We start from the raw sequence: 144,179 nt of genomic DNA on the forward strand, positions 1-144,179 counted from the left end.
ATGATCTTTGATATTCAGGTCATGTACCAATGACCTTTTAATGCCAAACCCAATATTCTTTCGTTGACCTTCGTTTTTCTACATCTCTCTGCAGTATTTGACAGTATCAATCACCTTCTTTCTTTGCTCTCTGGGTTTTTGTAGGACTGTTCTCTCTATTCCCCTTTCACCTATTGGACAGCACCTTCTCAGTCTCCTTTGCTGGAATACCATGCCCCCTAAACACGGGCATACCCAAAAGCTTGGTGACACCATCAGCTCACATGGGTTTATAGCTTGTATCTTTGTACTCATGACTCCTCAGTGTACATCCAGTTCTGGTTTCTAGTCTAAACTGTAGTTTTACATCACTGTCTATTGAATGTTTCCAACCAGATGCCTCTTTCAGCCTCATTTGCAAACCAGAATTCATTACCTTTGTTCCAAAACCCATCTCTCCTCCCAATTTCTCTATTCTGTTGAAAGATATCACTATTCTTCAAATCATATAACTTTGGAATAAACTTTGAGATTTACTGTCCTTCACTTCCCATATACAACTGGTTGTCAAATCTTGTCAATTACATTTCCACATATTCTCTTGCATCCGTCCCCCTTCTCACCACTCAGATAACTACATTGTCATCTCCCTCCTAGATATTTGTGATAGCTCCTTAATTATTTACCCCACCTCAAATCTCTCCCTTTTCCAATTCATCTTAATTTGTATCTTGAAGAATGATTAAGCTTTAAATAGAGTACTGGTAAAGAAAATATGGTATAGTGTAACAACTTTGCACCTAGAGTCAAAGAACTCTGGATAAAAATTCCAACTCAACTGTTAATCATTTTTGTGATCTTGGGCAAATAAGTTTCCCACTCTGGGCTTTCATTTCTTCTTCTGCAAAATGAGCGAATTGGACTACATCAGAGGTGGCAAACTCCCAGTGGCTCATTCCCAGTGCTAGAGACCCAGATTTAAATGTAATTGGGAAATGTTTAACAAAATAAAGAAAAATACAACACTACATAGGTAATGTTAATTTGTGGTTTTCTAAGTCAATATGTGGATCCATTTTGATTTCAGTTTGACACCACTGAACATGATCTCCTGTACCTCAAAAACCTGCGGTCTGCTGCTTTGGATTTTTTTTTTGAAGTGTTAACTACATTGCTGTAGGCAACAACAAGGACTGGACCGCTCTTTAAAGTCCCCAAATACCTTTCTTCAAGTTCTTTCATCCACTGTTGTTTTTCCATTGAGATGAGTTCTATCAGTGTTCATTTATCTGCATTTCTTTAAAAAAATGTAGCACAGGAATTCCAAAGTTCAAATAGCAGTAGAGCTTCTTTTGATATTTGCAGTGCAGCTCTTATTATCAGATTCAAATATGTGACTATTTTAAAAGGAATCCTTATTTCTCTCATCTCTTCAGGAACAGAGCTCTGTAGCTTCTGACTTTTGCAGTTCATTTTTTTGAAGTCTTTGTCAGTTAAAAGAGGGAATCAGTTAAGAAAAGTGTCTGGATTTCTAGATTGGAATTTCTATTTAAATCACTACCCCATTCACCTTCTAACTCTCAGTGTTCTGGTCTCATGCAGACTGTAGCCAAACTGCTTCCTAATTCAGCATCCAAATTTCTACCATACATGCACTACTTGGGGCTCTCTGATGCTTGCTCTGTGGTCTGTTCTTTTCCATTCCCTTAGCTATTACCTGTACTCTGACATCTAACTGTGGCAGGAAGTGAGCAAAGGCTAGTACTGTTGTCTGAGCAGTATGCAGGTTCAGAATAAATAGCATGCTTGGCATACTTATGCCATAGAAGAATCAAAGAGTGGGAACAGTAGCTATGGGAGCGACTCTCTTGAACCCCCTCTTTAAGAACTCTCACTATGAGATGAAAGAAGGCCAAATGAGGAGGCCCAGTCAACAAGTAAATGTTTGACTCTTCACAGGGATGGTTCACCAATACATGTGCCTATTTTTCTTGACCTCACTTCAAAATTTCAGACCTTAAGAATCTAAATTTTAATGAAAATTGTACATAGTCCCACAAAGAATGTCAACTCAGAAAGAAGTTAGATATATACCTAGATTGGGCACAATGTTTCAATAAAGCAATTTTATAGTTTTTCTTTTCCATTTTGTTACCCTAGCTACATGAGAGGGTATACTCACTTGGAAATCTTCATGTATTTAACAAAGGATGGCTGTAAATAATAACTGGACATTCTTGGTCCTTAAATGTTCAGTTATTATTAGATTTCTTACTGTCCTTTTTTTTTTCTAGTTTCCTTTAGGAAGTGGCCAATTCAAAATGAAAAAATATTCTGTCAATTAAAAAGTATGTTAAATGTGGTGAGACATTCCCTTGATATAGAAGAAAAGCTCTATCGCTTCTGGAAATGAAGGAGTGTTGCACACCAGTATCAAGGGATTTCTTTCTGTTTATAAATCAAAGGTTGCCATGCTTTCAGCTACTAGAATGAACTATTAAATTGAGATTAGTGTTGGACTTGAGCTCTGAGATTCTATCATGACACTAACTTATGTGTACAAACGTTGTTCCTACAGAACAGCCCAAACCTTTCTTTCTGTCCCTCCCAAGAAGTGAAAAAATGGTCTGATATCTCTATGGGACTCAGGGGACCTTGCAAAGAATGAGAGTGGAATGTAAAAATACAGAATTGCAAATGAGAGATTGCAGATTTAGAGAAAAGTTCTAAGTGGGTGTTGGCAGCTGGGGAGAGAAGAGAATTGGGATTTAGAAGTTTCAAATAAAGCCAGTAACCAAGTCAGAATGGTTAAGTAAGAACACAGGGTCTATGCCAACCTGTCAAATAGGATTGAGATATAAATGAAGATAAGACAATTATTTAATTATAGTTATATATGAGTTTAAATCCCAAATTTGAATATCCCATTCATGTAAGTGTATTATTTACTATTGTCTTCACTCTTCTGGCATGAAAGAAACAAACATTTATAAAGTTCCTACTATGTGCCAGGAGCTACGCTAAATTCTTTGCAAATATTATTTCTTTTAATCCCTATTGGAAGGTTTCCCCTAGAAGGTTTCCATCTCTATACCTCTAGAAAGCAACCATGTTCTTCAGAGCCAACAGTACTATTACCTGGTGCTCAGAACAGGGAACTCTAGGACTGTGCCTAGTCTTTTCCTTCTCCACAGGAGGACTGTGTATACATGCTATACTTCTTTCATTTTCTTTGTCAGTTTTGGTAACAATTCCAGCTCATGTAGCCCCTTTCTCTTATATATTCACTTTATCCTCCTTATTTTCTGTCTTCTACTCTTCAACCACCTTAGAGGAATGTCTCCCCTTCTTTCTCCCTTTATTCTATTTATGAGGCAAAACACTACCCTAATTGATGCTGATATAGTAGCAGTAGTGCTGTCATCCAAGAAAAGTAAAGCCCTACACCTTGAAGTGAAATTTAACGAAATAAAAAAGCTGGGAAATCAGTGGGAGTTTATTTATCAGTCAGTCCATGGTTTAGCAGGGGTATCTCAGCTAGAAGGCAGGGTAGTGTAGGGGCTACTGCTTAAGACTATGTGAGTCCACCAGTGCCAGTTGGGAACAGGGGCATGCATACAAAATATTATAACAAAAAAGGCCTAAGGAATCAGATTGAGTGGGATCAAGATCTCCCTGAAACTATCATAATTTTCTCTTTCTAATATACACAGCAACCAAAGTGATTTTCCCAAATCAGAGGTCTGATCATATCAACCACCCCTGACCCTGAACAAATTCCACTAGCTCCTTATTGCTCCTAGGATCCAACATAAACTTTTCTTTTCTTTTTTTTTTAATTTTTTTTATTTTTATTTTTTAATGTTTAACAATCACTGCCATACAATTGCGATTTTATCCCCCCCCACCTACCCCCCACTACCCCCCTCCCTCCCCACGACTGCATACAATTCTGTATAGATTCTACATATACTTTCCTATTGAGTATATTTTCACTATAGTCATGCTATGTAGTCAGACTAAGATAAATGAAAGAAATCATATAACAAATCAGAACATGATACACAAACACATACACATACACAAACATGATCTGCTACATTATGTGAGTGACTTCCATATTTCTCTCTCTGAGTGTGGAAGGCATTTTGCCTTGAGATCCACCATTGGGATTTTTTTTTTTTTTTGTAAGAAGTTCTTGTGTTATTACAAAAATCTAAGTCTACCAGAAAAAACTCTCACACACTGTGGTCGTTGCTGTGCATAAAGTTCTCCTGGTTCTGCTCCTTTCACTCAGCATCAGGTCATATAAGTCCTTCCAGGCCTCTCTGAAGTCTTCTTGTTCATCATTTCTTATGGCACAATAGTACTCCATTACATTCATATACCATAATTTATTCAGCCATTCCCCAATTGATGGACATCCCCTTGACTTCCAGTTTTTGGCAACTACATAGAGTGCTGCTATAAATATTTTTGTACATGTGGGACCCTTTCCCATTTTTATGATCTCTTGGGGATATAGTCCTAGTAGCGATATTGCTGAGTCAAAGGGTATGCACATTTTTGTAGCCCTTTGGGCATAGTTCCAAATTGCTCTCCAGAATGGTTGGATGCGCTCGCAGCTCCACCAACAATGAATTAGTGTTCCAACTCTCCCACATCCTCTCCAGCATTTATCATTTTCTTGTTCTGTCATGTTTCCCAATCTTATAGGTGTGATGTGGTACCTCAGAGTCAACATAAACTTTTCTGACACAGAAAGCTCTTTATTACCTGGTCCTGTTTACCTTTCCAGGTGGCTAGGTGGCTAAATGAATAGAATGCCAGGCCTGGAATCAGGAGGACTCATATTCCTGGGTTCAAATCCAGCTTCAGATTCTTACTAAATGTGTGACCCTGGGCAAGTCACTTAACGCTGTTTACTTCAGTTACCTCATCTGTAAAATGAGTCGGAGAAGGAAATGGCAAACAACTCCAGTATTTTTGCCAAGAAAACTCCAAATGGGGTCACAAAGAATCAGACATGACTGAAATGACTGAATGACAACAAACCCTGCTTTTCTCATCTCTTATACTTTATTCCTCTCTGTATAGTTTCAGTCTGGTTGACTCACTGATCTGCATATATACTGTTCTTTCTCCTTTCTCCTTGCTTTAGACCTGGCTGTCTCTCATTCCTGGAATGACTTCTCTCTTCACCTTTTGCCCTTCAGAATCCCTAATTTTCTTCAAGACTCAAGTGCCATCTTTTTGTGTGTGAAGTCTTTCCTGATTCCCCACAGCCAGTAGGATTCCCCTACCCCAAATAACTTTAGTCCTTGGCATCTTGTGAGAGGGGCTGTTCTCAGTTGTACATGTTGTATACTCTATTAGAACATAATCTCCTCAAGGGCAGGGACTATTTAATATAGTACAATGCATTGTAGATAATAACACTTCATAGATTTTTGATTCATTAGATTGACTGACTCCTTCAGCTCTGAAAGATGATTTAAGGTATAGATTAAGGTGTTTGGGTAAGCAGTCATTCTCTAGGGATGAATGTCTTGAGGGTTGTAGGAAGCACACCCTACCTACTTTTCAGCAACTTCTCAGACTTGATGAAACCTGCCTCTACCTGGGATCCCTGAGACCATATTTCCATCAAACTGGCCATTATAAGTGCAAAGTGAAACATCAAAATTCGACTTTTCTCAATACTTCCCAAATATATTTGTTTCTTTTGAGGGGATAAAGCCCCAACTGGAAATCCAGAATTACTTGAAGTATTAAATGCTCATTTTTATGTTGATAATCTATAACCAATAGTTTTTAATTACTACAGAAAAGCCTTAAATACTGATAATTCTGGATTATTACTGTTTAAATTATTGTCATATTAATAATAAAAGTTAACAGAAGGCTTTAAGATTTTCATGTGTTTTACACATGTTATTTCATTTGATCAAATTTTGTCAAAAAAAAAGTGAGACGTAATTCAAATCTAAAGCTTGCATTTCAAGATTTTATGTTAATAGAACTCAGAGTTAGGAAATTCAGGAACCTGAATAAAACTGCAATCATTGTATTCTCTTAAGAAGTAAAGCATGCAAAATAGCAGTATTTCCTCATTAAGTAAGTCTTTGATTCTCTAAAGTATAGTACCTTGGTTTCATTATCTGGGATAATTGATGTGTACTATAGATTGGAGCTCTTTCTCATTAAATTAATAACCCTTTGTATGATAGGCTCCCAGAGATTTAAGTGATTATTTGCTATTTTGACTTTTTTAATTTCAAAGGGAATGCTTTTCAAAAGTATATCTCTTTTTCATAACATGTTACATTGGCTTCCTACTATCTGTAATAGAATAAGATAGACAAATCTCCAAAGATTGACCTTTATTTCTTGAATTTAAGCCAGTGAACAGGTTAGGTCTATTAAAATCAAGACCTTTGACAAAACAGGATTAAATTCCTCTATTACCTTAAATTAAGACAAAGAGCTTAATTTGAAACCTCAGAAATGTCCCTGAAAGTAAATGCTAGAACTCTACTATGGGTCAGAAGTTTGGTTAATGAAAATCAGTGTCCTTCCTTAGAGGAACAGTATCTTTTTTTAAAATTCATATGATCACTGCTTAGAAGGTAGTCTATATGAAAAATTGTTGACAGAATTTTAACTAGGGCAGGGCCATCAGATCTTTGTCATAAGGCACTGACATTCAGATACGTATGTGTGCTTGTGTGTGTGTATATTTATTCCATAGCAGTCTGGAAGCCATACTTACTGCACCTCATAACTACCATTTCTTCACTTAGCCTTTTTCCCCTCTGCACCATGAAGTACAATCTTACTGCCTTTCCTACACCCATTCACAAGGTCCTATTTTCATGGCACCCCTTTGACCAGGCCCGTTCCCCTTCACCTATCCCTTTGAGTATATTAGTATGCCCCTCTGGAGGAAGAGTTGTATTTGTAATTGTACAATGTACCATGGCCACTCAATGATTTTATCCCTCATGGATGGAGTGATTATCTACACTATCCTTGGTGTCAATACTGCCACCATCCCACCATTTACCTGTGTCACTGGCAACCTGCTTCTTTCCAACATCAACCTTTTGGTTAAAGCTCTAATTATTGGCTCTTGCAGGTTCACACTTTTGCCAATGGAGGATGCTCATTGTTTCAGATCTTCCCTTTTCTTTTGCTGCCCTACTCTCCTCTTTCTTTTCCCTTTCCTCCTCTCCTTTTCCTCTCTTCCTCTTCCCTATATTTTCTTCCTTTCTGTTTTCCTCCCCTCCACCTTCCTGGCCCTTTTCTTCACTTTTCTACCATTCCATTTTCCTTTCCCCATGTCTGGCCATTCAACAATCCCATAAGTCAGGTGGAATTGGTATTACCATCCTTAAAGATTAGTCAGCTGAGTCTTTTAAACATTATATGACTTGGTTAAGTAATATTGGTTAAGAGTTATACAGTTATGGGAACCCAGGCCTTCTTACTCCTGTTTGAGGTCCCTGTTCACTGAATACCTTGATCTCTTAGATTACTTGTCCAAAAGACCATGTTCCAACAGGTGGTCTTAAGTAGTTCTCAGTGTTCCATGAAATATAACTGGTTTCTTTGAAAATGCATCATTGAGGGATATTTGAACCATTTTTAGGTGATCATTATATAAGGAAAAAAGTCCTGGCGGCTTTCCTGCCAGGCCAGCCTCATCTATCAGCAGTTTCTCTCAGATTCAGTGTACTAGCAATGCCCTAGGGCTTGTTGGAAGCAACATTTCTATTATTGTTAATGATGGAAAACGTTTCATTGGGGAGTGTATCCATTTTCTTCTTTGTCATTTATAACTGATTACTCACAGTAACCCTAAGTGGAGAGTATATTTTTATGACAGTTACGTTTCAGAAAGAGAACAGGAATCCTGAGTTATTGGTGGTTAAATTTTGCTTATCTCTATCCTGACCGCATACAAGGCAACTCTAGACATATGGATGTGTATTTTTTTAAAATAGTTTTATTTCTCTTTTAACCTACTGTTTACTCTATCTTAAAATAGTTGAAGCAAAATCCTGGCAACGCTGTGTTAACATTAAGTACTGGAAGCTTGGGGAACGATATAATAAGCTCTGATGAGTACAGCGTGTCAAATTGTGATGGGTTGTCTGTAGAAATTTGAGAGACACCTTTCAGAAGTTAATACATTCACAGGAAACTACAGTTGGAGGAGTGCACCAATAAGTGAATATTCTGCCATCTCCCCTAAGAAAGGTGATGATGGAGAAGATATTTAAAAGTCACTAGAGAAGTCACTACTTAATTGGTTTGACTTTTAAAACTCCAGGGCTGTGAGGATAATTTGGAAAAAAAAACTCAATCCTAATTGGGAAGAGGGAAAGCGAGAGCACATGTGAAGACATTGTACATAAGCAAAAGTACAAAACAGGAAAAAGAAAAGGTGAAACCTGAGGATGATGCTCTCAAATGCTAACAGAGTCCTCAAAATTAGCTCAGAATGAGTTGAGTTTGCTAAGAGAAACCAAAGATAATAAAAAGGGTTTTTAATTTTTTAAACTATGTAGAAAGAAAAAGAGGAACATTAAGGAAAAGATGGTACTTCTGCTTGGGCTAGATAGAATGATCACAGCTAACAATAAAGAGATAAATGCTTCTCAATTTTAATTTGCTTCTCTGCCAAAGGAGATTGATGTTTGCACTGGAAATGACAGGACAAAAATGACTAATGGGGAGTGGATACCCAAGAGTACGTAGTTGCTCGTGATGAATTCAAGTCACTTGGCACAGATCAACTACTTTCTATCATGGTGAAATAATTGGCACATGCAATTGCTGAGCCACTCTTAGGAGTATTTGAAAGGTCATGAAAAATTGTAGAGGAGGCATAAGATTCAAGATGGGTGTCCTGATTTTTAAAAAGGAGAGAGAATAGTTTTCTAGTTCTAGGTCACAGAACTTAATCTTGTTTCTTGGTAAAATTTTAGGATCATTAAAAAGATTGTTAGAATAAGCTACCATGGTTTCATTTAGAATTGGGCATGCCAGAATCACCGTATTTTTCCTCTTTTGACCGGGTTACTTAACTGGTGGGTGTGAATATAGTTTATATTTTAGTAATTTTTTGATGAAATACATTGTTCTATTCTTGTGGAAAACAGAAACATATGGATTATATTGTAATGTAGCTATGACAGATTCTGAACTGATTGAATGGTCAGATTCCAAAAATAGCTGTTAAGGGCTCAATTGCATTACAGCTGGAGGTCTCTAATGAATTACCAGAGATTTGCACTACTTCCTGGGTCATTTAACATTTTTTTTAATCAATGATTTGGATGAAGACATAGATGAATTGCTAAGCATATTTACAGATGATGAAAATCTGGGAGAAATAGCTACACAGTGGATAGGAGAGTCAGGGTCCAAAAGGTTCTTGATGGGAAGTAACATTAGGCTGAATCAAATAGGATGAAATTTATTAGGGATAAATGTAAAGTATTTTACTTGAGTATAAAAAATCAACTTCACAAGTATGTGATGGTAAATATAATAAGACAGCAGTTTGTTGGAAAGTTCTATGAATCAGTATTATGTGGCATCTAAAAAAACTAAAGAGATTTTAGGCTGAATTAACAGAGACATAGCTTATGTGACTGAAGAATTTATAGGTTTACCGTACTTTGCTGTTGTCAGACATCATCTAGAGTGTTGTATTTATTTCTGGGAACCGTCATTTAGGAAGGACATTGACAGGTTAGAAAAATATCTAGAGGAGGACAATTGGCATTTTGGAGGGCCCTGGGTCCACAGCATATGAGACTAAGTTAAAAAACTGGGAATATTTAGCTTGAGGAGAGAAGATTGGAAGTAGAGAAGGGAGGATAATAGCTTTGTTTAAGGGCTGTCATGGGGATGCAGAAGAAGAATTAGACTCATTCTATTTGGCTCCAGAGGGCAAAACCAGGGACAATAAATGGAAGTTGCCAAGCAACAGTATAGGCTTGATGTCAGGAAAGAAAAAACTTCCTAGCTATTAAAGCTATTCAAAAATGTAATGGACTGCTTTGAGAGATGATGAATTTCCTCTCCTTGGAGATGTTTTTAGCAGAAACTAGACAATCACTGTGGTTATGTTGTAGTAGGGATGCTTTTCATCCATCCATTCATCCATCCATTACCCATCTATCCATCTACCTACCTATCTATCTATCTATCTATCTATCTATCTATCTATCTATCTAATCTATCTATCTATCTACCTCTACATTTATATATATGTATACATATGTATATATATATATATATATATATATATAGACAAATACATATATTCAGACACACCCACATACCAGGTGGCTGCTTAGATTCCTTCCAACACTTTAAGTTTTGTGAATATGTTTTAATCAGGAGGAAAACCAAACGGGATTTTTTCTTGGAGTCATTTTTCATCCTTCTGTCAGAGAAATCATTTGATAAACATCCATTAAGTGCTCACTCTATGCTGAGCATTCTGTTAGAGTCTGGAGAGACATAATGATTAACTAAGATTTGTGTAATAAAATTTTTACACATACACACACCTATTTGTTTCTAATGGTAGCTATCTGTAGGGTGAGGGGAGGGAAGAAAAAAAGAAAAAAATGGCATGATAATTTTGTTGTATATTTGAAAGAAATGGCAAGTTGTACATAGATTTGCAGTTTCATGTGTAATCATCTTTTTTATTGTACTGTGTTATGGAAATGCTTTTTTATTCTACAAATTAAAAATAAAACAAAATTCTGTAGCATGTGGGGGATATTTCAACGATGTTAGAGTTACAGAGTTTATTTAAAATGTGGACGAAAGATCTTCCGGATACACTCCTGAGGGTGGAATGCCCATTTCAAAATAGTTTGTGTTAAGAAAACAGTGTAGAAAATAAGACTGAGGGTGGGGAGGGAAGGATAATAGCTATGTTCAGGTATTTGAAGGACTGCCATGTGGATGAAGAGGAATGATTAGACTGGGAGAAGAAAAACTCCAGACCATTAATACTATAATAATTGGAAATATTCTCAGCTGGTAAAAAATAAATCATTTTTCTCCTAGAACTTTGCTTGTAATTACACTTAATATTGCTTTTACACAATAGCCATCACTAATAAATTTAGAGAAGTAAAGTGTAATTAACACTAGTATCCAAATCTAACACCTTATTAGAACTTATAATAAAAATGAGACATAAAGAAAAAGAAAAAATCCTAGATGTTATTAATGAAAGTGCTTTTGTCCTTATATAGGTAACTCAATCTAAATAAACAAAACCTTTAAGCATATAATATGTCATTGACGCAAAAACAAAAACAAAATAGTCCTTTTCTCCCCCAAATTGACATATTTTTGTGTAGTGCGTTCTGATAGATTGTGATCTGAGAGTTACTCTCCTTGCACACTTCTGTTAGGTCTGGTTTTTCTAATGTTGTTTTGATCCTAGATAGAGGCTGGTCAATTCATGGGACATTTATTACACCTCCCTTCTGTATAGCATCATCATTGTCAACGTCATCATCAATGACATTAGCAACAGGCATTTATTAAACAATTACTACATGCTTGGCACTGTGCCAAGGGCGAGGGCTATAAAAAGAAGCAGAAACAGTACTTGCTTGCATTCTACTGGAGGAAACATGGCAACAATTATGTACATACAAAATATACACAGTGAAATGTCAGATCATCTCAGAGGGAAGACACTAGCCATTGTGGGGTACGCTGGAAGAGGGGGAGGTCAGAACAGGCTTCTTGCAGACGGTGAGATTTGAGATGAATCTTGAAGGAAGTCCTGGAAACCAGCAGGCAGCAATGAGGAGAGAACATATTTTGGGAATGGGGGATGATCACTAAAAAGTCATGGAGTTGGTAGATGGAGTGTTGCATGTAAGGACCAGTTGGAGCACCTGTATACCTGAATCATAGAGTGCAGGGATGGGGGTAAAATGGAAGAAGATAGGAAAAGTAGGAAGAGGCCAAGTTGTGAAGGGCTTTAAAAGTCAGAGGATTTTACACGTGATCCTGGAGATAATATGGAACCACTACAGTTTGTTGAATAGGAGGTAATACAGTGAGACTTGTGTTTTAGGAAGATCACTCTAATAGTCAAGTAGATGATAGATAGGAATGAGGAGAGACTTGAGGCTTGGAAACCAGTTAGAAGTCTGTTGCAATTGTCTAAATGTGAGGTGATGGGGGACAGTTAGGTGTCATAGTGGATAGAGTGCTGGGTTTGGAGTCAGGAAGATCCATGTTTCTGAGTTCAGATACCGCCTCAGACATTTATTACCCATGTGACCCTCGGCAAGTCAACAACGCTGCTTTAGTTTCCTTATCAGTAAAATGACCTGGAGAAGGAAATGGCAAATTACTCCAACATCTTTGCCAAGAAAACCCCATATGGGGTCATGATGAGTTAAGCATGACTGAAAATTACTGAAAGAGGTGGTGAGAATTTGCATCAGGGTGTTGGCTATCTAAATGGAAAGAAGGGGACCATATAAGAGATGTTGTGAATGTAGAAACAACAAAGACTTGAGGACAGATTGGATATGGGTTGTGACTATGAGTAAGGAGTTGAGGGTAATACTAGAGAGGATGACTGAGAGGATGTTGGTGTCCTAGATAATAACAAGGAAGATGGGAAGAATGCAGGGTTTTCGGAGAAAAAGAATGAGTTCTGTTTTGACACTTTGAGTTTGAGATATCTATGAGACAGTCAGTTAGAGATGTCCCAAATACAGTTGGTCATGGAACACCGGAGGTGTAAAGAGGTAAAGGTGAAATAGATCCAAGAATCATTTAATATAGAGAACATAGTTGAATCAGTGCTAGTTGGTTAAGGAGATTACCAAGGAAGATAATATAAAGGGAGAAGAGAAAAGGACCCAGGATAGACCCTTGGGAGGCACCCATTATTAATACAGGTGTAACCTGGGTGACAATTCAGCAAAAGAGACTAGGTGGTCAGGCAGGAAGGAGGAGAAGCAGGAGAGAGGAGTGTTGTGAAAACCTAGGAAAGAGATGAGCACAATACTTGGATTCGTAGCCTCTCTTCTTCATAATCCTGGTGTTGTTTCTTTACCTGTGTGACACTGGGCAAGGCACATAATGTTTCTGGGCCTCAGTTTCCTCATCTGTAAAATTGCAAGATTGGATTAGATGATGTCTAAGTTCCCTTTCAGGTTTAAATCTTGTTTTAAATCATTGTTTAAAATGATTGAGTTACAGTGTTAACCTCTTGAAGGTTTTTCACCTTCAATTTTTTTTTTCTGTTTCTAAGTGTTAAGCAAGTGAAAAATGGGAATTATTTAAGGCTCCAAAATCCTCAAATATCATTTTATACTGTCAATAGCTTAAAAAAAATCCTAGAAACGAAACTAAAAGCAATTAGGAAGAGCAAATTGACATAATGGACTGAATTCATGGAAGGAATAATGGGTGAATTATTTCATGTTTGTAGATGTTTAATAAATAAATATCAGCACTAATAGCCTGTCACCATTCCTCTCAACTTAGATCCTTGTGGTGTTCAGCTGTACATACAAGGTAAAGGAAAAGTAGCAGCTATACAGGTGAATGCCTCCCTCCTGACTTCTGAATGACATTCCTCGACAAGCTTAACACTGAGAATAAGCCATGATCAGCACGGTTCACTTCGTTTCTCACAGAAGCCAGTATCCACCTGAAACATCGTTTTCAGAGTCTACTAGTCATCTCTGAAAGGAAAAAGCTGGATGTTAACATTACATACAATTCAGTCCATGAATGTTACCTTTGGTTAGCAATTTCACTGAAGTATGGGATCTTTTACTCTAGGTATAGTCTAGCTGACCATCTTCATCCCTAGTACAAGTCCAACTCTTCACTCTAATACAGTAAATCACATCTAAGCCCTCTAAAAGATGAGCTACTTAAAAAAATTGAATGCTAAGCTGGCATACTATCTGCTTGTGAGGAGCTGGGTGCCACAGTGGATAGAGAGGTGAACCTGGAGTTAGAAGACACAAGTTCAAATCTTTCTTTATATACATCCTAGCTGTATGACCCTAGGCAAGTCATTTAACTTCTGTGTGCCTCAATTTCTTATGTGGAAAATGGGGATAATAGTAGTACCTACTTGCCAGGGCTGTGAGGCTCAAATGAGATAATATTTTTAAAACATTTTGCAAAACTTCCAGTGTGATGTAAATATCAGCTATTATTATTATCATTATTAATTATTTTTATTATGCAATGCCAGGTCCAATATCTTTCTATAATAACATTCATGGTAAAGGTATGTGGTATCTTTGCTTTTTCACTTTCTGTTTTTTTTTAAACAAAGGGTTTTAAAAATTAAGTTTGGAATAAAGTTAAGCTTCATGAGTTATGCATTTTGAGCAGACCTCAAGTCTTTAGAGGTTTGATACCATTTGTTCTTGGCAACACATAACTTCAGAGCAATGCATTTTTAAAGGGCTTGCTGGAAAGATCATCCAAGGATGCTTTGGGGACATCAAACAACTCTTCTCCCCATCCAAATAATTTGATGGGCTGGGTGAATAGTTTCATTGAAAAGTTTGTGAGGACCAAGGATTATTGTTGGTAATAAATGTAAATAAATCTGAAATCTACAAAGTAGAGTCCAATCCTTTTACAAAAGAAACTCATAGGAAATTTTGCAGAATTGCAAACCGCTTCACTGCTGCAAAAGAGTTATATCAAGAATATTTAAACTTTATTCCATTTTTTTTAATAAATAGAAATGAGAAAAGGTCTTTTAGACTTACGGATAGCATTGCCAAGTTAAAGTGCTTCATGATCGAGGAAATGGAATTCAGAGTCCAAGGGTGGAGGCTGGCATAATAAAGGAATGGGGAGGACAAAGAAAACATTTAAAGGAGGTTGTTAACTCCATGATGCTCTCCATTTTTTAAACACCAGTCAGACAGGAACTCACTTGTCTTTATCTTTTCTTTATGGGTACCTATTATTTTCTTTAAATTTTTTAAAAAATAAAGTTTTATTTTTGAAGAAATAACTCGAGATGCCAAGTTTTTTTCTGAGGCCTCAGAGTCAGCGTCAGGTGTTTCTGATTTATAATCTTGGACTCAAACCCTCTCTCAAAGGAAAGAAAACAAAAGCCCTTTTCTCTGTTAAAAGGCTAAAGTTTTTTCTTTTTTTCAAGTAGTTTGAAATTCAGCTTACTCGGATTGTGAAGGATATTGTTAAAAAAAATCTAACCCCAGAGTAATTGGACACCATCCCTAGGCAAAGTCCAAAAGTAGACAAAATTTTCTTTACCCTTTCTTCCTATTCCATTTTTTTTTTTTTTTGTTCACTGAGCTCTGTATGACTGTGGACAAGTCACTTAAGCGTTGGGGGAGGGAGGCTTCAGTTTCCCCAATTGTAAAATGATAAGGATTGGAGTAGATGATCTCCAAAGATCTCTCTAGTTCTAAAACCTATTATCTCTCTCTTTCTCTCCTTTCTACTACCAGGAGACCAATGCCCTCCCACTGCTTCTGTCAGTCCCCTATGTTCTCAAGTTGTGATTTCCTGCCTCTCGTGATCAAAACTTTAGTTAGCTGCCACAGAGTGAGACAAAACTGGTAAACTAGCCCTCACTATAATAATGAGTAACCGCTGACTTGTTAGTGCATTTGCATGAAAAGAAGAATGTGTCTTGATTAAAAGGACTGAACCTTCAATTGTAAATTTCAAGCACCAACACTTACCCAGGAGGAGGTATCTGTGTACAGAACAAATATCTTCATTTCCACCTAGATGGAAGACTGGTATGGAGTAATGTATACCGTGCTGATGCATGAACAAATGCATTATTTAATTCAGTAACATAAATAAAGGACTGTCTTTTGATTAAGCTATTTAAGAAGGCATCATGGAAACTAGGGGGCAAGTGACTAGAGTGTTAAGCCTGGAGTGAGGAAGACCTGCGTTCAAATCATGTCTCCGCTAGGCACTTACTAGCTGTGTGACATGGGCAGGTCATTTAGCCTTTCTTTGCCTCAGTCTCCTCAATTGTAAAATAAGGATAATAACAGCTGCCTTTTTAGGTTGTTGTGAGGATTGATGAGACAGGATTTGTAAAGTCTTGGACAGTGCCTAACACGGAGCAGCACTATGCCAATGTTTGATGGTGGTGATGAAGATTGCTGGTGTCTGAGTCAAGATTTGAGTTTCTTTTGGTCCTACTTCTGAGGGAATGGCCAGGTGGCACGGTAGTCAGGACAACAATTTCAAATCTGGTCTCGGACCCTTCCTCACTTCTGTGTTAACAAGGTGGCCTTCTAGCTCCACCTCTCCCACGGCAGGGTAGGGCAAATCATTTCTGACTAAAGGGCCCAAGCAACCCGTGGCCCATTTGGGCCCAGGATATATCTAGTCTGGTGTTGTAGGCTCTGCTATCAACTTTTCCCTCAGGGATGGAGGCAGCTTCTGCCTCCTTTATGCCTTCATCTCTGTTGTGTGCATGGTGCCAGTTCCCCAATAGGGAAAGAGACCCACAGAGAGTCCCAGGGAATGATGAGAGCTGGTGAAGGCCATCACCTCTTTCCTTGTCCCAGAACAATCGACAAGGATAAGGGTGTATGGCAAAGATGTAGCCTGAATCATTCCAGAATACTTCTGGACAAACTCATCTTTCCAGATGGAACCCTGACAGGGCTGTCTCCAGGCCGGTTGCCTTTCCCATGAAGGATCCTTGTGTACAGAAATATTTGTATATTTAACAATAAAGCCTTTTGCTCTTTCAAAAAACAAAGCAAAGCAAAACTCTGAGACCTTGGGCAAGTCATTTAATCCTGTTTGCCTCAGTTTTCTCATCTGTAAAATGAACTGGAGAAGGAAATGGCAAACTACTCCAGTATATCTGCCAAGAAAACCACAAATGGGGTCACAAAGAGTCAGACACAACTGAAAATAACTGAACAACAAGCCTAACAACAACCTAATTGGGATCCATATTCTGGACAGGCTAGTCAGGACTCAAAGCAACTCTTTAAGACTGTAAATTGCAGAACTCCAGGACTTCTCTATATCAGAGAGCTCACAAGGGCAGTACCTATCCTATCCTCAGCTACTTAATACAAAGAAACTATAAAAGAAATAAAATGTTTTTTGAGAGTTTAATCCACCAGATTCCTTTTTGCTTCTTTCCATTTGCTCAAGTGATACTTTGCCTGGAATGCCCTATCCTTTCCTTTTCCTACTTATCCTTTATCTCCTGCCTCCTGTACTATACCTCCCTTAATTTTTTCATCTCTCACTGATCTTGTCTGTCCTTTGCATTACTATAACCCTGTAATCTGTGCCATATAATAGGGAACTTCTGGAGAAGGATCATGTGTTATCCATTTTCTATATCCCCCATAGCTAGCAAGGTATTATTATAAAGCCGATTTGATAAATCTATTGGACGTGAAGATTCCAGATAAGTTATAAGTAATAGAACTTGAAAATCAAATATCCATTTTAAACATTTTGAGTTTCCCATATCATTTTATCACATCACTTCTCCTCTTGCATGTTATACTCCAAGCAAACTGGCTTGCTTGCTGTTTTCTGTGTGAGCCAGTCCATCTCCTGCCTCCCTCCCTTTTCCTGGAAATGCTTTCCCTTCTTATCCTGACCTCTTGACATTCTTAGTAACCATCACAACTCCCTTGAAGACCTACTTCCCAAGAGCCTTTCTGGATCCCCATGTTTATTAGTGCTTGCCTTTCCAAAATTGTGTTGATGCTGGGGATGGAAGCTCAATTCCATGTGGACAGTCTCAGGCGGGTAAAGGTGGGAACTTCTAAATCTTAGAGTTCTCATGAGGCCCCCCATAAACACCAGGGAATCGAGGAGTGAGACAAAGCAATCTCGTGTATTTCCGCCTCTTCCCGTGAGAAACGTGATGGGAGGAGCATCCCCCTCGAGACTGTCCCGGATCTGGGCACACCTATTGTTATCTAACAGGCACGGTATTCAGGTGCAAACTATGTGGCCAGAGAGCTTAATTAGGATCAGGAAAGCCTGAAGGCGCTCTTAAGCTCGGGAGGGGTCGTTACAGGACAGAAGGCTCCGTTTTTCCTCTCTTCGCTCTCCCCTCGCCCTCTCTCCCCACTTACACTTCTACTTCCAATCTCTTATTGTAAGATCTTTACCTCCTTGGGAGATTCCTCGCTCCCTCCTAAGGAAGAATTCCCCCTGCACTTGTAACCAGGACCCTGAATAAAAGCTTAACCCTTGTTCGACTCCGGAAAGTCTCTTCTCTCATACGTTTATCCGGTTTGGCCAACCGAAGACCTGCGATAGAGGTAAGGTAAGACTCGGGTAGCCCTCAGGCCTCTAGGCCTGGCAGTGTTGAATTTATTTTGCACATGTATTTTATATTTACTTCTTGTGCATAGGTTGCTTCCCTCCAGTAGAATGTAAGGCCCTTGACCTTTCATTTAAGTCTTCGTATCCTAGTACCTTGCATGTAGTAGACACTTAATAAATGCTTGTTAAATTTGAAATGATTGACTATACAATGTGAAGCTGATATACATAATGAAACTTTAAGATTATATACTTTAGATAATTGATAATATAATGTAATGTAATATAATGTGATATAACATAATATAATATAATCAATACAATAACATAGTATAGTGTAGTATAGTATAGTACAGTACAGTACAATATAATATAATATAACATAATATAATGTAATATATATATATATAATTATAGAATTATTTGTGGAACCAATTTTATTTGACCAGTCACAGAAATACAAGGAATAATAGTAGATGAAAATACCCAGTATATCACTGTCATCTAAAACTCAATAAACTGTTAGAGTTTTGTCAGTTCTCAGTTCTAAGGAGGGAAACACACATACAAACACACACACACATACACATCAAAGAACCTTATCCCTAGCAACCCCATTGGCATTGTGAATAAAGAGCAATTTTGACCTCTTCACAAGCAAACTTGGAGCTGTTTGGGAAGGTTATGCTTTCCATCCCCTTTTGTCCAGTCCATATTGGATGGCACTTGAAGTGAGGGAATATGGAGAAGTTGTCCCATGGCTACTGTCAAGCTACCTTAATCTTCCTTGAGTCCTCCTGCTAATTCAGCATGTTGTAAGAACTCCCGACTCAACAGGGAAAGTCACCTTATGACTTTAAAGGATTAAAAGGTTATCTGACTTCTTGATTTGAGTTAATTCCACATTGATGCACAGTAGGACAGTGAAATCTGCACTCCTCACGAATGGCAGCAGGATCCCTGTGCATATGAAATGGAATTGAACTTCAGGATGGTGGCCAAGTTGGTTGAAGATAAAATGACAGGACAGTGCTGAGAGCCTGCGGAAGTTCTTTCTTTCACATACCTCTTTTGAAAGTTAAGAAAAAAAAATAACCTAAAGTGGATTTCATTGAAAATAAAACATAGAGTTAAATGGTATGAGAGACTGACAAAAGTTGGTGCACCCACAGGCAATTGAGTGCATCACATAGGAGATAATTAATTCCTGTTTGAGTCATATTATATTATATTATGTTATATTACATTACATTATATTGCACACTGTATGGCTGCATGGACACTTCACTGTATGGACATTAGGAGGTCTGGGTTATATTCATCTTTCTTACAAAATACTCTAGAATATTGAACAACCTACACATATTCTTCATATTTCAGATTCTTTCATCTCTCAAGTAGGAATATAAATACTTGACCCTTACATGATGAAGTAAGGCTTCCAGAGTCCTGTTTTTGGAATCATTAAGCTATGTAGATATAAAAACCAAACCCAAACAAAAAAGCAAAAAACAGAGAAATAGCATGCTTTAATGAACAAAGAGTCTTCTTCCACTCAGGAAGACTTTGGTTCAAGGTCTACATCTGACATAGCTAGCTGAGTAACTATTAACCCAGGGGTGGGGAACCTGTGGCCTTAAGGCCACATATGGTCTTCTAGGTCCTCAAGTATGGCCCTTTGACTGAATTCAAACTTCACAGAATAAACCTCTTTAATAAAGGATTTGTTCTTTGAAGTTTGGATTCAGTCAAAGGGCTGCACCCAAGGACCTAGAAGGCCACATGTAGCCTCAAGACTGTAGCTTTCTCACCTCTGCTTAGCCATTCAGTGCCGCCGTGAAAACCATACTTTGTATGGAGTTGCTACTCTGAATTGATAGAAATTCTTCATGGAGAGTTCCTTTGCACCAATGAAAACACAGATGTGGTTTGTTTTTTCTCCACAAAACATACAAAATAAATAATAAGAGAGATCAAAACCAGGTGGTTTCATTTGCGTAATGAAGGAGTTAGACTAGATGATCTTAAATGTTTTTCTCCGTGCCCCGCCCCCCCTCCCCCCCCAGAGCTAATGATCTGTGCCCATCTTTTAAGCGAGGAAATAGTCTGGGAAAGGATATGGTTTGACAGGCAGTGGCAGGGAGCTGGCTCTACTTTGTGATTCCCAGGGAACAGCATTAGTGAAGTCTGAACCTCTTTTTTGCTGTTACCAATGATTCCTGGGTCATTTGCTTTTTATCTGTAGATCTTTTTTAGTTTATAAAATAAGTGAGGGCAGGGGTTAATATTTTTTCCACCTTCTGCTAGCACTCACAGGATGCCTAATATTATTTAAGACTACGCACATAATTGATATTCAAGATGTGAGAGCAATTGAAGTTTTTTCTACTTAATTTGGAAAAAGGCCCTTGGACTGCCTCCAATTTATTGGTTGAGGCCCTTTTGATTCTAACTTGATCATTTTCATGTTATTATCTTGCTTTACATTTTCTAATTCATTTTGTGCCACATCTGGTTACTTGGAAGGTAGCTCAGTAGTTCATTTAGTCCAGCTCCCTCATTTCCTAAGTCAGAAGACTGAGACTCAGAAAGTTTAAGTGATTTATCCAAGGTCATACAATCTGTAAACAATAGTTAACACAGTGAAGCAAATAATTTCTACAAGTGTACTTAGAGCATGCTATCATCCTCAACACAAAGTTAAATTAATTATATCTCTGAAATGGTCTGGACACCAGCCATCTTCATTAATAAAAAATACTTCTATACAGTGACAGATGTGGTTTTAGTCTTCTTAGAGCATCCAGGAATAAACTTTCTCGGCCAGGATATCATCAAACCCTTTATCAGGCCAGATGTTGAAGGGGTAAAAACAAACAATTAATCCCAACACCTGATCCCAAATTGAAAGTGACATAAAACACAGTTTTATTCATTGGGTCCCCTACTGTGGACCAATATAAGAGAAAATAATAAATATTTCATTGACAATGACCTGCTTTGTGACAAAGGGCATGTCACATACCACAAAGACTTTGTGTGTATGTCATTCAACAAGTTGTAATGAAAGGGACTGGATAAGCAGTTGCTTTCGCTATAAACTTCCTTAGAACTGATTTGTTGCATTTATTTGAAATTTAATTGTTTAAGCATTAGTAATGTACTTTCAGGACTTAATCCTTTATCAGACTGATAGAATATTGTTGATGGGGTCTTGCAGCATTGATGCAAGGCCAATCGATGATAACCTGCATAACTGTTTTTCAGTGAATTCCTTTTAAGTCACTTAATCAATATTGAGGAATGAAATGCTAGATAAGAGATTCAGATGGGGAGCTTATAAGGAATAGGTCAAAAGTACAAAAATCAGTTAATAAAAAAGTGATTTATTAAAAAAAAAAGATAAGGCCTCTAAAAATGAAGTCCCACACCTATATAGAAAACAAGCAAGACAGTAACAATACTGAAAGCCAGGTGGTTAGAGAGAATAGATAGAGTGCTGGTCCTGGAGTTAGAAAGCCTAATTTCACGTATGACCTCAGACACTTAGCCTTTGTGTGGTGTTGGGTAAGTCATTTTAAAGCACTAAATTAATTCCAACTAATAATGGTAATGATAATATAAACACTTCTAACTGAAAGGCAAAGGGTTTATCAGCTTATTCCTGAAGATCTGCAAGACTCTTAATACTGATAGGGCTGAAATCATGATAAACTGAATTTTGGTTGGAAGATGCATTCAAAGGCACAAAATGATAAATTCTGAGCTTTGGGATGGACCTCAGGGATTACTTACTCCATTTTATCTGACACGTGGATAATCCACTGACATATGTTTTTATAGTCTCTGCTTGAGCACCTCCATTGAGTGGAGCTTATTACCTTAGGAGGATATCCATTTTATTTCTGTATGGCTCCATTTTAATATTGATTTTACCTGTGTTTCCCTACTTCCCACTGGTTCCAATTCTGCTTTTCATGGCCAAGAGGAATGCTTAATTCCTCCTTTATATGTCTAGCGCCTCACTCACTGTTGATTCTGCCAGACTATGGTAAACTTTGGCAAATCCTCGTTTTGTTAGTCTGAAAAAAATTCTGGCTTAAAAATTATATCTCTCTATATGTATGTGTATTTATTTGTTTTGCATCTCTAGAACTATAATGGTTACTTGTAATATACAGCCTCCTTCTGTACCCTTCTCTGGAAATTTCCATAGTCTATATACACCTAGAGTAGGGAATTTACTGACCAATCCCTTACTTCTCCCTATCTGTGACATCAGAGATGGGAGGCAAATTTGACATGCCTGAGTGAACCCGCATTCCTCCTATTAAAACCATGGACTTTGGCTATCTGGGCTGAGCTATTAGGGTATGGATGAGGAAAAACCCAGATGTTTTAACCATTGCACACACAGAAGATTGATGAGAACTTGATGTAGCCTGGATGTGCTGGGTGATGTAGCCTCAAGGTTGTCTGTCTTGGCAATGTCATTAACCCTCTTCCAGTTGTAGCTTAAAAAATTTTCATATTGAAGGGAGGTTGTGCAAGTGAGCCTAGATTATAGCCTCTTTTTTCTGACTATGGGGATCTTACGATATCATTTCTCTCCAACCTCCTTTGCTTTTCTCCTGTTCTTCTTTCCCTGCCTCAGAGAGTTCAACTTACACTTAAAGTCTTCTGTTTTGTGAATTTGAATGAAAATGAAATAAAGACTTTAAATGCTTGTTAAATATTTGTTGCCTTTTTTCTTTTTCACACATTACTTGTCAACATAACTCTTTTGTGAATGCCTCTAAGATCTCAAATAGATGCAAGGATCTGATGCACTTGTATTTCAATTAAATTTCTGTGAACCAGAGATATTTAAGGAATAAATATGATAGATCAGGCCTGAGGGTTTAGTAATTCTCTTACCTGAATATATATATGTACATTTTCCAAGATGTCAGCTGCTGGGATCATATAATTTTAATCTGATAGCTGTTTTATTTATTTATCTCACAACGAATCACACAGAGCAGAGTTTGATTTCACATTTTCTGTATATTGTCTTCATCACCCATTGTGGGTGATGTCAGAATATGGAAAACATAGCTCATTACTTTTTGGTCCCCTCTAATGCCAAGTGAATGATATTTATTTGTTCTATTGGCAGAAAGTCTAGACTAAATTATAATTTTCTGACAGTTCATTTCATACAAGCAGCACATTTTAAATTCTTTTACCTTCAGAATTAAGCAATATATGTCACAGTTCCATAGGAAATGTCCCCAAATTATACTTGGTACAAACTAATCTAAGCTGCAGTGTTTGAGATTTGGCAATATGTGGTTCCCATTAGAAAGTCCTTTATAAAAGCAATACACGTGTGGTTTCATGAGTAATAGACAGAATCCTGCTCTTTTTTTTTATAAGGCACTCCTAGGTCTACTTCATTGTAAGAGATGGCACTTTATTTTACAATTTGTACTGAAGATGCCAAGTCATTGGAATAAAATAATCTGACAGTCCACATCAAATATCTTTAAACTCTTATACTTAGGCTATGACTCAACCAATTCCATTGCAATTATATATTTTCAAGAACACTGCTGAGCAACAACCAAAAAAAGATTGTACTGTAAATGTATGTAAATGATAAAACACATAAGTAGATCATAGTACTTGCAGGAAAGTTTGAAGTTGTTAAATCCAGCCTTCCCATTATACAGGTGTGGACACAGAAGTCTAGAGAAATGAAATGCCACATCAAAGAACCAAACAATAATTTGGTTAGTAATAGCACAGAGTGGAGATTATGGACTAGGTCTTTTGGCTTATTGAACTCCTCTACTACATCACACTATATTCTAATCTTGCATCATTTTAAAAGGTAAGTACTGTGTTCTTTACTTCCTATATCAATTTTTTTGTTAAGCTCATCAAAATTTGTGTTACCCCATTAATGAATATATGTCCAAGTAAATATAGAAAAGGGTAGCTAGGTGGTGCATTGGCTAGAGTGTTGAGCTGGGAGTCAGGAAGACTTATCTTCCTGAGTTCAAATCCAGCCCCATACACTTACTAGTTGTGTGATCCTGGGCAAGTCACTTAACCCTCCTTACTTCACTTTCCTCATCTGTAAAATGAAGTGGAGAAGGAAATGGCAGACCATTCCAATATCTTTGCCAAGAAAACCCCAAATGGAAATACAGAGTGTTGGACATGATTGAAAAAATGACTGACTGAGAGTACAGAAACCAGATAACAGGAAAAGCTGAGAGAGTCAAAGAGCAAGATGGCAACTAGATGTCTGGAGTGTAATCTGTGGTGATAAGAGGACAATAGTAAGATATAGAGAAGGTTCCATGGTATAGTGGAATTGTTTTTGGAGTCAGAGGCCTGATTTTGAATCTTATCTTTTTCTTGTATTTACGTAACTTGAACAAGTCACTTTACCCTATTAGGCCTCAGTTTCCTCATCTGTAAGATGAGGGAGTTGGACTAGGGAAACTCTGAGGTACCCTCCACCTCTAGGAATTTTGGTCTTAAAGAGAAAGGAATGGACAAGAAGTCATTGAGTGGTAATGTGGATAGACTGCTAAGCCGGGAGTCAGGAGCACCCAGGTTGATTTTCACCTCTGAAAGCTATTTACCAGCTTTGTGACCAAGTGCAAGACTCTTAACCTTACTCAACTTCCTTTCTTCACATGAAAAACGAGAATGAAAAGATTTGTAGTTTCAACCTCAGTCATAGCTAAGAAAAATATATGCAAAATGCTTTGTACATTTTAAAGTGAATGTCAACTCATTATGATGTCAGACAAATGAGGACATCTTTTGTTTATATTTAGTGTTGGGAGGAAGCTGCTCATGGTGGACCAAATGGCAACTAAGCAAGAGGTGATGCCATCACACTGCCCTAGAAATTCAGGTAATTTTATAAGAAAAGACAAAGCCAAGGAGGCTCCTGCTGTCCGCAGAGACCAAAGTCTGTGGACCACGTCTGCTCTCTGCTTCTTGGACTTACTTTCTTGAGTAGGTCCTATGGTACCTAACTTGGTGGAGACATATATCTATAGAAATCTATATCTAGAGAGATAGAGACATACAGATATATGCAGATTTTACTGTCCTTCAACTCTCATAATTCTTTTGAAGCTTCTTTTGATTGGTTTTTCAAGATTGTAGATAAAAACATTCTATTCTTTTCATCAGCTCTTATCAAGTGTACTCTATAACTGGCCAAGTGTACATAATTTATTCATTGGTCTTTCAAGTCATTGTCTAGAGATCCAAATACAATTCTTATATGTTATCTTCTCAAATGTTAATTTCCAAAATCTGCCTTTTTGGATTTTTCCTTGCCTTTGCTTGATAGCAGGGATGAAAACACCCCCTGTGTCTCTAAGGCTTTAGATTCTTACCAATACTTTATAATCTTTACCAATACCTTCTAGATTCCTGAATGTGTTTTGTCATGTAAAACGCCAAAAGTGAATTGTAGTCATTAGGTCTGAAGAATCTTGGTTCTGCAGCAGATCTATGTACCATTATTTTCTAATAAACTGGGATGGGGTAGGATAGAATAGAAAGATGTGGAAATAAAATAGGATGGAAATAATAAATATTATTAATAAGCTGAAGAAATAGAACTATGACTAGTCCTTAGCTTCATGAAGTGGCTTAGTAAGACATCTAAAAGCATTTAAAAGTTAGAGGACAAAAGAAAGACACACCACATTTTCACTTTGATAATACACACACGCGCGCACACACACACACACACACACACACACACACACACACACACACACACAAACCCAAAATAAAATGACCCTAACTAAAGGAAGAGAAAGTTTTAGAAGAACAAAGTATTTTCCAGTATACAGTATCTGTATAATCTAATGCTGTTGAATGGATTGAGTGGGAAGAGACTAGGCAAATCTCCTTTTCTCAAGTCCCCTTACCCCAGTGACCACAGCTATGTCAATATTAGTTGTTACATATTCCCTGTCTCTCTCCCCTCAGACCTCTCATACTCCAAATATGCCCTCTACTTTGGGGCAAATCACTAAGCAAGTGTCTTCATTCTCTGTTTGTCAGTCTCCATAATAAGCTTCAAAAGAGCAAATTTGTCCTTTCAGCGTGTGAATTAGTTTCCAATCAACACATAGCACATATTTACAGCAATGATAAAATAGAAAAATAGAAGAATAAGTGTATTGCTCCATATAAAAATATGGAGTAAAAAAGGAAAAAAAAAGAAAATGGGCTCATGTCAAAATTTCGGCATCATATTCCTGGAAAAGATATGCTATTCTGCTATGGTAATATAAATGAAAATAATCTCTTCCCATACCAGGAGCCCATAGACTCTCTAAGCATCAAGATTATTATTCTTTCTTAACTTGACTTTGTTCTCTAGGAGGTGGACATTTTGGTATTTAATTTTTTGATTTATAGGAGAAAAGAGGAACCTAGAAATAAAAAAAAAATCACTTATCTCACTTTATAGCTCTAAATTAACCACAGGAAAACTTGAGAAATAGCTTCAAAGATATCATATTCTGCCTTGCATAATTAAGCTAATGCACTTAGCCTAAAAGTCAAACAATAAACTTGCTGGTTTCCTTAGGAAATATGAAAAAGGAACCACTATATTTTCTTTAAATTATGCATCAATAACTTTTGTGGTTGTCAAAGGAGATTTTAAACCACAGAGTTTTGTTTTGTTTTGTTTTTTTCATTATGCCCTTGAAAACTTACAGAGAATTATTTCTGGGTTGAATTTCCTCAAGGAATCAGATATATACTCAGTCATTGAATTTACTGATAATCTAATTGTCTGATAAAAGCTTCCTTTGCTCTTTTAGACTATTGACCTTGGGAAAAGGTCTCGTCCCTTTTCATTTTACACTTCTGATGGACATATTCGCCCAGACTGAAGGCTGAGTACTCTATAGCTATATCTATCTGAAACCACTAGATGGACTATTTGACTACTGTCTAATGATCATTTTATGGTTTATGTTCCACAAGATCATAAATTCAAACTGGAAAGGCACTTAGATATAATCTAATTTAATCCCCTTTGTCCAACATTTTCTCAGATTCTGCCACAAAAGACCCCTTGGCTTGTTCTCCCACCTCCATGGCCACCAAATACTCCATGACCAGTACTACCATGACCATTACCTTGGCCTCCAAAGCCACTGGGCTTGACCCAGTCCAGAGTTACTTTATTTCCATCGATCTCCGCATCTTTCCCTCTTTCACAGCTTTAGGAGCTTCTTCTAAGTTGAAGATAACGCTTCATGGACTTTAGATAACGCTGTCTCCCTGGCTCCTTGACTGTCCTGGAAGTAGCAAAGCTCTGAAATGAATCTTTCAATGTTTCTTCTGTTGCATCTTTAGATAGACTTTTGATGAACAAAGTTTTGTAGGACTGGGTCCTTGGTGCTGTACTAATTGTCTTCTGTCCTTTAGCTCCAACCTGGAAGTTCTGCCTTCAATTTCTGTATTGTTACAAGAATTTGAAGCTCCCCTCCCCTTCCATAGAGGTAAATTCAATGAATGCCTAGGCTTTAGGTCAACCCTGGCTGTTCAGGAGCAAGCTGATGGATGTCACCTTTTTAAACATTTACTGCAGATGTTCTTCAGTGGTTATTCAGCACCACTGTCTTCGAGTCAGCTGGATTGGTGTTATTCCTGCCCCAGGAATTATTTTCCTACCTCTTGAGTTCTCTTGTCCTTGCCTATTTTTCCCCTGTATAGTCCAAAATGATCCTGTGACTATCAGTTTAGGCTCCCATTTCTCTTCCAATATCTTGTCCATTTCTACGTCTTTCTTAAATTCAGTGTAAGCAATTCTTTTGGGTCTTCCATCCTTAGTGTAGACCAGTCAAACCTCAGTAACATCTTCTTCAAACACTTCCTTAAATTCCTCCTGAGTTACTTTATTAGGTAGATTTTTGATGAAGAGTGTCCTTTCATCTCCCTCTTTTTTGTTTACTTTTGACTCTTTCAGTTTTATTTCAGAGTTAAGGACTTTGGAGTCACTGAGTTCCAGAGCTTATCCCATATCTTCAGAGGATTCAAATTCCAGATAGCTACACTTCCTGGTGGCTCCAATGTGAATATCCACACTCATAAGGTTTTTTAATTTTATTTTTAATCGTTTTGCAAAGAAGTCCATGATGCCAATTTTTAAAGGTGATATTATGAGTGAAGAGACTGAAATTTGGAAGCTTCACCTAATTTCTTTTTCTTAGTTTTGGTATCTTTCTATTTACCATTCCCTTTTCCTCTTTCCTGGTGCTTCTTTGACAGGAACTTCTTCCTTTTCATCTTCATCCTCTTCCTCTTCCTCTTTTGATTCTTTGGCTTTCCCAGCTATCCCAGGGGTGACTTTTATAGAAGCCTCCTTTCATTTGACAGGTGTAGTATCCCTGGATTCTCCTTCAGAGCCATCTTCATTCTCTTCATCCACATCACCATCATCTTCCTCCTCATCTTCTTCCTTCTCATAGTCTTATTTTATGGAACTGTTCCTATTTTTGTGGCTTTGGGTCCCCAAATCTCCATTCTCTTTATCTTCACTGTCTTCTTCAGATGCACTAACCTCTTTCTTGCTTTTCCCCCCAATTTTTTGCCCCTTTGTTCAAAGGGACTGTAGCTTTAGCTGGAGTGGTGCCTTTCTTCCTTGATGTGACCAACACTTCTACTGAGGCAGCCACAGCTGCCTTCTTACCAGGAGTCATAACTTTTTCTTGGAAGGTGTGGTGGCAACAATACCCTTTCTTTTGCTACATGGTACTGTCTTTGCTGGTATGGCTTTAACATTCTTGCTTTCTTTTGAAGGGCCACAATATCTTCTTACATGGCCTTATTCTTGCTATCTCCTTTGGAGAAGCAGACTTTTTTGGGACTCACCTTGATTTTTAGCAGCCTTCTTGACTTTCACCACAATGGTGGCATGAGACTAGGGGGTGGAAGGTTCACAGTGTTGGTGAGAGGAGTCCAGTAGCCCCTTGTTGGTGAAAAAAGTTTATCTTTAAAAGACAGAGGTTGGATTAGAATGACCTCTAAGGATCCTTTCCTTTCAGTTTTATACCTACAATCCCATAATGCTACAAACTCCTTTGTTTGCTTCTCTGAGGAGAAGCTTTACGTCATGTTTTCTTGTTTAGGTGCAGTTTTTTAAATATCTTCTGGTTTCATTTATAGTAAGAATATCTATATGGATGTGGTTCATCTTTTGCTGTATAAATACACTTGTTGGTTGCTGGAGATATATCACATGTTGACAATGCCATCAATTAAATTGTTATTTTCAGGCAGTGGGAAACTCTCTGATTATTCATTCTCTATGTTCCCTTTTCTATCATCCCCAGGGAAGAGAAGAGAAGGGCTCTTGCAGGACTGAAGGCTGTTCTGTTATTTTATGTTTAATAGGTTGTCACGGAGGGAAAGAAATTGATAACCTAGTGGGCGACCTTCTGGTGATGAGACTTTCTGAACTTAGCTGAGTTAGTCATGGACCGTAATCAAAGTCTTTCCAGCTAGATTGAATCTACCAGAATTTTTACTCTGTTGCCATGACCTTCAAAAACCACTGAGACACTAAAGTGGAGCACCAGAGTAGCATTTTTTTTCTTGGCAAGTCTGTATATCTAAACTGTAACTTTTCCATTCATGGAAAAAATTAAGTTTTGTATATAAAATAAATTTAAAAATACTCACCAAAATGACTTTACCAGCAGTCTTTAGTTGAGTTGAGTCAAGGTTCTTTTTGGCCTCCAGATCTCAAAGATCACAGTGCCTCATGGCAAAAATTCTGCAATAAGAAATTTCCTGTTATATAGGAAGTAAACCTCAGGCCCAAAGCAATATACTCTGCAAAGATCTGAGCCTCATCTTTCACTAAGAAAGGGACCTAAGGCCTTCTCACTCTATTATCTTGGGATGATTAAGGAAGGAAATGGTTCTTAATATCTAGCAGCAATTGAGGCTGTTGTTTCTTAAAGAAATTGTTGTTAACATCTAGCGGCTTTTGGGGCTGGGCACAAGGCCGTGACTAGCCCTGTGACGTGACTTGGGGAAGTCACATACTGTCTTTGGGGCATTTTCCTTATCTAAAAAATCAAATAGGAGTCATTCAATAAACATTTATTAAATTCCTGCTAGGTATACCACACCTGCCCCTGAAGAGACACCCTTTTACAATCTGGAATGTATCATTTAGAAATAGAGCAGATAGAGACTTCAGAAGTCAACTAGCTTAATTCTTTCATTTTGCAAATGAGGAAACTGAGGCCCTGAGAACTTGTCAAGGTCCAATATGTAATAAGTGGCAGAGTCAGGACCAAGGCCTCTCACTACAAATCCATTACTACGATACTACAAAGACAAATTTAATATAAAGCAAATGTCTAAAAAGAGTGCAAAAGTCTTTGAGATCAGTTGAAGGGAATCAGAGAAGTTTTTATTCTGAAGGAAGAGGTATTTTCAGTGGACCTGGAGGAATGAGCAAAATGTGAACATGAGGAGATGGGGGAGGAGGACATTCCAGGTATGGAGAAGCATTTGAGCAAGGGGACTAGAAATCAAGTTTGATAAAACCCAGGAAAGTATGTAGTAGTGCATAATGCTGAATTGTCCAGTTTGATGGGAGCACATGAGGAGTTCAGGATAAAGGACAAAAGGGTAATTTGAATCCAGATTGTGGATGGCCTTGAATGACATTCAAAGAAGTTTGGAATTTATTTGGTGGGCAAAGGAGAGCAGTTCCATAACACCATCAGACATGTAGAAGAAAATATACTTGGTTTTAGTGTGAAGGATGAGTAGGAAGAGGGAAAAACAATGGTGGAGAAATAAGTTTGGAGGCTATTGCGTAAGTCTAGGTGAGAGGTAATGAAAATACTGTTGTAGCAGGAAGGACCAGGTTGGTGAAATATTACTCAGGCAGAATTAATAAGATCCATTGTTTTTTGGATATAAATAATGAGAAAGAGACAGTGATTCCTAAAGGAAGGCTAAATAATTTCTAAGTCCCTGAGAACAGTATAAGAAGTATAAAAAGAGCTATAGATAATTTGGTGTCAGAGGGTCTGGGTTCAAATCCTGGCTTTGCCATTTACATACTGGTAAAGTCATTTAAGAGTTTAGGTTTCAATTTCTTTCATAATCCAGAAAATAAGGGAATTGTACAAGATGAATTCTAAGGTCCTTTCTGGCTATAAATCCATGATCTTATGATCCTAGGAAGAAAATAACTTCCAGGTAATACATTGAATTCACTACTAGTAATCAATCAAGTGGCTGGTTTTGTGGTAAATGGAGTGCTAGGCTTGAAGGAAGCAAATAAGTTTTTAGATGTGTGACCCATGACAAGTCCTTCAACCTTGACATGCCCTAGACAACTCTGGGATTTTTCTAAGTCATGGACCATTGTAGATCAGCATTAGTGGAGAGAGCTCACATTCCTGGAGTTCTCTTTTCAAAATCAGTCAGCTAGAATTTATCAGACACCTAGTCACTGATTATTGTGCTAGGTGCTAAGAGTGACAAGGAATGATATACATGTTCTTTCACCTCAGAAAAGTGTTTAATTTGATCAAGGAGAGCAACAACTTTGCATTGTGAAAAGTGATCTGGTTTTAGAACTGGGAAAACCTGGCTTCGAGTATCATGCTCTGATCCATACTAGTTGTGTGACCTTAGGGAAATGAGTGATTCTCTCAGTAAATTGCAGAACAGTTGCTGCATGGGTACAGGGAATTTCTTTACCCAAGCTCCGAAAATAAAAATGTAATGGGAGGTGGAAGGAATGATGGGGAGTGATTTAGGGGGGAGTTAGGACAATAACGATAGTGTACACTATCTCTTATGTTTCCCAGAAAGTTTCTGAATTTTATGGCATGAGAAATTAGTGCTTTCCTTCTTTATGCTTTTTTCAAAGGTTAGGGTGTCCATCCCAAACACTCCTTTGCTTTCCTAATGTAGATCTCTAATGTAGAGATCAAAAATGTGTGCTAATAGCCTTCATATATTTGTCTTTATCTCTTGGAATCAAAATTTCACATTAATATTCCTACTTATTGGGGAATCCCAGACTTGGGAAAAGCTGATGTTCTTTTTTCCTCCCCACAGGACTCATATTTTATGTGTGCTCTGCTTTGTTGAGCACACTGAAGTTATGTGCCCATGGCTAGATGTTGTCATCATGTGTAACCACAAAAGACTGTATAGCAGTACCAGTTAAGACAAGTCCTCAAGGGAATCAAACTTAAGATAAATTGAGATTCCACCATTCTCACTGACAATTTGGCAGCTAATAAATCATCAGCTAGTATTACCTGGCACAAATAGCATGAACAAATTGACATAACTGATATGATCATGTCTCTGGATGACAATACATAGAGGAACAGAAGAGAATTGAACTTTCCCCCAAATAAATGAGATAGTCCAGAACTTTAACTAGGAATTTTTTCCAAGGGGCAACAAATTGTAGGGAAGTGAGGAGCAGCTTCTCAGTAGGAATTTTTCTTCTTTGGGCATGAGTAATCGGGGAGGGGGATTAGTAGCAGCAACTCAAAGGGCATTTTGGTTTTGGGCTCTAGGAGAGAGATGGCTCATCCTCCAGAGTCTAAGGTGGAGAATTGTGAGGGAGCAGGATGGCAGGTGCCATGAGTAGGATGCATGTCTTACAGAGGAAGAAATACTTTCTCTGAGGAAGAAATCCTCCCCACCCATATGTGGCTCCACATTAGCACCCCAGAGTACACCTCCATTTGCTCTTGCTGGTTACAACTTTGAGGAAGTTCATCATTTAGAGGGAAAAATTAATTACTTTTGGTAACCTCATTACATCTTGTAGAAAACCTCAAAAACCTGTGTGACTCCATGTCAGACTAGTGCAGTGGAAAAATGGAGAAATGCTCAAGTATCTTGAAACTTATTTTTTCTTTTTTGGAGGTAAGATGGGGTGAACTATTATGTTCTCTGCAATGTTTCCACCCAAGATTTTATTTTATCCTTTATGGCTGAAAACCCTTCTTTCATAAAAACTCTGTTCATTGACCTAGTGTCCTAAGAGATGTTACTGGGTTTTCTTGGAGAAGCAACAGCAACAATTACTCTTCTTCTTCCCCCTCTTTTTCTACTACTACTCTGACCCTTCCTCACCCTTTTGAAATCTTGAAGGAGATAATAATTCACAGTCAAGCTGCAATTTCAGAGAAGGACATAAATTTTTTTTATAAGGCCTTGAATCTCACAAACCAGGATTACTATGGGATAGTCACTTGTCTCAAAGTAATTATAACTCAAAATGAGAGTGAAAGCAAGAATTATATTCCTGGTCTCTCAACCAAAGTTTCTAACCCACAGTGTCAAGGCTCTATTGTGAATCTAGGAGAGTTAGATCTTATAGAAAGAACTTACTTGATTCAGTTTGAGTTTCCCCGTATTTGCAATGCCATCATCTCAGCAGTATTAGAACACTGAGCTTAAGAACATTGTCCAGTAAGTTTGTACTAATTGATGGGGTTATTTTTGGGACTTCTATGAGTGAGTTCCTTCCAATGTGCTCAGAGTTTATGGTCTGCCTGCTTCTAGCTCTTTTAGGTTTTCTTTGGAAAGGTCTGGTTTTTCTGGGTTGGAGGTGCTTTGTGTGATATGTTGTTATATCTCCATGTTCCTAATTTGTTTTCTCCTTGGTAGGTTTATTGAAATAATTTTTCAAACCTTCTGTCTTGGAAAAAATATCAAGTATAAAATGCAATCTTGTCATTAAGAAAAAACAAATAATGTCGTAGTGTTTTAAATGATCAAAACCCCTGAATTTGTAGAATTTGAAATAAAAACCTTATACATCCAAGGGAAATTGGAAGTTGGCATTCTTAGGACATTTCAGCACCATGTGTGAGGAAAGTCCTTCCGCTAATACATGGTTGTAACTCATAACATCATAGGTTTAGAGCTGCAACATACTTCAAGTTCTAAAAACTAGTTTAAACTCCTCATTTCGCAGATGAGGAAAATGAATCCCAGGGAAGTTTAAAAGCCTTACATAGGCTCACACAGGTAGAATCAAAGGCAGAATCTGAACCCAGGTTCTCTGACTCCAGAGCCAATGCCCTTTCCTTTATCTATTGCTTAAAATCTTGAGAGTTATTTGGGACTTTTAGAATTTGACTTTTCCATGTTCACATACTAAGCCTTCCAGATTGAAAGGGAGACCCTATCTCCGAACACTGCTTTTAATTTTGAGTATTACTTCTCTTTCAATGTATATGTTTCGTTTTTTATTAGTTGTTTGTAGCTCTATTCCACGTAGTAGTTATGGTTTGATTTTTCTGATTCACACTGAGTTGGTAGAAAAATGTAGCTAGAGCAAAAGGCAGCCTGTGAAGTACTTATTTGCAAAAACATGTTTCAAAGTGCCAAGACATGTTTTCAAAGTGCCAAATACCAAAGTGCCAAACAGAGGCAAACTCTGTTTTGTCCAGAGATTTCAAAGTTAAATCTTATTTCTTAGCGAGTCATACCTATTCATAGGGTGCTGGTATATTAAGGAACTTTGTATTACCCATCATTCATGGCCAGAGTTAGATACCTGAATGATAAGAGTATAGATTGGAACCAGCATGGCAAAGCCTGTGTCCTCTTCACTGCACCAAACACTGGAAAGGGAGGCAACTCCAGACTCAGTGTTTCTTGAATTATCACTCCGCAGTCTTAACAATCATGAACAGGCAGTTCTTCATGCGATGGTTTTTCCTCATTACTTGGACCAGACATTGATTATTTGACATTCAGCTAGTCAGGAAGAATAGATCTCCATGTCTACAGCTGGTGGCATTTTTGTATTTGCTTTCAATTTTTTCTTTTTTTAGCTTTGATGATCTTTTAGATGCTGCTGCTTTGGTTTCCCTGGTCTTTGTGATGTGAGAGCTAGTCAAGTTTTCATGCTTCCAGTTACTCTTACCTTAAAAAAATTAATGGGTTCATTGCTTCTGGGTGAACTTGATAAACCATACTTCCTGGATTTATACTGGAGCAGTTGTGTAAGATGACCATGTAAATTTATTCAGGTAGAAAAATAGCTGGTGATCCTTTTTTTACACTTTTTTTGGGGGGGGGGTTGTTTTGGTATTGTTTCTGTCCAAGGGCAGGGAGAGAAATAGGGACTGCTTTGAGCTGAAGTTGAACAAGTTCTTTGGAACAATCTCCTTAGGTGGGGAGTTTAGGAGGCAATGATTAGAACGTGCCTATTTAGGGAAAGACCCTAAGCATCATTAGAATTCTGGATAAATTTATTGTCTGTGATAGGAGAAGCAGAAGATCATGTCAAAAATGAAAGAAAGTCAGTGACAATAATTGAGAGAAGAGTCGAAAGGTGAAATGCAGATGCATAGTCTAGGGTCACCCTGCACGTGTTCAATCTGAGATAGGAGAAGTAGGAATTCAACAAAGAATTTTTTTTAATTTATTGCATTCATCTTTCTCTCAAGTACTTCCGTATGAGGTTATTCCTGTTCTCCAGCCCCTCTAAACTTATTGTAGCAAGATAGCAACTCTCCATCCCACCTGCCCTGCTCTTTATGGTAATCACCATATGTTCCTCACTTTTTTTAGGAGGACAGGTGTTATGCAAGAATATATATATTTTTTATTTCTCTATCAGTTCCATGAAGGTGGCTTTGTATGGAGAAGACTGGGAAAGGATAATGGAAGGTGTAAGCATGTGGCAGTTGAAACAGAATGCACTGGCTTACACGGAAAGCTTTACAGTGTTTTAGCCAAACATATCTTGAATTCCTTTCATTTGTGCCCTTCCTTCAGCTATTATTGTTACCTCAAGGAAGCCTCCACTTGTGGGGAGAGATGGCGTGGATTTGCTCACAAAGCCAAGGCCTATCTAGTTTTGTTTCTTTGTTTCCCTCCCTCCCATCTTCCCCTCCACTTTTGACAGTTTGACCATAAAAATTTTTATTCTTGTTCTTTCTCTTTCATTCCTCGAAGAGGACCATGATGTCATGGAGATGATGCCATGACATGTAAGTAAATTGGATTTAAGTGAGGGAGGGCTTTGCCAAGTCACCAGCCTCACTTTGTCCTTCAGAGACATCTGGGTCCAGTGGCCAGATATAGATCATGATAACTGGAGATGGCCCTGGATGCAGTGGGAGACCTTGGCCTTTTTCAGCTAAGTCTTTAACAAGTCTCAGTTTGACTAAAGTAATGCCCATTCAGTGATTAAGGCTAGGTAAGAAATGAGGCAGACAATATCCTCTTTACACAATCAAAAAAAAAAATCAGTCTGGGAGGGAAGGACCCTTCGGGTATCTGGACAAAACAGAAACAATTGCTATTTACTTTCACTCTGAGCCAATTAGAGCCCTAACAATGAATAAGTGGGGTTTGACCTGGGACCTATAGTTGATGAATCGAGTCAGAGTGATTTGGTTTAAGGTGTGGTCTCTGAGAAAAAAAGGTTTCAGTGATCAAAATTTGCATTCCATTGGGCAGAGCACCCACAAATAAGGGTATGATATAATACCTTCTGTGAACAGAGGGAAGGAAGGAAGGAAGGAAGGAAGGAAGGAAGGAAGGAAGGAAGAAAGGAAGGAAGAAAGAAAGGAAAAGAAAGAAAGAAGTACAGCTATGTTGACCAACTGGCTAGTTCCAATTATGTCCCTGCAATATCTGGTCACTGGATCCAGATGGCTCAGGAGGAGAAAGTGAGTCTAGTGACCTTACAGAGACCTTCCTCACTCAAAACAAAGTCAACTGCAAGTCATGTCATCATTTCTCTGATACCATGTTCTTCTTCAACAACGAAGGACAAACGCAACCTGTGAGTAGACCGAGGTGCCTGAGTGGGGACCCAGATAGCTGGATAATCCAACTCCTCCTCTCCCTTCTGCCTCCCTCTCCCCTTCCTTTGGGGTTTACTGGCTAGATCCCCCTCACTTCGTTCCTTCCTTCCTTCTGCTTGTCATTTCTCAAACCTTAAACCCAGTGCAGTCTGAAGCCCATAAGTTGGAAAACAATAGATCCCTGTCCAAGCTCCACTTAAATGGCTGGCTGAGAATGATTATCAATAGTAACAGTTTCTCTTTCCCTCCCAGCTTGATTTGATTATATTTTCTTTTGCTCATTAAAAGGGCCATTCCCTGACTACTTCTTTAAGAGGCCTACTCACACTATGGGCATTACCTCCCTCTAAGTTAGTACCTGAAAAGGTCTAGAATAAAAAGGCCAAGGTTTCCCATTGCATCCTGGGTCATCTCCAGTCATCCTGATGAATATCTGGTCACTGGATCCAGATGGCTCAGGAGAGAAAGTGAGGCTGGTGACCTTGCATAGCCCTCCCTCACTCAAAACAAAATCAAGTACAAGTCATGTCATCATTTCTTTGATGTCATGGCCTTCTTCGCAAACAAAGGACAAACACAACAACAACAAGAAGTTAGGTCCCCAGTGGGGAAGCTCCTATTTCTACTCACAGACGTTATTGTTTGTCCTTCATTCTTAAAGAGGACCATGACATCAGGGAGGTCATTCCATGACATGCTAATGAATTGGATTTAAAGGAGGGAGGGCTGTGCAAAGTCACCAGCCTCACTTTTTCTTCTGGAACCATCTGGGTCCAGTGGTGAGATATAGATCAGGATGACTGGTAATGGTTGTAGATACAGTGGAAGACCTTGGCCTTTTTAAGGTAAAGTCTTTACCAGATCTCGGTTTGACTGAGGCAATGCCCATGGGGTGGATTTGTTCACAAAACCAAAACCTACCTAGTTTTGTTTCTTTGTTTCCCTCCCATCTTCCTTTCTAACTTTTGGCCGTTTAAACATATGAAATGTTTATTCTAGACTTAGAACTTCAATGTACCACTGACAATTCCTCTTTCCCCTACCTCTTTAATGTTCTTTCTTTGTAGGATTGGCTTCTCTACCACTCTGCTGTCCTCTTCTGTATCTTTGGCTGCCAGCCATTTATTTGGCAAATATTTTAAGTGTCTAATCCATTAGGAAATGAGGAGGATGAAAATGATGATAAAATTTAGTCCCTGCTTACATGGAGCTTATACTCTTGGACCGGGGTTCTTTTTCATGTGTCTTGGACTCCTTTGGCAGTCAGGTAAAGCCTACGAACCCCTTCTTGGAATGTTTTAAATATGTAAAATATGAGAAATAAGATTTCAAATGAAATCAATTCTATTGAAATACAGTTCTCACAGTATTAAAAAAACAATCTAACATGTTAATGGACAAGACTAAAAACTCATACTCAGAACGAGGTGTTATAACATGCACAAATTGTAAATAGAGAATAACAGTATAATGCTGGATAGAATATGATGCAAAGTATAAGAGAGGTCCAAAGACTATATTCAAAAATCCAAGGAAGAAAAGATTATTTCATAACTTCATGAAAGAAATTAAATTTTGCTATATATTATAAAGAATTCCATTAGGATGTCAATGAATGGGTATGGGGCAGAGTGACTTATTGACCCTTAGCATTATAATCTACCTCATACACGTATTAGCCCAAGCATTTCCATAAGGTCCAATCTGGAACTGCAAGATGGCAAGCCCTGCTTCTTCCTGCTTTGATGTGTGGCTGTAGGCAACTGCTGCATGAGAGAAAGGCTGAAATAGTCATGGGGAATCACAGGATTTAGAACTGGAAGGGATTAGTTCAGTGCTCTCATTTTATAAATGAAGAATTTATGAACACAGATTTGCAACTTGACCAAAGGAAAGGAGTGTCTAAAGTATGGCATTAAGAAGATAGTGTTCCTACTATTGGAAATACATATTTGGAGAGTATTCTCATTGTCCTCTAGAGAGGCAGGCTATACCTTTCCCCAAAGGTGAAGTTTAAGGTATGTCTTCTCTAATATCACCAGTTGGAACCACCATGAGCTCTGTACCCCACATTGTTAGGTGCCAGTGACTCACTCTAGTTCCATTTTACCATAAAAATTAGAAGGCCCCAAGACCTCTCCCCTTATAGCATTGTCTCTCACATAATTCTTTGAGTGGAGTCTAACCATGAGCCGAATACCAGATGGGCCTAAGGTGAAGAGACAAAGTTAAGGCTGATTCATGTCTTTTTAAAGACATCCCAGCTCTGTCTGCACAGCTATTTTTTTTAAAGCATCTCCTAGCCATGTAGCTAGCAGATTGGATAGCTACACAATGCCCATTTATGCTCTACACTGTCTCTAAGGATTTCTATGTTGTCAGAACTCTGTTGAAGTAGGTTCCTTAGTCTCTTCATATGGGGAGAATTCATCTGAGGTGCTCTGCATATACATCGCTCCCATATTATATGTGGAAAGAGTTATTCTTCAAAGTAGTTGCCTTGGGAGATGATGAGCTTATTCTGACAATTTCTTCTTCAAAAACTCTGAGTGTGTGCTCATATGACTATTAATTTATGGCTCTGTTTCTTACTACTTATGTGTTGGACAAATCACCTTGGTTGGTTGGCCTTGGTTTTTTATATAGATTGAGGTCATTGGTCTGGCTGACCTAAGGTCTTTTCAAACTCCCAATCTATGATTCTACAATTATATAATTTATTAATTAATTCATTGATGAATAAATAGTTATATATTTGTAATATGTTGACCATATCATAAAAGCCAGAATTTTTTACAGTTGAAAGGTACAGTGAAAGTAGCCTGGATTTGGAGTCAGTTGACCTGGGTTCAAATCCCAGTTCTATCACTTACTAAATAAGTCACCTTGAATAAGTCACTTAACCAGCCTCAGTTTCCTTATCTGTAAAATGAGGTAGTTGGGTTGGATATTGTCCAAGGTCCTTTACAGATCTAAATGTATTATCCTGTGAAGAAAGTGTTGCTAAAACCCACATTCCAATCATCAAAGTTCTTTTTATGCATAATTGCTATTTGTTTTGTACTTGAAGATTTCCAAAATATTTTACTCACATGATTTGATCCTTACAGAGTCCCTGTGAGGTAAGTACTACAGATATTAATAGCAACTTATACATAAAGAAACTGAGGCTTAGGTTAAATGTTTTTCCCAGAGTCACATAATTAGTAGGTGTTGGAGGTGGGATTTGAACCCTTCTTTCTTGACTCCAGGTCCAGAACTCCTTCTACTATAGCTTTCTGCATTTGCATAGGGCACCATGCAAGCATAGACATCCAAGAGTGTTTGGAGGAGTATATTTCTTTGTGGTGAACACAATTTTTATAAACTACTTTCTAGAATCCTTAAAATTAAGCTTCTTTTAGGTTATTCCTTTCCAATTCTGATATATCTCCAGAATCCTGGCATTCAACTCCCCAGCCCTCTGACCCCTTCGAGATATAAATAGAAATCCAATGTATGCTTTGACAATCTTTTCATCAGGCCCGGGGGATAGTTTTCAGCTTAGACACTGTGACCTCTAATGAGTCCAGCTGGAGCAAGAGTACCATCATACATTTCACCTCATGGCCCCTAAACATAACATCTCTCTCAGCACTCACCTTCTTGATACAGAATGTATCTGGTTTGTCATTTTAATGACAGGTGCCTTTGGGACTCTACTGTGTAAGGTACTTTGAAGATAAAAAATCCTTTCCCCCAAAGTGGAGACTTGAAAACATTAAAACAGACAGGGATACTTGGAGGGCATTTTTTTCTGGACAAAAACTCCCAACAAAATGAATCTCTTTCCTTGAAAGGACATTAGTTCCCTACCTTCTGATTCAGAGAGGCAGTGCATGCATATAGTGGTCAAAGGTTTACAGGATGCTTTTTGCATTGCTGTCATGTGAGGAAAATATTTGCAAGTAACATTATATCTTATATATATATGTATATATATATATGTATATATATATATACATATATGCATATATGTGTGTGTGTGTGTGTGTGTGTGATAAATTACACATAGCTTAATGAATTGTACAGCTAGTAGGCATCAGAACTAGCTCTCCAAGTCAGGTTTTGTAACTCTTTGACCAATACTCTTTCTACCGCATGATCCAGTCCATGAGTGTTCTCATGAGGAAAATGAAGACACTAGTAGTGGACCTTGCCAACTTAATAGGCATCATGGAAGCAGGGGAGCAATTAGGAAATGGAAGCCAGTCCGTTTCTGTTGTGGGATCAGTCAGGAGCAGGACTTTGAGAGAAAGCAGGGCGTCATGTGGGAAAGAACTTACAGATAGTAGAGGAGGGTTTGTGTTTTATGTATGTCTGTTGTGCCATTTGACTGGACACTAAGTCCAGTGGCAGAGGGAGATGGGAGAGCACATACATGGGAATCTTCACTCTGTTCTGCCTGTGTTATATTAGCATATATTTTTATGAGCATAATCATATTCATACATAAGACAAAAATCACATAGGATGAGAAAGCACAAATAGGTTGTGATCTATGATGATATAAGAAATACTCACATATAAGAATATCACATCAATGACATCCCAGAGGCACTACTGACATTTCATTTACAACTCTAGGCTGTGGCTCTGGATGCATCCATTCATACTCCTTTGTCCAATACCCTCTGTGACCAATTTCATATGTTTTAGGACAATTGGCCTATATTGGGAGTGTCATGTCTGGCTGCAGAACATATTGAAGCTAAAATAGTTCACGCTGAGAATGGATCCATGGTGTTGGTGTTATCAGAACAGTGCTTTAACCCACGGGTGTCAGTTATGGGCTTGAGCATGTGCCCGCCACATTTCCAAGTGTGACCTGAACCAGATTAAAATGTAATTGGGAAATATTGAACAAAATAAATAAAAATACAATAAAATGTAGACAACATCACATTTTAAAACTAAGTCAATATGTGGCCTTATGTCTCATTTAGTGGCTTCCTTTTCTGTTTGTGTTGGATACCGCTGTTCTAATCCTTTGTGGTATGAGTATAGGGGAAGGGGAGTAGGTTAGGAAGCATGGTAATGCATACACAATTGATCTTTCCTTTCCTTGCTTATGGGCAGTGATCTGGAGGAGTGGCTGTTGGCTCCTTCATTTGAAGGAGGTGAAAAACAGAGGAATGCCATGCATTCAAAGTGACTTGCCTCAGGCCTCTTCATTCCCTAGGGATAGCTAATGTTATTTTAAACTCCTATGCTCTGATTATGCAACGTTTAAAGTGTTGTCTTCAGTTCAGGGCATCATGTTTAAATGTGTTAAAATTATATCTTGTTCTGGTCCCCCTGACCACCTCCCACACCTCTGACTTCTAATCAGTATAGTAAGTTTATAGACAGTCAGTATAAAGAGGCAATAGCAGAAAATAATATTCTAAAGAAGAACCTGGAAGTTAAGTACAAATTGTCTCAAAGATTAGTATAATTTACAAATTGTATCATATATTAACTAAAATTCACATCCTGGTAATATGTGTTGAATCAGGGGAAACCATCTAGGTAGTGCTTGTCAAGGTTTCTGGTCTAGGATAGGTAGAATCCCAGACAAAATCCAGACCTCCATAGCTCTCGAAGCAGAACATCAAAAGGTACTGATAACTTGGAAATGATTTGAATAGTTTAATGAACTAACCCCAAGATGTCACAGACAGGAACTGGTCTATTTTTACTGAAAGCCCCTATAAAAATGAGACCTCAAACTTCTGCCCATTGAGCACTGATGAATCTCTATTAGGTCCATGTTGCTGAGTGCTCCCAACTTTAATCCATAGTTATGTGTTTCTCTGCCTCTCCCTCCACTATTCCACCATTCTCTGTCCCTACACCATCATCTGCTTCTGTGCCACTTTTCACTGCTTGTCTCTGACTTTATGGGCTTTTCGTCTCTTGATTGCTACCCCATCTCCCACCGCCAGTTGTGATCTTTCCAGTGAGTATCCAAAGAACTGGGCATGTATGCCTTCATTTCATAATTTCATAAATTATTTATCAATTCATTTAGGAATGATATTGGCAAATTAAACTCAAAAGAAGGTATTCAATATGGTGACTCTTGAGATCAAGTGTTATGAATATTACTTGATGGACAAGAGGATGTTTCCTTGGAGAAGGGAATTATGTGGAAGGATATAACTGTCTCCACATATTAGAAGGATTGTCATGTGGTTAAATTATTATATTTGTTCTATGTGACTGGAGAGTTGAATGAAGACTAAGGGATGGAAGTTGCCAAGAGGAAAATTTAAGGGATTTAGGGAAGAGATATCTGACAATGGAATTATCTAGTAATGGAATAGGTTATCTTGGGCAAGGTGATAGTTCCTCTTTCCTCTCCCCCTTCCCACATGAAGTCTTTAAGTAAAGGTTGGAGGACCAGTTATGGTATGGTTGTAAGGGAAATGCTTATTCAAGTAACAATTGGGCTAAATGATCTCTGAAATCCCTCTCGACTTTGAGATTGTGTAAATATACACATACAAAGTTTATGTTTTTTTTTAAGCAATTAGCACCATAACAACAGCATCTAGACACATGTACAATTATTTCAAATAACTTTCATAGTATTTTGCTTGTTTTTGCTTTTATCTTTAACAAATATATTTAACAGATATACATATATTTGAATGTTTATATGTCAATGAAAGTTGTGTTGGTGTAGCTAGGAAATATAAATCATATAATGTCATTTTGAAAATATAGAAACTGAGGCCCAGAGAGGTTTGACTAGAGATGCGTAAGTGAGTGAAGAAGCTGGAATCTTAAGTCAGCTTTCCTGCCTCCTGTCCGGTGTTATTTCTACTACAACCTATCAAGGACCTGGGTTTGAATTCCTTCTCTGCTCCTTATTGTGTGACCTTGGATGAATTACTCAAGGTTTTGAAGTTTGATTTCCACATCTTTCAAATGGAGATTGAGAGCCAATGTAGCGTAGTTAAGAAAGAGTTGGCTGTGGAGGTCCAAAGATCTGGATTCCAGACCTACCTCTGCCATACACTGGAGATGTGATCATGGAAAAATAACTTACTTTTAACTGGCCCCAGAAACTTTCTAAGACTGTAAATTGTTCAAACAACAATAACAAATAGTTTCCAAATTGCACAGGTAGGAATTTCCTCTCTGGGAGTTTCATAAATCAACGTAATCACAAATCCAGACCGAATGAAAAGGAATAATGATGTTTTTACTACAAATCTTACAGAGTTGTGAAAATCAAATGAAATAAAGCTTGTAAATATTTTGTAACCATAAAAATATTTTACATTGTTATTGTAATCATCAGTTGTCATGTCCCTGAACAAAATTAACTTCAGGGATGAATGAAGGGATGTAATTGGTTTTGTAGCCTTTCTATTCAGTTCTAGTACTGTTGACTCTTTTCTCTTTCTTTTCCTCTACTTCTTCCTTCTTTTTAAAGAGCAGATGTTTGGCCTGAATGTTCTACATTAAGGATGATAGTGGACAAACCTATGATTTCAGAGTGTGTGGATCTCCTAATAAAGAAACTCCCTCTACCAATTCAGGTTGGCATTTTCTTCATAAATTGTTAGCATCGTAACTTTCCCAGTGTCACACATCTAGCAAATGTCTAAGACCAGACTTGAACACATGAAGAGGGGGTCTTCCTGACTCCAGGCCTAGCAAAATATCATCAGTACAAAATACCATCTACACTAGTTTTTCAGAATTAAAATAGGTTTAATTATAATTATTATTGTCTCAGACTTTCACTTTATCCTAAGGGTACATCAGGGCTTAGTGGCTAAAAAAAACCAGTCTTGGAGTTACAATGACTTGGATTCAAGTGTCATCTTTTACCTATAGCAGTTGTTTGACCAGCCAGCAAACTCACTTAAATTATTAGTTCCCCTGGCAAATCTGGGACTATAAGATACAGATGGGTTTCCAGTCTTCATTTCCATATATATTTCCACATATGTTACAGATTTCTCTACAACGATGACATTCCAAGTTTGGACTAAAAAAAAATCATATCCCCTAATATTCTAGAAGAACATTTATAGATTTTGTCAGAATAGTTTGAGCCCCCCTCCCCTGCCTCATGCACCATGGACAAATCAGTTTGGAAAACACTTATCTAGATAATTTCTTCTCCAATCCATGGTCTCCAAAAGCACTCTTCCCAATATCTACCTGAATTACTTATGGAATATGCAACTGAATGATATCTACATTTCAGAAATGAAGTAATGAACTCATAAGAAGCTGAGGGGCTCATTTAAGATATTAAGTCTGAGTCTATACCTGCATATTCAATGTCAAATCTAGTCTGACAATTTTCACTTGAACTGATTGGGTGTCATAGGATTTAGAGCTGGGAAAGATCTTAGTGATCTCTTTGCACAACTCATCTAATTTTAAAAATAAGGGAACTGAGTCTAAGAGAAGGGGAAATGTGTTGTCCAAGGTCTCACTCAAGTGAATGAACTTGAAATGAGAGCCATCAGTGCATAGTGACTGGAGAGAAGACCTTGGCTTAAGGTCTGCCTCTGGCATCTTGGCTGTGGGACCCTGGAAAAGTCACCTAACCTCTCGATGCTCTAGCACTATAAATTTCAGTCAGGGTGTCAACCTGCCTTTGTAGAGGGACTGGGAGTTCTGTGTTTGGATGAAATCACAAATTAAGCCCCTATAACTAATATTCCCAGAAAGCCTTAGAATGTGGCTTTTGAGTTGGACATTGAAGAATAGATAAGTTATCAAGAGGTTGACATTGGGGGGTGGGGTGTGAACTTTGCAGGTGATAAGGAGGATTGTGAGGTAAGATCCCAGGGAGAGGAAGAGTCTAAGAAAAGTTCAGTTGTGTTTGGGGTGTGGGGAATGGGAAATGCTCTGCCTTGATAAGAACATAGGGTGTTTGTAGTGGAGCAGCATGGAATCAGGTTGAAAATAATCACATTCAGAGATGACTGACAAAGAGGGAATGTGGCATACAAATTTTCCTTTTGTGCAACATAAATAGTCTTACAAGAAGGAAAAAAAGTCAGGAAATGAAAGTTACTATTCATTCACTATTTCTCTAAACATCTCTAGTCCTAGAAGGCAGAGAATTGACCAGATTGTTCTATATGAGCATAAGCCAAATCTTGGGGCAAGTCAATCAGCGAATCAATAAGCGTTTATTCAGTATTTAATATGTGACAGATACTGTACTGGAGATATATGCAAAGAAAAAAATGAAAAAAATTCCTCATCTTCATTTCTTGGAGCCTTAGTTTTCTTATTTATAAAATAGGGATAATAATGCTTGAAAAACCTACCTCATGGCATTGTTGTGAGGCAATGACTTTATAAACATTAAAATCCAGTTTAAAACTATGAATCCCCATCCTTCTCATCATTTAATCATATAAAAATGCCTAGAAAATGGAATCTTTTAGCAAACCAATGTACATTTGCAGGCATTTCTAGTCTAGGCAATATCTGATAGTAACTTATAGAGCATTAGAGTGGGAGTCAGAAGACCCAAGTTCAAATCTCTGCTCAGATGCTTACTAGCCATATGACCCAAAGCAAGTGAAAATGATGCTAGGTTTCAATTTCCTCATCTGTAAAATGAAGGGGATAGGCTCTATGGTTTCCAGGTCTAAATGTGTAATTTTATGATAGTGTGATATTTGATTCTAGGATCCTTTCCAGAGCTCAATTGTACCTTCTAAGATCATTACTCAGTTTTAGTTTCAATATTTTAACTTTTTTTTTGTTTATATTTTCCCCTCCAAGTAGATGTTTGGCCGAATTGACTTTGGAGATTACCCGTTTTCTTTATTTACCTCTTAATCCTTCAAAGTCACTTCTGCAAACCTGGCCTGAAGAAGATTCCCTGCAGAGATGACATTTCAGACAGCCTATGAGGATTAGTTTTTCCAGCATGAAAACCCAATTTGGGGAATTATCACCTCAGGCATAAGGATGATAGTTCCGGAAATGTCAGTCAGCAAGGAGAAAAGGATAGCATGGCTCCCCTTTGCAAACAGTTTGGCTGATAGCAAAATACCAACTCTTTCTATCAACCAGTCAGTGGATGAACAAACCTTTGGAAATACCCACAAGCCTCTCTGCTAGTTGCCAATATCCTCTAATTCCAGTGACATAAGCAATAAATCCAATACTTATATTACACTAAGCAGGAGCACTGAAAATAATTTGAATGGTCTTGTAAGCAAAACAAGTCAGCTATCAGTCCAATCTCACTGGCCTGAGTTTTAGTTTTGAGCTGTAAAAAGAGGGAAAAAAACAGCACCAAATGACAAATTAACCCGAAGAGTAGCAGCTCCGTTGAAATATTCCAAATGTATCATTTCAAAATTGCATTGTTTATCGAAAAGGATTTTTAAAAAAATGCATCTTTGTGTGTCTGCTTGTGCACATGTGGTTTTCGCCACTTGCAGTTTATAACAGCAATAATGACCTCAGCACAGGGCATTTTCTAAGGATTAATGACCAGCTGAGGTTAACGGCTGAAGGTACAGCCAAAGGCCATCAATTCCTTCTATCCAGTCATTAATTCTTAGGAGATGACCTGTTCTTTCATCATTATCGCTTAAGTGTGTCTTTGTCTGACCTTTCTAGGAAGTGATGTGGCACCATAGGAATTAATCCTGACATAGCATTGCTGCAAAAGATGCACCAATCAAACTGGAAGCATTTTTCCCTGTCCTAGAGTTGTTTTCAGAACACCCATCACTCATGTACATACAGAGTCACACTGATTCACTCTCTACACTTGGCAGCTTCAAACAGGCGGCTAGCACAGAATGAGCCGTTTACTCATATCTTGCTGCTATAGGGATATCAGATCTGGTACCTCAGTGGTTTTCCTGTTGTTAGAATATTCCCTTCAGAAGATTTCAACACCTGTGGGGTATCCCTTCTTTAGAGAGGCATGTCTTTATGACACTATTTTTCCTCTGACTGAATAGGATAATCTTCTTTGTTGCTGAGGTTAAGGTCCATGAGTACCTGAATAAGTCTTAGGAGAAAAAGGCCAAGGTCTCCCATTTTGTTTAGTCATCCTGATGAATATCTGGTCACTGGATTCAGATGGCTCTGGAGGAGAAGTGAGGCTGGTGACCTGCACAGCCCTCCCTCACACAAAACCAAGTCAAGTGCAAGTCATGTCATCATTTCTCTGATGTCACCGTCTTCAAAAATGAAGGATGAACACAAGATCCTTTCAGAATATAAGCATACTTTCCCCACCCCAATCATTAATAGAACATTTCTAAAGAGCATCTCTCTAGGTGGCTGGGGACCCCACAGCAATGTCCTCCTCTTACATACTCACACCAATACTGCTCTTGAAATAACTTCTAATTTTCAGGGACTAGGAGGTCTTTAAACCATCTTTCTGATTACAGTCTCTAATTGTCTTGCATCCTCAGAATTTTTGTTCTTTCATTTTCCTATGAAAGAGTAAGAATAGTAATGCTGTTTAATAACATTATTTTAATTTCTACCTGGTTTCTGATCCTAAGTTTCTCAAGTGTTTTGCAAAGACTAAATTAAGGCCTCCAAGACACATGAGGTATGGATGAATGCTAATATGTAAAGGATATAAATGAGCATTGGATGAGGATAACAGATGAAAAAGAGAAGGCAGAACCATTCAACTCTTTGTCTCTGTTTTTCTCTGCCCCTGAGAATCACTACTGGATTAGAAAAGACAGAACAGATACACACAGGATAAATTGGGGATAATCTCAGAGACAAAGCACTAAGTTAAGGAGGGTTGGAAGCATCTTATTGCAGAAGGTGAGACTTTAGCTGAGACTTCAACGAAACCTGGAAAGCTGGGAGGTGAAGTTGAAGAGGGAGAATATTCCAGCCAGGGTCACTTTATCCCATAGTATGTTGAAACGACTATGGTACAAGAAGAGGAGTAAAGTAGGAAGGGTTGCCCAATTGGTAAATGGCCAAAGGATATAAACAGGGAGTTTTCAGAGGAAAAAATTGAAGCTATCTAGTCATATGGAAAAATGCTTTAAATCACTATTGATCAGAGAGATGCAAATTAAAACAACTCTTAGGTACCACATCACACCTATCAGATTGACTAACATGACAAAGCAGGCAGATGATAAAGGCTGGAGAAGATGTGGGAGAGTTGGAACACTAATTCATTGTTGGTGGAGCTGTGAGCTGATCCAACCATTCTGGACAGCAATTTGGAACTATGCCCAAAGGGCTATAAAAATGTGCATACCCTTTGACTCAGCAATATTGCTTCTAGGACTGTGGCCCAAAAAATCATAAAAAATGGGAAAGAGTCCCACTCGTACAAAATTATTTATAGCAGCTCTCTTTGTCGTGGCCAAGAACTGGAAATCAAGGGGATGCCCCTCAGTTGGGGAATGGCTGAACAAGTTGTGGTATATGAATGCAATGGAATACTATTGTGCTATAAGAAATGACGAACATGAGGACTTCAGAGAGGTCTGGAAGGACTTCTATTATCTGATTTAGGGTTAGACGTGGTTAATATAAAAGCCTTTTTCTATTACTATGCTGACATCTGTGTAAGCTAAGGTATAACTACAATATTCCCCTGACCTATCAGTTTGGTAATTCCATTAAAAAAGAAATGAGGTTAATTACATGGTGATGAAGACATGCTGGCTTCCTGCGTACCATTTCCTGAAGCCTAATTTTACTTTGACTGAGGGTAACAGGAAGTGCGTATAATGACGATGTCCATTCCAAGATGTGCTGTTTAATCTCTGGCCACTGTGTTCTTGCTCACTACTATTCCCTCAGTTTCCTTAACGCTAGTCTGCTTGTCCAATTCTTCCTCACTTTGCAAGGCTCAGTTCTTGTCATCTTCTCTATGTAGACCTTGACCTTTGTATTTACATCCTGCATTGTAGCTCTTAACCTGCCTTGCAGTTATGTTCATTTCTGTTGTCTTATTCTCTTACCAGCACTAAGTATAATGCCTTACACATAGTAGGTGCTCAATACAATTTTTATTGAATGAGATAATGTGTTGAATAAATGACAGGCCCTTTTGTGGGAACAGCAAGGAATGCAAATGCTGATTATTTAAAGGGCACAGTGGAGTCTAAAGAGCTTATTTAATGGGAGATCACTGTGAAGGCACAATTAAAATGATAAATGTTCATCGCATGCTAAAATAACAGTCATGGTGTGTGTAGCAGGACACAACTTGATTAAGTTGTTTGACCCACATGCTTCCTTACTGGCTCTGGCCCCATTTCTGATTTGTACTCAAGAGGAGCAAAAATGACAACTCTTTCTCGACATCACTAAGTAATGATAATGCTGGAAAGGCTTTGTTGCATTGATGTCAGGGATGTCTTCTAGGTGTTTATGACTGTTATTTGTTGAAATTTACTTTATGGATTAGATTCTATTTTGTATAAGGATTATAGATCTGAAGGAGCTGGGCATAGGTATATAATGACACATTTGTTTCCTGTTCCTGAATCTCTCTAATCTTTTCTACTGGGTATATTTAAAGCCTGTCTGTAGATTTACCTTTAATTTAATCCTTAGGCAAGGGGAATATTTGGAGCTCTCAGTTTGTACTTCACTGGCTCAATATTGAGCCAGTCTTGTGAGGAGTCCCACTCTGTTCTTGTTACTCCAGTTTCTTTGCAAGGCTGAATTCTCTGTCCCGAAATCTCAGCCTTTTTCTGGCTAGATCCCCAATGTCTGATGCCTGATCTCTCTGATGCTGGCAGCCTATCTTGCTATACCTTTGCTGTCTGACTATTGACTAGTTGGCTCTCTTCCAGTCACTTGTTGGGGTGGGGCTCTGCTCCCCTTTACCCACTTCCCGGTAGACATAGTAGAATTTGAAAATGGGACTTCTGGTAATTGGGATTACCAAACTGATAGGTCAGGGGAATATTATAGATAGTCGTTTATATTAACCATGCAGACAAAATAAAGAGAAGTGAGCTAGAAGTGAGCTAATGGTATTTGTGCCTATCTGTCCTTTCACTCCATGAATTGTTCTCCTGGTTTTGAACTTGTTTGAGTTCATATCTCTGAATTTTTCTCAAAAAAAACAAACGAAAAACCAAAATGTCAAAACAACTTTTGGACTTCTGTATGTGTTCTAACACTTGACCTTTGTTCATGTCCATGATTCTTCTTGGAATCTCAGCCTAAGATTCCCCACCCCCTCTGGTCTTGTTTATACTATTGTCACTCGAATCCTGATTATGACAGTAACAACATGGAAAATTCAGTTAGATTTATAAAGAGGACAGTAGGAAGTGGCTTTTATCTTTGAATACACAGGATGAATTTGTCTTCATTGTCCAATAAACCCTCTCAGCAATATTCCAGGTATACTCTAGCTAGTCTTTATGAAGAATCAGTACGTACTGGGTATGGATAATAGCAGAATTCTGTGTTTAGGCAGTTATGATTGCTTTGAACTAGGAAGTTTTTCATTTTACCACAAGTGCTTATTAATGCCTGAAAATACATATACAGTGAATCAAATTGCCACTTTAAAAAATACACCATCAATGAAATACATAAAGCTGTTTTCAGAAACATAGGATGAGTATAATAGGGTTTTGGAGTTAGGAGGGGTTTCAGTACATTTGGTCCAATCTGTACATAAAAAAGAAACCCTTTCACAGCATCCTAGCCTTTGCTTGCAGCTCTTTAGTGATGGGGACCCCACTACCTCCACAAGAAGCTTCTTTTACTCTGAGATAGTTCACTGTGTTAGCAAGTTGTTATGTGTATTATGTTTAAATCTACCTCTCCGCAACTACTCATTACTTCTAATTGTGCTCTTTGGGGTAAAGCAGAAAGACTCTGATACATTTTGATCGATCAGTCCTTACCTGAAACCATCAAATCACTAGAGGTCCCAGTCAAACTTCTCACTTCATCATATAGTATTGGTTTAATAAATGTTCTCTCTCTCTCTCTCTCTCTCTCTCTCTCTCTCTCTCTCTCTCTCTCTCTCTCCCCCCCCCCTTGCCCTTCAAATACTTGAAAATAGCCATCATGCCCTTCCCTCACCTCAAATCTTCTTTTCTCTTTGCCAACCTTAACATCCCCTGTTAGTCAGAGGATCTCTACATGACACAAACTAAAAGTTCTTCATCATGCCAACCACTGTTTTCCCAAGGTGCACTGTATATCTCTGCGTTCATATCCTTGGATGTGATGACACAGAAGTCCTAAGAGATATCAGAAACAGAGTGACATAGTGTCAAAACATTGGTGTTTCTCAGTTTGTGATTATCCATTTCCCCAGTCCATAACCTTTTTTCCCTTTCCCCTCCTAATATCATGGTATAAGTCTGGAAAATAAATTTAAGAAAGGAAATCTTTTTTTATACCTATCATCTTTTTTATAGTCAGTCACATTTTAGCCTTTCTTTGCTTTGTTTCATGAGCTTTCAGCTTAATTTCTGTTTTCAGCAGTGCATTAGTCTGCTAATGGTTTTTTTCTCTTTCTGCTTCTTAGAATATGGGGTGTGTGCATGTGTGTGTGCATGTGTGTGTGTGTGTGTGTGTGTGTGTGTGTGTGTGTGTATGTAGGCATTTGTTTCACATTCAGAGTATATCAACTCTCATTATCCAGCTGGGAAATTCAGATAACATATTAATCCAAAGAAAGGAAAAGATCTTTTGTTTATTGAATTTATACATAGGAAAATGGACTAACATGTTTGTGCCATGGTCCTTAAAAACTTGAAATGCTTTAGCAGCTTAGAAGAAATAAAGGAGTGAGGCTTCAGCAAAGACAAAAATAGAAGCTTTTTAGGGGGAACTTGTGGGAAGAAGAACTGGATATAATGTGCAGAACCAGTTTTTGTGGGAGGCAAGGAGTTGAGCGGCTTGGGAGGACGATCCATACCCTATTATCAAACAAAATGTCTGCTCTGAAACACTCCTTCCATTTATTCCTTTGCAAGGATTATTCCATGAACTGGAAAACTTATCACCAACTTAAATTAGATGTGAGCAAATAGAGTAGCTCATCTTTTTAATGAATCTCCAAAACAAGAGTCCTAAATAACCTCCACTCTACCTGTACCTATATATTTAATCTATCATACAATTTTGCTGATTTATTTTTCAAAATGCCTCATGAATACATACTTCTCTCTTTTTTCCCCTTTCTGGTGAGGAAAACTTTAAGTCACATACCAGGTTCAAACCAGCACATCTTAAATTCAGAAGATTTAATCCAATCGTCACAATTTTACACAAGTTCTAGCTACTCCTGACATTGAAACAAAGTAATATATCCAAATAACACCATAGTAATGTCCATAGTTTTCAACATTAACAGATGCAATGTACACAGCCCTTTGAGATGTGTCCTCAAGGGAATAAAAACAATATCCTTTTTCTTTAAGGGAAAAGTCATAGGGAAGTTTTGAAGTATGAAAGGTTTGGGATGGAAGATAATGAGTTTTGTTTTGAACATGTTGCCTTTTAGAAGCCTGGGGGACACCTAGGAATGTGATTAGGGCTGGATCATCTCTCCTTCACAGGTTCTGGTGACTTAGTTTACTCTTGGTTTTCTTCATGTCTGCTTTTGAGATTTCTTTGCTATTATTTCGTTTGTATTATGTCCCCTATGTTTTCTTTGCTATTATTTCGTTTGTATTATGTCCCTCCAAGACTCTGTTCCATATATCTTTCTTCTTTCACTTTATACTACCTCACTTGGTTAAGCTCCCACCACCACCACCACCACCACTACCACCACCACCACCATCATCATCATTATCATCATCATCATTGCTGACTTTAAATCTAATGCTTCAAGGTTTGCAAAGTACTATACAAATATTGTTTTATTTGATTGTGAGTTATCTCAACGGAGATGAGTTTCAGATTTTTATATCTAACCCTCTTCTCCTTCTAGTCACCCAGACCCATAACTTCAATATTACCTTTGACTGCTTACTTTCATTCATTCCATATATCTAACCTTGTTATTTCTATTGCTGTAAGACCCCCTGTATATGTGCCCTCCTCTTGACTCATATAGCTATATCTTTTTCTGAGGTCCTTATCACATCTACACCTGGATTACCAAAATAGCCTTCTTCATTTTCTAGTCTCTTCCTTTTCTAATCCATCCTCCACTCAGTTATCAAGGAGTGATTTTTTTTCTAAAGCGTAGATCTGATCATATCACTTTCCTGCCCATTGAGTGCCATGGATCTCTACCTTCAAGATCAAATATAAATTCCTTTTGGTATTTACAGCTCTTTATAAACTGGTCCCTTCCTATCTGTAGTCTTCTTACACTTTACAACCCTCTATGAACTCTACACACCAACTACCTGATGTATTTGCTGTTTCTAGTATACAGTGCTCCATTTCATGTATTCATAGTTTTGGACTGGCTGTCCCCCATGCCTGTAATGCTCTTCCCCCTCAAGTCACCTCTTAGTTTCCTTCAATACTCAGCTCAAATCCCACCTTCTGCAGAAGACATTCTTGGTGTCCCAGATGCTAATGCTTTCCCCTTTTAGATTGCTTTCATTTTTTTTTATCTTTAATATACTTAGTAACCTGTCTTCCCCCTCCCACCACTCTCCCATTAGAATGCATTCTCCTTAAAAGTAGACTTGTTTTTGCCTTTTTGACTAAGTGTCCTCCCATGAGACTCCATTTCTCAGGTACAAGGCTCCTGACCCCTGCTTCAATCCTTTCTTAATGCCAATACCTGACTGTTAGACTCCTGCCGGTTACCTTTCTTGTTCTTGTAGTTATTATTGTGGTATTTTAAAATTTTGTTTTATTGATTCCTTTTGTTTTTATATCACAGTTTTTTCCTGATATACCCCCCCCTCTTTTGTAACTAAGTCTTCTGATTTGAACTAGAATACACAATTAAAGCAATTCTGTGGCTACATCTGAAAGCATAGACAAGAATCCCTATTCATTGACCTCTCCCCCTCTACCAGGGAAAGAAGTGCTTCATCACTTGCTTTCCATCACTGCTTCTTTTTTGCTTTGACTTGGATCTTGTGCTTTGTATTTGGCTAGTGGATTTCATTTTCCTACCATCCTTGTTTCTTTGGACTTATCTCCTAATTCTAAACCTACCTCCTGAAATCATATTTCTGAATGCCCTAGAATAACTGGCTGGTCTCAGAACTCTCATGTTTATAGCATCCAGCCTTTGTTCAATTGTATCCTTTTGTTTGGATATTCAGTCAGAGCTTTCTCCAGTGTTGGCCCATATAACCACTACCCAAACACTTGTTCATGGCGACTGTGGAGTTGGAGTGAAACAGTGGGCTCAGTATTTAGGGGTAGTAAAAACTGCCAGTACCACCTTCTGTTCCCAACAAAGAGAATTTGGAAGCAAAATTTTAGAGACCAGTATTTTTGCCATCCTCAGGCATTCATTTGTTGGTGTCATACAGGAGAAAAGAGTTGACAGTGTGATACAGACTGTGCTTCAAAGGCGACTAATTAGTAAGTATTTCTAAGTGCTTATGTGCCAGGTACTGTGCTAAGTATTGGGGATACAAAAAAAAAAAATCAAAATCAGACCCTGAAGGAGAGTATATTTTAATGAGGTAGGAGAGAATATAAAGGATTAGATCCACACAAGAACTATACAAAGAAAATGGAAAATTACCTTTGAATGGAAGGCATGAGAAGCAGGAGGGACCAGAAAAGACCTATTGCAGAAATTTGGTTTTGAACAAAGTCTTGTGGGAAGAGATAGATTCTAAGAGGTGGAGGTGAGACGACAGAGCATTCTGTTCATGGGGGAATAGCACAGAGATTGGAGATAGATGTATTTTACACAGAACAGCAAGTTGGGAGTCAGGCTAGATTATAGAGTGCATAAGAAGGGTGAAACGCATGATGATTGGAAAAGTATAAAGGGGTAAGGTTATGAAGAGTTTAAATGTCAAAAATTGGAGTTTATATTTGATACTGGTGGCAATATGGAATCAGTGGAGTTTATCAAGTAGGGTGGTGATGTGGTTAGACCTCTACCTTAGAAAAAGTATTTTAGTAGTGATGTGAAAGATTGATTAGAGAGGGGTAAAACTGGATGCAAGAAACTAATTCAAACCTTACTAAAACAATCCAGGTGAGAGATGAACCAAAGGGGACATATGAAGAGATATTGTGGAAGTCAACCATATAATTTGGCAACTCACTCTGTGTAGGAGATGATGGAGGGAGAATGGGCAAGGATGGATACTTTGAGGTTATGAACTTCTTAAATAATTAGTTCACCAGAGAGCATATCAGATAGCACCATATTTAAGGGCAAAAACACCAAATATATTACATAGAATTGGCATTTTATAAATAAAACAAAAAAGGGAGTCAGTTTACAAGAATGCCATGCACAATTTAAACTTCCTTAACCCAATTCTTTAGAGGCCTATGACATCACATTTTGTGTACAGAGGTATATATATACGTATATATGTATACATATACATATGTATACATATATATTATATATATAATAAGAAACAACATGACATGACAGGCAAAGAGCCAGCTTTTCAGTTAGGAAGGTCTGGATTCAACTCCAGCCTCTGGCATATTTTGTATTATCTTGGGCCCATCGATTCATCTTTCAGTGTCCCAGGAAACTAAGTTTATAAATTGCAGAACTGTTATTTTTTTAGCACCAACAGAAAGAATTTTCTCACTAGGAGTTTCCCATACTTTTGAAATCACAGTTCCAGACTTAAATTAAAAAAAAAAGATGAATGACTAAATGTGGGAGAGTAGCAAAAGCTGCTACATTTGAAGTCAGAGGACCTCAGTTCTAACCTTGTCTCCTCCATTTACAGACTTAAAGTTTCAGTACTTAACTCCTTGGGGTCTCAGTTTCATAATTTTTAAAATGTGAGTATGGACTAATTACATTAAGTTCCCTTCCAGATCTGATTCTGTTATCTATGATAATTATCTAGCAACTGATAATAGGATAAAAATTCTTCCCTCTGATTAACTGAAATTCCAAAACTCTGGTTCAAGGTAAGCCCATTTAATTCTTTTGTATATTCTTCCTCCTGACAATAACCATTCCTTACTTGAGGATAGCTTCTAGATTAAATATCTAGCTTCACCTCTGTGATCTCTACAATTCCTGAGACCTTTGATTGAAACTACTATTTTCTAGTTTTTAAATGAATTCTATTTGTACTTCTTGGTGACTTACCAGTTTCTTGATATATCCTTAGAAAGAAGACTAAACTAGATGCTAAACTTTAAAAAAGGGTTCATAAACATTGTAGACTTTAAGAAGGTTGACAAATCTTCTCTTTTATTCAGGTTAATAGAACTAGTTTACTAAACACAGTATTAAACTAGAAGTTAGGAAGGTGACTTCTATGTTGTAGCCCTGCATTTGCTGTTGACTTAAAGTAAATTACCTTGAGGTAATGCTAAAACATTGCTTTAGTCATTTAGAATAAAATTTAGTTATTTTAGTCCTTTAAGGTCATTGGATTATTGATTTAGAACTGCAAGTGACCTTAGAAGTTATTTAGTCCTACCCCCTCATTTCACAGATGATGAAATGGAAGTCCAGAAAGTTTAAATGATGCTCTAAGCCACTAAGGCAGCAAGTGATAGAAGTGAGACTTCAACCCAGGTTATGTGAATTCAAATCCAAAAGCAGACTAGCTTCCTTCTTCTACATATAAGGAAAATTGAAAAACGGAGTGACCTGCTTGAGCTTAGGTCAGTAGTAAATGGAGCTACTAGGATTTTAACCCATTCCCCCACTTCAAAAATCTGTGATTTCCCCATTAAATCATGCTTTCCTCTATTAAATCACACTGAGAGACTCATCAGCCCTAGTTTGTCTTTGTCGTTAAAGTTAGGGCATCAAATTGGATGATTTTTAAGGTCATTTTGATTATATGTTCTCCTAAAGTATTCTGGCTAGAGTTAAAGCTTTTGAAGGACAGGTAGAGTTTGCCCATTAATTGAACTTGAAGGAATGCCACTGAAATAGTCATTTGAAATGTCTAAAATTATGTCTCTAATGAGGTTTATGTAATTGAAACTGAACATGATTTTCATCATCAGAGGATCAGTCTAGCTAAGTTCATAGAACATCATCACTTGGTTGGTTTTGGGGTAATGAATTTCTTAGTCATAGCAACTCATAAAGTCAATATGCTTCATCAATCAACAAACATAAATTAAACACCTACTATGTGCCAGACACTAAGAATCCAAAGAAAAAAGGAGAAATAGAATGTCAAATGAAAAATAGAATGTAAACTCCCTGTCTTCAAGGAACTTACGTTCTATTAGTATCAAGACTGTTATAATCTGTGATAGTAGAGTATCCATATGGAAAAAGCAAGATAAATAAATATTTAATTCATGGTATTAAGTAACGGTAAGGATATTGCATTTATTTATTTATTTATTTTTCTAAGGTTCTAAGGTTTAGTTTGGGCAAAGTTGTTTTTTTTTTGGCCAATGTTAAGATCATTTTGTTAAGATTGAAATTATCCTATGTTTTGACCTTGGACATAATGCATTGTCGGTGTTAAAGTAAAAGTCTGGAAACCTGGATTTTTTTTCTGGCTTGGCTTGAGATTAGTCAGGAAGCAATGTGAGCCTGGGATGAAGATGGTACAAAATTCTTAACTTTAGTTCCTCAGATATAACTCAAGAAAGCAGATATTTCGAGGTGAGACATTTGTTTATTTTAACTATCTGCCTCTGACTCGATCCATGGATTGAATAGGAGTTCTTACTAATTTTGGAACAGTACTTTCTTCCCAGAAATATCACCCATAAACCTTAACAAAGAATTCCAGGAATGAGACCATAGTGTTGGAGGCACTTACTCTGATGTAAGTCTTGGAAGGAGTGACTCATCTTCTGCCAATCACATCGTAGACAAAGCCCTGGGAAAGGTATTATAGAGCACTTGGGGTTAATTAAGTCTTCATCTCTAATGTGTTTAAGAGTTTTCTATTCCAAAAATGTCATCCTTAAGAAGCCATGTTAAAATATCATTATTTCACCTCTATTCCTACATTTTTTTCCCTGAGCAAATTTCTCTGCATACCAATATATCATAGCTGGCACTGTTTCACACTCTAGAGGAACATGATAAAATAACTAAAACCGTACAAAATATCATCCAATAACAGACTATTAAAAATAGTGCAAATTGAATGGAGCTACAAATTGTTAAACTCCAATGACATTGCATAGTCACTTCCATCTGTCCACGAAATAGTCCTTTGTATCAAAATTACACTTTGTCCTAAATATACAAGTTTCTCTTCTCTTCTCTTTTGCTCTCTAGTATTTATAGGGCACTAGTACTTGGATGGCACTGTATTAGTTGGGGTGAGGGGAGGCAGGATTTAGCTTTTCTGTATAGTTCTAAAAACATTTAAGAGTTAAACAATTAAAGATGAATGCCAAGATCCTTCGGTGTTCCAAAGAGGTTTTCTTGAGAGTGATCTAAGTAATTGTGAACTTTTCATCTCATAACTTTGCCTACTTCCACTTCCCTTCAGGCACTTTTATACTTCCCCAAAACACACTCAAAATTTAAGCTGTGAAGGATATTTGGATTACAAACACAAATCGTGCTGTAAAATTGAATGTATATTCCCTTTTCCTCTAATTTGGTAGAGAAATTAATCACAGTTTTGACTTAGCTTTCATTCTCTTTTGTATTAAGATGGCTCATAGCCCAGAAAAAGCATATACTACTGAAATTTTTTCCTAATGAAGATCACACACACACACACACACACACACACACACGCATGGATACTCATATACGTATGCATATATAATAAATAAATATAAAGAGAATGCGTAATATAAAGATATGAAGAATATAAAGAATAAATACAAAGAGAACACATACAATACAAAATACAAAAGAGAATACATACAAATAAATACAAAATAGTTACATATAAGGTAGTTTAGGAGGGAGGGAAGGCACTAACAGTTGAGGGAAATCAGGGAAAGCTTCATGTAGAAGATGGTATCCATGAATCCTAATGGAAGAGAGAGGCTCTCTGGGGTAGAAGTGAGGAAGGAATACATCTCAGTCAAGATTTGGGCCAATGGAAAGGCATGGGGAGGGATGATAGAATGCCAGCTGTGAGGGACAAAGAGAAGGAAAGTTTGATGGGATAGCAGAAAGCAGGAGGAAGAGTACTTTTCAGTGATGTAGAAAAGATAAGTTGGAGCCAGGCTGTGAAGGACTTTAAAGGCTGAACAGCGAAGCTTATATTTTAAATTAGAGGCAATGGGGAGCCTCTCAGCTTGATTGAGTAGGGGAGTGACATGGTCAGGTATGTGCATGAGGAAAATTACGTTGCCAGCAGTGTGTAGGATGAACTAGAGTGGTGGGAGAATTGAGTCAGGGAGATCAATAGGAGACTGTTGCAATAATCCAGGAGACAGGTGGTGAAGGTCTGAACCAAGGTGGCAGCTGTGTAAGTAACAGGAAGGGGTCAGATGCAAGAGGTGTGAAGGCAGGAAAGGCAAGATTTGACAACAGGTTGGATACGTGGGGTGAAGGAGAATGAAGCGTCATATCAAGATGAAACCTGAGAGATTGTAAGGACAGTGTTATTTTGAACAGAAATAGTGAAGTTGGGGAAAGGAAACAGTTTTCTGGGGAAAGATAATGAGTTCAGTTTTGAATATGGTAAATTTGAGATATCTCTGGGATATTCAGTTTGAAATGTCCAACTGGCAGTTGGCGGTGTGGACCTGAAGCTTACATGAGATTCTTGACTGCATTAATCAATTTTCACCTTATTCTTGAAATTTAGTTGTTGAGTTCCTTCTCATCTAGAAACCATCTGGAACCTTCTTTTTGATGTCTCCTATTATTTTCTAAAAGAATCTCATTGTGGTTATCTTTTGTGGGCAATTTAAATAAATAATTTTTAAAAATACAAGTTTAATTTAACAAATTTTTATAATTTTAATAAATTGTTTAATAAATGCTTTCTATCGACTTCTCATTGAAATAGAGAAACAAGTAGTTCTTTCTGTGTCCTTTCTATTGAGGATAAATATCCTTCACATCTTAAATCTTGAGTATGTTTTGGGGAAGCATAAAAGTGCCTGAAGAGAAGTGGAAGCAAGCAAAGTTATGGGATGAAAAATTCACAATTACTTAAATCACTGTTAAGAAAACCTCTGTGGAACCTTGAAGGATCTTGACATTTATCCTTAATTGTTTAGCTCTTAAATGTTTTTAGAACTACACAGAAAAACTAAATCCTGCCTCCCCTCACCCCCACTAATACAATGCCATTTATCATCCAAATTCCCCTAGCTTTATAATGAAACAAAGAACAAATTCAACTTGTGGAATAATTTATTTAGGCAGTTCTCTTAAAATTATTTACCTTTTGTACATCTACACATGTTCCCTGATTGGTAATGTCTATTTGAAATTTGCTACCCCTTTAAAAGATAACAAATTTCCCCCCCCCACCCCACCGTGCCCCAGCCCTAGTGATGGCTACCATTAGACACAAATGTGTTTGTATATGTAATATCATTCTGTACAAACTTCCACTCATCAGTTTTTTTCTGGATGCTGATAGTATCTTCCTTTATTGTAAATTTGGGTATTTGTAACAGTCACAATGACTTAGTTGCTCAAAGTTGTTTTTAAAACAATATTGATGTTACTATATACAATGCTCATTTCACTCTTTCTTATTTTGTGCAAGTCTGCCCATGCTTTTCTGCACTCAATGAGCTCATCATTTCTTGTAGTAAATTAAAAAAGAAAAAAGAAAACAGGAAAAAAGTAACAGATTTCATGCCAAGGATGTCCCAAAGGGACATGTTAATATGTGATTGGAGTTCAGGAGATCTTTTTGGGCAGGATAGATTTGGGAGTCATATGCCGAGAAATAATTAAATCCATGGAAGTTAATGAAATCACCAAGAGGGAGTATGTAGACACACATATGTATACACATACATATATAGCATATGTATATGTTTATATGCATATATTTGTATAACACAGATTTATTTACAAATAGAATAAGATGAGGGCCCAGGACAGAGCCTTAAGAATGGAGATAATCATGCTTAGCGGGTGGATGGAGGAAAACAATTTGGCAAAGGAGACTGCAAAGTGGTTAGACAGAAAGAGAATCAAGGAAAAGAAAGCAATTATCACAGAAGCCAAGGGAAGAGAGATTATCTAGGACACTCAGTTCCTGTCTCCACAGTTTTGAATAAGTTCCCTCCCCACCACCCCTCCATGCACAGAATGTTCTCTTTCACTTTTACCTTTTGAAATCTCACAACATGCAGCAGAGGTTCTGCCTCCCAGGTGATGCCTTTCCTTATCCACCCAGTACTAGTGCTTCCTCTTGCTCCAGTTATCTTTTATTTTATTTTGCCTGTCTTTCGCATCTATCTATCATCTATCCATCCATCCGTCCGTCCGTCCGTCCGTCCGTCCGTCCGTCCGTCCGTCCGTCCGTCCGTCCGTCCATCCATCTATCTATCTATCTATCTATCTATCTATCTATCTATCTATCTATCTATCTATCTATCTATCTATCTTCTATCTAAACTTAGAAAAATAACACATACATATTGTCTCCCTTGATCCTTGATGATAATGACTTTCATTTTTGCCTTTCTATCACCAGCACCCACCAACCATAATCCTTGGCATATAAAAGGCAAAAATTAGTCTTCAAGTGATTAAAGAGGAGGTGGTTGATGATGTCAAAAGCTGAAGAGATGTCGGGATGAATGAGGATTTAGAAAAGGCCATTGGAGTTAGCAGTTAAAATGATTGGTGGGTGTTAGAGGATGGATTGTAAGGAGTACAGGACTAAGTGGGACTTAGGGAAATGGAGGTAACATGTAGATAGTCTGTTTTAGGAATTTGCCTGTGGGAAAAAATGAAATATGTAGGGTGATCATATAGCGAGAGTGCTTTGTATTTGGCCCCCTGTCTTTCTGAACTGATCTCTTCACAAAACCTCATTAGCTTTTATCATGGTGTGAATCTCTTTCTCTCTCTCCCTCTCTCTTTCTCTCTCTCTGTCTCTCTCCTTCTTCCCTTTCGATCTATCTCTTGACTTCCTTTCTATCTCTCTTTCCCTCCTTTCCTCCTTCTCTTGTTCTCTTTTTCCTCCTTTCCTTTTCCCTCTCTCTTTTCCCCTTTCCCTTTCTCTCCTTCCTCCTTATCTTTCTCTTTCTCTCCTTCTTTCCCTCCTCACCCTCTCTTCTTAATGCTGTGGCAAAATTAGGGCAGTCTATACACTTATTATCAGCCAGAATGAGAATGTGACTTCAGTCCTGGGATATAAAAACCATAATCATTTATGAGGTCAAAGCCTGTATGTCCAAATTATGTTTATCTGTGAATGCTTTTTAAAAAATTTAATTAATCCATTTAGTTTTAGTTTTCAACATTCATTTTCATAAGATTGAATTCCAAATTTTCTTCCCATTTCTCACCTCCTGCCAGCCCAAGAGTACAAGTAATTTGATATAGGCTCTACATATACATTCCTATTGGACCTATTTTCACATTTGTAATTTTGTAAAGAAGAATTAGAACCAATGAGAGAAACCACAAGAAAGAAGAAACAAACAAAAAATGGGAAAAAAAAAGAGATCAAATAATAGGCTTAAATCTGTATTCAGACCCCATTGTTCTTGTTTCTGGATGTGGAAAGCATCTTCCATCATAAGTCCTTTGGAGTTGACTTGAGTCCTTGCATTGCTATGAAGAGATAAGTCTATCCAAGTTAGTCATTACACATTATGGTTGTTTCTGTCTTCAATGATCCCCTCAATCAACATCAGTTCATTCAAGTTTTTCCAAGTTTTTCTGAAGTCTGCCTGCCCATTATTTTTTATAGCACAATAGTATTCCATTCCATTCATATACCACAACTTGTTCAGACATTTCCCAATGGATGGGCATCCCATCAATTTCCAGTTCTTGCCACTACAAAAAAGAGCTGCCACAAATGTGGGTGCTTTTCCCATTTCCATGTTCTCTTTGGGATACAGACCCAGAAGTGGTACTACTGAGTCAAAGGGTCTGCACATTTTTATAACCCTTTGGATGCAGTTCCAAATTGCTCTCCAGAATGACTGGCTCAGTTGACGACTTCAACAACAATGCATTAATATTCCAACTTTCCCACATCTCCTCCAGTATTCATAATTTTCCTGTTTTGTCATGTTATCCAGTCTGATAAGTGTGATGTGGTACCTCACAGTTGTTTTAATTTGATTTTCTCTAGTCAACAGTAATTTAGAACATTTTTTCTTAGGACTACAGATAGCTTTAATTTCTTGTGAAGTACTTCTGATGAGTACCCCAACTCTATATTTCAACTGGCACATAAAAAGGGAACAATTTGACAGTTCAAATATGGAAAGGTAAAATAGACTCAAATTGAAACAGCTTTGGAGTTGTAATTAGAAGTGGAAGTCTCCTTTTCCTCTCTGGATTTCTGGTTCAGCTCAGGGTCAGAATTTTAGCTTTTAAACTTTGTCTCTGTAAGAGTACTACAACTGAGTAGGCTTTCCCATTAGCAGCTTGACTAGCTGAATTCTAGTGAGAAGAAAGTATGGTAGGCCAATATTTTAACTCAATCATATTTCTGCTTGACTAGGCTAGGCAGTGCTCTTAAGTCATACAATGCATGCATGCTTTGCAAGGGTAGGATACGACTGTCCTTCCTCTAAGAAAGTAATATTCTCAGTGCTTTCTAAATTTTTTTGGGGAAAAAAAATTATATGCTAGATCTATTAGGTAAAATCATATCGAACTAACCTAGAATGGAATGGGGTTATTCATGCCTGAATGTTCAGTCATAATCTAAATGATTTTAGTTATCTGATCTTCATGCCTCATTATCACTGTTTCAGTGAGTACACAGCTATCAGATATATTAAGAAAGAGGCTACCTTGATGAGTTTACATTTCAATTCAATTCAATTTGATTCAATCCTATAAAGATTTATTAAGTATGTATGCATGTTTTGTAAGTGTGAGATTTGATGGTCCTTTTACTAAGAGATTAAGATTTCAAAAGATTTCTAAATCCTGTTGGAAATTACTGATATACTAGATCTATTTGTTAATTTCCTATCCATTCAAGAGTGAAATGGGCTTATTCATGCTTGAATGTTTCTCCATAAGCTAGATTATTTCAACTGTCTGATGTGAATTTCTCTATGATCACTTTTTTTCAATGAATAGATATCAGATAATGTTACCTCACTGAACTGCTGTAGTTCAGTTCAATTCAGTTCAATACAATACATTCCAAGCACTGTTCTCAATGCTCGGGACAAAAAGACAAAATAATAGCCCTTGTCCTCAAGAAGCTTCAATTCTGCTGGAAAAGGGGAGCTCACATTACATAGGGGCTTCAATAAATACAAATCCCTGTGTATTATATTATATTATATCATGTTAAATTATGTCATGTCATATATCTTATGCTTATGTATCTCTTCCCAACAGAAATGTTGGGAAATATAAGTAGATAGAAATGAAAACATATTATTTGAAAATAAGAAGTTGATAAGTTAATATTATTAACTCATTCTCACCTTTTTTGATGTGGTTTTGATAGAAATAGTCCTGGGACAAGTCACTCCCTTGCTATTATTTTTTCATATGTAATATTCTATGTACTATTACATAGGTGAATAAGCAAAATATGTCTTTAAGATGCAGACAGGATAACAGGGATGACATGAAACTTGTTCTATTTCCATCTGCTTTTCATCTTTTTCTTCTATAATGTTATATTCTCAAAACTTTTCATTCTATGCAATTTGGAAATCATGGGCATTTGCTTTAAAAATCTTGTTCTTCAACTCTTGAGAATCAATAATGTGTCTGAGTAGTTACAGGCAATAGTTTTGCCTCTAATGATTATCTAGTTATTAACTCACTATTTTCATCATTTCATTATTTTGGGGTTCATGTAGAGATTGTTTTAGGACAAATTGCTATCTAGCTCTTATTATTTTATATTTAATATTCTGGATAGGCTCTAAGACTGAAAGTTGTAAAGAAATTGGTAGAAGTAATTCCCTTTTCTGAAGTGAGATGGTAGAGTGGATAGAGTTCTAGACCTAGATCAGAAAGACCAAGTTCGAATTTCTCCTGAGAGACTAACTAGCTATGTGACCCTGGACAAGTTACTTAATAATAAATGTTTATTATATCGAATGTTTATGATTATAAATATTAATAGATTAATAAAATAACATAGTCCCCTTAACCCCCCACTTCAGTTAAATCACAGGTCTAGTATATTACATATAGTCAGTATTCTATGAAATTTTAAAAATATGCATAAAATGACTGCTTTGTGAGGTTAGTTGAATAAAAATATTGGAACGTAAACTATCATCATCATCATCATCACTGGGCTTTATGGGATGTTCAAGAAGGACTGACACCTCTAGTGAGGGCTTACTGAACCATTTTCAGGACTGCTCATCCATCTTTAGTGTCTATCTGATTCACCCAACTCTTCTCTGTTGCTCCAAGAAGCTGTAGTATGTGCAGTGGTCACATGCTGGTAAAACTGCCTCGGTAAATGGTCTAAACCAGGTTGAAGGTAATCAACTGACCTCAAACTCACCAGTGAGTTAGGGGGATGTCTACCTCAAGCATGCAAAGACTTCTCCTGGTTGAATAAGTGAGTGAGAACAGTTTGTTTCGTTAAAGGCCACTGAAGCAGGCTCTGTGGAGCTCTCGGAGTTTGGTTAGACATCAGATGCCAAGGTCATCACTGCATCCTGGGCCGTTACCAATTATTTTGACTTTTTTCTTACCATTGGACTTTGATGACTTTGGAAGAGAGAGTAAGGCTGATGGCTTTGTGCAACTCTGCCTCACTTAATATTCAATTCAAGTGCTAGTCAAGATGCCTCCCCATGAGGTTATTGATTCTCTTTGAAAACAAAGGACAGACAGCAACAGTCATCATCATAAGTTTTATTATCATTATTAATTGCTATTATTTCATTGTCATACATTATTATCACTATTGGTTCAGACCAGTGGTTTCTTTTGTGTAGGGAACATCCAATGGGGAAACTCCACTAATACAGATGGAGGACTTAGAATACTGCCTAGGAACACTGAGGATGATTAATGATCACATGGGGCTAGCATATATTGAGGTAGAACATATCATAGTGTTATAGTTTTAGAGGTTTTAGAGGTAAATAGAGGCATTAGTGGTAACTCTTTCATTTATTGGATGGGAAAATCAAAGTCTAGTGAAAGTTGAAGATTTGTCAAAGTTTATACAGAAGCTGATCTGTGTGCTCTGATATCAAAAATTCAGCACTCTTCCTACGATTACAAATCTTCCCATTTTCAAGGTCAGCTCTCCACTGCGCCATTCTGTCTCTCACCATCATTGTCATCATTACTGCTAACATATGTGTTTATTCAGGTTTACACATTTTAGCATAAACATTTGAATTTTTTGTTACTAGAGAAGAAATTTATATCCTCTTTTCTACATTATAGAATAGTGAAATAATAGCCATGATTTTTATTTTCAAAAAACGATATTAACCTTAACTTTACTTTTATGTTTCACATGGTTATTATCCTTCCCTGTCCCACCTCCCTAGCTATAGGCTCATCTTATTGTATTTGTTATCATGTATTGCTTCAATTTAAAAAAGGAGAGTAACATCAGATTTTCTGGGATCTTGTTAAAAGTCCTAGTATGAAGACACTCTTGACTCCACTTCTAACTAGAGTGAAACCCAAGCCATCAGAATGCTCAAGGAATCCTGAATGGTTATTTGACAAAATTCAGCTGAGTGCTTGGGAAAAAAAAAAAAGTTCAGTTCACTAAAAAATCAGCCTACAGGAATCTACCCTTACAGATTTTTCCCTTTGTATAATTAATTTGTGTATATAGACACAGTCACTAAGTCAGTGACAGTTATTGTACAAGAGCACTAATTGTATTATTTGGAGGCCTGCTGTAATCCAAACCAATGTTATTTAGCTATATAAGCTCAGGATTTAACATCTCGGAGACTAAGTTTCCTTATTTATAAAATTATAATATTAATTATTTCATTATATGTCTTGCAATATTGAAGTAGGGAAAGCACTTTATAAACCTTTAAGTGATATGTTAATATGATTTTTATTTCATTCAAATTTATTACATTATCATTTAGTTACTACTATGTTTTCTAAATGTAGAATCATGGAAAAAATGAAATAAAAGAGTAAAAGAAGAAAAAGAAAACATTTTCCCAAGTGATGGCCCTGGCTCCAAATGCTAGGCTTGCTGTTATCAGAAAAATCTGGGTTCGAATCCTCTCGTGGCATTAGTTTCTGTGTAATCCTAAATTACTTTTAATCCCTAATCTCAGCTTCTTCATCTATAAATGGTGGTAATAAATCTTGTATTGCCTACTTCATAGAGTTTCAGACAAACTGAAAAGCCTTTTGAAAACTTTAATGCACCCTATGTACCCATTTTTATTAAACAGATAACTATATTAGAAATACAATTTTATGAGAATGAGCAGTTCCTGGCAGGAAGCTTCTACCATTATAGCTTTAAAGAGTTACCTGATGATATGGAGAGGTTAAGTGACTTTTCTAGGGTCACCTAGAGAATGTGTGGCAGAGAGAAAACAAAGGTGAGATGATACTGACTGACTGCCTTGGCTTTCTTTAAGTTCCAACTAAAATCCTACCTCCTGCAGGAAAACTTCCCCAACCCTCTTAATTCTAGTTTCTTCTCTGTGTTAATTATTTCCTGTTTATCTTATTTGTAACTTTCTGTGGATAATTTGTGTGCATATTGTCTCTCCCATTAGATTGTAAGCTCTTTGAAGACAGGGAATATCTTTTATATCTTTTTTTATCCTCAGTGTTTTGGCACCATGCCTGGCACATGGCAGGTACTTAACAAATGTCTATTGAACTCTACTTAATGGCTCTTTTTGGGACCCTCCTGGCTTCAGAGTGATTATTAATAGTAATTGTTGTTCTTTCCCTTCCAGCTTTATTTACTTGTTTTTTTCTTTTGCTCTTTAAAAGGGTCATTCCCTGATTACTTCTTAAAGAGGCTTATTCACTGAATGGATCTTACCTCACTGTAAGTGAGTACCTGAATAGACTGAGATCTCCCAGTGCATCCTGGGCCTTCTCCAGTCATCCTGATGAATATCTGGTCACTGGATCCAGATGGCTCAGGAGGAGAAAGCGAGGTGGGTGACCTTGCACAGTCCTTCCTCACTCAAAACAAAGTCAAGTGCAAGTCATGTCATCATCTCTCTGATGTCATGGTCTTCTTCAAAAAGGAAGGATGAACACAGACAGATTGACTCATTGATACCTTGATAATGATCATGATGATAATAATATTGCTGAAAGAAAGTCATGAATTTGGAAGGAGACTCATAGAAAAAATGTAAAAATAAGCCTTGAGTAATACAAATAATAAATAGTTAAGCAATAAGAAGCTATTAAAAGATAAGGGAATCCCTACTTGATTTTGAAAAGAATCCTCCAGGCAACATTTCTTTCATGTCAGTTTGCATTTACATTAATATAAAGATTTTAAAATGTGGTCAAATGAGTAGACATTCAGAATGATGAGATTGGAGGGGAGGTTGGGGAGAGGAGGAGAGAGAAAAGGAAGGAGAGAATACATAGTGTGAGAAGAGTGGACAGTGAAAGTGGGAAAGAAAAAGAAAAGGGAGAGGGAGGGGGAGAGAGGAGGAGAGGGAAAGAGAGGGAGACATGCATTCATCCAAAATTCAAAGTTTGGAGGAATTTAAATGTCTAAAGTGTTTGATTTTAGAATGTATTTCTTCCTTCTCCTTCCACCAAAATCTCTTTTCTTTTTCTTTCTTCTTCAAGTGTTTTTTTTTTCCAGGTTCTGGTGGAACCCATATTAGAAGCTGTTGAAATACTGTAAGAAATCCTGTCCTTTGCAATCATGACCAGAATTTCACATAGCACTAAAAAGATATACATATGTATGTGCATGTGAATGTCTATACATATATGCTATATATATGCAGGTATCTATGTGTTACATGAGCACATGTATATGCAACATAATATATTTTATTCACATACACACACATACACACACATTTTAGCTTTGAAAGCCCTAGAAAGTTTGTGAAACCTTTGGGTTGGGTATAGGGTGGGAAACCTAATTATGGATTCTTACCATGATGACACAAGCTAAACCTTAAAGAGAATCTACTGCATATTTTCTCCTCATCTTATAATAAGGGAAAATCCAAAGTTAACGTCTGAGAAATTCACTGAGATGTCCCTTTCAAGATGAACTCTGGATGGTTTTTTTCTCTGTGATGATTAAAGGCTGTTCTCAGCTCTCTAGGAGCCTCAGGAATGCCCAATGTCTTGACACATAGTAGGATTAAAATGTCTTCTTAAATGCAAAAATAATAATGACAAAATTTCTCAGGGATGGTGCTTTTTACTTTTTCAAGATGTCTTTTAAAATAGATTATCTTTTCAAGAGGAAATGTTGCAATTATATTCATTATTAATTGACATCTATATTCCATGTAGAGGGTAAACATTTTCCATATTTCATTTCTACATATTTCATTTTGGGTAGCAATTTTTCAGTAGTTCCTTACTGACTCTAGGATAAAAGACAAACTAATCTGGTTGGCAGTTGAAGACCCGCATAGTGTGACTCCAAGACATTTCCCATTATTATGCCTCACCTCATTCTGTGTTCCAGTCTAATATTGCTACTTGATACTTTTCTTGTCATCTCCCCCCTCCATGGCTTTGCACAATCTGATCGCTATGCCAATATTGTTATCCCTTCTCACTTCCACTTCTTGAAATCCCTATAAGGCTCCTTTCAAAGCCCTCAATTAACGTACCGTCTGCTACATGAGGCATTTCTTGATCTCCACATTCTAGAACCCTGGAATTTAGCCATATAAGTTTACTTTTCTGCCCTTTCCTCTTATCATTCCATATTCTTTAACCAGAAACTCAGTGAAAATCTCTCTGAGAGAGAGGTGGATAGGTGGTGGGCATGATTAGCTCTCCCTCTACCTTCTACCATTTTTTTTTGTTTTGAATATACTTTGCATTTACTTTTCTATGTATATGTTGGGTTCCTCTCCAACTCAACACCCGCAGTACAATGTAAACTTCAATGAGAAACAGGGACTATTTTTAACTTTTGATTTTGTAATCCCAGGTGCTTATATATAGAAGGTGCTTAATAAATGTTTATTATTGAATTGAATGTCAGTTACTACCACCATGATTTATATCCATATTACTAATTCAACTCTGAGTTCTAGTTGGCTAAGTTATTTCATGTGTGAAGTAAGCAAATTATTGTGTGTTTGTGTGTGTGTTTGTGTGCAGTTTTTGTATACATATTTAGATGTCATCACAACTCTCCCAGAAGTAGCTCCATGAAGATGCCATTTTGTCAAGATAATGGGATCCTGCATATGCACAAGACCTCCATTATAATATGTATACCACACATACATATTCAGGAGAAATTCCCTCATTAGCTATCAGTTAGAAGAGATCCCATTTCATTAATTAATATTCATTACATGTTAGAAACACAACCACTTCAGTGAGACAAAAAGTCCTGACAGGTCCCATAGTTCAGCTGATTCTACCTGTCACTTAAATAAAAGGCTTCAGAATGAGCAGGAAAAAATAGTACTGTTATGCAGAGTTGTAGGAAAAATGACTAATTTATGTCAGAAGCAAACTACCAACATCATATTATAAATATTATTTTTTTTTATAAAAGAAAGAACTGAAGATTATTTGGGACACCTTCATATAAAACTGATGTTTTTTTGTGGACCCAGAGTCATTTTGAGATCCTCTGGTCCAGAAGATAAAGACTTTAACTTAAAATGAGAAGAGCTTCATTCCCCTCCCCATCACCAAGCTTCTTTACTGTCAGTCTAATTAATGCCAGACACATTCCTGGAGTTTCTGTGCTTCAATATTCTCATCTGTAGTCTAAGAATAATCATGCCCACCATCTATTCACCTGTCTCTCAGAGAGATTGTCACTGAGCTATATGGAATGATAAGAGGAAAAGGCAAAAAAAGTAAATCTATATGGCTAAATCCCAGGGTTCTAGGACTTCAAACTAGAAGGCAGAGTTGTCTCCAAATAAGACACTCCCTACTCCTGAGTCCGGCATTTAGTCTGGCTGTCTTCCATCCCTGGAATGTTCCCCCTCCTCATCTCTACCTCCTGGCTTCCTTCAAGTAGCTACTAAAATCCCACCTTCTAGAGGAAGACTTTTCCAATCCCTCTTAATGTTTGTACCTTCCTTCTATTGATATGTCCAATTTATCTAATATACAGCGGCTTGGTATATAGTTGTTTGCATGTTGTCTACCCTCTTAGACTATGAGCTCCTTGAGAACAGGTCTGTCTTTTGACTTTCTTTTTGCCCTTAGGGCTCAGCACAGTGCTTGGCACATGGGGAGTGCTCAAAAAATGCTTGCTGACTGACTGTCAGACTACATTTACAGATCATTGAACTGAAGCTCAGCCATGATTAATGACTGAAAGAAGTGGTAAAGTCCACAGACCAAATGGCATCATTTGGTATTTTATTTCCCTTGCCCGGCATGCATGTTTCATGACTTTCAGGAATCTCTAGACTTTTTGGAAGATGATAATTCCAAGAATTTATGGCAAATGAAACTTCTAATAAATAGTGCTTTTGCTCTTTAGGAGTCTTTAAACTATTGTCATTTTTAAATAAATATTTGTAATATACAAGTAAACATAGTTATATATGAAGAAATAAACATATGAATAATAAAATATTTTAAGATAAATAAAACTTTAAACTTTAAATACTGTCTATCATATTTACTGGCTCTGTGACCCTGGACAAGTCTCTTAATCTTTCTGAGTCTCAAATTACTTCATAGTATTTATCCACTCAGAGACAGGCTGTAATTTGTGTTAGTGGAGAGAAAGTGCCACACTGGGAGCTCCTTACAGTGACAGAACCTCAATTCTTTCATATATTAAAGTAAATTGACATAGTGAATTAGTTGCTTTATGGGACATATGAAACTCACAGTCTCTTTTCCAATATAGCCCAAGCAGTTCTTCCTGTGAGGCCACACTGAGTTTTTCCCATATTTTAATGCACATTTGATATATAGATTATTTTTTTCCATTTAGTATTCCATATTGTTCTTCCTGTCTTGAAATGAAAATTGCAAATGCCAAGATAAATTAATTGAAGAGTTGCTTACCTCTACTGTAATTCACATAAGTACTTCCACATTCTTAGCTGAAATGCAATTTTCTAATGCCCAACATTGGCAATCTCATGTAATGAATTGCAACAGATTTCTTTTCTAGTCTTTTTCCCCCTTTTTCTTTTTCACTTACCCAAACATCAGAAATCAGGGCATGTGCAGGCTGCTCACGATCTAGATAGTAATCCCAGGCTGATTGGCACACCTGTTCTTTAGATTACCATTATGAGCATACACATTTTCTTCGGAAATATAAATATAAAGACCATCTTACATTGGCACACATGTTCTATTGTGACAAATGTGTGAAAGAACAATAGGGCTTTTCTTTGCTAAGATAATGAAGGTGACATTTGGCTTTGTGTCACATCCCCTCCCCATTTCCCATGACCCCTCTTTTTGACATGCTGATCATTTCTGGCATCCCACTGTAGTCCTATATTTCCTGGCCAAATGATTTTATTTATCCCCGCACTCCTTCTCAACAAAGCTTATTTCTACTCTGCCCTCCTCCAGAGTAATTCACTAATCATGTACTTAATCTCTGCAGGGCTCAAGATATTAGCTAGCTCATCTCAGAAACTATCCATGTTAAGTGATTAAAAGGGCAAGAGGCATTTTCTTGGTGGAGACAAAACCCTCGTTGATGGTTGTCTAACCCATATTCAAGCTAATAAGGGAGCCTTCTTTAGGCAATTCCTTTACACAGAGAGTTGGACGCAGTTATCTCAAATTTAACCTGAGGAGGCAGAGCAAGTTGCTCCATGGAGGATGCAGATGCTTGCTATCCAAGGAATGATAAAGGAGAAACACAGAAGGTATATGATGGGATTGTCCAGCACAATTCAGAGTAGGAAGGGAAGGATGGCATTTCATGGCTGCTTGTTGAAATGCACTAGCTTTCAAGGTGATGACAAAAATAGAGAGCTTTTTCAAGGTTTCCAAGATAGGTAAGCAAGGAAGAACAGAAAATTTTACCAAATTCTTTCACAATAGATGACTACTAACTGTACTTGATTCACATGGGCACAGACGGTACTGCAAAAACGAAGCTAGCCAGTATTGTCAATGTTTGCAAAGACCTGTGCAAGAAACTAGAGAGTATAGGGATCCAGGTTGTGTTTTTTTTCATTGCTACTCACTGGGGGTGAAGGATGCAGAAGAGAAAAAATAATAAGAGAAATGAGCTGGCCAAGAAGGATTTTGAAAATACCATTTGTGCCTCCAAACTACAATTTAAAATAAAGAAATGACAAACTCCTGACCTGAGATGGAATATACTAATAAAGACTGGTAAGACTGTGTTTACCAGGTGTCCTAGAATTCTAATCAAAAGATTGCTAAAATAAAATAGAGTGCCCCAGGGGAGTGCCTGGAATGAAAAGAAATGTAGAAAAAGACAGAGGTGAGTACTGGCACCTTCTGCCCTTGTGGTAGACCAACCAGAATTAGTCAAATAATGTCACCACATGGTCCAACCTCTCCAAGGCACTTCCCTTACATGTTGTCACTCTCAGTAGTTATGTGGTGTTTTCCACATGAAGATGCCCTTTTACCAAGCCCAAATCTCCCTATTAGTTATCATTCTTTTGCTTTAGAATACTCTTTTCCTACTAATTCCTAATTTGAATTTCAGCTCCTTATGAAGAGGAGTTATTTTAATTTTTGTATTTGTGTTCCTAGCACTGAGGAGAGTACCAGGAATACAGTAGGTGGTTAATATATGCTTTTTGATTGGTTTTCCTTTAAAGTGAGGAAAGCCCTGAGTAAAAAGGCTACGTAAATAACATTATAGTGTGCATGCATCGAACACTTTGATTGGCTCCTTGACAGAAGCCACTAGGACAGCATCCTAGTCCTGAATGACTGGAGGCAACTATGGAAAGGGGGAGGTAAGAGGGAGTTGGGAAACCAAAGGTATTACAGTTAGCTCATCACTATTTTTCCTGGGGAAAGTCCTGAGTAAGCCTAATATTTGTTCTCAATGTAGACAAGTAAATTCAATGGAATCTGAATTTATGTAAGTACTCTGGGTCAGTCAGTATAGATTAAAAATGGGGGAGGGAATATTTCTTGCCCACAGAGAATCTATATTCTACTGGGGGTGGGTGGAGAGCACAGATAGATAAATACAAAACACATCCAATTAAATACAAAGTAATTTCTGGGGGAGGGGATCAGAAAAGAAGAATAAAAGGGAACGTATTCCTATTGTGGGGAACAGAGATCATATGGTGTCATCTAGTCCTCACAAGAAGCCTGGAGAAGGAAATGACAAACTGCCCCTGTTTTTGCCAAGCAAACCCCACTGACAGGATTGGCATGCATGGTCCACAGGCTCACGAAGAGTCAGACATGAGGGAGCAAGAAGTCCTCACAAGCAACTATGTGAAGAAAGGATAACAAGTATGATGATTTCCATTTTTCATGAATTGTCTCCTCAATTTACAAGCACATATGTGCTGATTCCAAACTTATCATTTGTTAGTTTCTTTAAGCGAGGTGTGAGAAAGGGATAAGTAGCAATGACTTCACTGTAGAAGTATATGATAGCTAGAAAGAGAATTTTGCTTAAATTTATTCAACAATGGTTTAATATATACTTCAGTTTTCTCAGTTATTGGTGATCCTGCTTTCCCCCTCTGCCCCTTCAGTTTAGTCAAGGTCTTCCCAGGACAGTGTCCTTTATATCAGAGATGCTTCAGAAGGCTTTGTTTAAAATGAGATGAATTGAATTTAAAAAATACCCAGTACAAAAGATACCCAATTTTAATTGTCACAGGGACTCTTATTCTGCCATTTTGAATGTTATCGTCTCCCCACATACAGATACTATAGAACCGAATGCCCATGTTTGTATGCAAGTCTTTGCTTGATTTGGTTTCTGCTTATTATTCATCTAAGTACATTCATTGTAATGCATTTATGCACACCCCGAGACCTAATTCATGGACTCACTTAAACATTTTTCTATTAGCATTTGTAAAATAAAGAACTTGAGTCTCCCACTCATTGCCCCCCCAAGTAGCCTCCTACCTTGGGATGTCTGGCAGATTTTATCACTCTCAAAGTTTATGTAGGAAGGTGAGAAAAATATTCATAGGAATGAGTCTAGTCCTAGCAACTGGTACCATTACAGGAGGTGAGAAGGGATTGTAGGAATACTTTCCTCATGGCACAAGAACAGATAGATTTAGTTCAATACAACAACAAAATATGAATTATTTATGGTGAACAGGGCACTGGGTTAACAAAATGGAAGAGATGTAAAGTTGAGAGAATAATAAATTATTTTTATTTCAGCTTAAAGATTTGCAAAGTGCTTTTTTCACAGCAAGTAGATGTTATAAGTATTATCATTTTCACAATTTTGTAAATGAGGAAACTGAGGCCCCCAAGAATTTAAATGATTCTCCCATATCACTAGCTAAACAGAGGTGGTATATGGGGTCTTCAAGGAAGTCTCGCACCAGTCATCCACCTTTGGTGTCCACCTCTTACTGAACTCTCAGTTTTGGCTCCAAGAAACTGGAACATGCTCAGCGGACACACCCCAGTAAAGTCATCTCAGCAGACAGGCTACACCAGGTTGAGGATAACCAACAGACCTCAAACCCACCAGTGAGTTAGGGGAATGTCTACCCTAAACATGTTAAGACTTCTGCTGGCAGAATGAGTTCCAATGGTCATGGAGGTGGTTGAAGCAAGCACTGTGGAGTGCTCAGAGCTTGATCAGATAGTAAAGATGTCAAGGTCATCCACTGCATCCTGGGACATTCCCAGTCATTTTGACTTTTGTCATGCACTGAACTTTGATAACTCTGGAAGAGAGAGTGAGGCTAATGACTTTGTGCAACTTTGCTTCACTAAAATCCAGTTCATATGCAAGTCAAGACATCACCCATGATGTCTTTCATTTACTTTGAAACCAAGTATAAACAGTCATAATAGCTACACTGATAGTATGTGTCTTAGGCAGGAATTGAATTCATGTCTCCTGACTCAAAGACCAGTACTATATCCATTACACTACACTGCTTATATAGGGATCAGATATCATATGTGTATTCACCATGCTTATAATTTTGCTGGGGGATAAAATGCTAGCAAAGAAAATTATATTAGGAAGAAACATGCTTAGTCTGGTGTCACTATTCTTGAAGAAACCAAGTTACTTCTTTATAATCACTCTTTATTCTTCTAGATGCTTACTAGTCATCTCTTTAATGATTCATTTTAGAATTTCTCTAGGAATTGATATCCAGTTTACTGACCTATAATGGTAACTCTTCTTTCTTCCTTTTTTTTTTTTTTAAAAATCAGGACAATATCTGCCATCTCTAACCAGGCCTGTGGTACTTCTCCCCTTCTCCATCATCTTGAAAATATCTTTGATGGCAATCCTTGTGATTGCTGAGGCAATCACATCTATTACTTCTGTTGGTAACTAAGAAGGTTTTCATCTGGGGCAAATGACTAGCTTGAGTACTATCTCTCTTGGGTATTATCTTCTTGTAAACGGTTTTTATTCTACTATTTCCAGTGAAGGGGACATTATCATAGGCAGAGAAAATGGATGCAAAATAAGAACTGAAGACAACTTTCTTTCTCTACCTGGCCGTTGTTTTCCCATCTATCACAAGGAAAGATCCTATTCATTCTCTGTAAACTTAAAAACTCTATATAGATGTCATCTACTAAGAGGATTAGAATTTAAGAATAAGAAAAGACCAATGCGTATCAATTTCTTTCTATCCATAATGGAAAGAAAATAGAATGAATATTTTTATTTCAAAGTAAAATTATAACAAAATTTTTCCTTCACTTGACATACCTTGACATGACTTCTAGTGTTAAAAACTTTAGCCACAGATTTTTCCAGTTTAAAGTTAAAATCACTTTTGCCTCAAAATGAACTAATAGTAAGATTATCAAGTATCAACCAGTGAATTAAAAATTCACAAGAGTAGGAGACCATTTTATTTATTTTTTTCTAAAATTTTTATTGATGTTCTGATTTTGTATCGTAGTCCTTCTCCAATATATCCACATATCAAGTCTTTTACCATAATAGAAAAAAAAATCTGAGTAAAACCAGGAAGTTCCACAAGTACGTCAGACAAAATATACATGATCCAGTTGCAGTCCCTCACTTCTCTTTTGAGAGCTGAGAAAGGTATTTCATCATTAATCATTCAAATCAACAAGCATTTATTAAGTGATTTGTATGCAAGGAATTGTAGTAGGTGTTAGGGATAAAAAGGAAGAGAATAACACCATGAACTAATTCCTACTCTTAGGGAACTTTGTTCTATCAGAGGAGACAACATATTCTGTTGTATGTACAGAATATGTGCACTTCTTGAGGGTTCAACATCTATTGTTACAATTAATCAGGGCTAGACTGCCTTTTGATGATATATACTATTGTGAATTAATTTCTTATTGGTTCTGCTTATTTCACTCTACGTCAGTTCATATATTTCCATGCTTCCTTGAATTTTGCGTCTTTATCTTTTTTTTAACAGCAAAATATGATTCTATTAGGATTGCTAGTTGAGAGCTGGAATCCAATCTAATCAATATTCATGAAGCACCTACTATGTGCCAGGCACTGTGCTAAGTGCTGGCGATACAGTTAATAAAAAGAAAGAATACAGTTAATAATAATAATTTAAAAGAAGACAGTCCATGCCACCCTGAAGGGTAGAGTTTGGTACTCCACCCACCAGCCCTCCAATTAGAAGAGAGAAGAGGCTGAAGAAGGTGGCGTTGCTCAAGGCTTGAGTTAGCAGCATGGTCTTGATGTTAGAGGTGATGAGCTTCATCTGGAAGGCATTTTGCTCCATGGGATTGAAACTAGGCAGAGCAGCAGATGCAGAGTGGAGTGAGCCACCATACTTGGTGGTCATCTAGCCCATTATATTAATAAATCCCAGTTATTTTCCTGCCAATTCCCAATTGATGGCTATTCACATAGCTTCTTTTTTTTTCTGCTATTTTCCAAGAAGTACAGCTATGAACTGAATGTATGGGATATCTCTTTTGGTCTGTAATTCAGGGAGTTTTATATCCTCTGCCAAATACAGACTAACAAACAATGAGAGGTGAAGTTCCCAAATGGATAAATATTATTAATATCTACAAAGGGTTTTGAAAGTATTTACCTTAGCATTTGAGAAGTGTACATGTCATATACAGAGCCATGGAAAGGATAAACCTTTTGTGTCTTGCTTCATCCCTCCCTTTTCCCACCTCCTGGCACACTAATCCAAAATGCATCAGAGAATGAATGTCCTGGTTGCTGCTTGTAGTCAGGAGCCAAGAGGAGGATTTTGTTGGCATAAGGTCTTTACTGTGAAATGTTCCAAAATTGTGACTGCAGACCTTCATTAATAGTATGGCTGATGTTGCCATAACTTTTCCATACCTCTTTTGGGAATAGCATAGCTAGGGTGGTACATTTATATCTCAGGAAAAAGAGCCTCTAACCATCGAATTCCTTCAACTGAAGCCTCTTTTTGTGGTGTTAAACACACCTTAAAGGCACTGTGATACAGAGCGTCAGTTGCATAGTCAGGATGATATGGATTCAAGTCCCATTTTTCATAAAGATTTGCGGTTTGAATATGCACAAATCATGTAGCTTCTTAGTCCCCCAGGTAATTTCATGTGATAATTTATAGATTATTTATCTACACAAAGGGAAGAAAGGATGAAATCATAGGTCCTGACCAAAACAATACCATATGAGATCCTGAAGTTCTTTCAAACAGGAGTCAGAAGTGGAGGGATATAGAAAGTGATTCTTTCTGTTTTTAATCTTTGGAAGCTTAGTGAGTAAAAGGGTGATCTTTAACATTAGGATTTTTACACTGAAAAGAGAAAATTCAGTGAACAAAATAATAAAATAGTAATACTAACCTAACATTTAGATAGCACTTTAGGATTTATAAAGTGCTCTACATGTTATCTCATTTGATCTTCCCAACAGCCCTATAAAGTAGCTGCTATTATTACCTCCATTTTTGCAGATAAGGAAACAGAGGCTAAGAGAAGTTACTGTTAGATTGTGAGCTCCTTGAGAGAACTCACTGTCTTTTACCATTTTTTGAGTATCTTCAGTGCTTGAACTGGTGCCTGGCACACAGTAGGTGCTTAACACGTTTATTGACTGGCTGACCAAAGTGACTTTCCGAAGATCATATAGCTAGTAATCATCTAAGGCAGCATCTGTCAAGTCTTCCTGATTCAGGTCCAGCACTCTTACCTATTACTTTACTTAGTTGCCTATACCTGGATCAAATTCAAGAGAAAGTAATTTCTTAGTGCCCACGGTGGCATGTGTCAGTCTAGATTACAAATGAGTGAGGCTGTTTTCCATCGTCTTACTATAGGACCACCAAACAGAAAATACTTGTGCTTTTTACAAAAGTCAGTTGTGTGTAAGTCATATCAGTCATGTGTAGATCATGACATTCGTTCCAGAGAGTAAGTTGATTTTCTGGATGACGAGTTTGTCTCCAGGACCCAAACCCCAGCAGGTGCGCACAAGGAGAAGCAAGGTAAACATTGGTTAATTGTAACCTTTTGAAATTCTTCAGCATAATGAGTGATTCTGACATGACTAAGTGTTGCTCTTGGAAACAAAGGAAACTACAACCACAGCAGCCACACTTTCCTCTTAGCTTCATTACATTATTCCCAGAACACAATAGTAAGATATTAAAACAGGACCAGACTGTCAGATGAGATTCCCCCACCTGACAGTCCTGTTACTTTAAATTGCTTGTCTGTTGAGGTCACTGTTCCAATCTCAGGCCCGGTCCGGTTAATTGCTTAGTAGTTGAGATTGCATCATAACAAATTTATCAGAGTTTTAAGAGGCAAGCTGCTCCAGTTTAGATATGAAATTACTTTGATGGATCAGAGTGATTATTATCATTAAATGTGACAAATACAGACCAAGAAAATTGAATTTCCCACTTCCTTGCCACAAACACAGAGGAAAAATTCTGTCAGGGTTTTCTGACAAAGCGGGGAGAAAGGAAGCAAAGGAATGAAGGAAAACTTTTTGACTTCTCTGGTGTAATACCTCTGTGCAGAGATGCCTGGGTAAATCAGATCCACACACGCAGTATTTGTTGTGTACTTTTTAGCTGTGCACCATTTGGGGAAGGTGCTTTTAGGTGGTGGGCTGCTTTAATTTTTATAACATCAGGCTATAATTTGTCACCTGAAACTTCCACATATGAGCAGACCTGATGGGTTTTGTGGGTAGCTGGCGTAGTCCACAGTTGAGCCATTGTAGTCACAAAATTGGACGATTTGTCAGGTGTGTACTTGATGTGACAGCGTAACTGTCCCACTGCTCACTTGGAATTCACCATCTTCTGTTGTAACCTTTTTCTTACGCCACCCAGTATCTATGATTAGTTTCATGCTTTTAGCACTCTTAAGTCATAGCCTACCAGATCAGTACCTATGGTATAAATCTTACACAAGTCTGGTTTATAGCTTATTGCCAGAACCTTAATCAAAGGTCCACAATATCCTAGGATGAATGACCTCAATGTGTAAGAGAAGATACTTAAGATCATAATAGTATTTTATATATATTAGCCCAGAGTTTTCAACGACCCTGAACTATTCCATGGCTGCCCAAACCTCTCTTTAACGCTGATGGCCTCAGTACAGTGGAAAGAATGCTGACGTTTGAATCAGAGGATCTAGGTTTAAATCTTGGCACTAGTCTCGGTGTGACTTCGGGAAAGTTAGTAAACCAGGGGTGGGAAACCTGTGTCCTAGAGGCCACCTGTGGCCATGTAGATCAGGTGTAGGGAACCTGCAGCCTGGAGACCACGTGTGACCCTCTACATGCTCAAGTGTGGCCCTTCAACTGAATCCAAACTTGACAGAACAAATCCTTTTAATAAAAACATTTGTTCTGTAAAACTTGGACTCAGTACAAAGGCCATACCCAAGGACCTAGACCACATGTGACCTTGAGGCTGCAGGTTCTCCAACCCTAGTATAGATCCTTAAGTGCAACCTTTTGACTGAATCCAAATTTTATAGAATAAATCCAAAATCCAAATAACTTAATGATCTAGAATGCCACATGTGACCTCAAGGCCAGCGGTTCCCCACCCCTGTACTAACCCTTCTGATCCCCAATTTCTTTATCTGGAGAGTGAGAATCTTGTTCTGGATAGGGGTTCTTACCCTTTTTGGTGTCATGATCTCTTTGGCAATCTGAGGAAACCTGTAGAACCTTTCTCAAAAAAAGTGTTTTGAAATAATTAAAGGAAATTTTAATTTTCAGTTCAAGGTTAGTGAAAAATAGAAATGTATTTTTTTTCCATCCAGGTTCCCGACCTCTCTGACATCAATTTGTGGAATCTTAGTGGTCCACAGAACTTGTTAAAGTTTCTGGTATAGATGATTCCCTTCTGATTTTCCGTTCTAAAATATTTGAAAATTAACAGTTCTGTTTGATATGAAAAGAAAAGTGGTTTTAAAAATGGGCTTTCTTATTCTCGGATTGTTGAAGCAGGCTTTCTTCTCTATTAGGGTGCGTCTTGTTTGTTGACCTGGTGATGTTTATCAGCAAATGAATGATTTGTGGTTTCTGCATTTGCTTTAGTGGCATCAATTCATGAAAGAAACAGTCTAAGACTCTGGCGCTAATTTCCAAGCAAATACAGTTAATTCCAGCCCATATCCAAAGGTTTGAGTGGGGGGTGGGTAGGAAAAGGTAAGACAATTAATTTTAATTCACTCCAATAGCCATCAATTAAGTTCCTATTGTGTCCCAGCACATATTAGGCACTGCAACTGACACAAAGTTTGGATAAGACCTAGTCTATGTCCACATCAATCTTACCATTGAATTGGGGTATAGGATACATACACAAAATAAGTATAAAATATATTAAAAAGCATATGCACAAAAAATAATATGTAGAATAAAATTGTTCAATTGTTTCAGTTATTTCCAACTTGATTCCATTTGGGATTTTCTTGACAAAGATACTGGAATTATTTGCCATTTCTTTCCCCCACTCCTTCTACAGATGAGGAAAATAAGGCAAACAGAGTTAACTAACTTGCCCAGGGTCACACAGCAAGTGAGTGTCTGAGGTCAAGTTTGAACTGAGATCTTCCTAATTCCAGTCACCACACTCTTATCCACTGCATCTCCTAATGGTCTTAATGGTGAGATAAAGGACCTGGGAAGACTTCCTAGACAAAGTGATCTTGGAGTTGATAAGAATGGCTAAAAATTCAATAGGATGAGAGAAGAAGGGAGGGTATTCCAGGTATATGGAAAAATGCAAGAGAGAAAGGAAGAGTGTGGGAGATAGAGAATAGTCTAGTTTACTTAGAACATCAAGTACATAAAGATATAAGATAACACTGGAAAAGTAGGATGGGAATGGGTATTAGTTATAGAATTATATGTGGAATCCAGGGATTCTGCCTCCCTGGGCAATGTTAGCTGCTAGTATTAAAAATTGTTGGAAGAAATGATCAGATGAATTCTTTCGCTCTGGGGCCATAACTGTGCATCCCTCACAGCTTCAGGGTAGAAAAATGCTCCCCTTCTAACACTCTTTTGTTAAAGGTATGGAAAAGAGGTGTAGGGAAGGGAATATCTCTCCTTCATTACCCTTGTAGATGTCAGTAGAGGGCTTCCCTCCCTAGATTTGTGATAGTCCAACCTATGACCTTGTCAGAGAATGGAGCCGAATGGTCTCTAAATTTTCACTAAAGTTCATGAGTAATAGTCGAGTTCCACTATTCAAATGATGAATCTTTCAGATAGACTGACTTATGATCTTGAACTAAATGTTCCTATATTTATCCTGTACCGAAGCAAGAATTACAACCTACACAGTTATTGGGGGTGGAGAGAGAGAGAGAGAGAGAGGTAGATAGCTCATCTTTAACTGTTTACTATTGTGTTTGACACATGTCCTTGATGACAGTATGACTAAGCTGAATGAGAAAACAATAAAGATGCTTTTCTTTAAGAAATAAGCTTCCTAAGGATTTGGCTAAGATGGTTTCCATGCAATCCCGACCCCTTTAGCTTGCTTTCAGCTCTGTATTTCTATAGCACTCTTGAAATATTAGAGATAATGCTTAATATGGTACTCTAAAATGCTTGCTAAATATGGAAGGAATAAATAGACCTAACCACACTGGGGCATTTCATTTTTGTTGCTGTTGTTAATTTGCAGAATTAATACAGATATGATTTGGCATTATTAGAACATGCTATAAACAATATTTATTTGGAGTTATGAGGCTGGGATTAAAAACTCAGCTCTGATAATTGAACTTGTGTGACCTTGGTTAAGTTCCTTAACCTTTCGAATTCTCAGTTTCCACACATCTAAAATGAGCGGGATTGACTGGATGATAATTGATGGACCTTCTAGCACTAGGTCCTCTGACCTATAGTTGAAAATTAGGGTACTAAATGATTCTAAGATCTAAATCCTAAGGTTTTGTATATATTTAATATTCTCATTTCTTCATAGATCTTTTCATGGGTCAAAATCAATGACAATTGGATGATTTTTGTAAAAGGGAACAAATTTCATTTGTTTGGACAGTGTGCTCAGTGAGGGCAATGGTACTCATCAAGGATAAGGACAGTCTTCCCCTTATGATAAAGCAGTTCACAAAATCATAGATGCTCCTAAGCTTTAACTCTCTTAGTTAAGGTAGGAAATGATGATGATAATTTTGGTAATGCATTTGCTGTACATGATAATATAATAGAGACAATGTGATCATCAATGTACAGTAGAGACAGTGTGAAAGAGTCCTGGTTCTAGGTCAGGAGCCTAAATTTCCCACCTACCACCTCTGTTACTTATTTTCAGCTTACCTTGTATGTAGCTCATTTGCATGTTGTCTCCCCATTAGACCGGGAGCTCAGACAGCAGGGACTACTTTTGCCTTTGTTTCTATCACTGGCAGCACATAGTAGGTGCTTAATAAACATTTGTTGATTGACTACTCCAATGTTCTTTGGCTAGTTAATTTGCCTCAGTTTCTTCCTCTGTAAAATGAGAAAATTATTGATTTAGAGCATAAAGGGACTTAGAGACAAATCTTGCCTAACAGATGGGATCCATAGACCTCTTGTTGGAATCTGTGGATGGATTTCAGAGGGAACCATAAACCAAGATAGGAAAAACATATATCTTTATTGTATTAATTTCTTACTGATATTTCCTTTCATCATTCAAAAATACTCCTCTGAAAAAGGTCCATAGGCTTTCCCAGGTTATCACAGGGATCAATGACCATGAAAAAGTTAAGAACCTCCATCTATTCCAATGTCTCCATTTTGAAAATGAAGATGGAAGCCTAGCCGAAAGCCATGCCATATCACAGAATCAAGATATGAACTCAAGTTCTCTGACTCCAAATTCCATATTCTTCCATCTGCATTGGAATTAGACTAGCATGTCTAAGGCTCCATCCAGCTTTAAGTCTACGATCTTAACTCTTGAACTTACAAAGCCCCTCTTTCCTAGAGAGCTCAGAAAAGCACCAATACGTTAGAGTTTCGAAAGACAGCCATCTAGATGCTGAGGAGTCACTGAAGAAATTTCGCAAGGCATGTCAATAATTTTTCACTAAAAACAAACCAAATGGTTTTCTCCCCAAAAGACAATGCTCATCATTTCCTCCATGTCCCATAACTGTTTTTTGTGTCTAAACTGAGATTTCACTTCTGAGCTCTTTCTGGAAAATCATAGCAGCTATTTCCACCAACACACATTCTGCATTCATTATTTCACTCTGATCTATTCTGCAAGAAGCAGTTGAAATATTTATGTGAGACACTTCACAAAAAGGAGAGACAAAAGGGACCACTTACATTCATTCCCCGACTTGGAAGAAAACGGTAGGGGGAAAATGTGTAGCCTGAGTAAATTACTTAGTAGAATGAAAATCAATGACATCTTTTATCAAATGCCATTAGCACAGACCTCCAAGAGTCAGGAAGAAGACATCGAAAACATTTGGCATACTCAAGTGAAGGGCAAAAAAATGCCTTTCCTAGAAGCACCAAGGCTGAAGAATCTCTAGTTAAATAAAATCAGGCATGAGATGCTGACTGGATTTGAAGTCCTGTAATTCTGTTGATTACTTGCATGACTGAACCCACTAAGAACTTTACTTTTAATGACAGAGCCTGTTAGTCTGCCGGTTTAGTTTCTGAGGTAAGAGAGAAAGCTGATGAGATCTAAGAAATTAAGCATCCAGCTAAAGTGACTTTACCCATTTGTGGTCAGAACCCTTGGAGGGGAGGAGGAGGGTCTCCATTCAGAAAAGGACAGTGGTTTTCTCAGTCTTCTTCCAGTGGGGAATCTTTCTTTGATTATTAGAGAATAGTAACCCTTAGACTGTAAAGGAAGACTTGAAGTTTGTCAGTAATACAAAAAACAGCTGGCACCCAGTCATGTACCTGTTTCAAGAAAACAAATGGAGAAACTTTCCAGTAACCATTTGTTTCTCCTCTGATTTAAAGTACCATTTCAAGGTATTAATTCTCGTCAAGTAAGATGAAACCAAAAGGCAAGCCATTGTGTAGATGTGCTTTCACAAGGGACTAAGGTTTCAGTGGGAATTTAATTAATTTACTTTCCTCTGCAGGTTAAGTTAATATTAGGGTAGGCTGGATTCAGGTAACATTGGTCTATTTTTTCCTTGAATGAGTTTTACAAAGTTGCCCGAGAGAATTTTCCAAATTGAAAAGGGGAAAAGTGTGCTGGCAGGGTTTTTTTTCTCTCTAAATACAGAGCACCTAAATATAGAGATATTGTGGATGAATCAACACAAATCTATCACCAGTGCTGGAAAAATAATTCAAAAATGGATGTCTTGCTGAGAGCAGGTCATATCACTATTTTTATGTATGAAAGGCTGCACATTATGGGCTAATGCATAAAGCATCACACTTGGAGTCAAAGATTTAGCTGGATATAGTAGAAAGTGTTCTGGATGTGGAATAAAATGATCTGGGTTCAGATTCTATCTCTGCCTTCTAATATACTTGTGACCATGGGCAAGTCACTTAACCCTTCTTTGCTTTAGTTTCTTTGTCTGTAAAATAGGAGATTGGACTAGATACTCTAGGGTTTGTTCTATCCTGTAGCTGTAACCTTGTGAAAGTGGGTCTGAGCTCCAGCTCTGACATTTACAAGCTCTGTGGCCTTGGGCAAGTCACAGAACTTCTCTGAGCCTCAGTGTCTTAGTCAGTAAAATAAGGATAGAAAAGAATTATACTGTTTACTTCATGGGGATGGAGTGAGAATGCTTTGTAACAAAAAGTGCTTTGTAAACTTTAAAATCCAATACAAATGTCAGTGGTGGCTGCTGCTGGGGCTGCTATTTTCCATTCCTATGGTTAATTCCAAATTTTCTTAGATTGTCAGTCAAGCACAGAGATTTAATAATAAAAAGAAGTGGGAGTCCTTTCCTTCTTAAGGCAGCCAAAGGCATAATTCTCCATTTGAATTATTCCTCCCACCAAGAAATGGTTCTAGAATCAATGTAATTCTACTAAAAATTAATAACCTATCTCATCCAGTTCATATTAACAAACATTTATTAAATACCTAATGACTTCAAGGAACTGGAAATGTAGAGAGTTAACCCAGAAGAATTCCTGCCCTCAAAATGCTTACATTCTGGGGGCTGGAGCTGGCAATAGTGGAGCAGGTGAAATGCTACATGTACAAAAGGACTAGGGATTGGACTTGATTTTATCAAGACAGAGAGTGGCCAGGTGAAGGGTGCCTACCAATTCACGTCAGAGTATTTTGTGCAACTTATACTCTTATAATACATAATTTACTCCCCCCCCCATTACATGGTAAAACATTTTAAAACTTTTTTTAAAGTTTTGAGTTTTAAATTCTATCCTTTCCTCTCTCCCTTCCTCTCTCCCTGAGATGGGAAGCAATGTCAAATACATAGAGAACAGAGCAAAATTTATAAAAATACAAGTCATTCCTCAATTGAAAAATAATCAAAGGATATGAAGTTTTCAGATGAAGAAATCAAAACTATTTATAATCACATGAAAAAATGCTCTAATCACTGTTGATTAGAGAAATGCAAATTAAAATAACTCCGAGGTACCACCTCACACCTATCAGATTGGCTAATATAACAAAAAAGAAAAAATGATAAATGTTAGAGGGTATGTGGGAAAACTAGGGCACTAATGCACTGTGGTTAGAGTTATGAACTGATCCAACCATTCTGGAGAGCAATTTGGAACTATGCCCAAAGGGCCATCAAACTGTGCAACTTATACTCTAATATTGAAAAGCATTGCTTAGAGCACCAAGAGGTTTTATGTCTGATGTAGGGTTATATGTTAATATGTCAGATGTGAATTTTGAACCCAGTCTCCTTGGCTCTATTGCCTTTATATATGTAGCGCCAAAGCAATATTCACAGTGCTTACGGTGGCCATGAATATACTGGCACAGTTTTGAATCACAAAATACAACAGACTTTCTACAGGAAAGACAGAACCAAAACCTTTATTCAGACACCAAAATACAAATCCATCATAGTAACAAAGACCTATACACAATAACAATTCAGAGAACAACACCATCCCCAAGCCTTCCCCCTGCTAGGCTTCCCACAAATTAGGTCCCTTAACAAATCTCAAGCAGGTTTTCCTTGAACAGAATGCCCTTCTTATACTCATAGCCAGCTGTGGACTTGCCTACATCCTTCCTAGCTCTGACCAATCTCTCTCCAAATTTTCTCTCAAATCTACTCTAACTCTGCCTCTTCCTCTTCTACCCATTCAGAAAACACCTCTCACTGCTGTTTCCATGTGACTCAGGCTTTCTTGTGACCCAGGCAGGTCACATGGGCCTATTAATGAGTATGAAAGACCTTCTCATTTAAATGACCATTTCAATATACAAGTAAGTAAATACAAAAATATATTTAAAAGAATATAAAATATCAATCTGGGACCATCTTCCCTGGCTGATTTTTTTTTTATTGTCCAAGCAAACAATTCCCAGTTCTTTTAACTGATCCTTGTATATTGTGTTTCCTAGTTCCTTGTGGGTCACCCACTTCCTGAGACACAAATTTATTTGCATCTTACCTAAAATCTGATGTGTAACACTGAACTTAGCACGTTAGATTTGTCCTGAATGAGATAGACAAAGGTAGAACGATTATCTTTCTCATTTTAAAGGTGTTATCTCTAGGATGCCTAGAAAAGGATTAGCTTTGGTGACAATCATGTGACACTATTGATGTACATTGGGCTCATGGTCCTCCAAAACATGCAGTTCTGTTTTCATGGGAATTGTTGTCTAATGGTATTGCCTCTGTCTTATTTTATGAAGTTGACCTTTTAAAATACAAGCATAGAAATTTGCAGCTGTTTAAAAGTGGAAAGTGAAGGAAAGGGAAAAATGAAATATGACTTTGAAGCCTTGCTCCTATGTAATTGGGAGGATGATGGCAACTCTTGTTTTCAGTTGAAGAAAGGAAATAGAGAGTAAGGAATCAGAGTTCAGAGAAAGTCTGAGTTGGATATATAGATTTTGGAATTATTTCTATGCAGATTTTAATTGAATCCATTGGGAAAGAATAAGTTTGCCAAAGGAAAGAAAGAAAGAGGAAAACCTAGAGAAGAGCTTTGGGGAATACTCACATTTAGAGAGGAGGCAGGAGATGGAGCAGCCATATAGGCAAGAGAAACAGGAGGGGAAATTGTCACAGAAGTCATGGAAAGAGAGAACATCTAGGATGAGGGGATGTTTGTGTCTTCAGAACTGCATTCTTTAAAGCTTCTTGCCTATCTTTGGTCTACTTCCCTTCTAAAATATTAGGCAATTGGACCCTACCTATTGCTTCTATAATCCCTTTAAAATCCATTCTTATACAAGGGTAATGCATAACAGACAGTACCCAGCCCTCTTCTCCTCCATGATAACTTCTATGTTAGCAAAAGACACTTGTCCCCAAGGGTTCACATCTTACAGAGCTCAGTCATATCAAAGAGGTCAAGTTGCTCTCTTTGCACTGGAATCTCTAGTTCATCTTATTTACTAATTTTACTTTGTGTACCTGTATATAGTCATCTAAAATCACATACTTTATGAGTGTTTCATTTCTTGATCATTGTCAAAAAAAGACTGGGGGACATGGGAGGTATCATCATTTCCAGTGAGTTGTTGATACTCCCATCCCTCTTCTTTTTCCTGTGCTACTATGCTGAATTTTTCCCTCTTCCTTTCTATATTTTCTAAAATGGCAAAGATATGTAGACATCTTTTTCCTTCTCTCTATTTCCTCTTGATCAGATTTCTAAGGTTTCAGTAAAACATATTTTCATAAGTCCTCAGCCAGTACATGTTTAGTCAAGAGCCTATTAATTCTACATTTTAAAGCATAGTCCTGAAATACAAATCATGTTCATAGATAGATGGTACTTTTGAATCAGTTGGAACCATATTATATCAGTAAAAAAGTTATTAAAATTTAAAAATTACCACACTTTTAGTTGAAAGCCTGTTTATTATGAAATAGGCCATACTCCACCAAAGTAAATAAAATTATTTTTTCTATATGGGCAGGTAAAAAACACAACACAAACCAATACAATCAATACAAAAACTGATTTTTTAATAATTCGACTCTCAAAGGAAACCACCTTTATCTGCTATTGTATAGTTAAGAGCATGTGTGGCCAAGGGGTAATTCACAGCTCCTGGTTGTGGGAAGTCCTTTTTTTTCCCTTTCATGGAATGGTCAAGCAGTTAGGTGCTAAATTCTTAGACATGATTCAGTTTCTTTTCTGGGCTCCACATGTAGCTGTGAATATATATTCAATTTAGTGTGGGCTCCCAGTGCAGTCAACTGATCCAGGGATGCTTTTAGGACACCATTGGAAAATAGAAAGTCCAACATCTTGTGAATTCTTATGAATGAAGGAAACACAACTTAATAATTTAGAGAAAATAATGGAAAAAATACAAAAGAAGTACTTTCAACTTAATATCACAATTCAGGCTAAAATATTCATTCTGGGAGATTGTTATGGAAGTCAGTATTAATTCCTTAGCTAACAGTGATAAATAGGGTGTTCCTACCATTTTTCACTCCTATTGTAAGAGGAGTCATATTTCAAAATGGCTAGATATACATTTGATATTGGAATAATTATGTTTCTGACAAACCCCCAAAAGAACAGTTTGAATTCTTGGCTGATTCAGAGCAATTTCCTGGCTGCTTTGGCAAGTGGAGTTCTGTAGAGGCAATCATTTGAATGTTGCTCATTTTTAACTCATCTCCAAGTCACCATAGTAACTTTCAATGGAAAACAAGAAATTATTTTCATCAATTATTTTAGCATCAAAATTAAGTTAAAATTTTAAGCAAAATTTATGCCCAATATGTTGTAGACATGGAAACTGAATTTGAACTGGGAATTACCAAAGGTCCATATAGGAAAACAACAGTTATTAAAGACATAGTGACACTTTTGAGTGAGTATATGAAATGTTCATTTAATATTAGATTGCATAGGACAGTTATTGTACTCTCTATTAAGTGAGTAGCCATTTATTAATAAGAACAATATTTGAGTAACAGTTTTTCACATACTGGATAACAGATGCCTCAAGGTCTACCCTGATGCTTCTTTGTGAAATGGATGGGCATCTAAAAGTTAGGGAGAATACAGAAGTCCCATAGGGTCTTATCTACTGAGATGAAGAGACTGAGTTTCGTCATCACAATGGATTGTTAGTCTATTATCTGATGACCAGCTTAGCTCTTTGTAAGGAGGTTCATTACCAGAAGACTTACCTCCAAATGATATATTTTTCAGCTGTGACAACTTTTAAGCTCTTGCAGTCTATGGAAGTGGAGGTAATATCTACACCAGTGAAATCTTGGGTCTTTGAAAGCATTAAAATAAAAGAGAAGATAATGCATGATGTAAATTAGACTTTTTTGTATGTCTTTGAACTTCAGCTATATTAAGGAGGAGATGGTGTCCGGGAATAAGGAGATGACTGTATTGCAGTGCTCTGTCCTGGTCAGATCTCATGTGTTAAGTTAAGGCATATTTCAGGAAAGTGATTTATAAATTGGTGAACAGAGGAGGGCAATCAGGATGGTGAAAGATCTCGAGTTCATGTAATACAAGGATTGGTTGGAAGAAATGAGCCTAAGGAAAGGAGAAATCTTTGAGTATTTAATCATTCTATTTCCATAAGCAGGAGCGATGCTCAGATCAGATTGGAAGTTACAAAGAGACAAACTGAGGTTGGATATAAGAAAAAGATTCTGAAAAATTATGGATAGGAGATGGGAGCTGAGCATCTTATTTCATTGAAAGAGGGAACTGTTGGTTAAGGAAACTGCCTCTTTCAATAAAAGTACCTCTGTAAGTTATAGCCTTAGAACATTGCCTAGTGTTATGAGAAGTTAAATTACTTGTGCAGAGTCAAGGAGGCAGTATATGTCAGAGGCACAAACCTAAGTCTTCCTGGTTTCAACATTATCTATCTATCATAACGCATTGCTTCTCAGTTAAATAATTAGCTTTATCTGAAAGCAGAATGCCTACAAAGCTGGTGGGGCCCCTGCTTGGACACTGGATTGCTAATTATCTGGTATTTTGTAGAACAGATTCTTGTGCAAGTATAAGTTGGACTCCATAACCACTGAGGCCACTTCTAGCTCCAACATTCCATGATTCTGTGACTCATGAAAGGGTTGTCACATATACCAACATGTTTTCTGACTAAAAGAATAAATTTTCTTACCTATTACAGCACTTGAGCAACAACTAAGAAGGTCACATTTGAAAAAGTTAGAATATTTAAGGTTTTCTACTATTTTAAAATTAGTAATAGGTGAATCTACCTCTAAGAAAAACCATTATTCCATAAAAACAGTGACTTAGCAAATTGATGGATAAAGGGATGATGATTTAATAATAATAGCTAACATTTGTATGTTGCAATATGTCAGGCACTGTGCTAAGCACTTTATAATTACTATTTCAATTGATCCTGGAAGGTAGATGTGCTATTATTATCTTCATTTTATAGATGAGGAAACTGAGGCAAAAATGTTAAGTGATTTGCCCAAGATTACATAGCTATTAAGTGTCTGATGCCAAATTTGAACTCAGGTCTTCCTAACTCCAAGCCAGGTGTTTCACCCCATGAATCACCTAGCTTGTTCAATCTGTATTAAATAATAATTAAAATTTATACACAAAATTGCACAAAAATCTTGGAGAATACAACTATTGGACAAAGTGAAGAGAACACAGGTCTTTAAAAATAAAATACTTTTACTTAATGATAAAGCAGGTAGCAAGAACTGGTTGATATGTCAGAGATGGGTTCACTAACCTGTAACTGGTATGCTAATGCCTTCTGCTGGTTTGTGTCATGTGATCTTGCTCTTTTGTCATCTGAAGAATCTTGGTCACAGAATGAGAAATTTATAAGTGTTTGGCATAAAAGCTATAAAATAAATGAGTTGGAAAATGACATGATGCACAACTAAACATCATAAAGGCAAACAACTTTGAAAGACTTTAGAACTCTGATGGATGCCACGACAAGTCATAATTCTAAAGGACCAAAAGAGAAGCACACTCTATATCTCTTTCCAGAGAGAGGGTCCTAAAATACAGAGAGGGGCATGACATTTTTGGCTTCAGCCAATGTGGGAATTTATTTTGCTTGAGTATATATGTGTGTGTGTGTATATATATATATATATACATGTATATATATATATATGCATATATGTACATATATATTTGCTATGAGAATTTTCTTTTTCTTTTTTATTGTTCATGGGGAGAGGAGTAGAAGTAGGAGAAAATAAATATTTGTTAATTGGAAAAAAAATTTCAAAAAAGAAAATTACATGATCCAGTAGAAAGAGCACTGGATTTGGAAATAGCAGACTTGAATTGAATTTATTGCCTGTGTGATTTTGAGTCTAACAATCTCTACGGACTTCAGTTTCCTAATCTGTAAAATGAAGGGTATGGACTAGAGGACGACTAAGACCTTTTAAGGGCAGCTAGGTGGCTTAATGAGTAGAGCACTAAGCCAGGAGTCAGGAAGACTCATCTTCCTGAGTTCAAATCCAGCTTCAGACACTTACTAGTTGTATGGTTCTGGGAAAGCCACTTAACCCTATTTGCCTCAGTTTCCTCATTTGTAAAATGAACTGGGGAAGGAAATGGAAAACTACTTCCATTATCTTTACCAAGAAAAATGTCGTGAAGAGTCAGACATAACTGAAACTGAAATAGCAACAAGGTTGCTTTTAGCTCTAAGTCTGTGATTCTATGACACATTAATGAAAATTAAACTTAAAATCAAACATGAATAGAAAAAAACCTATTTCCGATCCTCCTCCAAAACCAGTGCAAGGAAATAAAAGGTTATTGTGACTCTTACACTACTTCCTTGCATTGGTATTTAATTGACACTCTTATACAGATCTACCTAGCTACAACATGCCCGCTGGCTTTCCCTTGAGAATCATTACAAAGCAAAAATCTAGGTGTTCATGTTTTGGGGGCACAGGATGTTTTGTGTTACTCTTGGTTAGAACTGGTTTTATATGCCTGTTATAATGAGCTAGTCCTTGTCAGGTGAAGCGAAATGCCTAAGCACAGAAAGTCATCACCTGGAGGAGTGATGCCCAACCTATAAAATAGGACGCTGCAGACAGCTGAGATATCCGCATTCGTCCTTTTATATCTCTGATAAAACTGAGCGAGAAGCTCCTCTCAAAATAGATCGAATTTAAACCTTATTGTAGAACTCAGTCTTATATAGAATTTATATAAATATATATATTATATATACTATATATATAATGTATATATTATAAGATATAAATCTTATATAGAACTCAGTCAGCTTCTTCTTGTGTTATATTTCCTGTAGATTAACTTAAGAGATACCACAGCTCAGTGGAAATACCACTGGTTTGGGCTCAATAGATCGGACTTCAAATCCTTGCTCTACCACTTATTACTCATGTGACCTCAGTTAAATCACTTCTTGGACTTCAGGACCATTGAGGTCTCTGACAGTGCTGAATCTATGATCCTCTAATCAGCTCTATTTCCATTGATTTCTTCATGTTTTATTTTAAGGTGGGTGGGAAGAGAAGACCAACATAAATTTGAGGCAGTAGGATTCTTCCACAAATAAGAAGAAAAGAACGGGTGTGGGACTTTCTAATGAGATTGTAGTATCATAGATTTAGGAAAAGTGCCTCAGAATCCATCCATGTAGCCCTATCATTTTGGAGATGAGGAAATATCGGCCAAAAGAGAAGTGACTTGCCCAAGGTCACACATAAATTATAAAAGACATTTTTATTGTGTTTTAAAATACCTGGTATTTAAAATACCTAGTAAACTGAATAGAATATTTCATCACTTTTTCACAAAACAGTATTTCCCAAGAAGATCAGCTACAGGCAAAATGTGAAAGTTTATAGATTTTTCTATTTTGAGTTACTCATTCATAAAAGATGAATAAAATGGAAATTGGATACTTGTCCATGTTTGCATGCCTCAGAATGGTTGAAGAACCATAATTGAAACTTACCAGGATGCTTTGCTTTGGGTGTGTTTCCAAACATGGAACACTTTGTTCTAAAAAAAAAAAAATTCCCTCTTTACTGGAAACAAAGAGAAATAAAAGTGAGGATATACATAAGGGCTTCTGCTGCTCTTGACTGCAGTATGTACTGCTTCCAACTATATCATATTGTAATTTGAACTGTCTCTGTGGAGTTTATAAATATATGTATTCAAATTTAAAATCTGTATTTATCTTACATAAATGTTCAGTCTTTCTATATCTATACCAGGTTAGAATACCTTGAAGACAGGCCCCATATTTTAGACTAATCTCTTTTACAATGCCTTTAAATTTTATTCAACATAACAGTTTTATTAAATCTTTGATTTAGAGTATTTCTGAATTATCCTGTAATCTGCAATTCTCAGGTGAAGAGACAAAAGTCCCATCATGCATAGAAAAGGAGAATCTAATTCCAACGAACAAAATGGGCTTCTAATAAACTGTGACAAGACAGGCAAGAGAAAGAAAGAGGTTTCAAAGGCAAAAGATCTGGGTTTCAGGCTAATGAAAACATTCAATCCACATGTCACAGCCAAATAAAATAGGAGGACATCTGGTGAGAAGGTACTGACCCCTCAAGAATACATTTACTCTGCTCCAAACCATATTCACCCAGAAGGGCAATGAATCCCTTTCAAACATTTGTCTTAAGAAGAAATTCAATGGGCTGGTTTAAACAGCAACCTTTGGCAAAGAATAACAGTGAAACCAACAAAGAGGATTGGATTTTCTTTTTATTGACCCCAACGTAGAACGTGAGCTTGCTGTACCAAGTAGAGATGTATCCATATGCTTCTATGAATCTGTGATCTCATTTATGCGGACACTCCCTGCCTGAAGATTGCTGAACATTCATACTTAATCATCCTTTGTGATTCACGTCCTCACTCTGCTGGAGTCCCATCCAATGTTCTAAGGATGAGCCTCTGGAATGCTTAACCATTTTTTGGTCATGGTTCTCTGAGGGAGTCTGGTGAAAAATATGGACCCTTTCTTAGAATAATGCATTTAAATCCATAAACTAAAATGTGTAGCAATATAAAGGAAGGAAATCATACAGAAGTAAAGTTTAAATTTTTCCCATCCAAATTTAGGGATCCCCAGAAGTTTATCTGGGCTCTGTGGGCCCGAAGTTAAGAACCCTTTCTAGGTCTTTGGGTATTGCATTATATTCATTTATCACCTTATAGGGCCACTTCCTTTTCCAGTCATTTATCTCATTCTTGGTATCTTGTGTACCTCTCCTGTGCATTTCTTCATTGGCTGTCAACTATTCATGTCATCTGCAAGTCTCTCCATTACTCTTTAGTTGGCTTGCAGTTTGGATTCTTAAAGAATTGTGATTTACTATGAATTTCATCTCTAAAGAAACCAAATATGTTCAAAAGTAGAAAGACAATTCATTTTTATGCTGTACCTTTCAGACCATCAGTTAATGAACAAGTATTAAAAACCTACTATGTGCTAGGTACTGTTATAAGCTCTGGGAATACAGCAAGGCATTTACATTCTGATGAGGGAAACAATAAATATATGTAAAATGTATAATATGAAATATATGTAAAAACTACATAGTATAAATATTAAATTAAGGGCTGCTAGTGGCACAGTAGACAGAGTGCTAGACCTCTAGTCAGGAAGACTCATCTGCCTGAGTTCAAATCCGACCTCAGACACTTACTAGCTGTGTGACCCTGGGCAAATCACTTAACCCTGTTTGCTTCTAATTATTCAGCTGTCAAATGACCTGGAGAAGGAAGTGGCAAACCACTTCAGTATCTTTGCTAAGAAAACCTCAAATGGGGTCACAAAGAGTCAGACATTACTGAAAACAACTGAACAGCAAGAACAAAAATATAAAATTAGTAAGTGCATGGAATGCCAGTATAAGGTAGTTTGGGAGGGAAAGTATTAGCAGGTTGAGGAAGGATCAGGAAAGGTTGTATTCAGAAGATAGTACTTGAACAGCATCTTAAATAAAGATATGGACTCTATGAGGCAAAGGTAAAGGGTGTGGTCATCCTTTGTTGCTGAAGAAGGCCATGCCATCAGAGAAATGATGACATGACTTGCACTTGACTTTGTTTTGAGTGAGGGAGGGCTGTGTAGGTCACCAGCCTCACTTCTCCTCCAGAGCCATCTGAATCCAGTGACCAGATATTCAACAGGATGACTGGAGATGACCCAGGATGAGGCAATTGGGGTTAAGTGACTTGCCCAAGGTCACACAGCTAGTAAGTGTCAAGTGTCTGAGGTGAGATTTGAACTCTGGTCCTCCTGACTCGTGCACTGGTGCTCTACCTAGCTGCCCCTAAAGGGGAAAGTATTCAGTGGATAAAGGGCAACAAGTTCAAAGACAGGAAGTGTTATCAGTGAGGAATAGAGATTGCCAGTTTGACTGGATCTCAAAGAGTTGGAGTGGGAATAATGTCCAATGAAGCTGGAAAGGTAGATTGGGGTCAGGGTATATTGAGATTTAAAGCTCATATTTCACCTTAGAGGCAATAAGAAGTCACTGTAGTTGGTTAAATAGGAGAGTCATAGGGTCAGATATGAGCTTAAGGAAAATTACTTTGAGAGCAGGCTGGCCTAAAGTTACAAGATTTTTGAGACAAGGAGACTAATTAAGAGATTATTGCAGTTATCTAGGTGAGAAGTGATGAGGACCTGAACTAAGGTGGTAGCTGTATGAGTGGAGTATTGTAAGGGGCCCAGAGGGTCCCAGGGGGTGCAAGTCAGAGGCAAAGCCTGTTCCCGTGGGAACGGTGCTGATGCACACCCTGGAAGAAGCTCTGTGTGACCCTGGAACCTGATGTTCCTGCAGATACCAATGTCCTGTACAGTAAAGTTACAAGTGAGCCTGGGAACCCAGGAACTAGCTGCAGGAACAAGATAAGCTTCCTTCCTTACTGCGGGTGTAAGGATGTGGAATAGTCATGAGATGGTGAAGTAATGGGATGAGCTCAGCATGTATGTGATTGGTGGATCATCCTTTATGAACCCTAACCCTCAGCTGAATAAAGTTGAGTTGTTGCCTGGATCATCTTGTCTCCAGTCTCCTTCCTTCAGGGCCCACAGAGTAGAGGTCTGTGGGTCAGGGGGATCCAGGGGGCTCAGGCCCTGACCCCGAGCAGAGTATTGATAGATTGCAAGAGACATTGTGAAGGCAGGAAAGATTTGGCAACTGAAATGGGGTGAAGAAGAGTCATGAATCAAAGATAGTGCCTGGGTTACAAAGCTGGGAGCCTGGGAGAATGGTGGTGTCCTGGAGAGAAATAGGTTTATTTGGAAGACAGGAGGGTTTCGAGGAAAGATTATGAGTTCAATTTTGAATATGTTGAGTTTAGGATGTCTCTGGGAAACACATTTGAGTTATTTGGCATTTTGTGATGAGGGACTGACTCAGGGGAGAGGCTGGGGATACATGCAGTATGATTAGTACCATCTTATCTTTAAGTAGAAACATTTCTTCATTATAGATAGGAAATATTTCTCTTTGAATTTTATGCAGGACACTCTCTTTTTCCAGAAAATTCCAAACCTTCCTCAGTGAAATCAATGATTATTCAAAAGTAGGGGCCACTAGGTGGTGCAGTAGATAGAGCACCAGTGCAGGAGTCAGGAGGACCTGAGTTCAAATCTCACCTCAGATGCTTGACACTTACTAGCTGTGTGACTTTGGGCAAGTCACTTAACCCCAATTGCCTCATCCTGGGTAATCTCCAGTCATCCTGATGAACATCTGGTCCCTGGATCCAGATGGCTCTGGAGGAGAAGTGAGACTGGTGACCTGCACAGCCCTCCCTCCCTCCAAAACAAAGTCAAGTGCAGGTCAAGTCGTCATTTCTCCGATGGCATGGTCTTCTTCGGCAACAACGGATGAACACACACGTATTCAAAAGTGACATGTAAGTAAAGTAAAGTAAAATGCTTGGGAAATTTATGTTGCCCATATTAGGGTATACAGTTGGATGGTCAGCTCACTGGAATCATTACAACTGTTAGTTCCCTCTGTCCCCCTCTCTTTCCCTTGCATTCATTTATATTTTCTACCTTGCATTTGTTTGTATTTTCCCCTTGTAGTTTTAAGCATATTCTTAAATGTTATACACATATAAATCCACATTGTTTGCTCTTCTTTAGACTATAAGCTTCTTGAGAGTAGAAATTATTTTATTCTTTGTATTTGTATCCCCAGTAACTAGCAGAATGTCTGCTGATTGATAACTATTCATAACAATCGTCCATAAAAATGATCAATAATAATTAATAACTCTTAATACTAGAAAGTTCCATGATATGATTAGAGTAAGTGCTCCTTTAACAAATGCAGACCACAAATTCTCCAACTTAATAGATGGACTTTGCATGATACTGGGGTTCACCTGGTGAGGCTCTCTGAATTTAGCTCAGTTGCTCCATAGATGACAAACTCTCTATCGCCATATCGTACTCTGTCTTTCAGCTGGATGGCAACTGCTGAAGTCTGCATTTCCCTAGCACAGCCTTTGAGAACCTAAGATCACTCTCAAACTGCCAATGAAGTATCTGATTAGGACTTTGGTGCTGTTATCGTTGATACATGTACACAAATCTTGGACAGGGAAGATAGACAATGACCTGGGAAAGGAACGGAGGAGGAGGAGGAGGATTTTAGGCCGGATTTCCTAAATCACTCCCTGCTACAAAAGCTTATTCTGTATGACTGGAAATTATGAAAGGCCATGATCTCAGATATATCAAAGTCAAAGGTGACCAAGGGCCATGGAATGGTGCATAATGAGTGTAAATAGGCTGGAACATATTAAACATCATGCTTTACCTTCGAAAAATGGCCTTAAAGACATTATCAAGGAAATAGAAGACTGGAAAAAGCAGTAGATTTTTTTACATAGCAAGACTGAAAGGGCATGCTAAATTAATATCTTTGAGATATTTAAAGGATCATAGAAAAGACCCCAGGATATCAGGAGGTTCCTCTACAGAGAGTTTACCAAAGGACAATAAGGAAGAATCACACAAAATGAAAGGGCAGAGATGAGCTATGACCAGGGGCAGGAAGATCCCAGGACCATTGAATTATCAACTTATCTTCATTTCAAATTATTTAAATTAATTCACTGGACTTTAGTTATCTTACAAATCTTCCTAATAACTTTGTGGGAGGTAGATAGAACAGTAGGATTATTTTTGTTCTATCAGTAGGAAAGGTGGAATGGAGACCATTGATATACAGGGAAATAACTAGGATGATTTATATTGCCATGGATTCTCAATCCTATTTGATAGGATTGGAGAAAATTTCTAGAGTGGCAAGTAGTTTTGGCTAGTCGTTCTCCTCAACGCCATCCTTGATGACTGTACTATTGTGTAAATATGACTTTCCATGTAATCCTACCAGACATTATACCTCAGTGTTCAAGATTCATTGGTAACAAACCTGTCTTTGCCTATGGGTCATTTCCTCTTCTCCTCCTGCCTTGAACAATGGAAATCCTTTCCTGAGGTTTTGATATGAGCAGTTATAGCCAAAAGAGATGAAGCTGTGTAGCCAGGGTCAATGTAGACTATCACATGGAAACTGCCTGTCTTTCAGCCAGGGTTCAGCTCACAGAACAATCAGTAATTTGATGACAGGTGTATTGTCTGGTAAAGAAATTAAGAAATTGTTTCCAAGCTGTCTCTTTAACTTCATCTTCTACCCCTTTGACATATAGACTCTCAAGACTTCACCCCCACCTCCACCCCCAGCTCCTGAATACATATTTGGTCCCTTACAGAACTCATCACTGGCGCTGTTAAAAGTGGATGCTAGAAACCTCTGCAGGAATGACGCTTTCATGACTTGAGTGTAAATTTTATCCAGCCACATGGGTAAGTCTTGTCAATTGCCCAGAGTTCCCTGTACACCTATTCATCTTCTCCCTAGTACTATCACTTTCACAAAAGTATGGATCGACGTGTAAGTCAATGCCCATAAATTTGAATGAACTCACAACAGCTCCTCCAGAGATAGGAACATACTACTGAGAGTTGTAACTGCAGTGAACATAATGGCCACTAGATGTTGATATTATCTTAGGTAGTTGTTTAGTCCAATCATCACCCATCTTTTTTTGTTGTTTACCCCTTTAGGTAATACTATGCACTGAAATAAACTGTATAAGGACTGTTCTTAGGCCTTTGATTTCTGACACCTTGACAGCAACTCAGAACTGTGAGTTTTGTTTTTTCTGAAGAAAAAAGGAAATAAATTTCTTTTAAAAAACAATACAAATATATGAATATCCCTTATATACGTATATTTATTTTTAGATATTATATACATTTCAAGTGTTATGGTGCATACCTGTAATCCCTGCTAGCCTGGTGAATGATTTGTGTTTGGGAGTTATGAGTTGGAGGAGGGCTAAATTCAATCAGGCAATCATACTAAATTCTGTCACCTGTATGGTGAGCTGCTAACCAGGCTGACTAAGGAAGAGCAAACTGAGCAGATCTATCTCCTTCTCCTCTTTTCCCCTTTCCTCTTCTACCCCTGTCTCTTTTCCTTTCCCCCCCTTCTTCCCTATCTCTCATTCTCTCCTTTTATTTTCTTACTCCCTCCCTTCTCCCTTCTTTCCTCTCTCCTCTTTCCTTTCCTGCCCTCTCTTTACCTCTTTCCTCCTTCCTTCTCACTTTCTATCTACATCTATACTCAAAATAGACTTTTTAAAAAAGAAAATCAATTGTTATCTAAACAGAAAAAAATATCTTATTATCTATCACAAATACTTCTAAGAAGAAATTGCTAAGAACCTGATAAGCACCAAATAACATCACAAAAATAAAATACATTATATTTTTATTGACAGGAAACGATTTGTGATTAATGTCTGAGTTATCCTTGAATTAACTCTCCATACAATTAGACCATTAATTTGTCAGAACTAAGATCAGAATTACTAAACAGGAAAAATAAAGAATAATAATGAGAAAAAGATATAGCATACCATGGAAACAACACAGTGTTGAATATTAAGTAATAGAAAATCAACGTGGGAAATGAACAACAAATAATATTCATATAAATTACAATAATTTGATAAAGACATTTGCCGAACGTAAATTAATTGTGACAACACAACAGTGCCTTAGTCAGCACACTTTTGACTTATATGCCAAATAGAGAGAATTAGTTGCCAAAGGCAAGACAGCATTAGAATATAAACTTATTTGTAAAATCTAAATAAGAAAGATGATGGATGATTATGAGCAGTATTGTCTCTTAAAAGAAAAGAAGGGGAGGGGAAAACTAGTTTAAATAAAGCTTGGCAAGATAGTCAACTGATCAAAGTCCCAAAGGCACTGAAGAATGAAAACTGGAGGATAGAATTGAAAATATATTTTAAAATCATCCTAATAAAATGTTTACTCCATCAAGGACAGTGGAATTGCCATATTTGGACCTTACATCACAATCTAGAATGTGTTTATTGAGGTGGTAGAAACAGTACTAGAGACCAAAGATGAGAAAAGCAGTTAGATTGGACCCAGAATAAGGAGAGGAAGTCAAGGTGACACAATTGTCATGGTGTAAAGGGATCAATATACAAGGTAGCTAAAGAAGAGAAACATTCCAAAGTCATAAACATTTCTTTTCATATATTAGTAACAAAAGAAGTGATGGAGAGAACATCTGTATGTTTACTCTCACATACAAAATTTTACGAGAATTTTCTATACATGAATGTAGGGCATCCTTAATGAAGCCAGTAGGAGGTAATTGGGAAACTTTTGCCAGTTATATTCAACATTGAACAACACCTTTAGCATTTTACAATTGACTGAAAAGATGAAAAAATATGATTCCATTGTGCTTTTTATTGGTTAATTATCAAAAAAGCATTTATTTATTAGAGTAAAATGATGTCACATAGACTTTTTAAAACTCAAGTCTTCCTTCTATACATTGAAATAATTCAGATTTCTTGAAATATATCACAACAGAAATAACCATGTTTGATTCAACAAATATTTATTACCCATCTCCTATGTTTTTTATCCTATACTAAGTGCCAGGAATAGAAAGACAAAAATAAAAACTTCTCTTTCCCTTAAAGAAGTTATATTATACTATAGTTTTTATCAATGGCACACTTTTCCAGGCTTGGGAATCAGTGACTAGTTCAGTTGATTCAATTCAAAAAACATTTATTAAGAGATTCAGATAGATGGTACTAGATGTGAATTTGACATAATTTCATTACAACTTTCTTCTCCCATATTGTGTATGTGAATTCAGAAGCAACACTAAAAATGACCTAGATCAACACAGAAACCGAAAACCACACTTAAAAAGAAGAAAGGACCATATCCATCTCTTCACAAGTCTTGCTGTTTTTATTTTCATAACATCTCTCTTGCTTCCTCCTGTATATTCTCTCTCTCTCTCTCTCTCTCTCTCTCTCTCTCTCTCTCTCTCTCTCTCTCAATCAAGGTTAAGTGACTTGCACATGGTCACACAGCTACTAAGAGTCTGAGGCTGGATTTGAACTCAGGTTCTCCTGACTCCAGGGCTGGTCCTCTATCCATTCAGCCACCTAGCTGTCCTACCCCCTCCCCCATATTTGAACTTTGTAACATCTCTTGTGTTATCCTTTGACACTACCACCACTCTGGTATAGACTGACATTACCTTTTTCTTGGACTATTGCAATAGCCTTCTGGTTGGTCTTCTTGCCTCAAGTATCTTCCCATTCAAGTCCATTCTTAACTCAACTATCAAATCAATCTTCATAAATTGCACAATTTTGTTACCACCTCTTTTTCACTTGACACCAATGGCTCCTTAGAGCTTGGACAATCAAATATAAAATCCTTTGTTTGCCATTCAAAGCCCTTCATAACTTTCTCCTCCTTATCTTTCAAGTCCACTTACATCTTATTCAGTCCTATATACTCTGTGATCAAACATGGCCTCCTTGCTGTTCCTCACATAAAGCACCATCTCTGACTCCAGATATTCTCACTGGCAGTACTCCATGCCTGGAACTCTACTTTCTCATCTCCACTTTCTGGACTCACTTCCTTCATGTCCCAGTTAAAATCTTACCTGGTACACAAAGCCTTTACCAATCCTTTTTAATACCAGTGCCTTCCCTCTGTTCACTATCTCTAATTTATCCTGTAGATATCTTGTCTGTGCAAAGTTGGTTTGTATATTGTCTCCCTTATATTGTAACCTCCTTCAGAGCAGGGACTGTCTTTTGCCCTTCTCTGAGTTCTCAGGGCTTAGCAGAGTTTCTGGCCCATAATAGAGATTTAATAAATGCTTATTGATTCTCTATAGACAAAGGAAGTAAGACTGAAAGTGGTCAAATGACTTGTCCACAGTTACACAAGTAATATGTCTGAGGCATGATTCAAATTCAAGATCTGAACTCATTTCTTCCATACTAAGCCCAGGACTCCATTCACTGCCCCACATTCCCTACTGCAATATGAAATCAGTGAGGTTCTTATGCATAACAGAGAGTCATATAAGCATAGGAGAGTTTGAATTGGGGAAGACTGCACACCAATTTTTACCAAGGGAATGAATGTATTACACATTTGAAATATACTTTTGCGGCTTAAAGTATTTGAATACCTAAGCACTTTATACTCTCTGCACTTGGATTTTTCTCTGCCATAGTACCTGGCAGATAGTGGAGACTTAATAAGTACTTACTGACTGAATCATTGATTGATTCTCTCTTGGAACCATTAAGTGGTAACTAACGGATGATTTTTTTTTCTTAAAAGTAGATTAGTTGGCTTACACATCAGGAAACTAAGGCTCCAGTTCCGTCTCCATGTACCTGTGTGACCTTGGGCAAGTTACTTAATTTCTGTGAACCTTCTGTTGTCATGTTTCTAATGAGGATCTACTAGATGATCTTGATAATGTCTTTTCAAATTTTACAATTTTGCGATTTCCCAACTCTGTGACATCCAACTATGGCAAAATTCTACCTAAACCAAGTGTATCAGTAAGCACCTGACATACTCAGGGTGGGGATGCTATCACAGCTTCTTAGATCTGCATTTATAAAAGGAAAGGCAACTTTTGAGGTGTCAACAATCACTTTAATTACATTCAACATATAGGTACCAATAGACAGGCTTCCAATTTTATGACCATTACAGACATACAGGGAAGCACCAACATCAAAACCCGGGGCTGCTTCCCAAAGCAAAACCTTCCCTCAGAGTACACACACACACACACACACACACACACACACACACACACACACACTTCTCTCTCTATACACACATATATACACATATACATGCGTGCACACACACATATATATTTGTATATATATTTCTATATATATATACACACACACATATATACATATACATATATACATACACACACTCACACACACATATATACACTCTTTTCTGTCAGAGGGCATGACCCCTCTTGACCCAGGGCATCTTTAGCAATCAGCAAAAGATGTGGGTCTTCATAGGAAACAAGCCTCCTCTAATCAAGCCACCCTCAATAGCCCCATCTGAGGCCTATCAATGGGCAGGGAAGATTTTTAACTCCCATTACATCAAGTAACATTCTTCACTCATGTGTGTTCGTCCTTCGGTGCCAAAGAAGACCATGCCATCAGAGAAATAATGACATGACTTGCACTTGACTTTTGTTTTTGAGTGAGGGAGGGCTGTGCAGGTCACCAGCCTCACTTCTCCTCCAGAGCCATCTGAATCCAGTGACCAGATATTCATCAAGATGACTGGAGATGATCCAGGATGAGGCAATTGGGGTTAAGTGACTTGCCCAAAGTCACACAGCTAATGAGTGTCAAGTGTCTGAGTTGAGATTTGAACTCAGGTCCTCCTGACTTCTGCACTGGTGCTCTATCCACTGCACCACCTAACTGCCCCTCCACTCATATATTTTTTGACTCAACTACTGGCTGATTTCTGCAGTGAAGCACTTCAGACATCCTTCTCCTCCCTACCTTTCTGTCTCTACAGAAATGTCTTCATCATCAACCCCTTTGCTCATCAACTGCTCTTGGCATGGTGAAAGCTAGTAATTAAATATTCCTTGAGAGTTAGAAATTATATCCCCTGTATACTTCTTCTCCTTCTACCCAGCTGGGGCTCAAATTGTTCAACAATGATAAATGAAATACCAACTTAAAGCCAAAAAGTAGGCATTTTAAAGATACAGTCTATCTTTAACTTTCACAGAGGGTGACATTCCTAGAAAATGATGTGAAAATCAAAATGCAAATGTCAACACATTGACTGTATGAGAAATGGGGGTTAAATTTTCATGTCCACCAAAAACTTTAACCTTTTGCTAGAGACTGCTGAAAATAAACTTTTCTGCATATAATGTTTTATATCAAAACATTAATTCTGATAATGTTCACTTTTCCTAAAATTATAACCTTGAAATAACTGATAAAATACAAAACAAAATTGGTAACATGGAAAACATTTTTTTCTTTCTGGTAATATTCTAGAATTCTGTAGCCTTTTGTGCAAACATCTCAATAAAAATTGATTTCAGACAATTTTTATTTTTCATGGCACATGAAATTTACAGTACCACACATATTTCTTCCTTTCTACAGTTATAACCAATTGTACATTGTTAACACCAAAGTCCTACTGACAATGGCTACACACTTTCCACACATTATCTAACACCTTTGTTTTTTTCCCTACTAAAATGCATCACTGCACACTTGGCCTCAGAGCCCAAACACCTTGCCCCATGATTTGAGGACATTATTGTAACACAAAACTTTAGTTTTAAAGACAAAGAGTGAAAATATGCAATGAATGCATGAAGAGCTCTTTACAAAAGTACGCTGAAGAAGAACATTGAAGCACTTAGTAGGATAGCAGCCAATCCACATACTTGTGCACATTATTTTTTCTCTACTGCACATAGCCAAATGTGCATGGTTACCAATCTGAAAGCAAAATTAAGGTTACTAATAAAATCATTTGAATATTTTAAGTTGTGAAAAGTAAACATTTGAATGTTAAGGGCTGACTAATTAAAAATTCCTTGAGAGTTGTAAATTATATCACCTATATACCTTTTCTCCTCCTACCCACCAGAGTCCCCAGATCCTCAACAATGAAATACCACCTTAAAGCCAAAAGTAGGTGTTTTAAAGATACCTGTTGTAATTCATTGGGCCAGTTAGCCAATTGTCTGCTCCAAAATCATTTTTTTAAAAGGCTTATTAATGGTCAGTTCAGAAGATAATTGAGACATAGTCCTTATCCTCAGAGTTTATGAACTGGATCTTTCACTGATGTCATGTTTTGTAAGTTTTAAGCCAGGTCTGTTAACCTGTCCCTTCCCCTGCATCCCACCTTTTCCCATATAGGTAGAATCTTGGTAACGGTGATTTCACTGAGTTGTTATTGCTGGTTTTCCTGCAGGCCTTGCTATTCTTTTAGCTTTGATATTTGAACCATCAGTTAAGTATGAAGCTAGTTAAGTGTCTACGTTAACATGTGGACTTTTAAATTTATCTAAGCCTTGGTATGCCTGATGCAGCAAGATCTTGCCTTTTTCTCTTTAATGATTCTATAACATGAAATAAAATAACACAGAGGAGAAAAAAGTGACCGTGCAGTCCCCTAACTTCCATTGATTTTTTTATAGTGCAAAGTGGAACTTGACATCTGATGGGAAATGGGGTTTCCTCACTCTTAAGTCTGAAAATCCAGATTTTTTTTATCCTTGCTTGCACTTTACCCTGTCTGGATCTCAAAATCTAGAAAGGAAACAAGGAAGCACCAGCTCCCAGCATTTTTCCTTTTGGCATTAGCCTGTTTCTTAACTCTTTTTTTTTTTAAAAATAAGGGCTATACTTTGTCTCACTACAATTTATTCCAATGGAACACATCAATGTTTTTGAAAGGGACATAAAAATTTAAAAACTTTACCATGGTCCCAAAATGGGTTCTAATTCCAAGGTAGTTTTCCAGGTGTATCTGATTTAGTCTAAACCACCTCTCTGCATTTTATAGATGAGGAAACTGAGGCACAGAAAACTCAAATAGCTTGCCCCAAATCTCACAGAGAGTAATTGGAGAGCTACTAATTGAATCCTGGTCTTTAGATTCCAAACTTAGTCCTTTTTAATTTTTTCCTTGTACCATAGCACTGGTTTTAATTTTGCCTTCAGATGGAATATATGAATAACATTGGTTTAGGTTCATATTGCAAAACCTAGGGCTGTCCTCTATATTTCTGTTTCCTTTTATTCTTTCTCTTCCCTCTTAAAATGAGAAATGGATTTAGTTCCTCTGAGTTCTGTGTAGTTATTACTATGTATGCTCAGTGACAAAGAAGAAAAAATTTTGGTGTTGAATGGAAGCTTTGACTGTGATGTCAGGAAACCTGAGGAACCTTGAAAATGTTTCATGAAAATAGGACGAGAGACATGGAATGTGGCAGGCCTAGTGGAGAATGTGGCGAGTACTTATAGTGATGCCTGTCAATCAATCAACCAATTTATAGATCCTTACTAAGCTCCTACTGATGTGTACACCATGGCTCTGGTCTTGTTTCATGCTTACCACCCCATGGAGCTTCCTCTTCTTTCTTTAACCCTATTTGTTACATTGTGGATACATCAGAAGAGCCTGGACATAGAACCATGTGCCTACAAGAGCCACCAGCAGACTGAAAGGAGGGGCAGCAGGGACAGCAGCTATTCCCAGAATTTTGCCTCTTCTGTGCCTTTACCCTCAGATCTGAGAGGAAAGGTTTTAGCACAGAAGCAGCTGAGGGCTCAAGGGAGCAGCCTGACTTTGTCTGTGTAGACTTATGAAAATCTGTTTCCCTCCCTTTATTGCAAAACATTTCTTGTCCAGATGCCAGATTAGGTTAGCCTTTGCAGAAATTCCTGAGCACAGAATCTTGATTGAACTACAGAAATTCCATAAACAGCTTTTCAGGTGCAGTTGGATCCCTCTAACGATGCTAAGTAAAAGCAGCCTGTTGAAGCTAAAGAGCTGACTTGGGAGCAAGGATCATTTAGGTTCAAGTTGTTCTTCTGGGCCATACTGTCTATGTGCTCCTTGGGTAAGTAATTTAGCCTCTCTGTGCCCTTGGATAGTCTCTAAGGCTCATACCAACTTGTATCAATGGAGTGAGTTTTCTATATCAATGGAATCCAATTCAACTCCCCCTCACATAAGCTCTTGCACCTTAAAATGTCTCACATAAGCTAGTGTAATGTGTGACCTACATTCTATCTGTTAAGCTGGATATTTTGAGGTACTTGAGGTCAGAGATCCTCAAGTATTCATGGATTTCCTGTAGAGGTCCTGAAGCCATCGACTTTTTTGTCTAATTTTATCACCTCGGAAACTTCTTTGACCCATCAATGCAGTTTGATTTTACTTTGCCTGTTCCCTAAACCTGCTCTTTTCTCCCCAGTCTAAATTCATCTTCAATACTGTCACCTCTCTGATACCTTCCAGAATAAAATGTAAGAGACAGAAAGAATGGTGTAGTGGATAGAGAACTAATCTTGGGGCCAGGAATACCTGGGGTCAAACCCTCAGACTTGTGTTAGCTCTTTGACACTGGGCAAGTCATGTAACTTCTCCCAGCACGGGTTCTCCATCTATAAAACGGAGATAATAAGAATACTTACTTTATAGGGTTCTTAAGAGTATCAAATGAAATGGAATATGTGAAGTGATTTGCAAATTTTAAAACACTATTTGAATGTTAGCCATAATGATTATTATTGAAGCCTTGCCTTGGAGTTAGGAAGATGCGGGTTTAACTTCTGCATCTGACACTTACTAGCTATGGGACCATGGTCAAGTTGTTGCTGTTTGTTTTCTGCTCTTGAGAGGACCAGTGACATCAGGAAGGTGATGCCTTGATTTGCAAGTGACTTGGATTTAAGTGAGAGGGCTGTGCAGTCATCAGCCTCACTCTCTACTCCAGACTTTGGAATCCAGTGGCAAGACATAGGTTAGAATGAGTAGTGATGAACCATTTCCCCTCCCTGCCCTTTCACCCCTGTGGTATCTACTTAAGGATACGATTGCTCAGGATCCTATCCTGCCCATCCCACTCTCTACATATGAATCCCTATGAGGGGAGTCAGGAGGATCTGAGTTCAAATCCAATCACACACACACACACACACACACACACACACACATACACCCGCTGATTTAGGTTTAATTCCTATTTTTCTTATCTATGTGACTTTGAGAAAGTCAGTGAGTTCTTTGGGAATCATTTCCTCATCTATAAAATGAGAGGATCATTTTACGTGACATCTAGGGTCTTTTTCAATCTACAGTTCTGGGATGTTAGATAGATGAAGGGACTATGTCTTGTCATGGTTTCTAAATTTCCATATTGTGAAGTTTGAATCCATTCAGTGGATAATCTAGAAGTCTTAATACATGAAGGGGAAAGGAAAGGAATAAGAATGTAGGACTGTACCCGGAAATGTGCTAAGCTTTTTATAAATGTGATCTGGCACATAGTAGGCACTAAATAATGATTTATTGATTGTATCATTTAATCCTCACAGCAGCCCTGGGAGGTAGGTGCTGTTATTCCCATTTTACATTTGAAAAAACTAAGGCAAATAGAGGCTAAGTGACTTGGCTGTTTTAGTTGTTTGGTTGTTTCAGTGGTGTCTAACTCTTCATGACCCTATTTTGGGGTTTTCTTGGCAAAGATACTGGAGTAATTTGCCATTTCTTTCTCCAGTCCATTTTGCAGATGAGGAAACTGAGGCAAACAGGGTTAAGTGACTTGCCCAGGGTTACACAGCTAGTAAAGGTGTGAGGCTGGATTTGAATGACTCTTCCTGACATCAGGCTCAGCACTCTATCTACTGTGCCACTTAGCTGCCCATTGACTTACATAGTTGGTGTCTAAGATTGGATTTGAACTCAAGTCTTCCTGACTGTAGACCCAGTGCTCCAGCCACTCACAGCCACTAGGATGCTAAAAATAGAATACACTATTGTATGAATTGTTCAGTAAGCATGGTTTTTAAAATAAGTTTCAGAGTCTGAGTGACTTTCAAAGTACATTTGCTTCTGTTGCAACACTTTTGGTGAGTTCCTTGACTTTAACTTATTTTAAAAGTTCACCTGACAGAAAATGTTCTCCTTTCTCAATGAGAGGTGACATTGGCATGAGAAAGAGACTCTGATTCAGTTCAAGAGCTGCATTCACACAAGGAATTTATATCTCCCTTCGGTCCAACCCACTTGCCAGGTGCCACCAATGAGAACAGAATACATGGCTGACAAGTAGAGCTAGAAATTATCAGTACAGAGCAAGCAGCACTTTGGAGCACAGAAACTGAAAAGGACCATTCCACTTATCTATGTACAGTTGAATGTGTTCGAATGGTATTGGGGGAAATTGAATTCATTTAAAGGAAATGATGAGATGGCATCTGACCATTGCCATACCCTTACTGCCCTTGTTACGTCTGCTATATTCAGACTTGGCTGATGGGGCATTGATCATACCATGAGTCAGATGGACAGGATTCAAACAAGTGAAGTCCTTAAGACACTAGTTAGCTGTGTAACCATGGACAAATTATTGAACCACTGTCTACCTCAGTTTCCTCAAGTGGATAATGGGGATAATAATAGCATCTCTCTCCCATGGTTATTGTGATGTTCAAATAAGATAATATTTATAAAGCACCTAGCACAGTGCCTGACACAAGGTAGGCTTTTCTCTTTTTCTTCTTTCCTCTTATTGTGCATTAAATTAAACAAAAACACAACACACTTCAATGTCCCTCTTTTTTCCCTCTAATTAAACAACAACAAAAAAAATCTACCTTTTTGTATCCTTCTTTCAGGAGACAGAAGAGTGTGTTTCATCATCTGTCCTGAGGGAATATCTCTACCTTCCTGGGAGACAGACAACGGACCATGAGGGGAACACTAAATATATCAAGCATTCTCTTGACTCTCTCCTTACAAAAATTGTTAGCAGCTCCATGAGAAAACCCGACAGGGGCCCGATACCACAGCAGGTGGGCTGCCCTTCCATAACCGGATTCCTAGTGGCTTTTTCCCTCTCAGGTCTTAAACACAACCACCTGGCTCTCCCAGAATGATGAAAGGTCAATTTACAAACACCATCAATTAACCCTGGTTTCTTTTTGCTTTGCTCTTTGGCTGTAAGCTTTTTGAAATGGAAGAATCTGCTTCAAGATCTTAGAGGGTAGCATAGTGGAGAAAAAGTCATAGTTAGAAGACCTGAGTTTGAATCCAAACTCCCTAGCTCTAACTCTTACTACCTGACCAAAGGTAGATAGACAACCAAAGGGACACCTGCATAGAGAGCTAAATATGGCCATAGCTTATATGGATACTGAGACCAGTGATAGAGGTCAGTCCTGTTTATCACCCTCTTGTCAATGCTAGAAGGCCCAATCATAACAGCTGGTGGACTTTATTCATAGAATCATAGATCTAGAGTGGCAAGGGATCCCAGAGGCTATCTCCTCTCACTTTAAAAATTGGAAATTGAGACCAAGAGAAACTAAGTGACTTAGCCAAGTTTCCATAGGTAGCAAAAGTAAAAAATGGCATTTGAACATACATTCTCTGACTCCAGAGATAGTGTTTTGTCCTCATGCATTTACTATGTGCCTGTTTTTTTTCCTGATGCTTCACTGAATGAAACAATTTTTTCCTTTTGAATTGGTATTATCATACATATAGTACATATGTAATACTTAATGCTACTCATTTCATACAGTTGTGAAGATCAGATGAGTTCACGTACATAAAGTACTTTGTAAGCAACAAAAGATTATATAAATAAATGTCAGTTATTATCATTATTGGTTATAGTTGTTTCCTCCCCCATCTGTGAAGCCCAACTCCACTGATTTTCCCACTGTGTTAACAGATTTTTCTTAGTTGCTAAATAATTTATTCATCATTAGTCTCAGTACTTCTACAATGTTTTGAGTATCAGTGATTTCTTGTGTGGGTTATTTCCCTACTGACAGAGATATGTGGTCTTGAAGATTTCCAGGATTCTCAGTATTATCACTGTAGTGAGAAATAACTGGTGATGGCCCTCTCCATCTCCATCTCCATCTAGGTTAGCTCTTGAGCAACGGACAATATCACTGAGCCTTTCTTAGTATTTCCAGCTTGGTGAAACTTTCTAGAGACTTTGACTAACAAGGGTCATTTTCATATTATTAAGTGGCACTAAAAACTCTAAGCTAATTAGTCCCAAAGCAAATATAATTATTATGTTTCCCTATGGGAAGTATGACGCCAGTTCACCTATTAGTCTGAGCACAGTTAGCTAGCAGAGAGCCATAGAGCTATTGCATTTTTGAAAGAGGCAATCTAGCAGGTTGGCCTATAGGTTAGAAAGCAGAATTAAGGACTAGCTACACTAGGTGGGAAGGAATAGATAACTGTTTTTACAGAAAAAGTGAATGGATGACAGGAGGTATGAGTAGATGAATACTTAGAAAAAGGCCTAGAATGCTAATTCAAGTCATAATTAAGTGGATAGAAAAAAGAAGAAATAGATTATGAACTCAAGGTAGACATTAACAGACAAAGCAAGAATTGACTGCAGGAGTTCTTTTGAAAAATAATTTGTATTGATATCTTATTTTTATATCAACCAAATCAATTCTCCAAGAACCATGTCAAAATAATAAAGACTTTTTAAAAGAAAAAAATAAGAAAAAAGTAATTCAAAGGTATCAATATATCAATCTGGTAATATATGCAGTGTTCCAATCCCATGGACTCCCTTCTTTTCTGTCCTTTGTTCTTGAAGAGGACAGATGACATCATGAAGGTGATGTCTTGACTTGCAAATGGATTGAATTTAAGTGAGTCAGGGCTATGCAAAGTCATCAGCCTCCCTATCTCCTTCACTCATGGAAGTCCAGTGGCAAGACATAAATCAAGATGACTGGAGATGGCTCAGGATGCAGTGGGTGACCTTGACCTTTCTAAATTATGATCTTGAAGAATAGGGATACATCTTTTCAGGTCTCTTTTTTGGGTTGTGTTTCTTTCTTTTAATTTTACGACATTTATTTCTGAATCTTTTGTTTTTCTTCTTTCCATTTACGTTGTCATCGTGTATGTTGTTTCTTGACTCTGTTTATCTCACTTTACATCAGTTCATGTAAGTGCCTATCTGTATTTATCCCATTTCTTCATTTCTTGACAACATGGTATATATTCTGTTATATTTATGTACCACAGTTTATTTAACTATCCCCCAATCAATGGACATTTACCTGTAGCTCCAAGAAGCTGTAGCATGCACAGCCGACACACTTTTTTGGCAGATGAACTAAATCAGACGTAACCAATAGACCTCAAACCTATTGGTGACTTAGGGGAATGTTTACCATAGGGATGGGGAACCTGCAGCCTCCTGAGACCACTTGTGGCCCTCCAGGTACTCAAATATGGCCCTTTGACTGAATCCTTAATAAAGAGGATTTGTTCTGTGAGGTTTGGATTCAGTCAAAGGCATACACTTGAGGACCTAGAGGTGACAGATTCCCCACTCCTGCCCTAGGAAATGCTTTATACTGAGTCACAGAGATCTGAGTTTGAATTCTATCTCAGACACTGGTTTTGTGGTTGTGGATATCTGCAAAATGGAGATAATAGCAGTCACCTCCCAGGATTGTCATGGGGATTGAATTCAGAAATACTTGTAAAGTACTTTGCAAACCTTCAAGTCCTGTGTGAATACTAGCTAGCATTATTCTTCTGGCAGGTGGTGAGTAGAAAGCTTGTTGCCATGGCTTCCAGCATTTGCTTATACTTCTTTAGCATCTTTCTCTAGTATACCGTGATTTACTTCTATCTTTGCAGACTAAGGAGGTTTCCACAGCCATTATATGCTGTTGCTCCTGACTCAGGTTTGGTTTTCAAATGCCTAGAGACAATCACATCTGTGAGGATCCATTCTTTGTTCTCAGGTTTTCCTGAACCTTCTACATTTTGGTTTTATTTTATTCATTACATTAAAATTGTTTTTAGTGTGGTCTCCAAAAATTTCTTACTGCCAAAGAAAAATTATTTGACCTTTAAAATCTGAAGGGTAAAATATATAATATCTTATTTAAAGAACCAAGTAGATAGATGCTCTGTAAGAGCTCTTCCATCTTTAAACTTTCACGATTTAAAATAATATGTTTCTGGAAGCTTTTTGATGAATATGTCCTCCAAATATAACTACGCATGTGTTTATATATGTATATCTTACGTATTATGCGTATATGTTTGCATGTATGTGTAATCTAGATGAATTCATGTGATGAAGCCATAATGAATTATTTGTGGGTGCTGCTTTCTTATGTTGAAATCAGCCAGAAAACATTTATTAAGCTCCTACTATGTGCTAGGCAATGTGCTAAAACTTGAGGATACAAAAAAGGCAAAAGAGAAGCCCTTTCTTAAGGAGTCCACAGTCTAATAGGGGAACTAATGTGCAAACAACTAGAGTCAATGGGGGAAATCATGTATAAACAACTGTAAACAAACAAGATATGTAAAAGATAAATTAGAGATAATGAACGGAGAAAAGGCATTGACATTAAGGAGGATCAGGAAAGACTTTTTGTAGAAGGTAGGATTTTAGTTGAGACTTAATGGTAGGCAGGGAATCAGGAAGATGGAGATGAGGAAGTAGAGAGGTAGATTCATGGGAGACAGAGATAATGTCTGGAACCAGAAATGGAGTATCTTGTGTGAGGAACAACGAGGAGGCCAGTGGCACTGGACCAGAGAGTATGGGGGCAGGAAGAGGTAAGCTCTAAGAAGACTGAAAAAGTAAGGAAGTGACCAGGTTGTGAAGGACTTTGAATGCCAAAGGATTTTGTATTTAATCTTGGAGGTGAGAGGGAGCCACCGAAGTTTGTTAAGTCAGGGGTGACATAATTAGACCTTCACTTTAGGAAGATCACTTTAATAACTGAATTGAGGAGGAACTAGAGTGGAAAGAAAATTGAGGTGAGGGGATCAATTACCAGGCAATTACCTACAGTTCAGGTGTGAGGTGATAAGTGCTGGTGCCAATGTGGTACAGGCTCTTTTCATTTTCCCCTTTTCAGAGGAGAGAAGGGGACACATGCAAGAGATGTTACAAAGTTATAATTGACTCATCTTGGCAAATGATTGGATATGGAGTTGAGAGACTTTGAGGAGTGGAGAATAACATGGAGGATGAGAGCCTGGGTAACTAGGAACATAGTAGTGCTTAATGATAATAAAAAAGTTATGGAGAGGGGAAGGTTTAGGAGGAAAGATAATGAATGAGTTCAGTTTTGAATATATTAAATTCAAGGTGTCTGTTTTGGCATCCAGTTTGAGATGTGCAATAGACATTTGAAGATGTGAGTTTTGGGATCAGTTGGGAAGTTAAGACTAAATAAATAGATTTCAGAATCATCTGGATAGAGATGATAGTTGAATTGATTGGAACTAATGAGTTCACCAAGTGATGTACTATAGAGGGAGAAGAGAACACCCAGTACTCTGGAGATACCCATCATGAGCCAGCATGAACAAAATGAAAATCTAGGAAAGGAGATTAAGAAGGAGTGGTCAGATAGGTATGAGGAAAACCAGAAGAGACTCTTGTCAAGAAAACCTAGAGGGAAGAGAGTATTAAGGAGAATAGGGTGATGGACAGTCTGAGTCTTCAGAGAGGTCAAGAAAGCTGAGGAATGAGGAAGGTCCATTCAGTTTAGAAACTGATAGATCATTGGTAACATTGGAAGACAATTTCAGGGATTTTTCTTTAGGCTATTTTGGTGCCCTCATGGGTTAGTGTTACAATACGTTCTATAATATGATCAATACTTGAAAGGTTAGCCAATGACTCAATAAATCTAGATGTTGGTACAGTGTTAAGTCACATAAACATAGTCTCTAGAACAAGTTAGATAATTTACCAAAAGCAATCAGTATGCTTATTGGTCTTCTTTGGAATAATTATTTGACATTTTCTGTACTGAGTCTGTTGGAAGAAAGGTGAATAAGGATGTCTTTATGTTGAAAGATAAATATGACTTTTGAGGATGTGACTGTTTCAAATTTCTCAGTAACAGAGCCAAAATAGATCTGTGATTCATTTCCTTTTCTGCCTACTCAAACAACTCCCCAAATGGAGAATTGTATTTCTAAGGGCCAGTGCTGTCTGGATATCTTGTTCTGTGATCCTTTTAAACAGCTCTCTGGGGTTAGTAGTACCTCTAAGGGCACCTTAGAAATGAATGCAAGTGAGTCATGGAGTGAATCAAGACTTTTTGATATTTGCAATTCAATTTTGCTTAATATGTTTCTTCATTCTTCACTGTCCTAAGTTTTCAATCCCAAGATTCTATTTATGAAATGGACAAATTGCCTATTCCTTTTGTCATTCTGTATCCTTTGGTCCTAAAATTCTAGGCTCAAAATCAATCTCCTTTTAAGAAGTCTTCTTTGATTATCCCTAAAGCACTTATTTGAATATTTCTTTGCCTACAAATTTGTGACATTCTAAGACCCTATCCATAATGATGATAAGTAAGTACTGCTTTATTCTCTGGAATGGAGAGTTATTTTTGCTCCCCCACCAAAAAAATTCATAAAAGGTCTTATTCCTTTTTGCTATTTGCAACTCAAAAATAGGATTGGCTCCCAAATTAACCTGGAGAGTCAAGATGTTTGGAGGATAGAATTTTCATATTTGATGTGAAAAAAAATAAAACAAGACCCCTGACAGAGCACTTAGCAAGAGATGCCTTGTTTCGATCTCTTTCTTGCCCTATAAGAAAGTGTCACTTGTATTTTCAAATAGACTGGAGCCTCAGAGGTAACTCTTACAAATTCATGTGACATGGAAATCACATGTAAATAAATTGTTTCCCAGAGCTTTGAAGTCTCTCTCACTGATTTGAGTGCTTGTTGTAATGGAAAGAACACTGAATTTAGAATTATAAGCTGGACTTATACTGAACCCTGGGCAATTCACTTTCTCTCTGGAAGCCTCAATTTTCTTACATGTAAAATAAACACAGTAACAATTACATTATCTACTCATGAAATTATTGTGAGACTCAAATAAGATGCTGCATATAAATTACCTTGTAGTCATATATCATATAAAAAGTAAGCTATTTGCATTTGTTCTCTTAGATTTCCTTCAGCTTTTAGGTTCCTAAACCTTGCAAAATCCAATTGGATAGAAGCTCTGATTATACCCTTATGCCTTCTTTCTGTTTTCTCTCATAATATCATTCATCTTTCTTTGACATTTGGACCTATTTGAATGACCTCCGGAGCATTCTAGAAAAATTCAGAAAACCCTAGGAGATAAAGTTCAACATTTCTATTCCTGGTTTATTTAGCAAAGAAGTTATTTAGCCCAGCTTTCTTCCCTTTAGTTCCTCTATATTCTTATGTTTGCATGAATATACTTGGTCTTTTTTAACTCTCTCCCCTCAAACTTTACTTCTGGCAGGGAAGGTCATACCCTTTAATGGAAAGTAACTTCAGTGATCATCACCATTGGAATACAAGCTTTGAACTAGAATGAAAAGGAAGTATGATAGTCAAAGGTAGAGATAGGAGAGGGGGAGGCTGTGGAGGGAAGGGTGTGTGTGTGTGTGTGTGTGTGTGTGTGTGTGTGTGTGTGTGTGTGATGATTCATCCTTCCTCTTTGGTTTTGTACTTGGTCTTTTTGGAATAAATTGCTTTAGAACTTACTTCCTAATGCTGCTTTACTTTGATAAAAGCATTACAATATGCATGAGCAGACTTCTACTTTTCCAGTTAGTTGTTCAGGCATGTAGTGCATAATATATTTTCATTAAAAACTCCACTGTTGGGGCTTAAAGCAGAAAAACGATAGAAATGCACTGTATTCATGGAAGCCATTAAAAAAAAACCCTCACCCCCATCTCGTCAAGTGTTAAGATGCAAATGTTTCCTTCAACAGAGGAAAACAAGAAACATAGCTATTTATCTGTTTATACTTGTAGATGGTTCCAAACTTCACAACACTACATTTTCAAAAACAAAACAAAACAAAACAAAACCAGACCCCAAAACAAACAAATTAAAAAACTCAATCATATCAAATGGTGCCATTGCGAGATGTGTAAGAAGCTCATAGACTTTTTTTTTAACGAAAGACTAATGAAAGACCCCTCATATTTCCATGGTTCTTTGGAGTCCATTATCATATATTTGAGTTCATTTATAGGAACACTTGAATCAAGGAGGCATACACAAATTTCAAAAGGTACCATTAACTGTGTCAGGAATTTTGTGGTATTATTTAATTTCTATTGTGTCTAGTTCATAAGCATTTTTCTACTTATTCACAGATGATACATTTCCCTATAAAAGTAGCTAAAAATATTCTTGTTCTATGCTACCTTTTTAGAATGGGGGAAATTCTGTTTGCAGGTCACAGAAAAGGGGACCCAGGTCGAAGGAAATTAGAACTGTATGTAATCTTCTCACAAAGAATCAATAAAATAAATCAAAACCTTATTATGGTTGGGAAAAGTATAATTAATCTCAGTAATATATTTAATAGGTATATTTCCACATTCTCTCTGGGAAACAATAATTAGAGGACAGCAAATGTGACAGGAACAGAAGTAACTCTCTCAGTCTTCAAGCTGGTCTCACAACTCAGTGAAATGCTCCGAGTCAAAAGCAGAAGTGAATGTTCATGGTCTCTCACGATCTCTGCCAAACTGGACCTAACATGTAACATTATTTTGCATTTTCTGAAACTATTACCATTCTAGGAATAACCATTCCAGCTTCAAGGAGTAATAATAGTCATAATGTTCCCACCTAGATGTTGGACTCATATTAGCCTAAGGAGGGATGGCTTCATAGAAATGCAAGAATGAAAGAATTCATGTTCCGTTCCCCCACCCCCATCAATGACTTTCCTGAGTGTGGTTAATGGGCTTAGAAGCAAATCACACAGCTTGGATATTTTCTTCAGGACCACATGTGGACAACTCTGTTACCTTTATTTTTTTCACATCTGTTAAGTTGATAGAGAAGTACAATAGGACTCATTGGCTTTGTGGGAGATATATGCACTGATCCTTTGGTTAAACTGTGCAGTCCAATTGGTTGGAATACATAACCAGAGAGGAGAGTGGACAGTGTACTGTAGAGAAGGGAGGGAAAACCTGGGCATAATGGTACCTTCGATTTACATAGCACTTTCTTCTGAGAAAGTTAAAAGAGTTTTTGTTTCCATTTATTATTATTTTATTGTAGTCAAATGAGATAATATATCTGTAAATTTACATACATCTATATATCTATAAATATGCATACATATATAAATATACATACATATACACACAGAGATACTATATGCACACATATGCACACATACATGTATACACATGTGTATATATGTACATATATGCGCATACATATGCATATATGTACATACATGCATATATACACATATACATACATACACATACATATATACATATATAGATCTATATTTATAGTGGTTTGTTCTTTGTTCTCGAACAAGACCATGACATCAGGAAGATGACGACATGACTTGCAGTTAACTTGGGTTTGAGGGAAGGAGGGAGGTACTGTGCAAGCTCACCAGCCTCACTTTTTGTTTCAGAGCCATCTGGGTCCAGTAGCCATATATCCATCAGGATGAATGAAGATGGCCCAGGATGCAATAGCTTAAAAAGGCTAAGGTCTTTTCAGGTTTAGGTAAAGGGAGAGGAGAAGAGAGGAAAGAACAGAAGAGGAGAAGAGAGGAGAGGACAGAAGAGAAGAGGACAGGAGAGGACAGAAGAGAAGAGGACAGGAGAGTACAGGAGAGGAAAGGAGAGGAGAGGAGAGGACAGGGGAGGGAAGAAGAGCAGAGGAGAGGAGATGAGGGGAAAAGAGAGGAGAAGCTGAGCTGCCCAACTGGGGCTGGCCCCCTGGGATCCATTCAGGCAACTCAGACTACTCACATGTTATACATGGCATGGCAAGATTTGCATAAATTGCTGCTGAATGAAACAGAACCAGGGAAATAACATATGCAGTGGGAATGGAAAGAGCAACAACAAAACAGTAGAAATGGAACCCGAGGACATGATAATGACTGTTTGGTTTTCGAGAAGAAAAGACACTTCTCTTCCCTTCTTTTTGTTTGTCTTTCAGAGGTGGAAGACAATGGTCCTGCAGCATGGAAGATAGTGCTGGGCTTTAATTGTTTGTTGCTTAGTTTAAATGAACTCTTTCTTCTTCTTTTTGTTTCCTTTTGTCACTAGGTATGACTTTCTGGGAGGAAGGAAGGACATAAAGGAGATGGTGAAAAACCAAAAGATAATCAATACATTTTTAAAAATAAGAAGACAAATTGCAAAAAAAATAAAAGCCCAGGAAAAATCTGAAAAGAAGGGCATTTCGGAATGAATTTGCAATGTCCTCTTTTAGGAGATACATACACACACACACACACACACACACACACATTCACATCCACACATGTATAGTACTTTTCAAATCAACTTATAACCATGGTATTAGGAGGCAATTAGGTGACACAATGCCTACCGCACTGGAATTGGAGTCAAGAAGACCTGGGTTTGAATCCTACCTCAGTCACTCACTAGCTATGTGACCTTGGGCAAGTAAGTCATTTAACTTACTATAAAATGAGGGCAATAATGGCTCTTATTTCATAAGATTATTGTGAGAATCAAATGAGATAATATATGTAAAGTGTATTGTAAGCCTCCATAAATACTAGCTATTTTTTGTTATTTATTGTGTCCTTTAGTTCTTTCTGCATCTTCACAACCCTGTAGACCATAGCCAGTTCTGTCCATGGAGTTTTCTTGGCAAAGATACTGGAGTGTGCAATGTTAATGTAAGGTTAATGGTGGATAGGGGAAAGAATTAAAGATTTTTCCTGCCCATTAATAGGCTTCAATACCTTTTGTTAATTTCTATTGAGGCACTGGGTCAGAGGGTGGTGCCCTCAGGCTCTGAAAAGTGTATAAATAATTTGAGGTGAGGTTTTACTTGGGGGCTTACTCCTTGGAAGCATTTGTTGGGTCAGACTATACTCTGAGTATCTGTTAAGGAGCCCCCAGCTTTGAAAACTCAGATGTTGGTGCTTCTCTCTCTGGTAACTATGTATGCATGCATATAATGATCAGACAGTTGGATCCATCTATTGATCTGTGATGTATGTATTGCTTATGGTCAGAGAGTTGGAAGCCCAGCCTGTTGAGCTTTATTTCTCTGTTTGTATTTTCTCTGAAATTCAGGATGCTGACTTTTGCCCCTGAACTAAGTGAATGTTATATGTGGTTGATCAAAGTAGATTGTTGACCCCTCAAAAGTTGCTTTCCTTTTAGAAAAGAAGATCTAAGAATCTGCACAGCAGGCCCTCCTGAGTATGCCAGGGTCCTTGCTGTTACAGAGTTTGCCATTTACTTCTCCAGTGGATAAAGGCAAACAGAGGTTAAAAGACTTTCCTAGGATCTCACACGGAGTGTCTGAGACTTGATTAAACTTAGGTCTTTCCGATTCCAGGCCCAGGGCTCCATCCATTGAGGCATCTAACTGCCTCATTCTTTTTATAGTCTCTCAATATCTCCCCTTCATATTAGGGAGTGGTATAGATTCTTGTCCCTATTTAGTGATAAAGACTTGAAATAGGATGAATCTGTCGTTTTCCCATGGCTTGTGAGTCAGAAACAGATCTCAGTTTTCCTGAATTCTAAGCCAGCATTCCCCCAGACTAGAATAGGATGCCTAAAGGGAAATTTCTGAAAATTAAAAAATTAGAATTGGTGTCTTTAGGTACCAACCTAAGGTGCCTCTGGACATGTACTCTTTTTTAATCAGCTAAGCATCACAGCAGTTGGAGGATTATGAGTTTTCAAGGTTGAAATGCTTTGTATTCTCAGACTGACATTCCTTCCAAGTACGCCCCTAGCATTATGCTGCCTTCCCACTCCCAGTTCTAGAAGAGCTTTGTGGGAAGCTTCCAGGACACAGTTTATTTGCACTTAAATAAGCCCAGCAAAAGAACACAGCAGTCAAGGTGCATGAAACATAGATATTCCTTACAATATAAACTGAATGTGTTCTTTCTCTGAAATGCCATCTTCCCCAAGTATATCCATATGTCACCAAAATGGTAACCCTGCCTCTCCATATGTTTTGGTAGGGCCTTGAGCATCTGATTTGCAGCATGGCCAGGGAGCTCATCCAACATGGTGGGGAGAGGGGAACGCAGGTGAGAAATATGGAAAATGAAACAGAGAAAACTACATAAGCATGCAGAAAGCTTTTCAAGTCTTAGAGGGCTCTTTCAGTGTGAGCTATGGCAGATTAGTTCACCAAGTTTAAACTGTGATTTTTCTTTTGGAGTCAGTTCCTGTAGTGTGGGAGGGTAGAACACAGATGAGTACTTTCAAGGGTGGATCAGGCCAAGAGTGTCAGCTGGTTAGCCAAGAAAGATTCATTAAAACAAGGAGATTCGGTGGCGCTCAGAATAGATGTGGAGGAGGCTGGAAGCAACAGAATTATGCTTTGTTTACTTAAGAACTGCTGGGACCTATCCATTTTTCAAGGCCATATCACCCATCCACTAGCCTCTTCTTACAGCATCCAGGTAGGCATGCACGTTTTACAGAACTACATGTAGAAAAACCCATTATAAAATGGGACTGCCAAAGCAGAATTCTCAGGTAACAGGAATCAGTTGTGAATGTTGGGGAGGAGGTAACTCTGAATAAGAAAGAGCAGCACAACGAATAGGTATTCCTGCAGAGATTTTAAAACAAACAAAAAATGAACAACAATAAAGAAAGCATTTACAGGCAACACTCTGGATTTTCATTTTCTGCACAATAATTGAAACACTCAAAGTAAAATGAATTTAATACCAAATACACTCTAGTTCATAAGGCAGGAAAAGATACAAGCACTCTGCAATAAGAGATAAAACACATTTCTTTTCTGGTGTTCCCTTAGTTACTACCAATGACGGAATAAATGAGCCATCCTTTCAGTCGTTCAGTTAACCTCATTATGTTTATTTTTTCTAGACTCTCAGTATCTTGTTCTCAGGAGTTTTTTGTTACTTCTGTAACCCCTGTCCCAAAGCCAAGTGCTATGGGAGTTACACTTAAAATATACTTTAAGCACACATCTATTTTTCACACTACTTGATTTTTTCCTCCCATGCTTTCTCCTTTATTTCTCCTTGTCTTCATTCACCCTTTATTTCTTCTTTCCATCCCTTCCTCCCCTGTCCCCCTTCTCTTAATCCCTTCTTCTCATTGTCTTCTCCCTTTTCACTCTCTCCATTCCTTCCTATCTCACTCGCCTGCTCCGTTCTTTTCTCTCTGCCTTTCTCTTTCCCTTCCTCTCTCTCTCTTTGTCTTTCCTTCCTTTCTTCCTGCCTCCTTTCCTTCTCTCTCTCTCTCTCTCTCTCTCTCTCTTTCTCTCTCTCTCTCTCTCTCTCTCTCTTCCCCCCCCTCTGCATTTATTCTATCCCTCCCACCCTCTTCATTTTTCTTCCTCTCTCATCAATTCATTACTGGGTCATGAAACCTCCCAAAAAAGACACAGCATTTTTTCTTAACAAAGAAAAAATTAAAAATTTGTGTCTTCCATTCCTAAATCACACTCCACTCCCCTCTACTGTGATAGGTATTTCCAGATCCTTCCACCTTAATCTCTCTGAACAGTCAATGTTTATCTCACAGAAGAGCAAGCACCCTCTGGTTGATTTCTGGCAACTGCTATATTAGAATAAATTGACTATTTTTATTTTTATAGAAAATCCATTTTTATGGGATAACATTGACCCTGGTACATTCTATAAAAACAGGATTTTGTTGTATTTATATAACTGCCTGCTGTAGAAAATGTAAGATCCATGTGATATGATGGGAATCCACAACTCTGATTTCTAGGAACTTATCCCTGGAATTGTAGAAAAACGAATGTATGGCTTTAAACCTTCCATTGTTTGTCTATTCAATTCTGTGGCTGCCACTTCTATCAGTGTTGTGCTCCATAGGCTATGCCCAAGGAGGTGATGAATTCCTTATTCTATTGAGGACATCTTTCTCAGTGATTGCACCTCAGGTATCATATCAGGCATGAAAGAATAGGAGTCAGAGGTCTTTCTCATGGGTCTGCTGTGGATTGTTGGATCTTGGGCAAGTCATTTAGTCTCTGTGTACCAGTTTGTAATACATAAAATGGAGATAATAGGACGTGTTCTCCCCTCTTCCCAAGAGCTTTGTGGGATAACTGTGAGTATATTGAGTTGTTTGGAAGAAATAAAGCAAAAGTATCATGATTTCTACAATATGATAAAAGCTGTAACAGTTTATAAACAAACACAAAAAATTCCTGAGATGCCAGATTCTTCTTTCCAATACTCAAATTAAGAGTGCATTTACCATTTTTTCTCCCCTTTCTCACTGAGAGGATTGAATATATACATAGAGATGTGTATACACATATACATGCACATAAACATCTATATGTACATACGTATTATTGAAGAATAGAAATCTGTGGGATTCCACTCTGTTGAAAGACATACTCCATCAAGTTGGCTCCTTCCAGTTATTTTCCTTTCATTCAGTGCTCCTAACGAACATTAATTAGAAAGTCAGATCTTAAGTCCTACATAAGTAAGATGGAAATGTCATCCATTACACATCATAGTTCCATTCTCTAATGTACTGACATTTTTTTTAATCTGGTGGATCCATTCTCTCCAGATTTCTAGCCCTTTTTTTCTGTTCCTTTCATATTCCTTTTTCAAAATTTTACAACTCACATAGACTTTGCTCTCCTGTGTGGTTAAAGATATTAACATAAACATCTATGAATTATGGAACAAATTAATTTATAGTTTAGAGGAGATAATCCAGTATGTATTGGGAATAGTTAATTCACTTACTGAGGTAATGTGCATTTGGACAGCCAATGACATTGTAATATTGTATGCCCTCATTCTGAAGAATGTAATCCCCCTGCAGAAACATTTATAAGTAGGAGATATAAGTGCAGATGTGTTCTCTAATGGATGTTATGGCACAGTACTATCTGTCTGTTTCTACAGAAGCTGTGACTTAGGACTACAGTAAAACAAGTTTATGAGACCTGCAGCTGGGCTCAGTGGCAAGATTACAGTCAAATCTAGGGATATATTACTAGGATGTGGACACACATGAAAAATAACAATTGCAGAACAGCATTAGGAAATGGCTGAAACATTCCCTCCTGACACACTCTGGGTAATCCATCTGCAGAGTGTTTTTACTGGACCAGCTCTCTGCATCCAGGTAGAGACAGTGTTATGAGTGGACAGGTGCAGTACAGTGGTGATTGGTTCCAAAATGCTTTGCTTTCATTAACAGTGCTAATTGCCAACTGTGGAGATTCTATTTGATCAAGCAATTGTTCACAAAGGTCTCCCAGGTCTCTTTTGAAGCTGGTATGTTAATTTTTGGCAGAATATGTCCTCTGTGATAGCCAAGTTCTAAAATGTGACCATGCAGTGCAGTCATTTGAAGGTACTTTGCACAATGAATGTAGTTTGGCTGAATGCACAAGAATCTGTGGCCAGGTGGAATTATAAAGGCTGCTCTTTTAGTTTATGTGGTCTTATTTTTACAGAAGAGCCACAGAGCACCTGCTTTCTTTGTTGGTCTTTTAAGAAATGTGCTTGACTTAATAGGAGTGTATCCATTTTTATAGCAGTACAGAACATCCCATTAAAATGATAACAATTCAGTAGGATTGGGCCTACTTCCCTTTTCCTTACGGAGTCTAATCTTTCTTCATTTTTTTGGAAAATCAAATTAAAAGTCTTTGAGTGGCAAACTTATTCTCAAGTTAAGAATGAAAGAAAGTTCAACATTAAACTTGCTACAAGTTTGGCTTTGTGGATAAAGTGACAAAGTTGGAGCCAGGAAGACTTCGATTTTTATTCTGCCTCAGGCACTTATTGGTTCATTGACCTTGAGCAAATCAATTAAACTCTCTGAGTCTGAGTTCACTCATCTGTAAAATGGGGATACGCATAGCAACTGCCTCAAAGGGGTGATTTGAGAATGATATGACAATTGTATGGAGAGGGTTTTGCATACTCTGTGTCAGGGGTGGGAAACCTGTGGCCTCAAGGCAACATGTGGCTCTCTAGGTCCTTAAATATGGTCCTTTGAAATTCAATCACTTGAGGAACTAGAGGGCCACATGTGCCCTTAAGCCCACAGGATCTCCACCCCTATATTAGATCATGATGGTGACTTCTTCAAAGCCAATGTCGGTCATAGTACAATGACCCTCTCCAACCTCCTACAATTCCATAGCAGTTTTGCTTGTTCCCTTCCATTCCATTTTCATCCCATTCCATCTCACCTCCATAATTTTGTCCCTTTGCTAAGCTCACATACTCTTACATATCTTCAGTATTTCCTTTTGCACTTGATGCTTCCCTACTGCTTACAAACAGACTCATGTTTCTCCTTTCCTCAAAAATGTTTCACTTGATCCATCTATCCCCACCAGCTAATATCTTACATGTCACTTCCCTTCCATAGTTAAACTCCTAGAGAGGTCCATTTATAACTGATACCTCCACTCCCTTTACTAATTCCTCTTCTTAACTCTTTGAAGAATGGTTTCATCATTCAACTGAAACTACTCTCTCCAAAGTCACCAATGATATCTTAATTGCCCAAATTAATGGACTTTTCTCAGTCCTCATTCTTCATGACCTCTCTGCAGCCTCCAGCACTCTCAATCTCTTCTTTATACTCTCCTCCTACTTGCATGGTATCTCTTTCTTTGTCTCCTTTGGATTTTTATCCAGGTCATGACTGCTACCTGCAATTCTCTACTAAGGCACTATTCCGGGCCTTCTCTCTTTTCTATGTCATTCAATGACCTCACCAAGTCTTGTGGATTTAATGATCATATCCATGCAGATGATTCTCATATCTGTTTTTTGTCATCCCTCTTGACCTCCAGCCTCTCATCTCCAATGGACTAGTGGACATTTCAAGCTGGATATCTAAAACTGAACTCATTATCTTTTCTCCAAAACCTTTCCTTCTTCCAAACTTCCCAATTACTGTTGAGGCTATCACTATCTTGCCAGTCACAGGGTATAATTCTTTTCTTTTCTTACACTGCCACTGCCCTGGTACAGACCCTTATCCCCATTGTCATTATTGAAATAATGTTCTTATTCGTCTCCCCAACTAGTCTTTACCCAGTCGAGCCCACCTTCAACTGAGCTGCCAAAATGGTCTTCCTAAGGGACAGGTCTAATCATGTTATATCAACATCTCCCAACACAGTTAACTTCAGTGGCACCTTATTACCACAGGATCAAATATAAAATTCTCTGTTTAGATTTAACATCCCCTCATAACTTACCCCTTTCTATTTCTCTAGTCTTCCATCTATTTCATGATTCAGTGACTCTCACCTTCCTTCTGTTCTTTGAACACCACATTCCTTCTCCTGACTGTATGTTCTTACTGTTTTCCCAGGCCTGAAAGACCATCCTTATCGCTAACTCTTGACTTCCTTGATTTTCTTCAGGTATCAACTAAAATTTCACCTTCTGTGAGGAGTTTTTCCTTGTCCTCCTCCTCAAAGTCAGTGTCTTCTTCTTTAAGATTACCTCCCATCTTCTATGTATATATCTTGTATATGCCTAGCTATTTATTTGCATGTGAGCTCACTGCAAGCTGGGACTTTGTTTTTGTCTTTATATCCCTATGGCTTGACACATAAGTACTCAATAAATGCTTGTTCATTTGACTAATTCTCTTTAACACATCTATACTTCCCTAGTCGCAGAAACTAAGGGAACAACCAATAATCTTTAGTCATGCATGTCTTTTTTTTGAGGGACTGGATATGTGTCCTATTGTAAGTGACCCCTTCTTACCCATGCCTCATGAGATGGCCCACACATATAACTATCAAATTCTTACAAAATAGACTTGTGATATATCTGAGAGACAAGGGAGAGTAATTTTTAATTTACTCCCAAGAAAAACAGTTAAAAAAATTGAAGATCCAGCTGTAAGCCATCTATTTCATAGCAACATCCATCTATGTAATGGAAAAGGAGGCTAGATGAGAATTGGTTCTGAAAGCCATACACTATATATAAATCTTACAATTTAAGCTTGCATAACATAGCTAGACAGAAGAGCTGAATATACTCTACAATAAACTTTCAAAAAAAAAGATATAGGCATCAATGTGCATAGCTCAAAACACACACACACACACACACACACACACACAACAACAACAACACATTACTGCTAAATGGCCAGTGCTGGTAAGAGAAACACATAGAATGAAGTTTTTTTTAATAGCCCTTTTCAGGAAAACAAATTTTCTCAGAGTCATTTGTGGAAATACATCTGGCTGGAGTAGGGCAAGGAGGCAGGAGAATATTACATTTTGGTCCTGAGACTGGCTTGTACTGAAAGCTAATAGTAAGTGTGAGAATCTCAAACGTGACAAAACATAATTGTAGGAAAGTCATAACAAAACTTTGCTATAAAGTGGCATCTAGTACAGAAGAGAGATTGGCAAAAATGACTAAGCAAAATGAGAACCATGCGATTATCAGTGCATATTCACACATTGTTTTCCTTCCTGCAGTCTCTGTTACAGCTCTATGATGAACCCTGGATATGTTTGGGACAGGAAGTTCTGCAACGTACATTTATGGCCACTTACTTCACAGGGATAGAGAGAGGGGAGTGGTAATAAATAAAGATGAAATTTCACCCTGCTGTAGAGTCCTACAAAATTAGGTGCTATAATAGGTTAAGTGAGTCAATGCTAAATCAATACAAAAATAGATGATTTGGGTTCACAGGCTGGTCAGCCAAGTTTATTTCCAAAGCATAGTGCTACCCACAAAGAAAGCAATTAATGCACTCACCATATCAGGATTATACTTTTATGGGCAAAAGGGAACACTCAAAATATATTTCCTGGGCCACTGTGGTCATCAAACAGATGCCATTACCTTTTTTTAAGGCCAGATGCTATCCTTATTCCAGTTGTGCTGTACGATGAGCAAAGATTGGATTCTCATCATTGAACTGTAGAAAAGACACCAAACCCTATTTAGACCATTGTAAATTTTCCCATAGTGCAATGAAAGAATGAAAACCTGGCTCCAAATTCTTTAGTCAATAACACTGTTATCTTGTGCTGTTAGGATGCATCCAATTTTTGCAGGTCTAATGTTTCACAGTTTCTTTCTATGGCTTAATTTGCTCCATTTTAGAGTCATCTTCAGACTAAATTTTGGACTTGGCCTAAAAGCCTGAGGAGACACAACATTGAATGTTTTATATTTGGAAAATAGTGAACAAATAGCACTACAAGGACATAGTCTTATATTTAAGGTGGTAGAACAGAAAACTTCCAAGTGTGTTTTCAGTTGTTCTATAATGCAGAATCATCTTTTAGGAAAAAAAAGATATTTGTTGATAAAATCAATGTCAGCACTCATAATATTCTACAAGAGGGTAGCAGGGCGTAATCTAACTGGAGCACATTGGGGGTAATGAGATTTTTTTATGTTTTGGTCACAAGAGCTTCTATAACCCATATTCCTTGAAAGGTTGGAAAGTTGTTTGGGTGGTAAGAATATTCACTGCTTAATTCTAATTTCTTATCTTTTATTTTAAGTAGATGTCTTTTTTGCAGTGCTATAATATATAACCAATTTTGATTGGTCTAGGGAGCTTCCGAGTAAAATATAGAGATTTATGAACATTGGTTGAATAGGTGGCAAATTTAAATTGAGCCTAAGAATTTAGATATGTGGCAAGAAGGTGCTGCAAAGTTAAATCACTAAAGTAGAATCCCTGAACGTCATAGATTTTTCAAACAGAAGAGGAATAATATTTACCTTTCATTGTTTTGTGAAGCAGTTGCATAGCATTATATTAAACATGAGATGCTAAATCCACTCAAGGAACCAAGAAATGGTTGCATATATGGTACATGGGATGTTAGTGATCTTCTGAATGTCCACTTCTTGGTTCAATTAGGAAACTGAATAAGTCATTCCAAACCTCACTCATAACCCCTGTAGTGCAAATGCAATACCCATATTAGTCACTATGAATATATATGTGTATTTCCAGGATAAATTTGCAAAATATAAATAGCTCTCTTCCTCAAAGGTAAAACCAAAATATTTATTCAGATACCAGAAAGCCATTTCCACCATAGTAACAAAGAGGTTTATACACATCGCCAATCCGCAGACCACCAACATCCCCAAGCTTTCCCCCACAAACAAGCTCCCTTAGACAAAATTCCTCCCTCTCTCACTCATGCTAGCTGCTCTGCCTCAGCTCTGCCTCGCTTTCACTTCCTGCTCTACCCCTTGGCAAGCTCCTCCCATCATGGGCTCCATGTGACTCAAGCTGTCAAAAATTCCTTCCACTGATGTTTGTCAAGTCTTGTCTATAATTACTTTTCTAGACTTGCTTGGGATGCTGAGAGATTAAAAGATGTGTTAATGGTCACACAGTTAATATGTATTGAGGGAAGACTTGAACCCAGCTACTGTACCAGGCGTCTCTGTTTGGTATAGTATTGCTTTATATTTCTGTTGAAATTCCAGTAAGCATCTAACTGGATTATTATCACAAGTGTATTCTTGAGGAATCATCATAAAGTTGTAACACATCCACCTCAGTAGAATCAGCCAGTTCATCAAGGAACATTTATTAAATGCCCACTAAATGGCAGGCATTGGGCTAAGCTAATGGTGACTTTGTATCCTAGGCTCTATCATTGAGGGAGTCAAATGGAATTCTCCAATTGATTCGATTTTGCTCAATCTATTACTATTATTGTTTTATTCCTTTATTTATTTGCAGAATGGGCTTGGTGGCACAGTGCATATGTCTTTTTGGAGCCCTAGTCTCACTAAGTTCAAAGAGGCTCATAATTAAGTTGGCTTGTGGGATCTTTGGCCACAGTAACTCTTAAAGCCCATCTACCAAGAGAGAAGAGGCAGTGCAATCTGGGTCAGTGGAGAGATTATTCACACTGACAAAAATCCTAGTTTCTTCAATAATTGAAGAAGAAAACACAGTTTGGTTGAGTTATATAACAACTAATCTAAAAACTGAATAAACTGAAAAGTGGTCCTTTGATAAACCATTTCAACTCCACAGAGTAGAATCCTTTATTTCTCAAAAGGCCTTTGGGCCAATGGTCTCTAAACTTTTTGATCACATATGCCTATTAGAAAATGTTTGAACATGCTTCTCCAAAATATTTATATTTACTTATTTGTGAATTATATATTTTTTACAGTGCTACTACTAATTGTTAACATTATAAAAGTTATACACAAAATAGAAACCAAGAAAGGAATGAGATATGGATGAAATAATATTTGAACCTAGAGTAAATAGAGAGCTACTGGAGTTTATAGAGTAGGAGAGGAGAATGGCTAAACCTTAGTTTTAGGAAAATTGCTTTAGCAGCTATATGGAGAATGGATTGAATGAAGATACTTTTATAATATTTCCGGTGAAGTGTGGTGAGAGCCTAACCTAGGGCAGTGACTAATGAGAAGAGGGGAGAGGAGATTGAAGACATGTGGAAGTAGAAGGACAAGACTTGGAAACCAAAGGGATATAGAGGATGTGGATGGGCAACTAGGTAGAGCAGTGGATAGAGCACTAGGTCTGGAGTCAGGAAGCTCATCTTTCTGAGTTCAAATCTGACCTTAGACACTTACTTCACTGTGTGACTTTGGGAAATTCACTTAGCCCTGTTTTTCTCAATTCCTTATCTGTAAAATGAGTGGAGAAGGAAGTGGCAAAATATTTAGTGTCTTTGCCAAGAAAATTCACAGACAGTTAGACATGACTGAAAGAAGTGAACAAGCATTGGGAGAGAGGATTTGAGAATTACATTGAAGTTTTGAACTTGGATGATAGGAAACATGTTCGTAAGGAAATTTGAAAGAGGAATGCGTTTTGGAGGAAAGTAACAAGATCTATAATTTTTTAAATGGCATCTGTGCAACTGCTTCTGTGGTTGCCTGGGTAGAAGTAGCTAGATTATAACTACTCTGACAGGGGAATGCATGGTGTAGATGGAGGAGGGTTGGTACTTTGTGCATTGGGAAGGAGGGGTTGAAGAGGGAAGATTTGGGTGGATGAGACTAGGTGGGGCCAGTTTGGAGACAAACCCCACAACTGATATCACAGGGAGGGTTTAGTGGCCATTTAAGGATGGAGCTCAGCTCAGGCATCTCCTCATTTCCCATACTGTTGCACTTCTCTGGAACTTCTTTGATTTTTACACCATGTCCCCATATTGAGTATCTTCCCCACCCTTTTAGCTTCTTTTTGTGTGTTGTCCTTCCTCACGTCAGATTTTGAGCTCTTCGAGAGGAGAGACTATCTTTTTTCTCCCCCCTCATATTCTGTCTTCCATATTTTTCCATATTCCATAAGTATATCCAGTGCTTAGTAAAGTAAATAGTAGGTGCTTAATACATGTTTTTTTTAAACTATTTTGTTTCTGATGATGGAATTTGACCCATCTTCTTACCCATTGATTGATTACGTATTCTTTGGAGTAAGACCACAGTCCCCACAGCTGTTCTAGACAGTCTTAATAAGCTTCTATATGATGATAACAGATCTCTATAAGTCAACATAATAAGACATGCCAAAGAATGGATTAAGGTGGTAAAGACTGGTGATAAATCCAAAGAATCACTAATATATGTAACCACATAAGGAAACCCTCAAAAAATCAGTGTGATGCAGTGTAAAGAATAGCCATTGTGCAGCCAGAAGGTTTAGGTTAAAATTGTGTCTCTTATATTTACTTCCTGTGTGATCTTGGACAAGGGACTTAATTTTCCTGGACGTCATTTCCTCATCTTTAAAATGAAGAGGCTGGATTTGATGGCTTCTGAGATACCTCCCAATATCTACAACGTTTTGTCTTGTGTTCAATTCTCACTGTGGAAACTTGTTATCTCTAGCTCTCAGTTTCCTTACCTATAAAGTAAAAGTCCCTCTCAAACTACTACCCTACATAATTTTTAAAACTGAAATATGACCAAAAATTATCAAATAATTACCTATGCTGATGGTGGGAAATAATTAGAAACATCTGTCAAGAAAAGTCAAGAAAGTTGTGACTTTCAGAAGATTTTAAAGTAAAATAAGAAGTCAATGTTGATCGAGTCATTCAACAAGTTTTTAATAATAGGTGTTTCATATCCTCTGTAGTCTTCAGTATTGACTTTTCTAATCTTTGCCCCTTTGTTGGGGAAGCCTCAGAATTGTTTCAGTTGCTTATATCTCATTGATAGTGAATTACAGCATTTTATATGCTTTTTAAGAATAGAGGTTCAACTTGTGATTTCCTTGGTGTAGGGGGTGGAAGGCAAAGACCCCTTTCTCCCAATAAAACTTAATGTCTTCTCTTCAGCTGGTAGCTTTAGGGTGTTGCCTGAAGCCACTTAGAGGTTAAGTAGTATTTCCCGGAAAATAGCTAGAAGCAGAATTCTGTCCCACTCTTTTGAGCATTAATAGTTTGCTGTTCTTATTTAAAGAATTGTTTGTTCATATCAATCTATCGGAGAATATGGTTTTATCTTTTTTCTATTAGTAACCTATTACCTTTGAAGTCAGACCCTAAACTGAGATATTTAATACAAAGATTTTTCACATCAACTACTTCCTTCCTTATCCTAGTTGCATGAATTTCATTTGTGCAAAGGCTATTCAATTTCACACAACTAAATGATCTATTTCTCTTAATTAATCATATAGCATCATTTAGCCATTGCCACCCATGACCTATGTTTAAAGGAAAATATGAGATCACAAACTGCTTTATTCAAAGTACACCCAGCTCACCAGCAATGATACAGTGCTCATGCTAAGAAACAATGGATATACACAGAAGTGAATGGTAATCTGTGGATGAAAAGATGTGCTCACATGGAACAAACAAAAGTAGGGGGGTATGTAATGGTTGTAAAGAATGCAAACTGAAGTGCCAATGTATGCAATGGGGGCTAACTGTAGAATTCTATTAAATAGTAATAACTCCTGTGTTAACAGAACTTTAATGTTTACAAAGCATTTTCTCACAATCCTGTGAGGTAGATCTCCCAAAATGCATGGAATTTGTTTTGTAGGTGAGGAAATTAAATTTCAGAGAGGTCAAGGTCACAAAGCTAATACATTTTAATATGCATTAATTATTTAATATTTATTGGAACCTGAATTCAAATTCTGACTTTCAAATAACTGTATCCACGTCTGAGGTAGACAGTTTCTCTTTGCTTATAGCATTTATTCATTCATTCCTTTATTTGCTGAAGCATTCAGCAAACATACTGTAAGTCGGAGTGAGGAACCTCTACATGTGGCCCTCCAGGTCATCAAGTGCAACCCTTTGACTGAATTCAAACTTTTTTGTTCTGTGAGGTTTGGATTTAGTCAAAGGGTCACACTTGAGGACCTAGCGGGATACATGTGGCTTCAAGGCCACAGGTTCTCCACTCCTGATCTAAACACCTACTACATACAAGGCTCTGTGCTTGATAATGTGAGGATACACACACACACACACACACACACACACACACACACACAGACTTGAATAAGACAGAGTCCTTGATTCTCAAGAATTTAAAACCAATCAGAAAAGTTGATACATGTACAAAATAATTCATATGATAGGTGCCATCAGAGAGGTTAAAAAAAATAGTATGGAGAATCAACTAAAGAAAAAGTGAATCTTTCTGAGCAAAAATAATCTAAGGTGCCTATGGGGTAGGAAGCAGCATAGGACACCATAAAGTTTTCAAACAGTGATTATTCAGCTAGGTGGCACAGTGATTAGAGCATTGGGACTGGGGTCAGGAAGATCTAAGTTCAGATGTGACCTAGACATCTGCTAGCTGTGCAGCCACGGGCAAACCACTTAACCTTTATTTGCCTTAATCCACCAAAGGAAGAGATGGCAAATTGCCAACTCAGATTCTGGCTTTAAATGTATACAATGTGGAAAAAATAGTGATGCTTTATTCTTTTTAGTCACACTAACAAGCCTGCAACACTGTGGCAAGCCACATCTTTGAAGAAAATAGATACTTTAAAGCAATGTAAAGGAGCACTTTGCATTTTAGAGCTCCTCTTCTTGACAGGGTGGAATGAATGAATTTGATATTTGCAGGGTTCCAGAGATTGTTACAGAGTGTGTCAAAACACAAATCCCTAGAAGACAGTGGGACTTTCAGATGGGACTCAGTTTGCTTCAAGTTGCCAAATACCCCCAAATTCCTCATGTATGTATGACCCTTTTCTTACACCAAACTCTAGCAGCAGCCCTCCAAGGTAGCAATTATCAGAGAAGTTTTTTAGGGCAAGAAAGTGAACTTAATTCATTTTGACAATATAGATTATACATCAGAATGTCATGCTATATTGAATGTAGCTTCTATGAAAGGCAGCAAAGTTAAGTGGAGAGAATACTGAATCAGGAGTTAGAAGACCCTGGATTGAATTTCAGCTCAGCCATTAACTAGCTGTGTGACCCTGAGACATTTACTTAATCAATCAATCAATGAATGAATCCCTATTAAGCATCTGTTGTGTGTCAGACCCAGAGTGTGAGGTACTGGGAACATCAGTACAAAAACCCTAACATATAATAAGGTTAACTCTCTGGGTCTTTGTTTCCTCATCTACCTCAGTTCTCTTTCAGCTCTGGCAGTCTGGCAACTGTGAAGTGAAGCAGTGGTGGGGGCAACAAGATCTCCTTCGTTGGTAGGGATGCACGTTCAACTGAGATCCCAAGTTATTTTCCAGAAATCAATAAGAATTTATTAAGGACCTATTAAATACCAGGCAATGCACTAGATACTAATGACACAAAAGACAAAAATCAATTATCTTGTAGTGGGGAGAAGACATGTTTATATATATTCACACATACACATATGCTAGGCTACTAAAGCTTAAAATGGCACTAAAACTTTTGGGACAAACCAGGTGTATTTTTATAAATGTATATACATGTATGTGTATGTATATACATATACATTTATGCACATATATATCAATGAAAGAAATATAAGTAGAAAAGGGTTTTTTTTTTCATAGAGAAGAGGGAGTGGAGGTGCCAGGAGGGTATTAAGAAAGGCTTCATGTAGAAAGTATAGCATAGACTGAGCTTTGAGTAAAAATAAGGATTTTAGATCATAATGAGGACAAAGTAAGTTCCAGGAATAAGGGAAATATGAGAATTTGTTTTACTTGACTACACATTTATTACGAAAATTTTTATTGTTAGTTTTCAGTAGAGGAAGGAAGGTAAGAGAGAGAGAAAATGAAGACTTATAAAAGGAAAAAAATTGGAAAAAAAGAAACAGACAAAAACAAATCAAAGGCACATCTATGGGAGATGGAGTGTCATATAAGGGACAGTAAGAATCCTGTGGGACCAGACCATGGAATATATGAAGGGGAGTAATACATAACATGATTAGAAAGATAGTTTGGATCCAGGTCAAAGAGGGCTAAAAATGTCAAATAGAGGAGTTTGTATTTGATCTTGGGGGGGATATAAAGTATAGAGTTTATTGAGAAGGGTAGTGATATGGTCACTAAAAATCCACTCACTGCTCCCTAACATATCCTTTTGATAAACAACTAAGATATAAAATGAGATTCCTTCAGTGGGGAACACTGAAAATATTTGAGTAGGGAGAAAACTAGACATTTCAGAAACAACTTTCACATGGAATCTAATGGTCTTTGAAACAGAAAATATATAATGGAATCTTTGATCTGTTCAGTATAAACTAAATTCCAGAGTCACACAAATCCCTATATATCCAGCTCCAAATCAACATCTAATTATCAATGTTTATACATTTTCCCTCAACTCCCCATTCTTCTGACTACAGACCACTATTTAATCATGATGGATTATGATGCCAACCCTATTTGTTGTGCAGGCAATGATCTGCTATGATTCTAGTGTGAAATTATTGTGATGAATCACACTTGTCAATGATTTTTGAATGAGACAAATCCAAAACTAATTTGCTATCTGCAATCCAAATGTAATTGGCTGTATGTCATAAATCTTCTAAGAGAATATTCTTCAGTTTCCTATCTGTCAACAAACAAAAGTGGTCTTCATCGTTCACTCCCCAAGAGCAGCAGTTGAGAATGTAATTAGAAGGCGAGTGTGAAATTGTTTAGTTGGCTTGAATTTAAAGAACGCATAATGTTTGCATTCAAATTGATTTTTTTTACCAAGGAATCTGTCATAGGCAGGTTATAGAAATCATTACAAATAGCATCTGTACATTCCTAGTCTTTGGAATCAATACCTTCAGTCAGTTAGCAAATATTTTACTTCATTGCAGAATCATGGGAACTGAAAAAGTTGATTCTAGTTTGCCATACAAGGGCAGTATTATGGGGTGGAAAGAGAATAGGATTTGTAGTTTGAATATCTATAGGTTTAAATCATGGCTTTGCTCCATATTTTTTGCGTGACCTTGGGGAAGTCATTCTCTGCACCTGTCTTCATCTATCAAATGAGGAGGTTGGATTAGCTGACTCCTAAGGTTTTTTTCTGACTTCAAATATATGAATCTATCAATATGTGAATCTAGACAGATTATCTCTAAAGACATTTTAGTTTTGATAACTTGTAAATAAAGCTCATGTACCTCATGTATATTTCAAAGGTATAGAACAAAGGTATAATTTTTAAAATGATACCAGTAGTTCACATTTGTAAATTATGTATAACAGACTTTTGATGTATTCAGCTCTACAGAGATGAACTTCTTATACATGGTCTTAAAATATTAAGTAGAAGACTTCAGCTGGGGGAGTGGATTTAAATTGTTTGCTCTTTGTGTTCATGAGGTCACAGGCATGGATTACCTTGTAATGTGATTGTACTGTTTGTGTCCATACAACCAACTACCTTGCTAAAGGATACCCAGTCACAAGGAGAATGGAGTGAGAAAATGTGCATAATTTAGCATAGTCTCAGATCCACTGCTGTAAAAATAGATCAGACTATTGGCTCCACTGACAGCCATCTATATGAAGTACTAACTTTCTGTAAGTTTCAGTCACCACAGGTGATCACGCATCTCTTCAGGATTGCTGTAGCAAATTTAAGGTGAGAGGAAAAGCATTTCAGCCTATGAGGGCTCAGAAACATGTAGATATTAACATCTCTCCTAAGATAACAAAATCTTTTTTGACCTGAAATGCATGTAATCACAAATCTTATATCATTTCCCTACAGAACATTCCACTGTGCATTTTTTTCATCTAATTCATATCTCCAAACTAACCTTACATAATAACACCATTAATACTACTTAGTGCATTTCATCTTCAAAGTACTGTACAAACATTAAATAATTAATGCATACTGAAAGGAGTAGACTGAAGCACTGAACTTCTAATCCTCACGAGATAGACAAAAAAACCCCAAGACTTCATTATTATTTTTTGATGCTGTGGTTTGTCAAAGCTTCCTTACCTTGTCATATAATAGGAATGATGTTCATAGTGGAGTAGTATATGAGGCTATAACTGGCTTTTATGGATGATTAAATGCTGAGGTGGAAGCTGAGGCATTTGATAACTGCTAAAGCCATTTATTGCCTCATATACTACTCCACCATGGGACATTATGCTTTAAATAACACCAAGCATGTGCTTTTACTGAATAGGAAAGAAAGAAAAATAAAATACCCCATCATGTTAGACATACACACTCCAAACCCTATGGAGAAGGCTGTAAATAAACTTGGGTACAATTATATTTCATAAAGCTTCTAAAAAGTTCTTTAAGAGATTCAGTATCCACTGTATCAGCAAATACCTGTTTGGATAGGCTTTGAACTGAAAATGTAATAGCGATGATTTTTTAGCTCTGGGCACATAAGGTAGCCTAACCAAAAACCTGCTCTCTAATTTGGTCATATGCTGCCATGTTTAAAAAGTGGATTCCAAATGCTACTATATTTTAAACTCAAAAGTGCCAGTAACCTACCACTTTAGCCTGTTGGTATTCAAGATCAGTCTACAGAGTCTATTTGTTCACATATCCAAACACTACTGTGTATGAGTTTTGGGGAAAAAAATCACACATTTTAAAATCACACATTTTTAATATTTACAAAACACTTTCCTTATGACCACCTTTTGTGCCAGGTAATACCCATATTATTATCCCTATTACAGATGTCAAAATTGGGAATCAAAAGGGTTATTCAATTTGCTCAGCATCACAGTTAGAAAATGCCAAAGCCCCAAATCCACCTTAGTTCTCTCTTTACTTCTAATCTAGTAAACTTTGTACTACCTACCCCATGCTGCTTCTAATTCTGAATTTCATACTCCTTTATTTGTGGACATCATCTTACATGCAAAGACAGTATTAGAAATGGTAAACAGAGGACAAATGTACTATTTTTTTTCCTTTTTAGTACAAAATTATATAAAAGATGGCAAGGCAGCATGGTGTAAAGGAAGGAACAGGAAGTTTCAGATTTGAGGACGTAAGGTTTATCTTGTTATGGCTGTGTGAATTCAACTCCCCTAGTCTTCTATCTCCTCATCTGAAAAAAATAAACACAAGGGGCTTGGACTCCAAGGCCCTTTCCAACTCTGAATCCTAAAATCCTATGCTTTTGTTGTTATTTGGTCATTTTTTCAGCTGTGTTTCACTCTTTGCGACCCTATTTGGGGTTCTCTTTGCAAAGATACTACAGTGGTTTTCTACTTCTTTCTCCAGATCACTTTATAGATAAGGAAACTGAGGGAAGCATTAAGGGACTTGCCCATGATCACACAGCTAGGAAGTGTCTGAGGCTGGATTTGAACTCAGGAAGATGAGTCTCCCTCCTGTGCCACTTACATGTACAAATCCTGATTAAAGTAAATTATATATTCTCAGAGAAAAGAGACTTCCTAAGCTAGATATGCAGCAGCTAATTCTTTTCTGGCTTAACCCTCTGCCTGTTAGAATCCCTAGCTAGTACTGACAATATTTGTCCAATAGTTAGCATCCTTTAAGATTAGCAAAGTACTTTACAAGTATTATCATATTGGATTTTCACAACAACGTTGGTAAGCAGGAACTATAATTGTCCTCATTTTACAGATGAAGAAACTGAGACAGACATTTGTTAATTGACTCACCCAGACACAGTATTGGAGGCTATATTTGACTTCAGATCTTTCAACTGCACCACATAATCACCTCCCATTTTCCTTCAAAACAGTTTGGGTGCCACCCCTTCTATGAGAGATTTCTATATCCATGACTTGTTAGCACTCTTTCCCTCTGAAAATAATTTTCTATATACTTTTTATTTATCTATAAGCATGTTATATAACTCCAACAGAATGTAAGCTCCTAGAAGTTCAAGAAACTTCCCTTCCTTCCCCCTTTCCAATTCTTTCCTCCCTTTCTCCTTCTCTCACTTTTCTATTCCCTCCTGTTTTTCCTCTCCTGTCCTCTCTCCTTCCTTTATCACTCTCCTTTTCTCCTCCCTTCCTCTTCTCCTTTCCTCCTTATCTTTATTTCCCTAAGTGACTAGCACCTCACATGACAAAAAATAGTAAATGTTGGCTGAATTTAACTTAATTATATGATTTGCTTACAGGACACTAAATCTTAGAGAACAAGCTATTCATGTCATCACTTTCATGGGTTCTGTCATTGTCCTGGAATGAACAAAAGTGCTAAATTAGTAGATGGACTGCAATTAGTTTTCTGACACTTTACCTCATTGATCAAGGATAATGGCAATTATCCCTAAATCTTATATCACTCTAGTGACATTCCTATATTTTCAAGACCACTCAATTTATTCCCAAATGCTTTGAAAGAATGACTGGAGGTGACATGATTGCTGTGTCTGTTGACCTCAACACATTATCTTGGAACCCAGGCACAAAAGTAAAGGCATTTAAATGTCTTTAATGTCAATGATGAACATGTGATTAAAACCTCAACTGCTAATTCCCCATGTGCACACAGCATCTAAAACTATTGGCATTGAAAAGCTGCTGTACAGTGGATCAGCCAAATGACTTTAGGCTTTAGAAAAGATGTCTTCTTGATAGTATCAGGCAGCTACTTGAAATTTGAAGCAAACAGATTATGTCTATCAGGAGACCTTCAAATTTTAAAATATGACAGATGCTCTGCTTCCCTACTTAGTAAAATAAAGAATGTAGGGAGAATGATGCAAACCGTTGGGAAGGACACTAAGGGCTATCTCGCAATGTTCTTTGAATAGCCTGATAACAGTGCTTGATTATTACTTGGTCTCTAATTTAATGAGAATTGTCTGATAGAGCTGAAGCATATTTTCAACTACGCTTAATGTGACTGCAGGGAACAGCACAGAAATATGATAATTTTTCTCCTTAGAGGAAAATTATCACCTTTGAAATTATTTCCCTTTCTCCACCCGGATTTCATGGATGTCATAAAACAGCTCCTTCAGCTTTAAACTCTGTGATGAATCTTAGTAATAAGGAACAATAATGTGTAGGTTATTATTAGTCATTAACATATGTCTAGGTCCATTTTTAAAGGCACACGGCCAAGGCTTCACCTCCAGTTGAAGTGCATTAGTGACTGGTAATGCAATAATAATTTTCATTAATACTGGACCTTTCATCCCAAAGTACTTTACCA

The 144,179-nt window shown here is 37.5% G+C and overlaps 1 long non-coding RNA gene and 1 pseudogene across 3 annotated transcripts; one reads left to right on the forward strand and one right to left on the reverse strand.

Annotated features, from left to right (window-relative positions):
- Nucleotides 1-27,421: 27,421 nt before the first annotated feature.
- LOC140512099 (nucleolin-like) lies at nucleotides 27,422-82,014 on the reverse strand (annotated as a pseudogene).
- A 17,310-nt stretch (nucleotides 82,015-99,324) lies between these two features.
- On the forward strand, nucleotides 99,325-125,754 carry LOC140511673 (uncharacterized). 3 transcript variants are annotated; one of them, XR_011969624.1, is made up of 3 exons: nucleotides 99,325-100,204; nucleotides 102,077-102,170; nucleotides 122,654-125,754. It is a non-coding gene; the product is annotated as an uncharacterized lncRNA (long non-coding RNA). The 3 variants fall into 3 exon arrangements; XR_011969623.1 differs by lacking the exon at nucleotides 122,654-125,754 and adding an exon at nucleotides 113,189-120,585; XR_011969622.1 differs by lacking the exon at nucleotides 122,654-125,754 and adding an exon at nucleotides 102,432-104,736.
- The last annotated feature ends 18,425 nt before the right edge of the window (nucleotides 125,755-144,179 follow it).

This window comes from Notamacropus eugenii, chromosome 6 (assembly GCF_028372415.1).
Source record: "Notamacropus eugenii isolate mMacEug1 chromosome 6, mMacEug1.pri_v2, whole genome shotgun sequence".
NCBI lineage: Eukaryota > Metazoa > Chordata > Mammalia > Diprotodontia > Macropodidae > Notamacropus > Notamacropus eugenii.